This window comes from Plectropomus leopardus, chromosome 24 (genome assembly GCF_008729295.1).
Source record: "Plectropomus leopardus isolate mb chromosome 24, YSFRI_Pleo_2.0, whole genome shotgun sequence".
In the NCBI taxonomy this organism is placed as follows: domain Eukaryota; kingdom Metazoa; phylum Chordata; class Actinopteri; order Perciformes; family Serranidae; genus Plectropomus; species Plectropomus leopardus.
In genome coordinates, this window is record NC_056486.1 from 7,410,506 (window position 1) to 7,554,684 (window position 144,179).

Here is a 144,179-nt window from a genome sequence, read left to right on the forward strand (position 1 = left end):
CATCCGAGATGACGGGCTGAACAGCCACTGAAAGCAAACATGAAAACTATCTCTACATTTCCTTCTCACATCATGTCATAGTCCAGCCACTGTCCTCTTGTTTGGACAAGCAGTTGGGTATCTTATTCTAGCAGCTGTTGGTCAAATCTGAATGCAATGCATGATTAATGCAAAACAAGCGATAAATATCAGTCACTGCCATCTGTAAATGTTGCCATCCTTGCCAATGGGCTGACGACAGTCAACAAGGCGACTAGCGGCACTAAACTGATGTTCGGCAGATACATCGGTGCATCCCTAATCTTCTCTCTTTCTTGTCACATCCGTCTCTCTGGCCCTCTTTCATCTTCCTTTTCCCAGCTCAGTGTAAAGTCCCCAGTGTATCCTGCACAACTCTCTGCCTCTCAGGCTATATTGACCATTAAAGCTTAATTATTAATAGACAGAGGAGGTCTGATCCTGCTGCTCTTAACCCCAGGCTACACACACACACACACACACACACACACACACACACACACACACACACACACACACACACCTGAATCCTTAGAAGAAACCATTATACTCCACTCCATGGGGAAATTAGCGATAGCACAGCTGTCTTTTTTTGTAGTTTCATCTTTGTTTCTTCATCTTTTTCACATCTTAATTTAATTTTTATTGTTTTGTTTCTCAATCCTTAAGTTCTTAAAACATAATTAGAAAAGGTTAGAGGCTGAAACACACACAGTACAGCCTTAACAACTCCTTAGATTCTTGCATGATGTTTTGAGGTCGACGTCGAGGCTGTAACAGGGTTAACTTTGACAGCGGGGTGCCCTTTAGAATAATGAGTGGACTTTGATTTGCATTTGACTCCAGTCATAACTTTGCTGAAGACAGCGTTTCTGAGCCAATGTATGTTATGACAGTTCATCGCTATTCTCACAAAAAGGAGGGAGAAACGATGTTGAGGAGGTGAATGTGACGTCTGTCCATCTCCCTGCCTCATGTTGTCATTCCTGTGCGTCTGACCTCTGACCTCATGTCACATGGTCTGGAACAAGAGTCTCTCTCTCCCTCACATGGCTGCGAACAATAGGACTTCTTTCTCAGATTCCTGCAGTCTAATCGTGTTATGCAATCAGACCACAGACCACAGTTGGTTAGACCCCCCCAACACACACACACACACACACACACACACACACTTTCTCTCTCTCCTGTTCACTTCGTTTCTTTCTCACACTCTCTAAAACCCACTACTGACTAGAGAAACATGAGGGAAATACAAAGTGTTGTGTGTGTGTGTGTGTGTGTGTGTTTGTGTGTGTGAGAGAGCTCAGTAGTGCCAGTGGAAGAGAATATCTTTTGTTATAGATGCCAAGTTTCAGTCGTTTAAAGGAGCAGTGACAGCAAAGCCTGTGTTGTTATAGCAGGTTGATTTTTGATTGTAACAGTCTGTAAACTACCAGGTTTTGGAGGAGTCAAATCATCTCAGTATTTTGATGGTTTGTTAGACAGTTACCTGTAAAACTTTTTGTTGTTGAATTCATATATGCGGTCTGAAGTGTATTTGTTGTTTTGGTAGTGTGACGTCAGACATAGACTCCTAAATCTTTGTCATCTTTATCATGGTCCTAAATAGAAAGTTGACATCTTCGCGTCACTGTTTTATCATATCAGACAAACAAAACTGGTGTTATCAAAGTTTAGGCTGCTTGTTCAAGTTGCCTCCTTCATCTCCTTTCTTCTTGCTTGTGTCTGTAAACCGTCTGTTGAGTTGTACATGTGAGTGCCCACCTCCCCTCCTTCAGAAGAAAATATTTCCTGCTAGTCATTGTTATACAGTATAGAAAACAACAGACTTGGATGTTGTCTGTACAAAGGTCCTTTTTTAAAAATATTGTTTAATGTATTAGGGCCCTCCATACTACAGTTGCTGATATACCTAAATACCTTTACCTTGGCTATACCTTTAAACCTATTTTTCCAGTTGTTTGTTATGTTCTATACACGTGTGTCAAACATGTCAGTTTGGTACATCAGAAAACAATCTGGCTGATTATTAAGTTAATTAATCCTTTAGTCCATAAATATGTTTTTATATTCACCAATTCCACAGTGATGTCTTCACCTTTTGAGTGTGAAAAAAAGATAAAAATAAATCGGTAAACAAAATAAAAGAAATGGTTCGAATTAACCATAGAATTTTTGACGTTTTTGCTTAAAAATTACTGAAACATTTCATTCAAAGACAATAAATTGTCTTTCAACTTTCTGATGGACTAATTGAGTAATTGTTGCAGCTATAAATTCCACTGTACTGTCGAGTGGCAGCAAGCTTTCAGTGTGATGCCATTAATGGCTATTAACAGCATCTGAACTCGTCGTATCAGGAGACTCAGAGCACCTTCTGGATTTATGATCTGTCCATTTTGGTGCCACTCTGCTAAAGTACAGACTCACCCTCCAACATGCATCCACTCACTGTATACCACCAGCCCATTACCACATCCACAGAAAATGAACACATTATACATTACATAATACTGCCTAACGTGAGGAAAATATTACTTTTCAGAATCAGAAGAAGATTAGAAAGATTATTAAATCTGATGCCATCACACTTTCATGTCATCATGTGTGTATTTGATCTAAATCAGATCTGTGGTAAGTTTGGGTCATGCTAAAAACAGAACTTAACTAAAGTAAACAAGAACAAAGCTAGTTTGGTTACATAAACATACAAAATTGATGATTTCAGCACTAGAATGAAGACATACATATGGATGAAGCTATTATTGAGGTCAGTGCAGAATAGAAAAACAGATTTACAATAAATGCATACAGAAATTAGAGCTGCAACAAGTACTCTATTTAACTGAAGATTTTGATGATTTATTGATCACTGAAGTCATTTTCCAAGCAGATACGCCAAACATTTGATTATTCGTTTCTCAAATGTGAGAATCAGATTGCTGGTTTTCAACCAAATTACCAGAATAAATGTTGGCATCATATGTTTTTACAAAACATGAATATGTTACATTTGTATCTTTCAGGTGTCACAGATACATTGCAATTTTAAGTTTCAACAGCTCTAGTTAATGTGCATTCAAGTTTATGTGCAAAAGCTACTTGGTGTAGGACAAGATGATGTTTTAGCTTAAACTTCCTAATTTTGGGAGGCCCTTTCCTGGTCGGAAACGTAGAAAGGTCTCTTATTGCTTAAAATCTTTTTAAAAAACAGCTAAAAAAGCTGCAATGACTGGCTGAAACACAACTGGTTTGGTTGTTTTTTGGTCTCAAACGGTTTTCTGCAGCTTTGCAGGTGTCACCCCTAGGCATCATGGCATTCAATAAGTAGACTGAATATGTGACATGGTTAGGAAAAGATCATGTTTTGGCTTTAAATACCTATCTTTGGGGGCACTGTCCTTGCAGCAAACACAACAATGTCTCTGCAAAAAGAAACCCACTGTCGCCACTATTCATGGTGGAAACACAGTGGAGAGCCGTTACAAAATGCCAAGGTTTGGTGGGTGAAAAGCTGCTGTAAATACAGTAATGACTCGCAAAAACACAACAGGTATTTTTTTACTCATTGGTCTCTAATCAGTGGTCTGCAGCTTGGCAGGCATCTTGCCAAGGAGTTGCACCATTCACCATCCCCTCCACCTCCCAGTGGCAAAGTCAGCTCGTACACTACGTCACTGTAGAAATGTTTATATGTTACATATGAAACCTACAAATGTAGTGTGGTTTGTGGACACGCACAATGCCAATATTTTCTCCTAATGACTGGGATGCAGACATGGGCTTAATCAGTCAGTTGGGTGAAAAAAATAAATACGAAGACTCTCCCTGGGCTCTTGGAAATTGTTTTTAGACCAGACTATGAATTTGCTAATCAAAAAGATAACAAGCACATAGATCAGTAATGACAGGAGTCCGTAACTTAGTTAACTTGCAGCCCTTTACCAAATACATATACATAATGAAAGAGCATTGATACTGTGGTATGTAAGTTAAATATAACATGAACTAGTTTACAGTAATTAGCCTTAAAATTTAAATAAACTGTAAGAAATGTCACCTTTCCCAAATCTCTGTAAAACTATGTGCTTATACTGTATAATACATTATGTATGTGTGGCTGTGAGTAACTCTGGGCTGTTTTTATTTTATTTATTTTTTTTGTACAAATCTACTTCTCTCACTCTCCCTTTTAGTCTGTCCCCCACACACACATTTGGGAAGGCGGGGGAAACTCAAAGCATAATTCATTTTGCAGGATAAAAAATGGTACACTTCTAATGACCCATTAATCCGGGTTTACATTTCCACGCCCTGCAGGGGAGGAATCATTTAAATACTCATCACAAAGCTGAAAACTGAAATAAATCAAGCAGGGCGGCAGCGGCAGGGAATCTTTAGAGAGCAGGAGTGACAGTTGCTTTGAGGTTGCTGGTTCAAATCCACGCAAAAGCACAAATAATAAGCTTTAATTTTTTTGTGGGTTAACCCCCAGCCCTTCCTTCATACTGAACCGATTCACCTTACGTGTGCTCGCGTGGCCTTGCGCAGTCGATTACATAAGCTGTTCGTAGCAGAATCCCTGCGTGCAGGTCTCAGTATCGCCAGCCCCGATGGGACAGAAACCACTTACACTGGTGATGTTGACAACGCTGGTCCAAGCAGCGGAGCTACACGGCAGCCGCCTGCAATCTGTCTTTTTGAACAAGGATTGAGCTTTTCCAATCTGTCACTCTCCCAGCCTCCTGCTGCTTTAATTATGTAGTTTTCTCTAATTCCAGATTTCATTTTAAATGTTAAGTTCGAATGAATGAACGAAAGAATGAAGAGAATGAATGAAAAAGCAGCAGTGATGAAAATACTCAGACAGCTCTCAATACACATACATACACACACACACACACACACACACACACACACACTGTTGTTGTTGTTGTTGTTGTTTGAGCTGTCATGCTTAATTGAATGCTGTAGTATATTATTATTATTTTTTTTTTCATTTCCCCGTCACTCAACAATCCTCAGGAGTCATAATGCATCAATCAGCCGCTGGATGATTTTAGCAGACGCTGCCTCCTGGAAATGGCGGCTGCGGCTTTCCAAACAGCCAGAGAACATAGCTGCTGGGATTGCGTGACAAAATACAGAAATAGCTTTTGCATCCGCTCACAGCTGATTTTGAAAGCAGGACTGAGCTGTTTGCTGGCAGCTCCAGAGATAGATCTCTGCAGATCACTGAGGGCCCCTGGTGGTTCATATGTTTTAATCCACTGTCGCACTTTCTGACATCAGATGGAGCAGATGCAACAGTGGCACAGTGATGTGATTACTCAGAACAATAACTGGTATCTGTGTAAGTTTCTGTAAAATATACATATGACAGAAGATAGTGAGGATGACTGATAATGCTGTAAAGTAATCATTTCACAGTCACAGATTGCCTTGAATAAATAGTTTATTTCAATTCCCCACAGATCTACCGGGTAATTGCATCAAAAGGTAACACAGTAATTGTGTTATATTATGACAAATTTAAGTAATGCAGTTTGGGACATTGACATAAACGCTGCATCTGCCGCTCAGGTCAGTGAAATAATAATAAGATTGTGGGGACATCTGGTGGATGCTGCTGGGAACTGCAAACAAATCTCAACAAATCAATAAAAAGCTGGACCTACACAGCAGCATTTTCCTGTAAATGAAAAAGCAGAAGATGTAGGATTTCCAAAATGATAACTCGACACATAGTTTATAGTTGCATGATTAAAAAATTCCAATGCAGTGTAAAAAGATGGCACTAAGCCACAAAAGTCCAACATACTTTGCTGTCATGCAAACGACATTTAGGGAAAGGGATACAGAATAGCAGTCTGACAGGTGAATCCTGAATTAAATTTTAAGGTGTGCCACGTGAGGTTATTATAGTTAACCCAAACTAAACTAAAAACTGAAAGTGAGTGAAAAAGAATATGGTCAACTGAAAAAAATGAATCTTAATGAAATGACACTGTGCATTTACAAAACTAAAAAAGAAAAAAAATTATATGGGAAATGTTGTAAGTGTTAGTCTTTGTCGATTTGGCCAAATTTGTCGACCCAACAAGCATGAGGAGGCATTGGTGCATATTTTTATTGAGACTGAGATATCTACATGACTGTTGTGTTTGTATTGTAATATCTGTTCTGAACTTCTTGCTCCTGGCAAATACCTTCCATATTATAAGTAAAAAATGAAATTAAACAAAAACTGAAACTTATCAGAAATGAAGGACATCTTACAAAAAGAATAGCGCTTAAGTCATCTTTGAGCAGTAAAACATGAATTGGACTTTGTTTTGAGTCTAACGTTTTATAACAAAGTCTTTTCTTTTCAGAAAGACAAGTAAACCTGCCTGTTCCTATATGGCAGTAAAGCACACAATAGGGTTGTAATGTACAAACATCCACACATCTTTCCTTTTAGGAATACTCTGCTTTGAAAAATTCAAATTAAATCAATCATACAAAATAAATATTTGGCGCCACACATCCAGGGGTATCTGTGCAAAAGTTCCCAGATAAAAATCTTTTAATGAGCTGCTGTACTGTTCTAAATTTATCTTGCATTTATGTCTCTCTACAATTGTACTTTAGTTTGTTGTTTTGATTTGACATCTTTCCTTCAGTTGTCCAGATAAGTTGATATTTTCTGGTTCCTAAAGAGATCTTGCACTCGGGTGGTTTTTAGGGCCTCTGTAAAGTTCTCAGCATTAATACACATAGTATGACATTATGTATCATATTCAGTATGTGGCAATTAAGTTTGTTTTTGTGATGTTTTGTGCCTTATGGCAATAATTATTCATCTGGCATTATTGTAAAGGGCCTCAAGTTACACAGATGTTCACACTGTACAGTAAATACTTATTTGAAAAAGCATCTTTTTTCCCCAGTAACTGACCATAAATGTCCTGTATGTCTGTGTATCTGACTGCTGGTCAGTCTGTTTGAGCCCATCATGCATCACTCTGTCAAACCTCTAGAGGGTGCTGTTGTTCTTAAAACAGGAGTTAGTTTTAAGCTGCAGGACATGTGAGGTCAGGGATACAAAGTCACTGTCCTGTCATCTTTGCTACTGAATTCTCAGGACAAATCACTTTGAAAAGATGCCCCATACTTTTACTCTTGTAGTGTAAGTAAGTATTGTTTCACTGAGTCTCATTTTGATGATGTTAATGACTATATAAACAGGTTTGGTCAACACTTAAGGGGACACATGGCCCCTTTCTGTTAATTTCAGTCATTTCTGATTTAAAGAGAAATGTGATGTCTGAAATAAGTAACAATAGTGATACATGTAAAGTGTATTCATCCTGGGATAGGAATGTTGTCCTCTACATTGATCAAAATGGCTTATTGCTCTTTTTTATCCACTTAAATATATACTTACATTTTATAAATTGTCCAGTACACTCAAAATGTTTGATAAAACTTCCACTATACAAATTAGAATAAGATAAGATAAGATAATCCCTTATTACTCCTACAACAGGAAAAGTTGCATTGTAACAGCAGGAAAGTATGTACAAAATAAATAAAGCAAAGAGAACATTTAAAATAGTAAAAAACAAGACGTAAAACTCAACACTAAATATATATATATATTTACAACAATTGCACATGGAAGACAATTGCACATAGTTGTAGTAGTTTAGTTTAAGTATTAATGTGCAGTTAAGAAGATAACAGTCATGATGTTGTTTCAGTGCTCCTTGCATTTTTTTAATAATTTTTTTTTTAATTTAATTTTTAATTTCTTATTCTATTAAATGTGGACAGTATCTTCTTTTACTGTTGTATACACTAGTGCCAACCTTAATTTGACTCACTGTTAAAAAACCAGTATATTATAGTAAGAGCTCTAATAATTACAGTTCACAGCTAATAGACAGCTAATAGATATTTGAGGAAAATCTACCAATGCCGAATTCCCTATAATTGGTCAAATGGACAGACAACCCAAAAACATAAGGCCGTCTTCCATGGCTTTAGCTTGCATGGAGACATAAAAATGTCTTTCATAACTTCTCAGAGCCCATGGTGAAGTTTTCAAATGTCCTATTTTGTTGAGCAAATGATCTCCAGTTTATTTTTCAGTTTAAAATAAATATGGCAAAAAAACATAAGAGAAAAAAGGAGCAAATCCTCACATTTGAGAAATTATAGCCAGAGAATTAATGCACTATTTTAATGTTTCTGAGTTGGAAAAATGACTGAAATGATTCAACAACATCGAAACAGTAGCTGATTATTCTTCCGTCAATCAGTACACAACATTTTCGCCTTGTCTTTAGTGGGTGGATATGTATTTAAAGTGGACAGGTGTGAAGCCCACCCTCACACTTTTAAGTGTCGGTGCTATCCTCTGAAATGTTAAATCAACACACGAGGCCTCCTGATGCCTCCTTTTTACTGTTGTCCAGCGCGTTAGAAGCTTAAACTGATTGTTGGATTTGGGATTGAAAGAAAAGCGGGCTGAACCACACAGGTGATGACCCCGACTTCTTATCTCTCTTCCCTCCCTCCATCCGTCCATTCAACTCCCCCTCCAGATATACCCTATTTCATTTTTCATCATTTTCACCCGCCCCCCTCCCGCTCCATCTGAGATGAAGATTTGGCTCTCGCTCATCCACTCGGCCCCCGCGTGACCGCCGTAATTCAATTTTTCCAATCTTTCTAATCTAAAGATTTCGTTTTCATTTTTCTAATACTATCAAGGCAAAAGGGAAGGGGTGGGGGGAGAGGCTGTGGTGGAGGGGACACAGCCTGGGCACCATTTGTGAATATTACAACCTCGTTTTATTCCTCGTCTTGATTAATAAGAGACTTCTTTGAACCCGTCCCTCCCCATCCTCTCCCTTATGTCTCTTCATCTCTGCCTCTCTTCTTTCTCTCTGCCATTCCTGCCATCCTCCCACGTCTTTTTATCATCATCTTTTTTCTTTCACTCTTTTTCCTTTTCTTTTTCATCTGTCTTTCTCGTCTATCCCCCTTGAGTCAGGTCCCAAGTCCTAAATCATTAAGATTATTTGGCTCAGGGAGGGGCAGTAGAGCATATGGGGAAATGTTAAATCCATGATGGATTACGACGTCCAGATTGTCCTTTTGAATTAAAGAAAATGATAAGGAATGTACCAAAAAGAAATGTAAAAACAATCGTAAGTAGATTTAGTTCTCAAGGAGAAACTGTGTTATAATGACAAGAGGGTGGGGTGGCGGGGGAAATGTTGCTGCATTCAATCAGTGAATATCGGCTCGGCGTGTCCCCTTTAAACCTTCCCCTGCTAAAACGCAGCCGGGCTTAACCGGGACCTGCATCCACTCCATTTAGGCTCTCATCAGGAAAGCGTTTTGTGGCCATCTTGTTTGTCAGTTTGTGTTATTACTCTCCTTCTTCAACCATCTGAAGAGCGGCGAGCTCTCTAATAGCCAACCAATTTCTTCAGCGTGTGTTCTGTATGTATGTGTGGGACATCAAACAGCTGCATACTTTATCTTAAGTACACTGTTTATTATATATTCGCTTCAATTTTGTGGTGTCATCTTCCATACATTTTTTCTTTGCAACATTTGTTGATTTCCTTGCAAAGTTCCCAAAATGTCTTAAGGTAATTTTAATAATAATAATAACAATAATTTATTTGTAACCACTTTTCTGAACAAAAAATATATACAATTATAATAATTAAAACAATGCTAAGAGATAAGAAAAATAGTGTGCACACAGGCAAAAACAGAAAAAGAAAAAAAATCACTAAAGTACAAATCTGGCATTAAAAGGAAAAACTTGAAAAAATGTTGTAAGCATTTCTAACCAGATTTCCTCTCAGTTTCCTCCCACTACTGTTATACAAATATTAGGGGTTGGATTATTAAGGATAACAAGATTGTCAGGTGCCATTAAACTATTGCAGAGGAGAAAAATGCAACAAATTACAGTTAAAAGATTGCCAGTCAAACCTTAAATAACCCAGTAACCATAATGTAAAAATGTCCATGATGTTAGTTTCATTTTTTTTTTTTTTTTTTGAGGAAGGATAATTCTCCTGATTGTTTAATGCACTTAATAATTGACGGGTTTTAAGTATTGGTGAAGTGAACCTCAAAAAATATGCAAGTGACTTCTACCACTGCTCAGAAATTTAAACAGGGCGTCCAGTCACATGACATGAGTTCAACCCTATGCAAATGTCCTCTGACACATGGAAACACCAACCAGTCATACTTGTTTTGATTATTTTGAGACATGTAGGCACACAGTTGTGCTCTGTTATACTCAGCCTAATAATAACTGCATTGTCAACAATGTGGCCCTGCAAATATTTACCAATACAACGCCTTCTGTTCACTAATTAAGTCATTCTGTCCATAAAAACATTGTCAGAGGAGTTTTATTTTGAAATACAACCTGCAGAGTTTGAGTAAAACAGATTTATGTGTATGTTTTTATGTCTGTGACAGATCTAGACATTGAAACTGTGGTGAAAATTGGTATAATATTCATAATACCTTTATTTTCAAAGCAAGTTATAAAGCGCTGTACATACAATTCAAAAGACAATTAACACACCATTTCTGAGTTCATCGTGAATAAAATTGACCTGATTTTATTTTTTTTTTTCTATTTAACTGGGGGAAAAAAAACATAAAGTCAGTATGACCGTCAAAACAACTTTTCCACAGTACTTCAAACTAAATGGAGAAAAAGCAGCTAAACATTTAATAACTTTTCACAGCTTCCTAGTTCTCTGTGATCTAACTTTAACAAGTTACTGAGAATTGGTTAAGAAAAGCTGAAATTGTAATTGCATCACAACTGTGTTGCCTAGATACAAAAGATGCAATGTCGTCAGACAGTGCTGAGTTGAGTTAGGTGGGCGTCACTCTTGCTACAAACAGATGCATGTTACTGAGATGACGAAATTACGAATGAAATAAACTTGATGAGCCACAGTTAATCCTACATGAAAAAAAATTAACACAACAATGATTCAGCCTTAAAAAGTGTATTTCATACATCATTCAGATGCATCTAACAGTGGCGTCTAAACACCTACATAGTTTAATCTTACAGTTTCTTATCCTTCAGACACCCGAGAGCCTCCTCACATGCCTGCATGCAGACAGTGAAGGATACTTAGGCCAAAAGTACCGAAACCACGACCCTGAATGAATCATACATTCAAACAATTACTCTTATTGTACATGGTGACATTCATGTAGTTTAATATTGAATATTTTTTTCACAACGTGAGCTCATATTTCATTCTGCCTCTCAGCTCGGGTGTCACATTTGATTACTTGTGGACTTTATTTCGGTCATGTATGATCAGATAGTAGCTGTACAACTTGGCTTGTCAAGGTAGATTAGTGTGTTGCTGCGAGTTTTGTCTTCTTTTATGCTTAACCAAGAATTACAGACCAAAACTGTTACAATCTGCATCTGTGAGAGTGTTGTTGGAATTAAAGTGAGAGTTATGAAGTTTGCACAAGGTATATGAATGTGTAGGATTTAGTTGCAACCAAGTAAGTACCACTTCCCCTCATGTTCCCTTTTGAAGTACTTACTACAGGAAAACCTGCTGTGGCCTTCAGGTGCATTTGCACCAACGAAATCCAGTGATGGGGGAAGTATCCAGATCCGTCACTCATGTAAAAGTACTAATACAACCTTTTGAAAATACTCTGTTACAAGTAAAAGTCCTGCTTTGAAATGGTACTAAGTGAAGATGAAGGGGGAAGAGGCGTTGAGGATGAGGAAGAGTGGGATTAGTAGAGGAAGACTGAGTGGTTTTTGGGGAGATTATGTCCTGAGGTCACCGAATGCTTAAACTCAGATTATATTTATGAAACACTTTTTTTTTTAATTCCTGTCATGTGTTCTTACTTTTAGTGCAGTACTGGTCTTAACCCAGTAAAGATGTTGACCACATCATTGCATATTAAGTCATTTGTATTCTGACAATGCCATATTTTATTTATTTTGTATATGAAACAAAGTTTTGCAGCAAGGCGAGTCCTTGGGATATGAACTTTGTGTCAGCCAGAGAACCATGTCTAGAATGATACAGAAATGATCCCTCTCAGTCATCAGTTATGACCGTCTAGAAGTGTGTGGCAGTGTATTTACACAGACACTGCCCTCTGCTTTTATTTTTTTATCGTGTTGTTATTTTCTCTGCTCAGGATGTGTCTGGGCGACAAAGCACAGGAGGACAAAGGACTTTATAACAAGGTAGCATCTAGGCGCCAGATTGCAAAGAGTACACATTCAGGGGGGATCTAAAAAGGTCACAGACATAGACAAAGAAAGACATATTTTGTAAATGCAAGTGAATCTGGGGTTGACTTTCATTTTCCTTTTAAGGGTTACAATATAGAAATTTTCTGTCAAAGACCCTCTGCATTATGGTGGTATCCATAAGGATACAGACAGCTGACGGTGAAATGAGTGTTGAGTGAGCAAAAATTTACGCAGGGTTTACACCGATATTCACCAGGGTTGTCTTATTTAATTCCAAACAAAAACATGCCATCAGAATGATTTTAGTGATGCGATAATGGCACGCGAGTCATCATACAGGCCATTAAAAGATCTCTTCCTAATGCACCTCCAAAAGCATATGCAAAAATAAATTTATCTGAAGGTAAAATAATGTATGGGATTTCTAACTTTGATAAAATACCTACAAAACTATTTATATTCACCACGTTTGATAACACAAGGTAAATTTGACACTGAGGACATACAAGTGCCTTGAAACCATTTTGAACTTTTCTTTTTTAAATTCAGAATTGATGTGTAGATAAACAGATATATTTCACATAACTGCAGTGAAGCTTCTGCAAACTAACCTGAGAACGTGCCTACTTGATTCGTAGATTCAGACTTTTGAAGCCCCATATAAATATCAGATTGAAATACACTTTTGTAAATATTTTTTTGCGGAAAATGAGGACTGTGGATTTTGTCCCGATTACTTGCATTGAGTGTATGTTAGGAAGGGAACTTGTAATGATCAGTATGAACAGAAAGAATAACAACAGAAAATTTAAGCTGCACAGAGTAAGATAATTAGGGATAGCTTAGGGTCAGCTAAGGACAAGTTTAGGTTGTCGAAGGGCTTGGCAATATATCAGTATTATATTGTATATGTAAATGAGACTAGATATCGTCATAGATTTTGAGTATTGTAATATTGTTAGTGTCGTCTTTTCCTGTATTAAAGGCTACGTTACTGATGACTATTTATAACAAATCTCATGATGTAAATATTTTGTAAAAGCACAAGTAGTCGACCCTACAGTATTGTCACTATATTAATGTATCGGTATTTGATCAAAATATTGTGGTATTTGATTTTCCGCACCACCTGGGCCTAGTTTGTAGAGATGGAACTGCTACACTTTTACTTTCTATAGTTATTTCAAGAATTCCACATCTAAATAATTGATATATGTTTAATTTGTTAGTTTGTTTTGTTTGGACAGTAACAATATACCACCAGAAGATGGCAATGAGGCACATGGATTTTTTTTTTTTTTTGTCTTCAGTCAGACTCAGCAGAAGTTTGCTTAAGTAAGGACAGTATGTGAATTATACAGGGTACATCCACAGCACAGTTTTAAATTTGGATTTCCAGATTTTAAGGAAGTTGGTGGGACATCAGAGAGGTTTAATTTCTTAACACTTTTGTTAATAGATTTGTTTATACTTTATACTACTGTATTAATTAACTATCTGCGCTGTATGTGCTGAAACAGTTTTGTGACTAAAACCAGTTCTATAGTCAATAAAAATACTTTTTTGCTTTTTTTTTGAGAACTTTTATGTCTAACATTTGATTTCACTCTTCTTTCCACTTGTCTGTTGTAGTAATCTGTAGTGATCCTGAAAGTCATAGCAATTTAATCTTTCAAACGTTGTCCTAACATTTCATTACCATCATATGTTTGCCTCTATTATCCTTATTCTGAGGCTTAGATTCTGTCTGCAACAATGCCTTTTGTCTGTCTTCTCTGTCTCACTCCCTGAATCTGCTCTCCTCTCTCTCAATCTCATCTGCAAGAAAAGGCAGGGGGCAGTAAAAGAGCATTATATGGTAATATGCTGCGCCGTGCCCCGCTGTATTATACAGTGTGATGCCCTGGCAATGTAAGAGGCTTTGAATGGAAAAAACCCTGGAGCGTATTGTTATGGATAAACAACGTCTAATTGATTAATGTGTGTTTTTTCATTTCAATAGGCAGTGTGCACTCTTTTTTTGTCCTCTGATTTTGTGTCAAACTTGCTTGAAAGTGATAGAAAAGAGATCAAATAGTGAGCAATGTAAACATTTGGGCATTTGGCGATATTTTCTGACTATTTATGGACCAAAAAACACCCATGCATCCCCATTTTCCAGTCTAATATGAACGACTAATTTGCTTAACTTTATTGCTGAATTTATTTTCTACTCTTTCTCCAGTTGAAGTCTTTGGCGTCTCGTGCACAGAGCTGGAGAATTCCTCAGTGTCTCACAATGTCTGCAGTAACTGTGAAAAGAATTGGTGCTAGAGGATGTTTGCGTATTATAAACGAACATAAGATTGTTGGCATATCTCGTACTGATTTACCGTCTCACATGCCAACCTGAGAGCTTAACCTTGTTTTAACCCCAATAAAACTCTTTGATGGTCTCCTTCAGCCCCATTGTTTCACCTCAGACCTGCTTAGCTGCCAATTGACAGCTGTCCACAAGTGTCTTTGTCCGTGCATGTGTGTGTGTGTGTGTGTGTGTGTGTGTGTGTTTTATTTTCCATGTTCAGTACACCCAGTCCCCCAGCTGACCTGCCAGTGAACCTTGACCGCTGCATGTTCAAAGACACCGCGCAAGCTTATTTGTGGTCCGTTTGTGTGTGGACAGGCGAGCACGGGACGCTGGACATTCCTCCCCTGTGTCACCTCTCTTTCATGCCACTTATGAAACACTTGCTCACATTGCTTTCTCCTTTTTACTGTTTATCTGTCTGAATTTCACACCTCTCCTCAATGCTTTAAAACCAACATGTCGTCTTTTTCTTCCTAACATAACACCACCCTCACTCCTTTTCAGTCTATGAGGATGTAGTTCCGCTCTGACAATGCCCAGTGTGTCATTTAGTTATTTATAGTATGTGTTTGTGTTTCTGAAGAGGGCTCTTCTAGGAGCCCTATCCATGTCTTGATAAATGAAATTCCTTGGCCTGCTCTGGGGTCTTAACAATAGGACAACGCAGACACTGAGCTTAAGAGACTCAGAACAGTTAAACATACACATGCACCTGCTCCACATGTCACGCTTTTGTCTTCGGTCACATACATGTGTCGTGCACAAGCAGTCTTAAGATTTTCTCTCTGCTATACATGCACAGATCAGATATAGAATAGAAGTAGGAAGGCTGGCACTTATTTTAGTGCGAATATTAGTCTATTAGTCAGTTAATCCAGATTTTCATCATCAGTTGACTTTGCAAATTTATTAAATTTAAGTTTAATAACTTTTGGTCAGACTAAACAAGCAATTTGAAGACTTGACTTTGAGCTTTTTTTCACAGAGCAATTCAGCAAATGATTAAATATCAAATCAATAAAATACACTGAAATGAAAATTGAGAGGCTAATGATGATAATCATACTTCAAACTGCTACCCAAAGCCAAAGTTAATACTGTGTGCTTTCTGGCTTGATGCAACTAAGTCACTTTAATGCAATGTAGACAGATGCTACTTGTTGGAGATTTTTAAGTTGGAGTCCTGCATTTTCAAGAGAACCTGTTGTTTTTTAAAAAAATTATTTTCTGTCACATTTTCAATGTTACAATGCCAATGTTGTGTACAAAGTTTCAGAAAATAAGGCATGTAAAAGTACTTCTCAAAAACATAAGACTTCAGACTTTCTCTAGATGTTGTCAGCTTGTGAATTTAAATATAGGGTCATCTTTTCCAGGTATGGTGCTGAAATTGTTAACATTAGCCTACACTGCATCTAGGGTTGCAGCGGTATACCGATTTCACGGTATACTGTGGTATGAAAATTGGCGGTCATCACTCTGTGTACATTTGCTTATCTATGATATTGAAAAAATGCAAGTGGACATTGAATCTCACCTTTATTTTATTGATTTTCAAAAGAGACTTTTTACTCTTTTTAATTTATTTAAAGAAGTGTTTCAAATACCAATTAGAGTAATAAAACTTTTGTGTAACTAAATAGAACCTTAATATTTTCGTATTGTCACTCAAAGTAATAATAATTCTGCAATACCATGACACCACAATATTTTCTAGTACAGTTTTTAAAATGTGAAAATCTCAAATCATTGCAAACCAAACTGCTGCATGTAGCTATATGCTAACATCAGGAAAACATGTAATCTTGTTTGCTGATGTTAATTTCCCTCCAATTTGGGTTCATATTCCTGCTGGAACAGGTTTCGTTATAAAAATTTTGGTTTAAAAGCTTTATTAAACATTTCTTCACTCCATTATGGTCATTCCCCAGAATGCAATGACGATGCAAAGACGCAGAAGCCCCAGACACATTGACCAGTCAGAGCAGACTGGGATTTTTTGGGAGGGCAGCTTAAAAAGACAAGCACTAAAACAGTGACAGAGGTTCAGCACAGGTGTTCCAGCACAGACAGTGTGAGGAAAAGAAAAATTAAAGCATTTAAACATGTTCTAGTAGAAACCCAAAACGCAAGTGTGAACCTGGAAGTTTTAGGTTGGATTTTCTGGATTTATGGCTTGCATGCCTCCTTGTGTTTAGCATCGCTCTCTTATTAGCTATATGCTCAGCTGTGTTGCTATTTGCCTTGACAAAGTTGACATTGGCAATTTATATGTTACCTACTGAGGAGTGTGTTTGAATGGAAGTAGTTTGACCAAGAATACTTCAGAATTTTCAACATCTGAAGATATGTTTTTATGAATAGGTGGCATTTTACAAGCATGATTTGCTTTTGATTGGATTTTTCTTACTATTGAAATGTTGTTTTATCATCTCCAACATTAAATCTGATGTGATGCTTTCATCATCCGTGAAGGGAATTACTCCTTTTGTTTCTTTCAGGACCGTCATAGAGTAGCAGCCCTGAACTGGATTTGGTGACTCGCTCAAGGACACTGGATATTCAGGTACAGTAATTTAATCCAAGGCCAGTGTTTGATGTTGTTTTGAAAGTATCAAATATATAAGTCTTTTTAGATGATGACTTAGAAAATTGCCTCTCTCTTCGATGGTCGTATCTGCCTTGAAGTGCTCAAAGCACTGTTGAAGTTTACTCAGCCTTTTCCATACAATATTTAATTTCTCAAAATCATTTTTTATCGTTGAGTCAAAGAAATTAAAGATCTAACGCACACCTGTACACCCAGGTTGATATATTTATTACTGGCTCACATTAAAAGCAAAAGTAGGAGCGAACCATCACATTTCACTTCATCATTCATTTTTGTTTAATCACAATCAGCTGTTCCATTTAAATCATGACATGCTCATGAGCAGAGGATGAGACAGATGTACGTCCTATCAACTACAATGTTACTATAGAGACTTAATTTCAATATAAATATAGATTTTAGAGGATAAAAAGATAAAGTGAACAACATTTCATGAGGACTTAATTCATAAGGAATAATACACTTAAAGACAATGAACAACATTTTATAAGGATAGCACAAATGTTAAGAATAAAATTCATGAATACTCTTTTAGTAATATATCAAAAAATAGTAAAATGTAGAAAAAAATGTGTTGAAAAATATAGAACAAGCACAATACTTACAATGCTTGCTCAAGGAAACTGGGTATTCAGATATAAAGATTTAATCCAAGGCCAGTGTTTGATGTAATACTGACAATATTCAATATATTAGTCTTTTTAGATTTTGATTTAGAAAACTGCCTTTCTTTTTGGTGGTTGTATCTGCCTTGAAGGGCTCTAAGTACCACTGAAGTTTATACAGACTTTCCATATTTATTTTCTTTAAAACCCCTTACATCCTTTTAAAAACCAGTGTCTTTAACCTTTTAGAGTCATTACTCAAAAAAAGGAAGTGATTTTTTTTTTTTTTTGCATTTTGTATGTCCTAAACACTATAATAACAAAAACCAGTGTTTATTGTAGACGCTTTAGTTTGTTTTGTTTTGTTTTTTTCAAATATAGGCCTCTACCAAATGGTTGAGATAGCTGGTCATGGTAGTTGTAAAAGGTAAAACAGAAAGAAAAAATCAAAATAACAAACTATTTGCTGTTAAAATGCTTGTTATTTATTAATTTACCATATATCAATTTGTGACTCTGGAATTAGTGTTATCATGTCCATGCATAATTACCATTACTGTACATTAAAAACATCTGAGAAATGGTGGAAAAATCAAACTTATACCAAATATATAATGAACTACAGTTACATATATGGTATTAACAACTTGGAATATTCATCCCTTTTGTTATTTAATAAAAAAATCAAATTTATTATTAGTGTCACTACATTTCCCATAAAAGACCAACTCAACTGTTAAATCATGGTGTAGACAGTAAAAAAATCATACTTATGAATTTTTTTAATGTCAAACGTATCATTTAACAACAATGAATGACACAAAGTCAGTTTATATCTTGGCAAACAGTCCATTTTAATTTCATTAACTTAGCTACACCACCTTAAGCTTAGGAGGCTAAATCAAACGTTTAGTAGAGCATGTTTTTAAAAACACTATTTGACCCCTATTCGATTTTTAGTTTGTGTATAAATTTACATAAATCTGTTCATTAAACTAAAACTATAATATATTGAATAAGTATGCCCACCTTTAAAAATCTCATTACACAGAGCCCTTTTGTCTGGTTTGATTTTTCTTATTACTAACCTCCTGCATGAGGTTAACTCAAAAGCATACTATTTAAAGGCTTAGGGACATCTAGTGTATTTTTGGACAAAACATACCTAAACTGAATGATGGAGATGGCTCAATCAGGTAGAATTGAATTCAACACATTTTCCATTAAATAGTGACTTTCAAATGTGCTCTGCAAAACATTTGAGCAATGGGTTAAGAGGGCAACAACAGCAGAACAAATACATAAAAAGGAGCTGATCCATGGCTTCTCTTTAAATTTCATAACCGGGGACAAAAGACAGGCACACCTGGAAAGAGGAGAGTGGAAAACGTAAGAAAGATGAGAGACAAAGAGAGGAAACATAAAAACGTGTTAGTTGAGGGATGTCAGGAGGGGTTGGTGGTGTGGATTAAAATGGAACGGCCCCGGGCTTCACTCCATTTTTGTCTGGTTAAAGGACAAAGTGAGAGGGGGAAGTTGGTGTGTGTGCACAGATTGTATTATCTGTGTGTCAGTAGATAGAACCCCTGGTATTCTTGAAAGGCTCTTATTGACAGACTTAATGCTCTTATTGGACATGAGACACGTGGCTGACACACTCCCCTCAAGTGTTGGTGTGTCCAAGCAAATGCTGAAAGTGTGTGTATCTATAAGCATGCATGACTGTGTGTGTGAGCCCCCTGTATGCGCCCTGTGTGAGCTTGTATTGATTTCCACACCAGAAGTCTCCTCTCTCTGCTGGTTGAATTATACCATCACAGGGTGTCCAGTCGCTGCCCTCAGGACGTCTAACAGGGAAAAAAAAACACCCTTTTGATGAATAAAAGTTTAAAAGCTTTGATTTTAGTGGCTAATGCATGTGCTCTAAACTTTTATAATGCCAGATAATATCTAAAATCTACATTATTGCCTTTGATTGCATCTTTGTAGTGGTCTCTTGCTAAAAAAAAATCTTAAACTGGCTGGTCGTTTTTCAGCTATTTTCATTGCTTTGGTGTGTCTTTGACAATATCACATTGTTTTAATGACTTTCCACACCTATTGAGCAAAGCTTATAAGGTAGCATTAATTGAAAAGCATTGACTGCAGCAAAAGATGCAGGTGTCCTCGAAACATCATTTTTCACCGAATTAATTCCTGTTATTCTTTGAAGCAAAGAGAATCGAGAAGCTTTGAATAAATCCACTTCATCTTTTTTTTGCAGTTGGCAGGGAACTATTGTTCATTAAATTAAACCAGTGAGAGAAAAGGAGGCACATAAATTGGCAAAAAGTTAATGTGTGGCCAATTTTTCTTCAGCCAATTGTCCCCACATGAGCTGAGTTTCTCTTGTAATTCAGTCAACATAGTGTTTATGCAAAGGTGTGAGCATGGAGAATCAAGGTGAATCTTAGGCTGTATAAAGATGTAGACGTAACCACCATGAAATCACCCATTTTTGTGTTGACAGTTTCGTAGCAGTGAATTTGGCATTTTAGTTGTCCTCATCTTGTTTTTTGGAGCCAGAAGTGACCATATTCGTCAGAGCTGTGGAGGAGCGAGGGATGTATCTGAATGTGAATCCCAAGGTGCCCACCACGTCCTAAAGCATATGCTTCTTTATTATCTGCTTTACTCTGAATTGGACCACTATTTGCAAAATGATCATCATATGGTATTGAAGAAGACTTGAAACCAGAGATTGAGACCAGAAACTAATTTGGATAATATTTACTGATGTGATAAATCAAGAAAGAAGTTGGGTCATTTTCTCATTATATATCCATAGTAGGCCTGTCACCATAATAATAAGAATGCTGCTAATGCTTGAGCCAACATAATGCCAAAATAAACAGGGGGCACGACTCTCCTTTTTTCGTATCTCAACCCTTGCCTATTTGCACTTACTACGTGCTTAGTCTAAAGAAATAGCAAATAGCACTTCAAAGACAACACAGCTTAGTTTACTGGTAGCCTGCAGCTGCAATTTTGAAATGGATGAGGCACAGTTCTGATAGGCGTTAGCTTGGCAACACTGGAAATGAGCCAAAAAGTTCGCAGCATACTGGCCAGCTTATGGAAGTAACTGTGGTGTTCCCAGAGCTTGGGCGCAGGGACCTTTGCTTTTTTTGTTTCTCTCCACTCCTTCTAGTGTGTGGACTGGATTTTTGTATTTTTTTTGGTTTTCTCCAGCACCTAGTATTTATCTGCTTTTGGATCTGCACACTGCTAGACTTTTTTTCTCTCCACTCCCACATACTTGCTGGAAATCGAGAGAGAAATAAAACACTTCAAAGATGACACAGCGTAGCTTACCGGTAGCCTGCAGCAGCTTTTTTGTAGTCAAAGAGGCATAGTCCTGATAGTCGTTAGGTTGCCAACCCCTGGCAATGAGCGAAAAGTCCATTGTTTGTAATTTTTTCCCCTCCAGTAATTCTATCCGTCACTCCATAAATCCACCAGGAAATCGCCCCGCTCTCAGGACATCCATTCCCGAGAGCAGACTGCAGCTCACGGGTCAGATTATTGAGGTACCATCAGTGTTCCCGCACCTTTACCAAACTTGTCTACTCACAAGAGGCTTTTATAATGTCTCAAGCCGAGTAATTTTTGGCTACTCCTATAAACACACACGCACATTATTCTCTATTATTAGGCATTAACTAGGGTTAAAAAAATTATTAATTCCAATACCTAAATATTCTTAATAACTAAAAGTCCAATGCTCTTTGAAAGGATGTATTTGCATTATTGTGCTTTTATATTATAATTTTATCAGTGGCAAAAGTGGTCTCAAAATGACAGTTATATCGTTTATCGACGATATATCACTCAACATAAGTAATTATTGTGAAAAGTCAACCCACAGATAACCCCTTGGACAACGTTTGTGTCCACATTTCAACACCACCTTCCTGATGTCACTGACTCTGCAAGTCAAGCATACATTATGTGACAAACATGTAGGGAAATGTTCTTTTCTGCTGCCCCAACAAACAAAACAGAGCAGAGAAAGAGAACCATAACAGCCATTAACAAACTTCCGGCTATAACTTTTCCACTAGGTGGCATAGTAAGGCATTTTCATTTACCTGAAGCACTTGCATGCTCCGCTGCTGCTGCATTTACTAATTATGTGACCATTTGTCTCTATCACATGTTGCCTCTGTCTTTCCTTCTCTGCTGCCGTTGCCCTCTTGACTCCTCGGTTTCAGCCTTTTATCTACAATCTTTTTTTAAATTTTATTTTGTCTTCTTGTATCACTCTGTTTTTATTTCTTCCTCCCCTTCTCACCCCATTTCCTTCCCCTTTGTGTGATGAAAAAGTGCAGTCTTGGCATTTCAGTGTCATATCAAATGCTCATATGCATAAAGGGAGAGAGAGACAAAGATGCCAGCCAGTGTTGCAGTGTGTGTGTGTGTGTGTGTGTGTGCGTGTGTGTGTGTGTGTGTGTATTTGCCAGGAGAGCATTGCATTGAAGCACCAGTGAACATCTGGCCCATGTGCCAATGATTGGTTGGGGAAGTTCCTCAGGATATAACACTTGAAAATGTCTTGGCATGTTCGCGACAACAGCAGTGCAGTTTGTGCAGCGAGTGTGTGTGACGGCTGTATTTTGTGTGTGCGCTGGTAAGTGATTATATTTGTGATGCGCATCTGTGAGGGATGATTGTATTAAATGTGTGAGGAAACTATTATGTGTGAGTGAGTTTAAGATGATTGTATTCTTGTGCTCATGTGTGTTTGTGTGTGTGTGAGAGCAGTGATTGTACAGTACTTGTGTGTATGTGTTGGGAGCTTTTACTTTCCACCATTAGCTCTAAACCCTTTTTTTGAGCAGGCGGCTGATTCTTCCCTTGATTACTATTTAGACTTCCACTCGTTTACCGAGAGCCATCTCTCCTTTGTTTTATCTCTCCGTTTATACCTTCTGCTAGCTCGTTATTCCTCTTTCTCTGGAATAATTTAATTTTCTTTGCTGGTTCCTAACGGTGCTACTTAGGTTCAACGAGAGGCCAGTAGAAGTTTTTCTACTTTTACCTGTCTTTTTTTCTCTACATTTTCAGTCTTCTTCACAGTTTCTTCTCTCCTGTGTAACTCTCACACCCGGATCACGCTCTGTTAGGCTGCATGGTTTTGCACGCTGCTGATTGCACATGTGTCTGCTGTGTTCACATGTGCCCGTAAAGGAGGCGGTGGCCCTCATCGGCGACGTCCGCCCCGGTGGTGGCGATGGGCGGCGGGCCGTGGAAGATGCGGCAGGGTTGTTAAAAGTGTTGTTAAGAGAGCGACTGGCAGCTGTTCCTGACAGGTTGGGGATGGAAGGACAGATGGTGTTTGATTAGCGAACAGACCGCTGATGGAAGGAGGGATGGAGGGAGGAATGAGGGAGGAGGAAATTGATATCAGTTAGAAGGGAGGGTGAAAAGAAGATGGAAGGATTGATTCTTTGACTTAATGATGGAGTGATAGCTGATAAATGTATGAAAAAGAGTATCAATAGATAGATAGATTGATAAATTGTGGGTGAACTGAAGAATAAATGGAAAGAAGCATAACTTTATGACAAATAGAAGTGTTTTTTTTAACAAATCAGGTATTGATGGAAGGATGGATAGTTGACTTAACGGCTAAAATATGACATAACATACAGATTAATGATTTATAATAAATCTTAATATGTGTAGTAGGAGCATGACCTGATGGAGAAATGTGTTATGAAACGAAGGGCTGCAGAGCATGCTGAGAGGAGGAGGTGAAAACGCTGTCGGGGCAGCTGCTCTAAACAACAATTAGCCTCATTCACCTGGGTGCCATCTTAAAGAACTGATGCAAATAAACCTGCAGCGCTGGCTGATTAAAGTCTGTTCAACAAGCTAACAGTGATCGTTGCAGCCAGCGATGGTCCGATTCAATCAGTCGTTTATTTGACTGATGTCTTAAAGTTGATTTGGTAAAATGAGTCATAATTAGAGCTGAGTTTAGCTTTCTGACAGGTCAGTCTGAGGTCAGACGGTGCACTGAGGCTCTATTTTAACAGCTTGAAATCAGTAAGAACAATATCAAACAGTGATGGTGGAGCTATGAATTCTGCTTGTGTGCAACATAATAAAAACTAGTTCAGACAAAGACATGTACTTGTCTCCTGAAATTTGCAACTGTATTATCTTGATATTATTAAGGTTTAAGGTTCAAAAGATGCAAAGATTTTATTCTAAACATACTAGAGCTGACGTGTTGTTCTCCTTGCATGATTAATTTTCAAACTTAAAAAAGCAGTAACAGAAGTGTCTATAAAATGTAAAAAAAAAAAAAAAGAATTGTAACCAAGTTTAGGCTTTTGCACACCAAGTCCATTGCATTGCGTTTGGAAAATTCATAATACAGGTTAAAAAGTAAACATACAATTGCTCCCTCCCTTCTCTCCACCTCCCGAGGTTTAACACCACCTACTGCTGGCGTCTTGCATTCTTCACAGCAGCTACCTGAGTTAGGAGTCTTAAGCATTTATCAGTGCTGCTGTGCATTTCTGGAAAAGCTAAAGTAAAAGTTTCTTTATTGTGGAAGATTTTAAGATGAACATTACTTCCATATAGTTTTACATCATCTTATTGATGGCCTGTTGTCCACTTTTGGCCTTTCCTCTCATTGCGGGTGTGTTTGTCCTGCAGATTATGCTACAATTTATTTCATTGCTTCTTGGTCAAACAACTCTTTAGAGGCTTTTGACAGAAAATGAAAATCGCAGTAAATCTACTACGTTTTAAAAACTTTTAAGACGGATGAAAGTTTTGGAGTTGGTGTGTAAACATGACTGACACAACCTGAGGTTCGGTTAATTTTGTTCTGTTGCGTGCTTTGGCCTTTAATGCCATCAAAATGCATGTTTTGTCAGACCATCAATCCTGAACCCAAATGTATTTAATTTACTATCATTCAAGACAAGCAGCACATCCTCATAAAGAACTTTAACTTAATCCTCTGAAAACTGAGTAAATTGGCTTGATTTCTTCCGAAAACATGGAAAGATAGTGAGCAACTTTACGAGAAATTCCGCAAAAATTTGCAAGAAATTAATAAACACATACAAGAAAATAACCTGAAGCACAGAGAAAAAGAAAAAGAAAAGAAATCAAGTTATAATTACTATAATTAGAGTTTTGTGGACTATTTCCTCTATTTTTAAATTTTAAAAAATCCTATTAATTCTCTCTTGCTGTTATAAAGCAAATTTTCAGATAATTTTTTGTGACCTCATACTGATTTATTTGAATTTGTGGAAAATGCGTTGCTAAGTTGCTCATGTTTTTTAAATAAATCAACCAATTTACTCAAGTCTAAAAGATTTTAATGCTTTTGAAAGGTGCCTGAACACACACAATAAAACTGATGTCTATCCTGGTTTCAAAGGGCTAAAAAGTGATTTAAATAATTATTTAAAATCTAAATAATAAAAATGTTTGTTAAAAATAAATAAAATAATAAAAAATATTTTCTGTTGATGCATTAATTTATTAATTAACTATTTTTTTAAAGCTCTACTTGACAGCATGCAGAGGCTTTGCCTTTTCCTAGTTGTCACAGTACTTTTTACATAGCTTTCATCATGTACTGCAGAACTTTTACTGTTACTGGAAATAAACAGAGAACAATAAACAAAGGTTGAGCCCGAAGCACAATTGGCAACAAAACCTCCTAATGCTGAGGCTCTTTCACACCTCCAGTAACTTTTACATTGTCCCATTACTTACATTAAACTTTATTTAAATGCAAAATGTTTCAGTCCTCAGACCTCCACAGTTTAGCAAGAATAGAAAATCATCCCTGCAGCTGAGCAGACGCTTATATCTAACCTATATCGTTGGTCAATAATATTTCTTTTCTTTGCACCTTTTTTAACAACGATGATGATCACATGGGACAGCATGCTGGTTGTTGTTGCTTTACTGTCTATGTCGTGCACCAAAATTCACACTTTTACACAATCATATCAATTGTCAGTATCAAAATAAGGTATGTTTGATGCATTTTCAGTGCAGCCTTCAGACTAAAATCAGAAAAAGATACCAGGAGAATAAAAGACAAAAACAACATGAAAATAAGCATGTGGAACTCCTGTTCATAGCTGTTTTCCTTTGAGTTTAAGCGACAGACATAAACTTGTGTTTGTGCCTCATCCCAGGCAGTTGCATCTATACACCAATATTGCAGTGGATGTGAATAAAGTGGGGAACAAACTCACACACATACACACACAGTCCACTTTAGCAGCAGTTAACACAGAGAAGACAGTTACAGCTATTAGGATTATGTTGAGGAGAGATTTTCCTCTATAATAAACTCTCTCCCTACTCCATAATAATAGCGGCCATTACCCAAGATGTATCACTGTCATGCCATCTCGGCGGACAATAAGTGTGTTTGTGCATATGACGGGGTGATTGAGAATGAAACAATCAGCAGGCCAACACAAACACAGCTGTTTTATTGTTGCGCTGCTCAGATGTGTTTTCACAGGCAGACGGTGTGTGTGTGCATGTGTGTGTGTGTGTGATCATATAGAGCAAAGAGTGACCCCACCTCCTGTTCAGCCCCTCCTGTTCTAATGAAAAGCTTTGGCAGTTTCAGCCAATGCACAGGGCACCCCTCATCTCTCTCTGTCTGCATTTTTGTGTGTGTTGTTCTTAAAGCTGAAATCTGCAGCAGTTTCACTTAATGTGTCACTATAATTTTCATCTGTGTTGTTGAGTGCTTGCATACCAATAATACCTAGGAGAAGGGACGCCACTAACGCAGCACTAAATGATCATGTTTCTGTCTTTTGTTTTCTGCAAAGCACTTTATTGACACACTTGTTGTTCTCTACCTGCAGTATTATCCTTTATTTTATCTTTTATTTCCCCTGGAAAGTTCACCCACCATGTGCAACATGTTTGGACAATCTCACTCATGTGCGGACCAAAACAGCCTGACTGTGACCTTGTTGAAGAGATGGTCTATGTCCAGTTCGCATACCATTTGGTATGGTTTGTGGTGAAAACATGATCCAGTCAGACTCAACTGGAGGAAGCCTTGTACCAATTTGGGATTAAACCAGCCCCTGTAGTCAGCTGTACTGTGTTGTGTGTTCTTTGGCTAGCAGAGAGCTTACGTTTGCCCTTTTTACTCACATCAGGGCTAAGCAGGTGTCTGCTGTGTTTGGGACCACAAGTCTACACCTGAACTGTCTTGATATGCAGCTGTGGGGACTTCAGTGCATCAACCCATTATTTTCCAGGCAAAGTGGTGCCTCATTTTCTAACTGTATCATTTGCCTAAAGTGATGAAGCAAAAGATGTGTTTATTTTTGGAGGTTTTCCTGCATGTAAATCCAGACCAGTTAGAGACCTGCTTTCCTGCGCATCACAGTTTTTTGTCCATTTAGTGCTTCTGTGTAAACACAAACCAAGCTAGAGGCAAAATGCAACACTGTAACAAATCGGCCCATGATTGGGAACGTTAGGTGGGGAAATACTCTAAAAGACTTCCTAAATTACTCAAAGACATTCTAGTGTTTTAGTATGTCAGTGCAAAGACAGATCACAAAACCAGTGGTCTCTGTAGTAGGGATGGTGCTTATCCAGCTTTCCCAGTAGCAAGTCTGATACCTCACTCCGGGTATTTTCTGATTGCACTCTCTCTTTCCCCCCTAGCTTTGAAGTCATCAGTGTTTGCGTTTACATGAATAATCTGTTTAGAATCGAGGTTTTGTTGTACTCCATTAATGTGTTCTCTGAAAGAACCTGGGATGTATAGGCATAATATCAAAACTTGATTGCTCTGTGCTCGTGTCAAAGCCATATTCCGAAGGTGATCGTTACTGGGATAAACCTCATAAACAGGTTATTCATGTACATATAACCGCACTTAGTGTGGAACACAACTTTTTTATGTAACATGAGGCCAGGGATTGTAATTTTTAGTTTAGTTATAATCAGATACCTGCAAAACTAATAACATTCCCATCAGCTACAACTGCACTTTGTGTTTAGTGCTTGTAAGCAAATGTTGTTCAGTTAATCTGTGATTAACTTCCTTATCACTTTATTTTAGTCTGATTCTATTTAGACTTCTACATGAACAGTTTTCTTTTCTTTTTTTACTGAAACTTGATTATTCCTGAATATTACAGGAATCACTTTACAGTTCTGGCAATACTCAAATATCCGATACAAATGATATGTAATTTGTTGGATTATATTTAAACATGAGCACAGAATGTGTGGCTGTGTTTCATAGACACCTTGTTTTTTTCTTAGTATGAGAGAGAGAGAATAAGAGAGAGAGAAAGCGAGAGAGAGAGAGAGAGAGAGAGAAGATAAAAAAGAGGCACATTGAGTGCTGGCACTTTATCCCATGCTGGTGATGGTGGTTGGCATTGTGTGATGCCAGTTAGCGTTTGGCGCCAGCACACAGAGGGCATGGTGTGTGTTTGTGAGTGGTAGAGAGGTAAGTGGTGTGAGAGGAGGACAGAAATAAAACCTACGAGGAAAGAGGCAAGGAGGAGAGGAGACAGTAGAGGTAGAGGGGGGAAGGAGAAGCATCGGTGATGGAGGGGTGAGAGAGGATGAACAGAGGACGGATAGAGGAGTGAGGAGGATGGTAGGGCAACGAGGGCAGACAGGCCTCGTCCCTGTGCCTTTGTGAGTGTGTGTGTGAGTGTGAGTCTGCACCTATGTCTTTTTGTGTGTGTGTGTCTGTCCCTGCGTCTTTGTACTGGCTAATCTAGGCGTCAGCAGCTTTTTGAGGCTTTTGTGCTGACAATAATCACACAGCGCTCCTCTTTTCAATTCATCAGCAACAACAACAAGGGATCACATGTCCCCTATACAGAATCCAGAGAGAGGGAGACGGAGAGAGAGGGAGGGAGGGCACGGACGGAGTTAAAGTGGCCATCATGTTGCCTAGTTACTGCTTGATGGCGATTTGGTGTGTGTTTGTGTGTGTGGGCAGGCACATGCAAACGGTCAACGCCCTCCACACCTCTGCCCAGTGCAAATAGACCAGAGAAAAGTACATCACGCCTTTTTTTTTTTCAAAGAATAATTTATTTCATGTTGCCGTGTGATGGATAAACAATGAGTAAACCACTGGTCAAATCTGTCGCAAGCATTAATAATAATCATCATCAGAATAACATTAATAGGAATAATTATTTCAATTATAAATAATAACAATATCAGAGTGATCAGAGTAATTATTACATCTATACAAGCTACAAATATCAGCATTTTGTCCTATGTCTTTTTTTCTGCTGTTAAACCTTAAACACTTCACACATGACCCGGTCGGTGCAGCTGCCCCTCTGGCACCCAGAGCAAAGAGAAAAATCTGTTTTTGATTGTGGTCACTTAAGGTTCTTTCAAGGTTCTCAGGGTTCTCTTAACGGGGGATACAGTTGGGCTTTTTGACATCTCTGAATGTTTGAGCTCAATTTTAAGAACAGCTGATTATACCACAGTTAGTCACCAGTGTTTTTAAAATTGTCACTGTGCCGAAATTTGGCTTATCCCAGAGAACCATGAAGGTTAATTCTTGTATTAGTATCATGTGGGAATGATGTGCTGCTCAGAGAGTCACCTACAAAGCTCATAAACCTGGAGTAAATGGGTTGGTTCCTGTTAATTGTTGCAAGGTTATTTTTTAAAAAAAAATATGATTTACAACACTGTTAAACCATATTACACACTGAAATCATAGAATTGATGTATATGTGATCAGGTTTTTGAATATTCTGAGAAAGGCAAATAAAGCAACAAAATATGTAAAACACAATGAAAAATATTAAAATAATTAAAGCAATGACATGTCATCAATGCTCTGGCCAATCCCACAATGAAATGTTGGCATTGTACCTTTTTGTGCATTATAGATATGTTATCATTATACGTTTCACACATATAACTTAAAATTACATTTATATGAGATGAGTCAGCAGACAGCAGCAGACCATTCCTAGAGACCAGCAAAAGAAGGCGTCTTTTAATATGAGTTTGAGACAACTCCAGCCATGTTTGTAGAAACAAAAGCAGGAGTATTTTGATGACACTTCAGGAAATGTCCAGCTGTAAATGTAACGACAAAAGTGGGATTTTTTTTTAACACGAGTTTGAAACATTTCCAGCTGTTTTGTGGTGACCAAACAGGAAGTTTTACGCCAAAACATGATGTTTCCCGAACTGTGAGTAAGTTAGTTTTGTGTCCAAACCTAAACAGCATTGCTGTGGTGTAAAATATAAAATTAAGGAAACATGAAGTTTTAACATTTGTGTTAAATATGGAGCGTACAAATGAAAAATATCCATGGTTTGCAAAAACATACAATGTCAACATTCCCTCTGTGCTCTGAATTTATCCAGCATCAGTGCTACATCTTGAAAATATCATAAATTAATCAGATATGGGCCAGATGTTAGCTTATCAGAGATGTATAAATACTGGTGTATTCTTCTGTCACAAATTGTAGTACAGAAATTCCAACCCAATTAAGAAACAGCGTGGCTGTTTTATAGTTCACCCACCAAAAAGCACTGACGCTGAAGTGTGTTTTTCAACATTCAGTATGTAACTTTGTCACCAACCATGCATAACAAAATTTAAATAAAAAAAAAAGTTTGCTTTGTAAAATTTAAGGAAAATAAAGAAAAGTAGTCATTCTCAACTGTCAATGCTAGTATTAAAAATAAGTAAAATAAGTAACAGGATAACAGTTTGGTTAAACAAATTTTTTTCTCATGTCTGTACTAACTCTTCAAAATTGTAAAAAATAGACTGGTAATTTTTGATTTTTATTGAATCTAAAAACAATTTTTGTCTTTGATGCTCTGCGTGCCTGAATGCAACATGATCCAAGAGGGGCGGCCAGGGGAAGGGTGGGGCAGGGAGAGCCACACAATCAAAACAAACACCCAGTAAGTCTCAGTACAGTAAGAAGAGGGAGAAGTAAAAAGAAGGGAAATAAACAACAACTAAGTTTATTTATGTCGTTTGTCTGGGTTCAGGTGAGGATTTGGGAATGCTACTGTGCTTTCCTATTAATGAGGTGTGTCTGTGTGTGTCTGTGTGTGTCTGTGTATGTCTGTGTGTGTGTGGTGTGTGGTGTGTGTGTGTGTATCTATGTGAGTGACTGAGGGGTTCATAGAAGAGAGCTGTAAGCTTATACAAAGGAGAAAAAATACAGAAACATCACTTTTTTTTCAAAAATGTCCATGTAACTTAAAAACATCCACAATAAAAAGATTTTTTTTTATATATTATCATCTTTATTTTTAGTTTGCTCCCGACCCCAAGTCACTGAGGATTGATCCATCATCTTCCTCATCCGTTTGTTCCTCCAGGGATGAAGAGTGAGATTGGACGAGGTGGAGGAGAAAGAGAAGATGGGCTTTCCCGGCAAGGAGGAGCTTTCCTGTAAGTGCAAGGATCTTCACTGTTTCGCTTTTAATTTATAAAAGTCTCACAATTTGTTAATTTGAGCATTTTCCGACTCTGAGTTTGAACCCTCTGCCTCGCTCAAGAGGAATATTTTTTTTCTTTATAAAACATTTTGAGGGCAGGTTTGTCTTTAGAAGTTGGGCTGACCAAAAACAACCATCAACAAACCTCTCCAGAAGTAGAACCACTTCAAGTCTCTGCAGCGTGTTACGAACGTCAAACACATTTCACCAAAGACCTCAACCCTAGTCAAACTCGTGTTTTCTTACAGTCTTCTCACGGTCCTTTGACTTTTGTCTTGTTCGCCGCGTTTCCTCCCCCGCCTTAGTCAGTCGTGGAGGAGTTCTTGTAGACAGTTTGGGGACTTGAAGACATCTGGAACCTCGCTGTCCAGTTTGCAGATCACCTTGTAGATGGCCTTCTTCCAGGAGGGGTCTGCGTCTTTTCCAGCCACGATGGCGTTGAAAAACTCACGCAGAGTAACCTGGGCCACCTCCAGGAATCGTTCAGGAACCTAAAAGATAAAAAGGAAGTGGACAAAAGTGGAGGGAAAGAGGTAGAAAAAAAAAGGAAATCATGAGTGAAATGCCTGCTTTGATTGTTTGAACTAAAGAGGAACTTCCCTCAGTCACCTTCCCCTTTCTTGTCCGAAATTTGAAGCTACAATAAAGCATTTGTGCTAAAAATACAGAACTGTGTTACTTCTATATGAGCATCATTGGGGTCGAAAGTATCTTAAAGCACTCATAATAAGGTCAAAAGTTTATGGACTAATGTACATTACACCCCTGTGTGATATGTGAGCATCTCATTCCAAAACAGTTCACATTCATCTGTGTTAACAGCCTCCACTCTTCCAGGAAGTATAAACCTCAACTATAAAACAATAATGATAATAACTTTATTCATAAAGCACCTTTAAAAACAGAGTTTACAAAGTGCTTTGACAGACAGAGAAAAGCAAAAGCAAAAGCAGGATTCCCCAAAGGCAATAAAACAACAGCGAGCCAAATAGGAAGGCCAAGCAGAAGTAAAACAAAATTGAAGTAAGATTAAAACAAGAAAGCAAAAGATGCAAGAACATAACATAAAGAAGACGGATGATAATAAAAGATAGGAATGGGAAATAAAAATTAAAACTAAAAACAATAAAATAGACATACATTTTTAAATGTGGTATGGCCACTAAAGCCCCATTAATACCTTGCAATTAAGTATTTTTTTTGTGATCAGATTGCAACTGGATAGATCTTGACCACATGAAAGTATAAGTACGAATGCACCCAAAATACACTAAGGACAGAGTGTGATCTGATTGGCCAGATCAGAGATGGTGAGGGACGCATTGTGACCAAATTAAACATTAGTATGAATGCTATCATATTTTCAATTCTCATACAACAGCTACATGAGCGAGATACGCAAACATGCACGGATGTTTCAAACCAGTGAGGCAGCAGCAGCTTTTTGTCACCTGTCACTGACGCTGTGGGGACACACTGGGCTTTATTTCACCTGATGCTAACAATACTGTGTGTATTGCACTGAGTGTCTCTCCCTCATCTGTGATGTGCTCTTCCCGTTGATCACTGTCTTTACAGTCAGTCCTGTTAAATCTATGTCAACCTCACTGTTGCCTTCTAAATCTTACTGACTTGCTCTGACGTATGTTTCATAAAAACTATGAACCAGCAAATATTTTGTGCCAGCTTATAGTGATGCTGCTAGGGAACTGTTTCCATCTTATTTTACTGATATGTGGAGTCAGCTAGAGACTTTATTGCCACTAATTCTACTTACTGATGTCCTTCATCTGTATCAAGAGGGTATCAATCCTATTTTTGCGTCTGAACTTCTTAGAAACAGTATCATATCTTCCAGCTTTCTTGATCCAATACCCAAAAAGAAATAAAGTCTCTAAAATTGTCTAAAATTGACAAAATTGTCTCTAAAAATGCACAACATATAATGTTGTGCACCCTTTGTATCTGCAGTTTTTAGATATATATATATTTTTTTAAATTCTTATAACAGTTGTTGACAGGTGGGGGTAGGGCTTATTTGGAAACAGCAAGTGGATCTAAATTGGATCTGAATGTGGTTGCTGGAGACACGTTTTTATCAAAAATAAATTCAATCAAGCTAAATCACATCTAAACACGATCTGGATACCAGACACATTTTAATGAAAAGGGGGTCTAAAAGACAATATTCTGTCCATCAAGGGACATCCACATGTCTTAAATCACAATTGAAATGCAAACATCTTAAGATACAGAGACATTGCTTTCAGAAAAGTGATTCTGTGATGAAAATGAAAATGAAAATGATGAAGAATCAGGTTAAGCGTGTGCGTGTTTCAGGTGTCCATATAATACTATTCCTGAACCAACTTCTGCTTCAGCTGTCAACTTCCCCTAAGTGTACTTCCCCTTTCTTAAAAGCCCCCAGCTGTGTGTGTTTGGTGTCAAGAGCTCCTTATGCACACACTCACACACAATGACAGATGAAAAGCACTCAGTCCTTGACAATGCCAGGTGAACAGTTGTCTGTGATCTGTCTGTGTGTGTGTGTGTGTGTGTGTGTGTGTGTGGGTGGCAGAGTTTAAAAAAGAACGAAGCGATTGCAGGGATACAATTGTCCTTTCCATATGCAGGCATAAACATACTGTCATCACAGGGCTTTTGCTCTGTATATGTGTGTGTGTGTGTGTGTGTGTGTGCGCGTGTGCGTTTAAATGCTGTGTGTGTGCTCATAGCCATGTTTGACAGCAGAACAATGGCACACACACACATTTTTCATTCTTTTTCTGCCCTTTCTCCCGGGGGCAAGATCATACAAAGACACTAAACAACCTGACGAGGGTTCTCCCCCCTCCTCGTTTTTTTTTTCTTCTTCTTTGTCTCTTTTCTTGCATGCAGATGCACAGACACACAGACACACAGACACACACACACACGCACACACAGGAGACAGACTCTTCCAGACGGGGTGCATGCTCTTGTACACCCCAACAAACTCTTACACACACACACCTAGAGGACGACAGAGTGCCGTCTGGGTGTAACCCCGTCACGCGTGGCAGGACATGCCAAGGTTAGCCGCCACCAGAACGGATGAATCACCCCTCTCTCTCACACACACAGACACATACACACACACTCACACTCAAACTCACACACCCTAAATGATTCCCTGGACTCTCATATACTCTGTCTACCCTCACCTACCCTCTCTTTCTTTTTAGCTGGCCCCTTGAGACCACAGTTATTTCAATGAGGCCCTCTGTCACTGTCTTGCAATAGACACTACTGTACACACACACATGTTCCTTCTCTCTCTCTCACACACACACACACACACACACACACACACACAAAAGATTAAACTTTACAGATGATACCTATGCTGATGCAACATCCACATGGTGAATTTTAGATGGAAAAGTTGTTATTTTTTGTAGTTATGGCTGTTCTTCCTGTCACATCGCACTCATAAGAATCATTACTTGGATCTGGGAATTTGGCAAAGTGTCTATAACAAAGACCAAGAAAGAGCAGTGAGACAATCAGTAGTGAGTTGTCTCAGTTGTAAACATGCCAGATCATCTAAACCACTTTATGTGAAGGTGAAACCAAACGTGAGCACTTTCAAAATGTCAGCTATAATCTCTTATTGCAACTACAGGAAGTACGACAGGTCAAAAGTGAACCAGGGAGTCGGTCCATAAACTGTGATGAATGTTTACATCAAACAGTTCTTGCACAACTTTGACTGCTTGTTTTTCTTCTTTTTTAGTGATGCTGCATTTGAGATCTCAGCAGTAAACTTGGTAAGTAAAGTCTTTTTACTATTCTCTAGGTCACCTAAGGTTATCTAGCCCACTGCCCATATCCAAACCCTTCAGGGTTGAAATTGTTGAATGTTGTAAATATTTGGGACTCTGGCTGGATACCAGACTCACACTTATCAAGCAAACTGAAGGTCAAAATTGGATTTTTGTACTTGAAATACCATTGTGCAGTCTACAATCATGTCTGTGCTCGACTATGGTGACATTGGGCCTTATTTACAAACAGTGCATACGCACAAATCTGTGCAAACAAATTTAGAACTGCCTCAGACTATGCGGATCCTTAAATGATAAAGGCTCTGCTGTCTCAGAGAATTTAAAAACACACCTTTTAACTTAATGTATAACTTAATAAAAACCATAATTTAAAAAAAGGCTATACAAGACAATATTTAAAATGGTTAATTAATTGGTTAACAAATACATTAGTCAAATGTAGCCTATTGAATACCTATGAAATTGATACCCTTTCATCCTTATAGATAATTAATTTAAATAATAAATTATGAAAATTGAGTGTCCCAGTTTTTATTTTATAGAAAATTGCACATGCTGTATGTTCATTTGTAGCCAGCTGGTTAATTGGTCACCTATTAATAGGCATGCAGGGTATATAATTCTGATTTAACACAAAGCAGGTGTTAAGATGTCATATCTAACCTTGCTGGAAGAGAATGCAGCCTTCAGGTGACTTCAGGTGAGAGGGCATCGGAGACCGACATGTTTGAACACCTTTGAGAGTGATAAACGGCTTTTTAGCTTTTTCTGACTGTTGTTACATTCACAGACGCCCACTGACGATCTGATATTGTTGTGTCAGAGCCTTAATATATGTGCAGAACTTAACCGTTTTCTCTATGACACAACTCTGGGCAAACTGATTTCCTTTTACAGAGAAATGGGGGCAGTCTTGTCACAACAGGCAGGAGCGTGCCAGTTTAGAATGATTCATCCGATGCGCACGTGTTATGATTTGACATGAAAAATTATTCCATTTGCATGTTTTAAAAATCGTACTTTTTTACTTGCAGTCACACTTTTCTTGAGTGTAAATATGTATAATGTATATGTTATTTTGGTACACAGGTGTCTCCTGGAATAGAGATTCAGAAAGGATTAAATAAATAAATTACAGATAGGAATGATGGCCAAAATTACTGGCCATCATTACTGGATTACTTTTTATGTGCAAATGCATATGTACATGGATATCAAAAACTAGAAAAGAGTTGTATGCAAAGATATTTACAAGATTTTGTTCACTCTATGAAATAGGCTATTCCAAATGAAAATAAAATGGAAAAAAAGAAAATAAAACCCTAATTGTAACAAATGGGATTTATCCATTTAAAAAAAAAGGTTGAAAAAAGAACTGAGGTTTGATTATTAAGCCTCAGCAAGTGCCAAAACATTTTGGTAATTTTAGCCTTCGCCTTTTTCTATTACCGCCACAAGAAAACTGAGAAAGCCCCAAAGTCAAGCTGCTGTTTTTAATAGTAGCTGTGAATCTCCCCACTGGGACAAATAAAAGTTGAAACCTGAGCTTGATCTTGAAGATGAATGTGCCTTTGAGGCGTCCTCTCCCTCTTGGATTACATCCCTTCATCCTGCTCTTGTTCAAATTTGCTCTCATCTTAAAAAAAGACAAATCTGCTCTTTTTAACGTCTTCCCAGAAGTGTTTTTTTTTCTTAATTTTTTTTTTTCCGTGCTGATGTGAACAGTCAAATTCATAGTTGGGTGCATCCTTGAAACACCTAACATGCTGCGAGTCTTACACCAAACAACTTTTCATTTCACTGTCACACACAAATTTCCAGTGTTGGAATAAAATCATGGGCGTTCTGCTTGGGTTGTGGCACACCTGTGATCTCATAAAACTCATTCCAAGCTGTCTTAAGTTTGCCTTTTTTTTGTGTAGATGTCCCGACTAAATCAAACATGTTTAATATCATCATAAGTTTTAGTCTTGGCTCATGCAAACACTGAAGTTCAATGATGTTAACATTAACAACCAATAGCTGTGCTTTTTCCAGCACTAAACAGGAGCACAATAGCAAACTAGGTAGACAATAAACATGGAGGTGACTCCATGAAGCTGCACGAACATAAACAAGTCTCGGTTCTCTTGTTCTACAGAAAAAGAGGAGAAACTGATGGAGTCTGGTTTAATTCGGCTTGTATCTGATCCAACAAGCAGCACTTATGGTCTATGGTCGCTGTTTTCTAAAACAGCACGGTTATCCAGTGGAGGCTTATGTCAAGTTGAGGAGACAAAATCCGAAATGCAACGTTTTTACACAAATGCAGTTTATCTTTATGGATTATATTAATACCGAATTGAGAATAATGCTATCACCATTTTACACTGTCTATATTGTGCTTATATGTTATATGTTTTTCCATACATGTAAGGATTTGTTAAAACATCATATTTCTTAAGGTAGTTTGGTGTAGTATTATCCAGTTGTAGTGGTACAAATAGTGACACTGCATGATCCCCAGTCTTTGCAAAATCTTACAGTGGGAGACTAAAAACTCACATTTAACTCCTGTTATTTTTTTTTGTTTTTGATTTTTCAAGTAGCTTTTTTGATATTAAGTGTTTGATAATCTTTTTTTGTCTTTTTCTTCCACTATGATGTGATTTTAGTACCCTGTTAATATTATGAGAGCAGAATTTGCCTTTTCTCAAGTATACTTAGTGCCTTTATGTGTGTTGTTTACGTGTCTTGCTTTAATATGTGTGTATTGATGTGGTGTGTAAGTGTGTGTGTGTGTGTGTGTGTGTGTGTGTGTGTGTGTGTGCCTTTTATGTCTGCTTGTTGTTTGTGATTGATATCTAAATCGCAAAGAGCTGTGATACAATAAACTCCACTCACAGTAAGACAGTAAGAGATTCAGTGACCTTGACCTAGAGGTCAAGGCCCTGGCCCCTGTTTTTATGTTGCAGCGCTGCCACTGCCTTGTTCAGCATGATGATTAGTGTGTTTCTAAAATGTTTCAGGATGCCATGCGTCATCATTGCAGCGGTGAGCGGACTCAAAGTGCTGAAACAAGACTATGACGGGGAGAGAAAAGGACACCACTGGTTCACAGGAAGGTAGGAAAAAAAAACACAAGCAGAAAGAATGAAATGAAGCATATTAGGATATTGTGTGTCCGGTCGGGTATCAGCTCAACTGGACAAACACACAAACACACAGAGACACACACTTGGGTCCAGATGCCCAGATTTGTCTGGCCATCGTAAATCAGTCCAATAAAGAGATCTAAATTAGGCCATCATCAATACAGATGGGCCTGTTTCCCCTGTGTGTGTGTGTGTGTGTGTGTGTGTGTGTGTGTATCTGTGTGTCTGTGTGTGTGTGTGATTTACTCCTGGCTTGGATCTTGATATGGCGTCTAGTTGCCAGGAGAGAGAGAGTGGGCGAGGAATGGGGAAAGTGGGAAAGTGGGAAAGAGAAAGAAAGATAAAGAGGAAGAAAGACACTTCGTTCCCAGTAAACATAATTCGCATGATTGCTCCGGTTTGGTGGGTAAATATTGGATGAAGGGAGGCTCAATTACTCTCTCTTCACACACACACACACACACACAGATGCACTCACACACACAGAAGGACAAGAGCCTGTAAATCTCTACATCGCTGCCCAACAAAGAGGCCTACTGGGACGCTCTCCCCTCCCTCTTTTTTCCTCCTCGTTTCGTTCTCATCTTCTCACTCTCTCTCTTCATTGTCCTCCTCGTTGGCTTCTCATCTCTCCTTGGAAATATGAAACTTACTGTTTATTATACATCACACTTATGTTTTAGATATTTGAAGTGAAAAGTTTGATAGAAACATTTGCTGCTTTAAACAAATGTCACTTGCTTTAAAGCCTCTTTTCCTGATGTGTTTACTAAACCTTCCTAAACCCTTTTCCACTATTTTGCAAGATAATATCTTTGTTATTTGCAATTTTCTTAATCTTTGGTCTTTGGTGACATAATCTGCATTTCTGCCTTATTGTCTCAGTTGTATTTTGCCGTTTCATTTAGTTTTATTATGAGTGTGAAGATACAGGCTTTTTTGTTTAAGTATATGAAGGACAACTGCAAAGATGCATTAATCTCAAAATTGTAAGCGTCTTTTTAGTGTCAACAGTGTAACAGTTTTTCATATATTGAACCACAATAACCGTAAATACAATCTCATAACTATGAATATTAATTTCACTGCTGTATTTTGGTTATAAGAAGTGATTTAACAGAATTTGCAGCTCTCAAAACGTGGTTACTTTTGCTTTTTTTCCTGAAAAACAAACAGCTGGTGTATTTTATGTTATTAGTAGCAACAACAGGAGCTGCTTGTTTGAATAAACAGGAAGAAAGTGCATTAAAATGTGCATTAAAAACACAAAAGAGCACCACCCGCAGAGCCACAAACCCTTACCTGAAGTGCAGAAGCAGTAGCGGTAAGCACTTAGCAACAGTGATGTCTGTTTTGCTAATTTTGTTATTTCTTACAGTAGAGGCCACAAGCACCAAAGGCCAGTGTTGTACTAAAACTTATTTTTAGAATAAAGGAGAGCCCTTTATAAGTAGGTTACTTCTTCACACACACACTGGCCCATTTTAACACATCCGAAATAGAAAAAACTTAACACAGACTTAAGTTAAAGTTATGTGGAACTTCAGCCATCACCACCCAGGAAAGCATCCTCACTTTATGCAGGCAGCAAATTCAGTCACACATACGAAACCTCAGTGGGCGCAAGAGTAGTTTGTCAAGCTAATCATCATCTAACTGTAGAGCTTCTGTATGTATGTGTGTAAGTGTGTGTGTGTGTGTGTGTGTGTGTGTCCTTTGTATATATTAAGAGGTGTGCATCTGATCTAGTTCACACTCGGAAGGTGTATTTCTGGAGGTAGCATGCAGTGTTGAGTTTGGTGCAGTTTGGTCGTGCTCACTGTGAATAAACTTTGAATAACAAGCGGACGGCGCTTCGTGGCTCTATGGAGCAGCAGGGCTCGGCAGAGAATCAAGCGTGTCAAGTTTGCCACACTAACTTATAATAACCTTACTGCCAGCAAAACTCCTCCAATAGTTTAATTCATCCTCTTTATAGCTGTGGTGGTTATGTCAAAGCAAGTGACTGATATGCCTATTTGGAGATAAGTACCTCCGCTAAGTGTATTTTACAGGCGTTAATGACTGAGAATACTGTAGCTGAGACAGGTGTGTTTATCAGGGGCAGATTTGGTGATTTTGAGGTCCAGGCAAATGCTGTCTTGCTTTACTTCATACCCCTTTCTTGAACTGGGAATTTTAGATATTGACAGTGGTAGAAAAAGTACTCAAAACATTAAATTTTACTTTTTTCTGAAGTAAAACAATTAATACAACGGAGTAAAAGCCCTGCATTCAGATTTTTAATTGAAGTGCAGAGTGAAAGAGGCATTATCAGCACATGAACTTACATTCACTGACTGATTTCAGTTCTGACATATTGATAAGTAGAATAATGAATAATAATGCATCATATTGTAAAAGTTATATTTTGGGAGTAAAATCTGATTCTGACATGTAACCACTAACATGTCTGTTAGGTAAATGTTGTAATGAGTGTAGTCTTTTTTTGTTGCATTAATTAATAACATTGCAAATTAAACTTTTAGTAGCCTACGAGATTAGAATAATAAAGTCAAGTGCTTTTTCAGTCAGCAAGATACATTTTTCTGCAATAGAAATGTGAGAATAAACTGAGAAGAACATACTGAAAAAGTTTTCCTAATTTGCAGTTGAATAAAAGATAATAAATTGCAGTATATCATAATTTATTTCATTCAGTATATTGCAGAAGGTTTAAGATTATATATTCCATTTTTAAGGGCTTTTGCAAGCTTTGCAAGTTATTTCTGGGTATGAGTTGGAAAAGCAATAAAATTCAATATTGTTCACATGTAAACATCATCAGAAATCTATAGCTTTTTGGTGCTTTGGTGTATATTTCAGGAGACACAGAGCAAGTGCAGTGTCAGAAGTGAAGTCGTTTGTATGAGCAGTTATTGAGGAAGCTGCAAGCAGCAGTACCCCAGGCCAAGTAATCAGCCTGTTCCAAAAAATGCAGCTTTTCATTTTGTACCAAAATCCCACCGATTCCTGTGGCGCAATTAAAGGATGTTTTCTATTCAGCTTTTAGATTAGATTTTGCTTCAGCCAACAGGTTTGAGCTAATTCCAGCAGTTCAGCTTCTTTTTTTAAATTTGTGTCAATATCTTAATGATAAATCACTGAACTATCAAGATACACAGAATTCTTGAAGGATTTATTTTTATTTTCACTACAAAAACCTGGCAGGACATAATGAATTTATCACTTAATAACTTGATCAAACTGATATGTTTTTTTTTCTTTTACTGAAGTCACTTATTTATTATGGCAGTAAATGATACTTGTTGTAAGATAACCTCAGTAATAAGCAACATGTTTTGTAGTTACACTTCACTGAATTTTTTCTTGTTTTATCCCCTTTATTTTCTTTCTGTAAAAGCTTTCTTTCCTTCTTCTCACCACCTCTTCTTCACCTTCCCTTCTTTTTTATCCAATAGTTACTCACCCTTCTTCCTTTCTTTTTTGTCTCATTTTACCTCTCTCATCTCTGTTTATCCCCACCTCCCTTTCTCTCCACCTCTCCTCCTCTCCTCCTCTCCTCCTCTCCTCCTCTCCGCTCCTGTGAATATAAACCACTCCTCCATCTCCTAAAGGATTAATGCCTTTTCTCTTCATGCTGTCAACATGAGACTGATGGAGACGTCTGGGCTGTCTGTGTGTTTGCATGTCCTCAGTTGACTCTGCCTCTTTCCCTCTCCATACGTCTTTGCACCTGCTTTTCTACTCATCCCTCTCTTTCCTTTCCATCCTCACTCGCCGTCTTGCACAAAGGGAAACACACACACACACACACACACACACACACACACACACACACACACACACACACACACACACACACCAGGCTCTTAAGAAATCACCATACAAACACCATATGTTAGATTCTCAAGGTATACAAACAAAAGGCTGTTTGTGTGTGTTGTTCCCTCTCTTCTTTGTTTTACTTGTAGTCTTTCTCCCTCGATTAACGTGGGAGACGTTGCCATTATTTACTAAAGTGTGTGTACACGTTTACACTGGCTCAGCATGTGGTTAAGCGTTTTTTACAAGTTTACGTATACGCCCCATACTCGATCGTTGATCAATTTTCTGCTCGCTTATCCCTATTCAAGCCATCTTTCTGCTGCAAGATGCTGCTCTTTTCAGTTTCAGATGACCCTAACCTGCACACACACACACACAGACACACACCTGGACATTCTCCGTTTTGTTGCCATTCATTCGTTTTGTGGCCTTGAGTTCCACTTTGTTGTTGGTCAGTAATATTTTTCTATTGTAGAGACAATACTAGAGCTCTTAATGTGCTGCTGTGTTTGTGTGTGTGTGTGTGTGTGTGTGCGCGCGCGCACGTGTGCGGGACTGAGTGGACATATCATTTTTGTGCCAACACACAAGCATCTGCTTCCTTTTTCCTCCTCTTCTCTCTCCCTCTCTTTCCCTGCTATCATGTCTGGCTTTTGTCACACACACACACACACTCTCACAAACAGGCAGGAAAGTATGACACTCAAGCACACATCTAGAGTAGAGAGTGCTTTCACTCTTACTCTTCTTAGCTTTTTTCATTCATCCTTTTTCCTTCAAAAGAAATTAATCAATGGAAATTCATACTTTTTTTCCAGCCTGAACTGTATTTGCAGTAATTTTCCTCCTATTTATATTGTATTGTGCTCTCACTCTTGTAGTTGAATCCAGCCTCATGCTATCACAGATTCATACATTATATACATTACATTATTGTTTGTCTGGAACTGTCCTCAAGGATTATACTAATGCGAAAGGCTCTTTAAAACAGGACATATTGAAAATGGTGTGCTTTTTCAGGAGCTATTAGTAATGACGAACTTCTCCTGCTTTATCAGTTTGCGGCCGAGCTTTAGACCTAACGTTAGTGGTAGACGAGTCAGAATACAGTAAGAAAAAACACACGACATGACATTACAACTGAAAGCTTTATGCTTCAAAAACATACAGGTTTTTAGTAAATATGCCTTAGATGTGCCTTATACACACAATATGTACATAGTATCTATCTTATGTGGGATACACTGTATGTAGTTGCTGAGAACATGTTGCATGAATGGATCTTGTTTTGCATGAATTGATCTTGTTTATTTATTTTTTCTCCCTTTTTTTAATCATTTGTCTTTTACTTTAACTTTACTATCTTGTTATATTTTATGTAACCATATTTTCAATGGTTTAGGTAGCTGTGGAAACTTTTTCTACAATAAAAGTTATGATTTAGTTTTAGAAGTAAAAGAAAAACAACAACAAAAAAAAAAAAAAAAATCCATCCTCGGTTTTGACCTGGTAAAATCCAGTAATATCAAAAAAACTTAAAAAGAAATGAAAAGATTACAGGCAGGCCTTTCATGGCTAGCCACCTTGAATATTTAATCATAAGGCCAATAAAAAGCCTTGTAGAAAATATTTACAGAGCTTTGAAAAGAAATATTCAAACGCTGCATCATTTTGTCATCATTCAGAAACCTGCAAGACTCGCAAAGTGACTTGTGAGTTGGACTTGCCCTCAGGCGTTTTACACCTGAGACTTGACTTTGACTCGTCCTAAAAGAGTTAAAAACAGCTCTGGTTAGGGATTCAGTGCCATGCTTGATGTTGATTTAAGTCTAGTTGTTTAGGGAAGGTGGAGCAGGACTCATTTCTTTTTTTGTCGTTTTTACAGCCATGGGGGATTTGGTTGTGTTCCTTTGTGTTCCTGCTGCACATAAATAGCACAGACAGTAACCTGCTGTAAGGTGCTCTTTGACACAGTCACCTATATTTGCACCAGGCAGGAAATGTGGCGCTTTTGCAGGATAAACATAAAGTTTAAAAACAAAACAAAATTTTAGGATCACGCATCTTTTACCACCTGCAGTTTCAAGTGTGAAATTTAAGGTGAGAGTGGAGTACGGAGGTTCCTCCAGGACATCAGCAATATGTTTCCTTTCTCTTCTGCTCTTTTGTCAATCAGTCACTGATCTCACTGTCACCAGGACAATGGCAATAAAGTTTCTCTTTGTTCAGACTGCATGTGACCGAGAGGAAGGGTCTGCGTCCTGAGATTGCGTCTATCCTCGCTATCTCATGAGTGTGTCTCTCTCCGTTTTGTGTGCAACCGATAAAGTGTGTGTCTCCGTTCATACACGTGCTGTGCTTCCTTGGATTGCTGTGTGTGTGTGTGTGTGTTCAGTGCTTCCTTGTGTGTGTGTGTGTTTGTGTGCAAGTGTGTGTCACCCATAGAGGACAATAGCGTGGGTCATCTGACTGAGAGGCTGCAGACCACTAGTATCACATGACGGAGGCTGAAGGCCACGTCTTTGTTACCAGGCCTATTGTTAAAGCTAAGGAGACAGCTGGGGCAGGGGAAGGGAATCACTGCATGCACAACACACACACTTATATATACACACACACACACACACACACACACACATATACAGGAAGACCAGGCACACACGCGCACACACACACACACACACATGCACCGCCCCCTCGTGACTCCAATCAGGCTCAGTGACAAAGATGATGCCTTCTTCTTCTCAACTGGAATACTAAGACACACACACATACTCTCATGCTCACACACACACACATTGCAAGCAGATAGCTATAATTATAGTGACAGAAACTGGCAGGTGGCATTGTCTGTACCATACTGCTCTCTGTCAAGCAGCAACACTGAGACAGAGACAGTGAGGAAGACTTAGTTACTTAGTGCTCATACTTGCTTAATGACATTGAGTGACGGCAACAAAGAGTGTCCATATACGCTCAGATTATGGGCTTATGTTTGTGTGTATATTCAACCTCCTAGAAATGTGTGTTCATACACAACTAATTTGCGTTAAAAATAGTTTTTTACGTGTAATGGCTTTTTTTCTTAGCATAAAAAGGAAAAGTTTATCTTGAGTGTATCTGTTTTTTTACCTACAGTGTCAGCTGAAACTGAACTACTAAAGCACAAATAACTTTTTATGGTTTTGTTGAGGTCAATCAGAGCTGAAAGTTAAGGTTAGCATTAAATATTAAAAATGCCAATTTTTAAGATTTACATCTCCGCAAAACTCTGATCTTTTCTTAATCTTCGCCAAGTGTTTCAGTTGCCTACAGCTAACAGTATGTTGCAGGATGCAAATCTGAGTCTCCGTGGTCAAACCCTTACGCTTTTTATGTCCATCCACCCACCCTCACTTACTCAGAAATGTATTTGGCAAAGCAAGTCAGGAGCACATATACATATTTCGTTGAATCTAACTCTAAAACAGTTTCAGTTACTGTATAATTATAGTTGAAGTTGTTGCACTGGTTGTTAATGGGAATCCCTTAATCTGAACAGATTCCCTCTTGACACTTGATGTTTTTTTTATTTAAATTTTGAAGAAATATTTTCCGTGTCCCATGATGGTCTAAATTTCAGTTTCACATGCGTGTTTTTAATATTTTTCAGGCGGGGAACATTAATTACTTGGCATGAAAATAGTCAAATTACAGATATTAAAAGCCGGTGTCTCTTGTAGTAAAAGACTTCAAAAACTGACATCACATGAACCCTAATGTGTAAGATGTAATTGCCCAAAGCTCTACGCTCAGAATGAGGTAGAGATCAGAGTTGGAGAAGGAGGGAGGACAGGACAGGTGTAGTCTTTGAAATATATGTGTGTGTGTGTGTCTGTGTGTGTGTGTGTGTGTGTGTGTGTGCGTGTGTGCATGTGTATGTGCCTTCTGGGTAGGTTACAAATAGAAGACATAAAAAGGTGAGGACAACAGAAAGACGGATGAGACACGAGGAGAAAAGAGTTATATACTAAGGCGAATGGACTGAGGCAGACCAATCTTTAAAAGGACCTATTGTGCTTTACCCTATTTCCTGTCATATACTGTATATACGGTTACTATTCCTGATCAAAGTTTTGGTTGTAAAGATTTGGGTTTAGAGGCCTTTACTTATTGCTGCTATACTCGGCAATGATGGTGCATAGATGCAAAGATGCAGAAGAACTGGAAATGCTGACCAATTAAAGCACACTAGAGGGGGGCTAAAAAGGACCAACACACTCTCATTCCCAACTTGTCATGTACCAACACTTGGTAATGGCCATACATGTCAAAATATAATAGTGCTACCCACTAGCATCAGTTTTGGATGCTCAGGGACGATGTGTCAATTTATGCTTGTTACATGCATTGTCTTTTTAAAAAAAAAAAACAGTACAGTTTATGCATGTTAAATGCAAGCAGTCTATTCTTAAGAAAGAACATGGGAAAACACCTCAGGTTTAGTTCATTTTCTTTGATTTAGGCAATGAAAGTGTGTAGTTTTAGAAAAAAACATCGTTTGGCTTAAAAAAGTAATGTGGAATATGTTATGTGACGCAAATCTCTTGCATAGCATGCTGCACATACTAGCAAACTATGCTGTTATTAAAGTAACTCATTTGACTTTTGGTTTCACATGGGACACAAATAGCAGGCCCCTGAGTGAAAGTCTGCAGTTTGTTTGACCAATCCACCACCTCTCCAACCAGCATTATGCTTTTTCACCCTTTATACGCTGGAACATCAGAAATTGTCATCGCCCGGTGTTAGCGCTGATAATGTGTATCTAGTGCATCAGTGTCTGTCGCCGAGGGGCACTGACCAAGCATCGGTATTTAATGAGTTGGGAATGACCTGCACAAACAGTATGAGTTCATCTGTTTTTTGAACATTGAAGCATGTAAGCATTTTCTTGAATAAACCTTAAATATAAGTACTAACCTGAAAATGAGTATAGTATATAATAGGTCCTTTTTTAAAATATTTTGGTGCATGTTGATTTATCGGCAACAAAATTTTGAAAAACAGCCTTTCGGCACAAAGTGAGCAATAAACCCAACCTTCAGCACTAAGCCATTTATTTAAAGCTGCAGGGCAATTTTTGTGAGAAGCGAGAATCTGACTAAAAGCCCACTTTGAGAATTGATCACTGAGAGTCGAGCTCAGCCCTTCAATGGACTTGCATGAAGAGGAACCGGAAAAGATGAGTGAATAGATGAATAAGGAGAGACAAAGGATGACAAAGAATCTAAAACGGCGGAGAAAGACATGAGAAGTTGAGCCTTTCATAAAATGCACAGCTTATGAAACCAGATAGCCCTGAAATGTGAGTGTGTGACCACTCTGTGGCCTCCAGGTGTGTGTGTGTGTGTGTGTGTGTGTGTGTGTGTGTGTGTGTGTGTGTGTGTGTGTGTGTGTGTGTGTGTGTGTGTGTGTTCAAAGTCAAAGGGCAGATTTTGGTCGCAGCCACACCCACCCTTCAAGGGAGGGTATCTCTGCTCTTTCAGACGAACACAAATGAGTATCTGTGTGTATGTGTGTGTGAACATATGTGTGTGTGAGGCGCAGCTGTGCTGCCGTTTGGTGCTGACAGAGCCAGCGAGGATCCTTGAACTGGAAAGATGAGAACGTCCTCTAGAAGGCTTCATAAAAACGTCTCATTGTCCCTCTTCAGCTGACACACACACACACACACACACACACACACACGCGCACACACGCATTGACACACACACACACACAAAATACAACAACTTCATCCCTTTCTATACTCTCTATACGCCTCTTTTCTTCTACCTCACGTTTACTGTGTGTGTGTGTGTTTACTTTTGCAGAGTGTGCATGTGCTCTGGCATGTCTAAGTCACCAGTGTACTGAAGGTGTACTTCAAATATCGCACCAAAACTTTAACACACTCACAAGTTAAGAGTGCCATGCCCAATGCTGCTGGCAGACTCGTCAATCTGTTCTCAATATAAAAAAAAAAGAAAATGAAAAAGAGGAAACGTTTCTCTTCCTCTTGGCAGAAGGTAGAAGCTGACACCTTTCCCCGAGTGTCCTGGCAAAGAAAATCTCTCTCTGTCTCTTTTTGTTTTCCCTGTTTTTTTGAAGATGAGACTATTCCCCGTTTCCTTTCCCATTCTCCAGCCTCCTTCCTTTCTTTGCCTTCCTCATTAGTTTGTGGGCAGAGCTGCAATTAGGACGAAATTGTTTTAGAGACGGGGGAGAGGGGGGAAGGAGGAGAAAGGAGGCAGTAAGGATGGAGAGAGAGAGGTAAACAAAAAGGAAGAGTTGAAAGAATGTGGCTGGAGAGGGGAGGAGGAGGTAATTAATGAAGCTGCTATAATTACTGGGGCCTGTTTACGCCAACTTTGGAAGACAACACACAAACTCACGACAAATTACACTCACCTTTCCACAACAGTAATCTACAATGACTGTTTAAAATGCTGGCCGTGTACGTTGACTAATGACACAAGCTTTTTTTGTTTTTTCAACCCATCAAACCAAAGAACACTTTCTTATTTCACCGTGTAGACAGTGTTGACAAAGATTACGTTTTTCTTTTTTTTTAACCATAAAAAAATTTAAAAAATGCAAATTATTTAACCTTACGAGGCCGTCTTTTGGCAGGTAATTTGACAAAGAGCAGATTTTTATGGAAGGAATAAAAGCTGTTGGGGCATAAAGATGAGAAGATGATGAGACTGTAGATAAAGAGTAGAGAAAATGACGAGTTTTTCAGAGAGAGCAAAGAGAGAAAGAGACACAGGAGTCAGAGGAGATGATGTCGGATTGTTTCAAATAGGATTCTATGACTTAAATGTTGATAATTTCAAGTTTTACACACAGAAGGTTGCGGTCGGCACGCCCATAGTTTGGAGAAGCAGAAAGAAATAGACAGCCTTTTCCTTTGGCACTGCATTTTCTCACCCACAAACCTTTAATATTCCTTCACATAAGTGAAACTGCTCCGCACACTGCATTACACCGCAGATCAGCTGTTTGGGTCAGACTTTCGCAGTTCATCGAAGATACGAAAAGATAGACAGATAAGACCGAACAGAGATAAGAAACTTTTATGGAAACTGAAGGCCAAGAAAGAGTACGAGAAATCTCTGAATAAACCATGTTTACAAAGGTTTTTGTTTTTCAGGAAGGCCATGTTAAGTTGTGTTAAATTCACCATGAACACCATACTTGAGGACTCACAGAGCTACTGTTGCCATAAGCAGGACTTGGTTGCATCGCATCTTTAGGATCTTTGTGATTCAGCACCACAATTATGCTTACTTGTAAGACTATGGAAGCTTTATGGTTATAAAAATGTAGCATCAAAGAAAAGTGGCGTGTGATGGCAAGGAAAAGCAGTGAAAATATTCTGAATTTAGCATCCGCTTAGGCTGATATTATTTTTTTTTTTTACATCGTTTTGCTACTGTCTGCTTATCTAAACTGGGCCCAGGCCGACTGCTATCTACTGTAGGTGATACACTATGACTATAGATGAGTAACTTATACAACCCTTATCCCTTTAAGGATGGGATGAAGGAGAAAAGAAAGGGGAAGAGTGGATGACTGAGAGAAAAGGACAAAAAGAGAGAATAGGACAGAGGTCTTAATGAAAGAGGGATAAGAGAGGAAGAGGATAAGGAGAGGAGGTGACGAGGAGAACATATCGACGGAGGAGAGATTCAGCAGGAAGGAGAGGGAGAGAGGAGAGAGAGCAAGAAGAGAGCAAAAGGAGGAGGAAGGAGGGGAGGAGTTGAGGTGGGTGCGATGGGGGACAAACCAAGGTGGAACTCTGATGATGCTAAATTTGGCAAAAGGATAAGACTTCTGTGTGTGTGTGTGTGTGTGTGTGTGTGTGTGTGTGTGTGTATGTCGGGAGACTTGCTGAATCGGCCATGGTTCCAGTTTCACGCCTCTGAGTTTGACAGAGGGGGAGAGAGAGAGGAAGGGAGAGAGCAGCGGAGAGAGAGCAAGAGGGTCCCTAGCCAGTAATGTTCCCTCAGGGCGAGCGGACGAAAGGATGGAAGGTTGGAAGGAGGGAGGTGAAGGGAGAGAAGGAGGCAGGCAGGAAAGAGGACAAAGTACATGAAGAAAATGTGCACCTACCTTTGAAAACATCGCTTTAATGCACAAAGGATGCACATGTTCTCAAAACTAAACTTATCAGCATCCTCTACTGATTGCAATCATGCACGAATCTCTCTCTTTATATAGATTTCAGTTTTCGTGAAGGACTTATGCAAAGACTTGATACTTAATAAAGGTGTGACAGCACCAGTGTTACAGATAACACCAGGCATTTCACCAGTAAAAAATGTATTTCTCAATGACGCTCAGTTATTGTTAATGCAAGCCAAACATTTTTTTGTTATGAGGCATACAGGAAATGCAATATGTCAATCAGATTTGTTCAACTAAAATATGTTGACAAAATAAGCTCATTTTCAGCATTTTTTGACAATGAAACAATTCAAAATATTGCAGGGAGAAATGGAACAAGAAAAAGCAGCCACGGTTAGTGAGCTGTTAGATGAAGAGCGAGTCAGTGTGTCTCATCCCTATTGTAGGAAAGAATGGTTTTGTGCTGCTGGTGTTGGTATGTTCTCTGTATTTGGATTTGTTCAGGTCAACCAAGTTTTGAACTAGGTTGGATTATTCTTGGGTCTGTGTCTGACCAAGTCTTTTTGACTGTGTTAGACCATTGAGGACTTTCTAAAATTGCTCTTACAATATTCTAATTATTGCAAAAAATACAGGCAAATAATTTTTCACTGTAATGCTTTGCCCATTTCTGCTTCTGCTTTCAAGTGTCTTCAGGTTGATTTCCATATTGCACTGAAATGACGTGAAACTAATGGATGCCAGAGGGGTGTGAAATTAATTAAAAAACTTATGGTAAACTCGGTACCTTTCAAGAGTTGCTACTAATTTAAATTAAGGCACAGGTTCTCAAACTCCTGACCCCTTTATGAACCTTACCCTATAGTCCCTAAAAATAACCCCCCTGAAGGCCAGAATAAACACGCACAGAAATGATTTGCATGTGTGTGTCTGTTTCCTTTACAAGCTCTTTACATACACACCTGTGAAAAGCTACCTGACTCTTGTTATGCAAAGCATGCAAAGCATTCGCTGTTCATTCCTCCAAAACAGAGTTCTCAGATACCTTAAACTCTGCGCCTGCGTGTGTGCATTTAAGCTCCAACTAAGCTCCGACATTTCTCTCCTTAAGCAAAAAAGAAAAGTGTGTGTGTCAGCGGCGAGGTGTGTGTGCTAATGGACATCTAAATGCTGCTGATGTTACGTTGAATAGTTTAAGGGCCCTCAGGTCCCCTTAGACCAATATTGGGAGAGAAAAAGTGAGGGAGGGAATGTGACTTCTGCAAATCGCTTTGACAAGGACACCCGCGCCTCGAGCGGCGTCCTCTTTCGCCTCATCGAACACACACACACACACACACACACACAAACACACACACATACTGCGACATCCACACCTCAGCAGAATTGTGAGGTGACTGTTGCGCTCTGAACAGCTGACTTGGTAGAGGACGTTTGTGTGTGTGTGTGTGTGTGTGTGTGCGTGTGTGAGAGACTTGTGCTTAATTCTGTTTTAAAGTGGAAACAACAACATTTCAACTTAACCCCCCCTAGTGTTTTTAAGTGGTATTATTGTCAGTGCCACTGTTGCAAGACAACTGGATAAGTTTACGTTTTCCTCAGAACTGAGCATATAGTTTTCATAGTAACTTTGATTGTTACACTGTTCGCCATTTACGTTACTCGGGATAGTATTGGCAAAAACTCACATTGACAGTCCTTGCTAACATGGAATAGGTACGGAACGTTACCACAGAAGCGCTATCCTCTTATTGTTTTGGTTGCACAGTAGTTGACGCACTTCCTTTGTGCCAAAAATCAGACCTTCAATCTAAACTCTGATGGTGTCATTCTATTACTGTTACATTATGCAAATAACTGTTGCTTCATAAAAATAAGTTAAAGGAAAAAAATGTCTATTTCCACTTAAATTTAGTTTGAAAATAAGTTTTTTAATAAGGGGAGTCTTCTTTTTTCAAGTAATGTACTTACCATAGTTAAAATATTTTGGAGAAAAATCTTATTCAGTTATATATTGACTGGACTGAAAGCAAACTAACTCTTTATCCCAAATTCAAGTGAAGAGATGACAGAGAAAAAAGTAATGAAACACTTTACCAAAATGTTTCATTGAATAAAACATGGCCTTGTGCTGAGAAAAATGCATTTTTTTTACATACTCCATCAAGTATTGTAGTATTTTTTATTATATAAATTATTAATATTGCAAATACAAATTCGGTGCTTGGCAGCCTACTAAACTAATACATTGAATTGCTTTTTCAGTCCACTTGATAAATTTTGCTGGAATTAAAATGATTGAAGTGAGAAACTGTATCTTTAAAACTTTATCTTGTTAGTTTTTCTTTTCTTTGGGGACACAACTTGTGGTTAAAATGAATAAATAAATCTAAAAATAAATCGCAATATATCGCAACAGATATTACTGCTTTATACTCAGCACATTGCAAAACATTTAAAATCACAATAATATTGTATCATGACTAAAGTATTGTGATTATATCTGTGGATTCAAGTATATACCCTTTAGTTTAAGATGAACCCCCTGAGATTTTGACACTGTGACTGGATACGTTAAAAAAAAAAAGCTGGCTTTGAGAGGGTTTGCAATAATAGAACACTTTAAAAAGAAAAGAACATCTGCTCTCACTTTTAACAATCACACACATACATTGACACACACTTGCCATTGTTATATTTTACACTGTTGAGCAGAAGAGCTCTGTGTTACTGTCCTCCAAACTCATCACAAGCATTAAAGGCATTGAAAAGTCCCCCCTCCGGCTCAACTTACCTCGAAGTCATTGGCCTTGTTGTAGTGCATGTTGAGCGCCCTGAAGAGCTCGGCGTCGCGGCCCACCACCAACTCCTCAGTGGTGGTCACACCCTCATTGATGGCCTGCCGGGCGAACTTCTCCATCTGGATGTAGTAGAACTCCCTGAAGTTGCTGAACCACTTGATCAGCTGGGAGGTGATGCAGCGATTGAACTGTAGCACAAGTCAGAGAAGGGAAAGATCAATTTAGTTACCTTTCATGAGAGATTAAATTTCATTACATTACTGTTTATTTCATGGTTAAATCATGCACATACCTCTGTAGCTGTTTGGAAAGTTAAAGTACTGTAACATATTCAAAAAGCATTTACTTTCATGATGGGACAGAGAAGATGTAGTGCTTAATGTTGCTTCCTGTTTGATGGTGCTGCAGATTTATAATAGCACAGCCTGATGTTTGCTTTGGCTCTTATTTGCATGATTGTATGTCATCAAATAAGACTAGAACTGGCCCTGCTTTTGAGTGCTTATCTTTGACTATGGCACCACATCTCTTATTTACATAGTTTATTTTTCATGCAGTTATAGCTCATCTTACATGGTTATTTGTTTTTAGAGTTTTCTTTAAAGAAACCTTGAACTCACTGAGCTTTAAATTTCTAAATAAGAAGAAAGACATAGATTTTAAAAAATCTGAACGTGAGGAAATAGTTATTTTCTTGCATTTTCCTCTCTGTGTGTCCCTGACTACACAAAATGAATGTATCTAAATGCTTTGAGCTACAGAAACCATTCCTCCAATTAACTTTAATTAGCGCCCACACAGTTAAAACTCTGAAATGCCTTATGTAGACTCCTCATTAGCCACTAAAACACTGTCTGCACCTTGAGGGTCCTCATTGAAGAAAAGAAAAACAAAGAAGGAAAAGAAATGAGCCCCGGGAAACCTCCCTAATCAAACAAGAATGACCAAAATATTATCTTATTGTTATGCCATCATGGGTTTTTGGACTGAGTGAATCAACAGTAAATAACTGTCATCAAACACTTCACCTGCCCTGCAGGCCTTAACAGTACACTGCAAAAAATGTCTGCCAAAATAGGACATTTAGACATTTTTTTAAGCATACAGTGCTTTTTTTCCACAAAAGTATAGTGTACATATTGTCAATAATTTGAACTCCACGTGCACTTGTTTAAATATATTCCAGCAATGAGCGATGTTGAATCAGAATCAGAATCAGAAATACTTTATTGATCCCCAAGGGGAAATTAAAGCACACCAAAGTAGAAAAATAACAACATTGACAGCAAAAGAAAGCTTATTTGGTCTGGACAAAAAGCTTTTTGATAGACATATTAAAATCTTAAATACACTATTAAAATGTTATGGTTGATTTTTTTATAATTCACCCTTTGGAACAGCCAGATTTCTCGTATGTGATCACCTCATTAGTGCTGTATTAATTAGATTTAGAGGACAAATGAAGTGGGGAATGATTTGTGCAATGGTAAAGCACCATTTATTATAATAAGACTATCTTGCAAATGGTAGGATTGGTTCATGTTTTATGTAGATAACTACATAGATGAAAATTAGTTCAGAAAATGAGTATGCATACCCAACTTAGCAATAGTAAACATATTTTAAAAAGCATACAATCACTGCATGTTGAAAGTAAATCATTTTTATAATGCAGTATATCTTTTTTTACTCATCACTGCCATGTCAACTGGTGCAATTGGCAATATCCTGAAAGGCTGCCATGTTGTACTCAGGATTTTTTTAAGTTAGTTGAAAAACGGTATCAGTGGAAAACTGCACTTTAAAATGTAACTGTCATTATTTTCTTTTTAAATCAGTGTTTTTTGTGTTCAGTTCAACATTCAGTTTGAACTGTAAAAGAAGTTGGATGATAAAAAATTCCCTTTCATGTCTTTGATCCAAAAAGTAGTACTACAAGCTATATATATATATATGTATGTATGTATGTATGTATGTATGTATGTTTTTTATTATTGCAAGTAATATAATTGTCGCATTCTTCTGCGCTATTGCATATTGCATATTTTCTTTAAATCGTGCAGCCCTACATCTAGAATATTATATCTGTGTGTGATGTCAACTTGCCATTTTGCATTTTTATCTCTTTCTCATGAGAAACAAAAGACATGGGCGAAAAAAAAACAGCCCAGTGAAAGTGCATGTGTGTGTTTGTGTGTGTGTGCACTGAAGGGGAAAAACGGCTTTGATACGGAGATTAAGCTCAGTATTGTTACAAGACATTGTCTCACAGGAACAAGGGATGAGCGAGAGAGAGTGAGAGAGAGAGAGAGAGAGAGAGAGAGCAAGAGAGAGAGAGAGATGAATGGAGGAAAGCAGTATGGAAAAAGGAATGCAGAAAGAGAGAGAGACGAGCAAAAGGTGACGGGGAGGGAAAGAGATATTTTTTCAGGAGCGGTCAGAGGGGGTGACATAATGGAGCATAATTGGGAGGCTTGGTCTGTGTGTGCGTGTGCGTGCGTGTGTGTGTGTGTGTGTGTGTGTGTGTGTGTGTGTGTGTGTGTGTGTGTGTGTGTGTGTGTGTGTGTGTGTGTGCGTGCGGTGTGTGTCCACAGCAGAAGGAAAGGGAGTTGGTTTTACAAAGCATAGTGACAGGAGGGGAAAGTGTGTGTGGTGGGGGTGTTTTGACCCACAAAAGAGTAGCACGAAATGAACGTGATAACTCAGCAATTACCAAACAAACACACAGGGTCACACACACAGGGATATACACACACAAGACCTCAGCTGTCTAATCTCAAATCACAAACCATCATGACAACTTCTGACACGCAAACAGAAGATCACTCAAATACTCAAATTTGAACTGTAACAAGCTCTATACATTCAAATGTGTGTGTATAGATTTCTAAAGATGCTTTACTAAATGGTATATTGCAGTACACCCAAGGTTGTTGTACCATCATGTGACTTTATAGAAATAATTCTATTCGTTGTTAAAGTTCCTTGTTTTAAATACGCCACGTCTAAAGCCCAGTCACCAGAGGAAACTGTTGGCACTGTATGTTTCTGCAAACCACGTTTAAGTTATATTTGTATGTTTGCACAGATCATATCAGTGTTTCTTAAGTAATGTAGTTTAGATTACATGTATATAAGCTGACTTTGTCTTTGGCATATGGAAGGCATGGTTTGGTGAGACAGCTGCCATTGTTCAACCATTGTTCCAGACTGGTTGTTTTTTTACCAGGCATAGCTTCCAGTTTCGGCAGCTTTTTAGCCACCAAACATGGGTGTTTTTTATTGACCCACCCCTGTGTTTCCACTAGTGATAGTGCCATAATAAGTGGTTGTTTTCTACCGATACATTGCTGTGTTTTCAGCTGGGATTGTGCCACCAAAAACTGGATTACTGGGCATTTCCTTTCAGGCCTGCTAATGTTGTGATTAACAACTTTACTTTTACCGTAGTTGGAGTTTTGTAATCCTCTCTTGGCTCTGCACAAATGCACACTGGATGCATCTCCTTCAGCTTGCTTGCAAAGTCTCAGAAGCATGCTTGGTATAGTGCTGCCTGAGCACACCGCAACAATGCTCTGCAATGTTTTTTCTCAAAAAAGAAAATTCTGTATTTCAATTACAATAAGTGAATGTACGTTTTTTTAAGTGCTTGAAGATCTGAACTTCACTGAAGTGTTTGTCTTGTAAGGGAGACAAAAAATGGAATGGTTACAGTTGTCATATTGACATTTAAGGTGTTAACTAACATGCAAAAAAAACCATTGCACCCGTGCTGAGCAGCACAGTGAATTACATTACTTGCTTGCACATAAAATACGCCTCACTCTTCTGATGGTTTCTTTATTGATAATTATCATTATGAATAATGATGTCGAAGCCCATCAGACGTAACAGTGTGCCACAAGGACAAACTGCATAGCCGACTTTTCCTCTCTGTGTCGTCTGGGCAGTTAAACTACAGCAGTCAACAATCCTGTACAACCTAGTCTGACGTGAGGTTATACTCTGTGTATCACGGACTCTAATTGCAACATGAATCTTGAAATTTGATTTTGCAAATGTCTCCACAAAATTGTCTTCACATTGCTGTTGCAAGAACTATGTTCCTTTTTAGAGAATCTAAAGACAACTTAATCATTTTTTTTCAGTAATTCTTAATATCTCTCTTTCCCCCTATACAAATAGGTGACAAACTACAGCTGTTGCATTCTGCACAAGTTAAAACATTGATATTTTAGGTGTAGGTGCAGCCTAAAATCTTTTACTATTAAGTGTGTGTTTCTCAACTTGATAATTTCCTTTCATATGGTAGATATTTCAGGAAAAACTTAACATGTAGACAAACAGACATGCATACAACCAGCCATCCCACCACCTGCCCTCCCACCCACCCACTGTCCCATCCAGCTCATCACAATCAGCACAATCCAAAAAAACAAGAGAGGCGAGAGACAAAAGACAGAAAGAGAATGGAGGGGGGGCAAAATGCTGAGCTCGAGGAATGCCATTTTCTGTTTACAACCAAAAGGGGGAAAGAGAGAGTGTCAGAGAAAGTGTCAGAGCGCCTCACCCCCCTCTCCTTCCCTTGATGGTGGGTGTTGTCAGCCCCCCCAGGCCATGTTGGAAGGGCAGACACACACATCCTTTAAGAACCTGCCCATTTCAACCAGATTCGTCGTAGCTCGGCACATTTTTATGGAGGACAGTGTGAATGTGCACAATCAACATAAATCTACAAGTTGTTACACTGAAGGTTTCCTGTGGATCCTGGAAGAATAGCTGCTGTAGGAACTTTTTCAAATCATGTTTTGGGGCATTTCTGCTTTACTAGACAGTATACACTGCAGGGAAATTATTTGTGTATGTGTGAAGTTTATAAGGCAAAACCCCTCATTCATGGGCCTACAGTTGTCATAGTTACCTCTGCTAAGAAGGTTATGTTTCCACTTTGGTTTGTCTGTTTGACAGCAGGATTTAGGAAGAACCATTGGCCTGATTTGTAATAAAAAAAAAACTTGGTGAATGGGTGAAGCAAGGAACAAGGAAGAAGCTATTAAAGTTTGGAGTGGATCTGAATCAATATGCAGATACACAAATTATTATTCACTTTCGGTAACATTGTGAGATACACTTTGGCCTTGGAGGTGATCTGTGTTCCTCAAGTGCCTTTTTAGTATCCAGTGGTTTTTGACTTTCTATATTGTCTTTCTATATATCTATATTACTGGAGGAGGTCTTCTTTATTTTTATACTGCAAATAAAAACTAACTAGCTGAAAAAAATATGTTGTCTCTTGGACCCAAAAATCAACTGGCTTTTGTACTGTGAGGTAATGAATGGCCATAACTGTATTTTTAATTTTTTTAAATCTTTTGCTCAGCACCCCCAACTCAAAATTACACATTCTTCCTCTTTCATGTATTGTGCTATTGATCATTCTAGATTGTTTTGGTGTGAGTTTCAGAGTGTTGGAGATATCTGCCGTAGACATGTCTGCCTTCTCTCCAGGATAATGTTTCTTTCCAGAAATCATGATTACTTAAGATAATCCACAGACCTTGTTGTAAGCAGTGTAGGAACTATTTTCTGTCTGCTGAACTACACTCACCAACCATATCACTGCGCAAATGGAAGCTTGTAACATGGGTCTGACTTTCAAGACTCACTCCTGAACTGGAACCGCAATATTCAATACAACACCTGCACTACCACCTGCACATCTGACCAATTAGTGCTGTAACCTAACCCACCGACACAAGATCCCCAGCCCAATGCAAAACTGCAAAAACTATAATAACCATGACTCAGAGAGAGTCAGACAGCAAATTTTCAAGTGATCATTTTGAGACATTTAATTCAGGTGAAATTCTGATAACATATTTTAAATCACCTAATTGAAGCGGCTTTAATATTCAAGCTGGCATAGAGGAAAGAGCCAACACATATAGGCAGCAAAGGATTAAAATGTTAAAACACTGCAATAAATAATTATTATTTTCATTTAAAAAAAAAAAAAATGTTCATTGTCAAACACATATGATCTGAACCGCAAATTCTTTTTTGCAACAAAAATTGAACCTGATAGAAAGACAAAATACCAACAGACAGCCACCTTTTATGTGGGTCACTCATGCAGGAATCTGGCGTGCAATAGTTCCTTTTAGCAACATTACAGCTCAGCTGAAGAGGATGCCATTAATGTTTACACCTCGCACTGCCACGAACATAGGCCTCTTAGTAGATGCATGCGTTCTAATGCACGGTGCTACAGTTGGTGGATGTAGCTCTGTAGAGAAAAAATAGTTTCTACTTGAAACCTTTCACAACAAGGTCTATGGATTATCTAAAGTAATTGTGTCATTATTTTCTATTCTTTTTATTTTTTTGTGCTTTGAGCACCACAATTCAAGTGCCATCTAGATCCATTATACTGGAGAGAAGGTAGACCGCTGTGTAACTCCAACACTTGGTAACTCACACGAAAACAATCTAGACTGATAAATAGCACTACAAGTAAGAGGAAAAATATGTATTTTTTTATTCTGGGGTGAACTGTCCCTTTAACACAGAGTCCCGCTTTATTATTTTCCTGGAAAGAAAGAAAAAGCACACTACAGATTATTGCAGAGCCTTGGTAACCTTAGACCCTGTTGCTTCTACAAGAGCAGCTGCTCTATCTTCTATTTTTCAAACACTGCGATTAAAAAAAAAAAGCTGTGTTTAACATTTAAAGAGAGCCTAGTTAATTAGATATACATCTGCATCTTTTCATTTTACATATCTCTGTCTTCACACGAGCGCATATTTAGTCTTCAGATTCATGAAAGACCTTAAACAGATTAAAATGCTTTGTCATCCAGAGGATTCACTTAAACATGGTAATTACTGAATTCCAGTCATATCTGTATCAGTAGACGAGCTGTTGCTGGTTCACGTCCTGATGTTGCCAAATTGGCTGTGTAGCTCTAATTGACAAGACGGGTGAGAGGCGGGTTGGACGCTAATTGATTCCTGCTGAGACGGCGGCATTGAGATGTCATTTCAGCCTCTCAAGGCAAGAGTCTTCAGGGCTCTTGCTGATAAATGTGTCACTGCTTCGCGTACAGTGTGTGTTAGACTGAGTGCATGTGTAAAAAAAAGCCTCTCAGCTGGCAGGGAAGTTGTGAGTGAGAGTGTGTGAGTCGGAAGGAGCTCCCTGAGCCAGCGAGCGTCTAATTAATCCTAACTCCTCCAGTCTTAACAAGGTCTTAATTACTCTCACTGACTCTCTCAAGACGACACAGCAGAGACCTAAGCGTCTCATGCTAACATATATGATTGTCTGGTCAGAAGGCAAGAGCTTTCACTTTGCAATTAAGATCCCACATGTTTTCATTTGTGTGTGTGCTTGCTCATCTGTGCCTAAAACAGTTGTCAGCTCAACCCACTTCCCACACAGAGCGAGGCGGCCATTGTGTGTAAGAGGCTCATCCTTAAGAACCAGTTTTCCATAGACAAAGTCCATTCAAGTCCAATTAGGGGAAGCCATTCAGGGCCCTAATTCCCTTACAGTGAATCTGCCTGATCCCCCTAACACATGCTACTTATTGTTCCCAGGGAAGGAGGGGGGAGGCGTAGGAGTAAGAGAGAGGGTGAGAAAGAAAAAGAGAAAGAGACATTGACCCCGATTTTGGAAATATGGTAATGATGAAGGTAATGAATGCGATGGGACAATGAAACAGGACACACACATACAGAAACAGATAGCAACAGGGTGCACTCTCTCACTCAGTCCTACACACACACACACACACACACACACACACACACACACACACACACACGCTACGAAAGCCTTGAAAAGAACAGCCTCGCTCATCACAAATAGGATTATCCATGATTCTTTTTTTTTATTAAGTGAAATAATATCGGCATAGTCCCTCCCACTGATAAATATAATGGATTAACTGGGATTACGACTCAATTAAAACTAAATTTGAATATAAACCATTATTTGCATAGTGTGAATAATAAGAAACCAGAATTTTCTTAAAGACTGATGATATATTCTTCTTATTGTTAACAAATCCCACAGAAAAAACAAAAACAGCAATGAACTCCTACTAACAGGTGTTGTCAGGCAGATATATCGTATTTCTCCGTGTCATAGAGCTCCATTGTTATCCAAAAACTGTTAAAACATATCAGTGAGCCACACTGTTGCGCTGGGTGACATTTCCCTTTATTATGATGGATCAAAATATAACACATATACCATCCTGCTGCTGTAAATACTCACGAAAACACCAGATGTGTATTCTTTTGCATTTGAAAATAGTTGCCCCTAAAAAAATTCCTTTCATTTGCTAAAAAACACAGCTGTTTAATGAGACTTCTTATCCTTTAAAAAAAGAATTGATATTTGTGATTCTTTTTGTAGATGTCATTAGGAAACAGTTGGTTTGGGGCAGAATGCCAAAAATACAGGAGGAAAGGTGTTAAGTATTGAGAGACAGATGACCAATCACAAATTGTTTCTGCATTATTTGTTTGCTTTAAGGAAAACATAGAATATTGTCCTAGTTTTGTCCTTTAAAGTCATAATCCTAAAGATTTTCATGCATTTTTTTCTTTTTAAAATATGTTGTTGGTCTGCATTTTTAGCAATAGGCATTTAAAGTATTTACATCAAATAACAATTTGGTTTTGATGGTGGGGTCCGCCATTCCTGGCTGGATTCAGATGAAGATTTTCATGCAATATTTTTTTTTTTAGCAATAGGCATATTAAGTATTAATTAAATAATTACATCTCTTGTTTTCAATGTTGCTGGGTCCGCCATTCCCATGCTGGATTCAAATTGTCTGTATGCACACTGGCTTCACAGGAAATGATGCATGCATGTAGTTCAGCATTCATTTTTAAGTTTATCTAATTGATATCAGACTGTTTAGTGTTCACTCTCCTCACTCCATAACAGAGCTCTATAAAGTTACTGCTAGTGTCTTAACGATTATAACATTAAAGATGCCACGCCCCTGTAACTTTTTACCTAACTTGTGGATAGGTTAAAGAGAACAAAATGTGCAAAACTAATTGAAGCTATATATCTTAAGTCTTTTTTAATCTCATATTTGCCTGTAACACAAGTATACCATCAGTTCTTAAAGCTCAGACAATAAATTCCAATAGAAAAATGATTTCATTCCGATAAATCCCACTGTTTGTGATTTCAGTTACAGGTCGAGCCTGTAATACTGTCCATCTGCTGAGCCAAGTTTCAGGCCAAATATCTCCTAATCTAAATCCATGCTTGTTGAGATGAGGGAGATTAATTGAATATCAGTTTGGAGATAAACCCACAGATTGGAGATTAGATTAATTGTTTCAAAGCTAATATCAATCTCCAAAAAAGATAAACGCATAAACAGAGCCTATGCATTAACTCATTCATCCTAATTCATCAATTTTCCAAATTAAACCCCAAAGCCATTGTTTACTTGGCTACGAGGATGTTTACTTATTGACTTAGATGTGATAAGTAAGCTGATTATGAAAAATGATCAGTGTCAGCAGATAACATTTTTAAATCACTACTAATCTTGATATACTCGGAAGTTGTGAGGTATTCAGTAATCTTCTGCTCAGAGATTTCCAGAAAAACTGAAGCTCAGAAATTTAAAAGGAATGCTATAATAAATGCACAACCTTCATTTATTTAGTACATTTACTGCAGTAAAAACAGTGTAAGTGTGACTGAAGAGTCAGATTTAACTTAAAGCTTGAAGCCCTTCCAGGATGAGGAACGATGTGCAGCGATGCATTATATAGTATTTAATGCAATGCAATAATCATCTTCATGCAATGAAAAGATTTTTAGAAACCATTTAAGGTTTGCATTTGAAAGAGTATCTCAGATTTAAACTATTTAAAACACTCAACATTTTCTGTTATTATTACTGTAAGTCACTAGGAGTTCAAATATATATCAATTCAACATTCCTATATCATCGATGCAAAGTAAAAAAAAATGTCAATACATATTGTTATTTTTAAAATGCGCCCTTATTTGAAAATTCCCATCCAAGCCCACCTCCTTCCTAAACGGCCTAGGAGATAATAGCAAGCAGCCAAGAAAAAGAAAAATGAGGATATTTACTGATATCTGTCTCTGGAGTGACACAAAAAGACTTATCCTGTTTTTTGCAATCCACAATTTCTCCAGAAAGCTACAAGTATTTTAGCTCCTTCTGGAGAGGCAGGTTTTCTCTGTTGCCATCGTTTGTTTTTGTTGTTGTGGTTTTGTTTTAATTATTTCATGATAATCAAGCCATTAACTTTTTTCTTATATTTATAGACTCCTTTATTTCACTGATCTCCCTGGCAGTTTTGATTTTTTTATTTATTCTTCATCTATTTATGTGTTTATATGTTACTATATTTTATATTATTTGTGCAACGAAAGCTGTTCAAGTTGTCTGAATCTGAACAGGCCCCTAAATTGAATTGAGTTGATATCAATCGTGGAAGACTTAGTGATATCAGTAAATATTGTATTGTATGTCTTTCAAAGAATTGATATTTTAATGTATTGAGATCAGGCTAAGAAATTGGACTTTTCTGAGAGTTCGACAAGTTTTAAAGCATGTTGGTTTGCAAGGTTTTTGATGGTTGTTTGACAGAATTCAACATTTTCAGCTTTTATTGTCTCAGTTACTCTAAGCAGATGTGTAACTGGGCACTCTGATACCAGTTTCTGTCACTTAATGGACTCCCAGTTAATGACAAATCAGACTCGCGCTCGTATGCACTGGGAGCAGGTAGGCTTAGCAACCTTGTGTTTGCCTAGCAACCTGGTGTCCCAGCGACCCTTGTTGCCATGGCAGCCGATGAGGATGTGGCACTGCCATGAGGAAGTGGTCACCACAGATATGAGCCAAAGGGCAGCTGGTGTGTGTGTGTGTGTGTGTGTGTGTGTGTGTGTGTGTGTGTGTTTGTGTGTTTGGCTGCTCATTTGAATACAGCGTCCTGAATCCGTCGAGGAGCCGTATGCTCCTTTGCAAAACGCGCAGCAGCCTGTAAACACAAAACAATCAGCGCCTTTGTTTTAAAGCTGTTGTTCTGTTGTCATCCCTTTCATTTGTTTGTCGACCCCTCCCCTCCCTCCCTCTGTCATTTTCTCAAAAAAATCCTCACACGCAAACACACACACGCACACATATGAGGACATAGGTTCCATCATCTCCATGTTTCCTACCAACTAATTTTCCTTGTCTCGCCATTCAGTCTGTTTATTTATCTAATTTTATTTACTTTTACTATTCTCTTTTTCTTTCTTGCTACCTGAACATCTGTCAAACGTTCACACTGAGATTTTTTTGTTTTGTTTCCGCATTTCTGCAAGTTCAACTTCTCATTTTTTGTCAGTGAGAGTGAAAGTGCTCTTGCATGTGTGTGTGTGTATGTGTGTTTTGAGTGAAAGGGAGAGAGTGGTTAAGGTTGGGGAATGTGTGTGCATGTGTGTGTGTGTGTGAGAGAGAGGGAAAGTGGGCGTTACACCCCCCCTCCAATCCCAGGCCGATTAAGGCCAGAAACTCTAATTATGCCACAAAGACGTGACAGACTGAAGCACCCATCTGCGCCATAGGGTAACAGACACACAGACACAGACACAGACACACACACACACACACACACACACACTCACACATGCATGTACAGAGTAACGGGACATGGGAAACTGAAAAATATCAGATGGCAAATTGCACAAAAACAGAGGAAAGTGAGACTATGTTACAGTGAAAGTTGTTGTGATCAGAAAACAATCGTGAACAATAAAAAGCCACGTTGTCACTGAATCTTAAAACCAAATGCCCCACACAAAAACACATACCTGTTTACAACAGCTCATCTGCTCCATCTGTCACTGATTTTTGATTCTACAGATGCCTTTGAATTCCCATCGTTTTATGTCCACGCTCAGCCTGACGCTCTCTACAGTGCTTCTAATATCACTTGTTCATTCAAGTCAAAGAATGAGTCACTTTTTTCCTCCTTTATTGCCGATCTCCTTACAACGTGCCCATTGCGCATTTTATCCCTACATCGTAATCACAATGTACACATCACCTTTTCTGTATCTAGTTTTGATCATCCAAAAGCAACTTCAGCAAAATCTAATCACACAGATCTGTCTCTTGACATGCCCGCGTACGATCAAATGATAAGTGTGTCCAGACAACAATGTAGTTTTACCTTTCCAGGACTTTGCACCATGAAAAATTTCTGTGTATCGAGTTTTATCGATGTCACTGCATGGTACGGTATGGCTCCACTCAACTTTACTCCTCTTTTTTTTGTCCGCATTTGTGGAAACTACCTGTATTTTTTAAATTTCTTTTTGGTATCACCTTGTGGTTTTAAGTGAGCTGAGGTGATACTCAGTGGTGGTGTTACAACACCGCAGACCACTGATTGGTCAGATACAATCGTCACTTGTGTGACACGGGACATCTTTTGCCAAATTCTAATTTTTACTTAACAGAGCTTGACCACATCATAATGTAACTCAATGCAGCCTCAATGAGCTGTTTGTTGCAGTCACCGGTTGCTTGGAGTTGACATTAATTAGCTCTCTTCCTGCCGATTTCAACTTGGATTTGTTGTTTTCATTTTCTTCTTCTCCACATACAGTCTGGGTGCAATTTTGCCATCCCCCCGAGGATGACACCCTAGACGGCTACCTGTATCACCTATACCAAGCCGCGCAACTGAATAGCGACCTCAATTTTTTCATGCACTCACTCCAGATTTTTTTTTTTTTAAATGGCAACCCGAAATACTACATTGTACAATTGAGAAAATGCAGACATTTTTGCAGATAAAGGATCCAGCCCAGTGCCGAGTTGAGGTTAATGTCACGGCAGATTCATGCAGTGCCGCTATGGCGATCAGCTGAAAATCCCTCTTACAGTGACGGGGTACTATCCACAGTGGAAAATCGAATAGAGAAAAGGACCAGGTGAGTTAAGTCAAGTCAAGGAGTGCCAAATGATGCAGTGAAAATTAGGCATAAATGCCAGTAAAGTCAGATAAAACAACACAGAGCATAAAAAGAAAACTAGTTGATAATATGAGAGGACGGGGATAAGGGGTTCCTAAAAGTAAATAAAGAGGAGAGAAAAACTAGAAAGGAGAAAAAAAGGTCTTACCTTGACGTCTGAGAAGAATATTTTGAGCATGTTGGAGGATGGGTAGCGGGTGTAAAAGAACATCAGCTTGGCCTTCTTCAGGTGGTTGGGAGACAAACCCTCCTGAATCTGAACAATAACATATTAAGGAACCAGGAAACAGGAGGAACAAAACAGAGGGAACTTGTCAGTAAATCATCGTAAAATTCTGTTTACTCTTAGTGCTCATTATTAACAGCTTCATTCCTAACACTGATTTAAGTAATATTTTGGAGTGAGATTGCATTGTGTTTGCTGCACGACAGCAATAATCAGAATTGTGATACACTGCCTCTTGTTGTTAGTAGAAATCAGACAACATCCATTTGACATGAGACATTACTCCTCGTTCCACTTGTTGGCAAAATACCAGAGGAGTGCCAGTAGCAAGACAGGCGTTTTCTTTGAGTGAATTCATATATAGTATCAAGTGACAAAAACAAAAAGCTAATCTGAGAGTATGAATAAGCAGGTATGCAACGTGGACAGAGGACTAGAGAAAACTGCTCACTTCCAATTTTTATTCATTAATTATCTTTAAAGAAACCAGTAGCTACTGAAAATGTGAGAGTGGCAGTGTGCTGAGAAGATTTCTGTAACCACATAGTGATTATTGTGATGGCCTATTAGGACCTTTAGGTTAAAAATGGATGTGAGATAATATTTGAAAAAAGATTCATTTCCAAGATTAAATTATTATATTTACAAGAAACTGTATGATTAAGACATCCTGTTGTAGTTCAAAAATAGTTTCAGAATGAAAGTTGTGCTAAAGTCCAGGATGTGAAACAAAAAGGCCTTAAAGTCGACCACAATCTCCTGCCATAAAGTCCTGCTTGACCAATTCACTCACCACGCCTTTCTCTCATTGACTTTGTCACTCTTTGCACTGTGTCACCTGGCTTTCTGGCAGTTAATCTCAAATAATCTCTTTGTTTATCTCTCATATTTCTGACTTCATAATCTTGGAGAATATTTTAGTTATTTTTCTGGTAAATTTATGACTGTTTCATGATTTTTTACTTAGAATATTATCCCCTCCCCAGGGTCTGTTATATTCATTTTAGATACAATGGCATTAACGCGATGTTAACGTTCAGTGCCAGAGACGGAGGGTTACAGCGAGGAGTGACCACTGCAGTAACAGTGGAGGGTGGAGGGTGACAACAATGCTGTCAAAACCACAGATGAGTCAGAGATATAATAAGAGAGACCCAGCTCTCTGGCAGTGATGCCATTTTACACCCGAAGCAAAAGCAAACACGAGCACCGGCTGGCTTTGGATCAAATCCCACATTCACTCCTGCATCTCACCGCCTCTGCTGCCCCGGTGTCTATCCCACTGTCTCAACAAGGAAGATAATAATTGTGGAGGCCCTGGTTGCAGGGGCATGGAGTGTGTGTGTGTGTGTGTGTGTGTGTGTGTGTGTGATGGTGTGTGTGTGTGATGGTGTGTGTGTGACAACAGCTGTGCCCCACCACGCTGCCATTTCCCCACCACATTAACAGCCCTATAATCTATCAGAGAAGATGAGGCAATCAATGGAACCCCCTGCAAGGTCAATTAGCACACAGACAAACACACACTTGTACACACACACACACACACACACACACACACACACACACACACACACACACACACACACACAGAAACCCCCCTATATGGCTGGAAAGAGGTACAGGGAGAGAGGGAGAGAGTGGCATCAGTGATCGGAAAAAAGAGGAAAAGAACGGTAATGAATAAAGTGTAGAGAGGGAGCAGCATCAGGACAGGATGCAGAGGAGGAAATTTTAGTTTGGCATTTTTCACACCATAATTGTTTTATGTTTAAACTGATTATCTACACAGAAACAGGATTTTAAGAAAGTGTAACTTTCTATTAACTGGTGGAACTGGGCGTGGTCTGCATGTTTCTGGTTGTGACGTTAGTTTGTTTACTGTATTTTTACTGTGGTCCTAAAATACAAGGCATTACGACTTAATTTGTCTAAAAGTGAGACCTTAATTTATGTTAACAATTGTTTCTCATTGTTAAGGCATGAGAAATAGGATTTCATGAATCTCTTTTTTTTCTGACATTACATAGCAAAATCTCAAAATAATTTATAGCGTCTTTTCTTTCTTATATAATTTGCTTAATACATTAATGTCATGCAAGTCAGGATAGTGGCACCAATAACAGTAATAGTTGTTTGTGGCCAGGATTCTCAGAGCAGAGCATCCAATAGCTAGCTAGCTGTCACTGGATGACGTGGGGAAGCGCAAATTTATAAAAAAATTATATTTATTCAACCATGATTTTGTGGCATGGCTGAAACTGCGACATGGCAATGCATTTAAGACTTCTTACTGTGTTTTTATGCAGAAAGTTTTGCAAACATTACATGATTGGAATCAAGGCAGTGGGGTTCAAAACAGAAAAACAAAACCCGCCAACAAACGTTACATATCTTTGTTCTTTACTACTCTTTTCTCTGCCTCAAGACAAAAATATCATGTTTTGTGTTATATTTAACATTTGGCCCAAATTGTCTCTAAATGTAAGTAATTGATGTTGATGCAGTTTTTTTTTCTTAAAATTTGGTTATTGTTAAATCATTCTAAAAGTTCTCTCGGGTCAAAAACTCGGAAAAGTATTAAATCTAAGGCCCCGGTGTCCATCAAAGCATTTTTGTTTGTTTGTTTTTGTGAAAATGTCAGGCGGACATCAGCGAACACCCAGCTAGGAGCACTTGAGAGCGCTTTGGAGGAACAATAATTTTTCAGTGGAGACGCTTTGGTTGCGTCTGGTTTCTATGATACGGTATATCCACAGAAGTAAAGGTGGAGGTAGAGGACTTCAGTGGATGAAGGAAAGGCTGAAACATGTTCACGTTCATTGTTGTTGTTTTAGCACTTGTAAACGTAAGATGTGATGTCTGTCTTCGCGGTATTGGCCCATCCTAAACTGTGATTGTACAGCTGGATAAAAAGTGACAGTAATCAGCGCAGCATTTAACCAAAAGTTAAACATTTTTCAACTCTTTGCATTTAGAAAAAAAACACCAAACGTGCAGCGCTCAGTACAGAAAGGACGCTGAGCACCTTGTCACGCTGTGTTTGTAATGTAATGTAAATATGTAGTGCTATAATAGCAAAGAATTTCAAAAAATTCGCTGGCCTCAGGGACTCTGTAAAAGTTACCAGGACCCTAAATGATTGCAACAGAAAAACTAATCTGACTACATGTCACAAGTGAGCTGGATATCACAACACTTTGCCTCAATAACTGACGCGAGAGGTGAGCCGCATCCATCATTCATTTAGCAGCAGATACGTCAGGTCAGCGGACAAAAACACCATCACCTCGTTCACATTCATACCAACCTGTCACTGTGTGTGTGCGTGTGTGTCCGGGACACCCTGTTTTGTTTTCAACATACAACACAAACAAATACACACTAAACCACACAAGCATGACTCAGAGTTACCAGTTTGAATCTATATCATGATTTAAAAAAAAAAATGGCATTGTGTGTGTGTGTGTGTGTGTGTGTGTGCGTGTGATCGTAGCTAAAGTGAGTCAGTGAGTAAACAACTGATTTTCTAAGACTCCTCTTCCTTCTCCTTTCCTGTTCGTGCGTGTGTTGTGTTCATCCTGATGCACATCTGTGAATGTGTCTGTGAGTGTTTTGTGCAGGGCTCACTGTATCAGCTGTAACTTGACCTTGCTGCCAGGTGTGTGTGTGCCTTGAAGTGAGCGTGTGTGAGGGGGGGGGGGAGGCGGAGGGGGAGAGAGAGGGAGGGGGGATAAATTCATAAATGAATGGGGGACATCTGCTCAGCTCTGTACAAAGGATTAAAGATACACAGACCTGAGAGTGTGTGTGTGTGTGACTGTTTGTGTGTGTGAGTGCCGCTCAGGTGAACTATGATCGAAGCAAAACACCTCAACCTAACTGCCTTCAAGGCTTTCTTGAAGCTTTAAATCCACCGACAATGCCGTCACCTTTTTATCCCCACCATGCAAATCAAACAAGAATGTGCTTCTTAAAGTAGACACAGAGAAAGAGACCAAACAAGAATAAAGACAGAGTGAGAATGAAGAGAAGTTCAAACAGAAATTGCATAAATTTCTTTTTTTTTAAGGTTCCCTTTAGATTTAGGGAGGACAAGTTGCAGGACAGGAAAAGTTTATGCAAAATGTTCAAAAATAGCATTAAGTTTGGTATATTCTTCAGAGAAAAAGCTATACTTAAGACATACTGGGATCCCACAGTCATGGAAAACCAGAAAAAGTCATGTAACTTCACAATCTCATTTTCCTTCTAATTAGTAATGGATAACCTTTGGCATAATGTAACATATGGGCAAATTTATTTTCTGTAGCTGACGACACAACGTAGTTCTAATGTGCATTGATATGTGGCAAGGTTTTGTTTATCGCCACATACATTTCTTAATTTTCTTCCCACATTCCCTCTCTCCCTTCATGTATGCCAGCTAACTGAAATTATGTCTGAGTAGAGTTTGAATCTGATATGTTTGAAAAAAGCCAGGCAAGTTTGACAAAACAGAAAATTATTTTAGGTCCTTGAACAGTCATGGAAAAGTTTTGAAATTTGGTCATTTGAAAATGTGTGATAACCCTGGACAGGATTGTTGCAGAGAAAGCTTTCGTGTTTGGATTATACAGTTTAACGATCAATGTGTCACGAAAGAAATTGGTGAATGTATGAGTCTGTGTGTCTGAATAGGTTGGCTGTGTTTTAGCATATTTGCGCCATAAACTTATCTGAGGTTTGCTGTAAAATGAAATTCTAATTGTGCACCATGACATAAATAATTTCAGTAAGCTTCCATATCATTTAAAATATAATTTGCTCATTGAATGATGTGTCAGTTACCTGAACTGGACACACAAACAAATGCACTTACAATAAGAATTAGTCAGGGGTGCAACTTGATCATCTTTTTAATTAATTAAGGCATAATTTAGTCCAGTGGTCTTTTTCAGGCCACTGGAACAGGGACCTCCTATGGCATATGTTGTTTTAAACTGAGTTGGACTAAAGATAGTTCTCTGAGTAGTTTAGAATCTCTGTCATTTGCTCTTGCTTGTGGCTGTTAAGTCAGCATTAGCAGTTGCAGCATGGGGTGCATTAGTCTTGCCTCCTGCCCTGCTGCTTTGCTGGTGGTTTCTCAGATGGAGAATGTGAGTCTCAAGAACGAAAAAGTTACAAAATGGTCCATTGTGTCTCACAAGAATGTCCGCACACTTGACACACTGGTAATAATACATGTAATGTGGAGAAAAAGGTGACGCACAGTGATGTGTGTTAACTGGTTCGCTTGATTGCACTAGGATTCATGGGTAACAGTTAGCCCATCATTAACATTGTGTACTATTGATGATATAGGTTTTATAAATAGGCCAACTTGTCTTCACTAATAATATTTTGGATTCACGCCAATGTGTATTTTCAGAATCATTTTACTTTTTGAAGATTTGGTCCATGAAAAGTAATAAAATAGCAAAATAAAAGCTTGTCACAATCTCCCGGAGCCCAAGTTGACCACTTCAGATGAATAGTTTTTTTCAATCCAAAAGCCAAAGACAGTAAAATCAAAATGATGGAAATCATTTAAGTAACACAAATAATTAGAAAATTGATTGATTAGAAATTGACTGAATTTATAGTGGGAAAAAAACGACATTTCTTATAAAAGTGAGTTAACTGATGCTTAAGGATTGCTGTTATTAATTTTTAAATAAAATTTTTAAAAAACCAACCAAACAATTTTAGATTTTTTGCCTACAAAATAAAAAGGCTTAAGGGTGGTCGATATCTTTGAAATACTAATGTCTAATTTCAAAGACGTTTTTTTCTTCCAAATGAATGGGAAGCATTTTGGTATGAAACGGCTCAGCAGGATCAAGAGACGTGTCAAATATTTCTGTTTTTAATTAAAGCAACATCTAAATTGGCTTTGAAGACGACACTGTGATCACATCCTCATCACAGCTGCAAGGAGTTCCTATTTGTCAGGTTCAAAGTCTTATTTTTCTTTTCACTTTGTTCTTCAAGCGTGCACGTGTAACGTGTGTTTGTGTGTGTGTGTGTGTGTGTGTGTGTGTGTGTGTGCGTGCGTGCGTGCGTGTGTGTGCGTGTGCGTGTGTGTGTGTGCGTGCGTGCGTGTGCATGTGCCAGTGTTAAGCCAGAGTGTGTGCGTGCGTAAGCTGGAAGAGCCCTCTCCATATGAAAGGTTAGGCACGAAAAGATAAACAGCTACCTGCAAACACCTGTCCACATGCACACGCCATAAAAGGGAGTGTGTGTTTGTATGTGCACGTGTGTATGTGTGTGTGTGCACTGTGGAAGGTTGCAAAACACACACAGCTGCCGAGCAACAGCGAGCGAAGGCCAACAAATGAAAGCAAGGAGGAGAAATCAACTACGTCAGGGAGGGAGAGACCCAGCTAAAATCTGTAAAGAGGAAACCAGTGTGGACATTTTAGATGTTCTCTCTGTGTACTCACACACACACACATTTAGAAAGCCTCCATCAATAACGCCAAGCATTCACCTGTCCCTCTCCCCGCGCTCTTTGAAATATGATTAGCTTTGAGCTCCTATGAACAAGGTCTTACCCCACACCCACACACACGCGCGCACGTAAACACATAAAAATATGATTTGCTTTGAGCGTTTATGTACAAAGTCTTTGTGATGAAAGAGAACCTAACAGCACAAGAGTGTCTCAGACAGTGTGTGTGTTTGTGTGTGTTGAAGGGGGAGCTCACTAGCCTTTCTCAGCACCTTTAAACACCACAACCTGCTGCAAAGACTTAAAAGAGCTTGAGAGAGCAGCGTGCGACCTGTTTAATCTTCCCCCTCTTGCAAGACCCAGCGCGGCCCGTTTCATCTTCCCCACTCAGCGAGGAAACAAGAGGGTTAGACCAGGAACCAATTAATGTAGATTAATGGATATTAAAGACTTTCTTTGAGTGCTGCCGCCGATGCCTCGGAGATTTCTCAGTGTGTTTGACTGCGTTGAAAATGTGACTCTTGTAGAAAATCATTGGCAATTTAAAGTCTATGCAAGTGCACAAATTAAAAATCAAAGGATGTTTTTATATTCATTAACAATAGTTTTCTGATACTTTATAGTGTTTAACATGGTGAGCCTAATACGTTCTGATACCTTTTGTCCCAATTTCATACTTTATGCTTCTTCTATATAGTATGTAGAGCCGGATTTAAATAGCAAAGTCAAATGACCCAACATGAGGAAGGAAATATCATGCTTCGATGTATTAAAAAATGGGGAGGGTGTCATTAAAAAGAAAGTGAAAATCCGTCATGATTTACTGTATATTTTAGGTTATGTGATCCTGCATCAATTAGCTGCATTGTTAACTAATGTTAAGTATGCTTTCTCGCAAGTAATATCAATAAAATTACTGTAATTTAAGCCTTAGAGGAAATGATGCATATACAGATGTCAGTCAGACTACCAATTTAACTGAACAAATGTGAAAATTTAAACACCTTTATGTAGGTATGCACCAGTTTATCAGTGATACATCGGTATTGGCCAATACAAATCAATGTTAAATTTTGCAGCTAGTTAATATTAGCTGCAGAGGCATTGAGTTAAACTGTGATATGTTAAGGCTCCATTTAGTAAAAAAGAGTATTTGGTAACATTAAATTGTCATGTTATCAAGACGTGTTCAAAAATAATCTTGTAGTTTTGGGTGAAACAAACTTGAATAATTACAGTGTATATTACAACTATTTTCATTTCATTTCCTATTTTTTGTTTTATTTATATTTATTGATTTCTATTTTTTTTACCTTTTCTTTTTTGCTAATTTTCAGGTCATTTTCTTATAACTTTTTTTTCTTAACAAATTTCTTGCTAATTTGGAGTAATTTTGAAGTTGCTTAATGCTTTCCCCCTGTGTTTTTGAAAGAAATTAAGTCAGGGAGGAAAGATTCAGTGCTTTTTTTTATAATTAAGATCATTTTAATTTCTCTGGCATATAAGTGGAAAAAAATAGCAACAAAAACAAAATAAAATAAATATTGGTATCAGTGTTATTATAAACATTGGTATTTGTTCAGCCCAGAATTGTTTAACTGGTGCATCCCTACTTTAAGTGTGTTAATGTACTTGGACGTTCTCTCTTTTGTCCACCTGTGAGCTGCATCCATTTCCTCAGCGGTCTGCAATGTGAGACAATAGTGTCCATCAACAGCGCTCAAACATTTTGGTGAGCATAATAACAGCTTTGACTCTGCTGAATCTCATCATTTCAAATGTACTAAATATAGAGTTTAAGCAGCTTTATTCTAATCTAACTCCGAGCCCCGGACCAAATGTAAGACTAAAACTTCATATGCACTTGCAAATGCAAGCAAACACACACACTCGCACACAAACACACTGGCACATTGATAAGGATACGGTGCTGCCTGAGTAGGGCGATATGTCAGCCATGTCTTGGAGGTCCCCACATTCAGACTTGATGAGGGACAGGGACAGACCCTCGGGCCCGTGTTGGCCTGGCGAGCTCTGCCTGTGGTGGTGGTGGTGATGACTGAGATGGCCCCCTCCGAGGGACGTCATTTTGGTTCTGAGGCTGACAGTGTCCCGGTTCATGTCCATGGAGTCGGGGGAGGACCGATGATGGTCCTTAGGCCCTGGAGGGTAGCCGGCTCCACCTCCGTGTGAAAGCGGGCTCTGGAAGGGGTAACCCATGAGGGGAAGAGGGAACGGGTGCCGAAAAGATGGAGGGCTAAACCCGAGCGAGGCCGTGAGGGGAGAGGGGTGGAGGGAGGGATGGTGTGGAGGAGGAGGAAGAGAGGGGTGAGTGTTCTCTCCACCACCTCCTCCGCTGCTCTTGCGCACCACCAGCGGCAGCGCCTCTGTTTGGTCGTTGGGCGTCGGCACACCGCTCAGTCTGCCACTCAAACCACCGAATGAATCCAGTGGGCTTGGAACGATGACATCACCGAAGCAGTGCAGCCTTTGGTTGGAGGAGTGGTAGTTAGGGGTCGGACTGCCATCGCCATTCATACTGAGGGCCAGGGCGCCACCGCCAAAGCGTGAGTCCGGGGTAAGGGAGGGGAGAGAGCCGAAAGGTGGAGGACAGGAAGAGGACGAGTTTGAGGAAGAGGAGGGTGCAGCTGGTGTGCTGCTGTGGCAGCCATGATGGTGATTGACGGCCTGCTTGGGCGAGGAGAAACCTTTAACGACGGTGTCGACGACCTGCGACACGGCGCAGTTCAACTCCTGCTTCAGTGTCTCTGCTAACTGCCGTCCTCCTCCTGCTGCTCCTCCTCTCCTCTTCATCACCCTCTCTACATTTCTCTCCTCCTCCTCCCTGCCATCAACATCCTCCTCTATCTCTCCGTCTATCAGGGCCTGTTCTCGGAGGAGGGCTCGGGCCCGGTCCAGAAACAAACCCGGGTCCAGCTCAGAGAGGTCGTCATTGCTGTGCCGTCCTCGGTCTCTGTGCCTCTCCTCCAGGCCGTCAGAGCGGATACTGTCCTCTGACAAGTTGCCGTCCTCCTCTCTTTCTGCACCTCGGTCGGCCTCTCCACCCTCGGCGTTGTCTTCCTCTTCTTCTGTCTCAGAGTCGTAGATCTGGTAGAACTTCTCCTGGAGCTGGCGCAGCTGTTTCTGAAAAGACGACAGGGAATATTACAGAAGATGTCTTCTGAACCTAAAGGTCGCCCGTTACCGTAAATATACTAAAAAAGAAATGAAAGCAGTGTGGTGTGTGACCCACTCGGCGGACAGAGATGGTTTTATAAAGTAGACTCTGTTTGTTTGTTACACCAGTTTGCATGTGCATCTGTGCTACCAAAACACCGCTATCAATGACTTTTTGTCTGTCGAGGTGCATCATCAACCCCTAATTTGATTTAAAAAAGCAAATATAAGAGGATCTGGTGTTTGTGGTGCATTTCAGCTGCAAATTTCCACCCGAAAGGTCTAATACCAACCTGCATGTCTTCCAGTTGCAGTTTGAGCTGCCGTCTCTCTTCCTGTCTCTGCTCCTGCCTGGAACACACCAGCTGGGTGAAGCTGTGCTGCTGCTGTGGCAGCCGCTGCTTCCTCTTATTCTCCCTGTAAACCTCGCCGACACTGACCACGCCGCCACGCGAACCCGGTGAGCTCAGGAGGGACGAAGGGCCGTCGCTCCGGCTGTGGTTGTGGCTGCTGGTGTTGTGGCTGCTGCCGTCTCTTCGGTGGTCATTGCTGCCGTTGCTGTTGTTGCTGCAGTTCTCGTTTTCTTGGTTGCTTTCTTGATTGTGATCGCCGTTGGGCCGGACCAGCGGCGAGTGACTCATGCCGCGGATGATGTTTTCCACGCGGGCGCGTTTGGCGCGAAGGTGCTCGTCTGACAGACGGTCCAAGTCGAAAGTGGAGAGAGAGAGGGGCTGGGAGGGAGCGTGAGAGTTGAGGCTTGAAGGAGGCGGTGGTCGACCAAAGGAGGAGGAGGAAGATGGAGGAGGAAGTGGAGGCCCAGGAGAGAGGCAGTCAGATGGGCTGTCCCTGTCGCGGGAGGAGTTGCTGCAGGCGTCCTCGGCGTGGATCTCTGAGCCTCCACTGGACAGAGCACCACTCCCCTGTGATGGAGGACACAAAGACTGAATTAATCAACAATTAAACAAATGATGTCATGGATCATCGATTGACGATTAAAGACTGTTAAGCGTCTCATTTGGTCAATTAGAAAGATAAAATTTAGATGGAATTGAAATCAGTTAGTGATTTACTGAATTTCATTGCTACGTGTGTGTGTGTGTGTGTGTGTATACCTGGAAGCCAGAGTCACTCCCTCCGTTCTTCCCCATGTTATTCTTGAGCAGCTGCGAGATGATGGTAGCACCAGGGAAAGGCATTATGGAGTCTTCATATGAGTTGGCCCTCTTCAGCAACTTCCTCAAAACATTCGACTTCTCTCCATCGCTGTTGGCTCCGTGGCCGTGGCCGACCAAAGAGCAGTCTCCGTCTTGATCGGGGCCGTGTGATTGGTTCATGCTATCGAGCAGGGTTTCCCTGGCGCGGCTGAATAACGCACTGGCCACAGTCCTCTTCACCCCAATGTCGACACGTCGGCGCTTGGTCTGTCTGGTTAGGAGGGCGGTGCTGTCATGATCAGGCATCACGCAGGGGAGCTAAACGGACATGACCAGGGGTCCTCACAGACGCACACAGGACAAGTTACCTGATCAACAACAAACACAAAAACACAAATTGTTGTTTTTATAAACTTTTAATATCACCTGCAAAGTGAAATTAAAGTTGCATTCAAGTTTTTATTCCCCAAATTCGGTTTAATTTAGCAAAATTAGCATCTGATGATGATTTTTCCTTCAGAGAGAAGCACAATCATTGAAATTTGAAGTAATATTTAATGACTTTTAAATCTGGACCTGGTCTGTACAAAAAGAATACATAGTTTGAATTCTGAGATATACCAGCACAAAACTTAAAAATGTAATTTAATTTTCCATTGGCTTCGTCTTTTATGTTTTTTTAAAAAGTGTCAGATTTATTTTATAGAATAATTTCTCTACAGTTTCAAGACATTATTTCCACATTGACATAAATTGACAAAAATCACAACCTGTGAACCATTACAAAAACAGAAGCAAACAGGGCAGCCATTTATGTCAGTCACTCACTTTAAAAATTACTATTAGTGCATTTCTAGACCAAAGGCCAAGGGAACCACTGTGCAAAAACCCACACTGTTTAAAATAGTTCAAGGAGATATTCCCACAGAGAAGTAACACCTGCCTGTGATAAGCAAAATCATTTCCCATTTCCTCCTCGTCCCCTGAGGGCTAACCTTGATTTGTGCATCTTGTGAGGAGCTGTGAACAATCGACACTCTTTCTTATTGTCAGAGGGTTTTCAATCCAATCTCAAGACAAAATATGTCCATTTTCATTTTTTTTTTTTGTTTGTGTTTTGTACTTTTTAACATGACTCAAAAGAAATTATTATTATCTCCTTTAATTTGATACATTTTACAAAAACTGCCACTTGGGTTTTTACAAGTTCTTCACATACTGCACATTCAAAGCTGGGTTTCTCTTTCTGTAAAAAGTGAATCTATTGTATGGCAGGTGTAGAGAAGGATGCCTTTAGTGACGGGAAAAGCACTGCAAAAAGGTTAAGTTTCTCTACTAATGCTCTGGAAGCACCTGAAACAATAGGTATGGGAGATGTTGAAGAACTGACTTCATCCTTATCCAAAATTATCACCTGTAAGTGGGTTAATTTGACCGATAAACTTCCAAAAAAAATGCAAAATAATCTCCAGAAAGTGCAGAATATTCTAGTTTAAACAATGAAATGAAAGTCTCAGGCCAAAGTTGAATTCAGTACACAGGCGATTTAACCCATTTTAATCTTGCTTTTGTCATTAATTTAGGGATCGAATCTACAGTGCGACAGCAAAAATAAATACAAAAAAATCATCAAAATATGCCTCAGCCATTTTAAAACAGATAATAATGGAAGTCGATTTCTGCACACACATGCACACAGGCAGCGTTTTCCATGTTACGTGTTTGCATCTGCTTTGCAAGTGCTTTTAGGGTCATGTCTAGGAAAATGTTACACAAATTAGAGCAGCTTCCTACAACAGTTTGGTAGGGATGTTTGTGCTCACAGGAGTTAAGCAGACTTCATTCAGGCGTTAAAATACATTAAAACGCGAACACACACACAGACTGAATCAGGGACACAAATGAGATGCTTTTAAAAAAAGCCCACAAAGCAGTCAGTGTTGTTCCTGCAGGGCCATTACCAAATGAAATAGTTTCCAAGCAGGGGAGACGGGTTAGTTTGAATGTGATTCCGAGTTGTAGACGAGAGGCGTTCAGAGAAAAAAACACTCAGCCCCTCAGCACAGTGCCCGGCAGTGACCCAGATACACACACTCGCACATGCAGAACATGCATATCTGTGTGTGTGATTGGTTCCTCGGCATTAGTCTGGGCAGAGGTCTGGCGTGTGCGTGCGCGCACACACACACACACACAAACAGGAAAGGGGAGGTAGAGAGAGAGCGAGACAAACAGTTTAGATTAGGGGGTCCAAAGAGCTCAAAATGTGGTTATTTTGAAATTTGGGACAGAGGTCAAATTGAAGGGGCATCGGTGTAAAAACAGCATGTTTCCTGCATCACTAAAAAAAAATCTTCAGCGCCTTTTTCTGTGGATATATTGTTATATCTTAGAAAATCATAGTTTGACTCAGAAATGTTCTTGTAACACCATGCAGCAATACAAGGTTCACAGACCTTTAGCAGTAATGCAGCACTTTCAGAACACTGAAAGAAGATGTGAGAGTGTGTGTCTGTGCATGTGTGTGTGTGTGTGTGGGTGTGTGTGTGTGGGGGGGGGTGTTTTTCTGTCAAAACAGAAACTTTAGTTTGAATCTGAATTTAAAGAGCATGAATAACTTGCTCTGTGTGGAGAACTGAAATGGGAAGTGGCTGATGAGTAACTGTAAATGGCTTATTTCCATTTAAAAGGGATGCAAGCTGTGGTGGCTCATGGCTAAATCAATTTGTCTTTGTTGAAAAGATGATGTGGAGGCTGAAGTAACTGAAGTCACTTTCAATATGTTGTCACTTAAAGACTATAAATGTCTTCACCTTCTATAAAGACTTTTACCTTTAAATGACAAAAAAAATGGGAAAAAAAAGGTTTTAGAAATCTAACTTTTTGGAGGTCATTATTTGAGCGTCTTCTACATCTATTAGAGGGATATATTGATAGGGAATAACGTGGATATCATTGGTAGTGTAAGTGTGAAGTGGATGATTAGTTCTTGTTGTATGTGACTGTGCGCTGAACGGAGAGCACCGCTGTCCCCTCTGACGGAAAATACAAGCTGTTCGTTTTACGCACGGCAAAGAGAGATGTTTGTCATAGTCCAAACAACAATTAGTCCGCGATAATGACACGACAGCGGCAGATCTGCTGCACCAGGACGCTGACACACGCTTCCATCTTAACATGCCAGTTATTCTGTTATCATAACGCCTGTAAAGTTTTATTAAAGTAGCAAGGAGCTTGATTCAAGCTCCACTTGTTTCTAAAGCAGTTTGCTCTTGTTTTAGCGGTACTGAAGTGAGATTAGGTCTCTGGAAACAAGGCTGAATGTTAAATTACGGATCAACAAAGTTAAAGTTGAATTCTTCATTTTTCTTTGAATTGGGAGCAGGAGAATTTTGTGATTCATCCTCATTTGCTTTAATTCCACATTCATAATATAAAAACTAGGGTTTTAAAACTAATGTCGACATTAAATGCCTTGATCATAAGCTCATAAAAGCCCCGAAATTCAAAAGCAGGTGCGTAAATCCGAGCGAATTGAGCTCCGCAGTACCTACAAACTGACAAAGTAAAGCACGGCAGCAGCCAAAACCTCATTTTGATATGAAAACAAACTTCAGTGAGGTAAATTAGTTCATGCAGTCCCGGCAACAATCAAACGCAGTCCGAGAGGAAGGCGCGTAAAGTCGGTATGAGCACAAACACTTTCGGAAAATCGTCCAAAATTCAACTAAACCTTCCGGATCCGTGCTGTGCGCCGAGGATGGATATCTACGAACTAACTGTGGAAGTTTAGCGAACACGATGCCGTCCGACAAATCACACTCACACACACACACACACGCACACACACACATGCAATACATAAGCCCACGAGTGACAATAATAACGGTGATAAATAAAACGTTTTTGGACTTACTTCTCCTTCGAGCGTTTCTCCAAGTCGGTCCGTCGAAGAAAGGGCGAACACAAGAGACAGATCCGTACTCGTCGTTGAGATCAATGCCGTAATTTACTACGGCAAAGTGGAGACGTATGCAGAGCGTGCGCGCGCGCGGGCGTGAGTGTGTGTGCGGGAGGGAGCGCGCGAGAGGGAGACTCATAGAGAAAGTGTGAGAGAGTGAGCGAGACACAGAGAAAAAGGGAGAGAGAGAGAGAGAGAGCTCGTGTGCGCCGCTCTCCTCCCGGGATGGGAAGTGTTTAGTATCGAGCGCACCCGGTCCGTCCGGCACTCTCGGCTCGTCGCGAATTCCGTTTTCTCCCTCTGACCGACGGCAAGACTCTCAGTAAGAAACAAGAAGAGACGCACATGAAGGATACGCGAAGACGCTGCGTCACCGGCCCCGGAGTGAGGTAACGACTCCACCTGACCAATAAGGAAGAGGAGCCGGGGACGGTGGATTTTATTTATAAGGAGCCCCCCGAAAACAGCGCGCAGCCAGAGCGAAGAGGGAGAGGGAGGAGAGAGGAGCAGCGGAGGGTAAACTGACAGTCAGGTTCGCCAACCTTTCTCATTAGCGGAGAAGATGCAAAAAAGAAAAAAATATATAGAATACATTTATAGTCTAACTTAAAGCGGACTTCAATGACATCACTTTCTGTTTGTACGCATAATTTCTTTCTTTTTTTAATGATGAACAAAATTCTCAGACTGTAATACAAAAACACCACAGTAAGACAGATCAGGAAATTAATCAAGTGTACTTACTTTCCGACTTGTATCTTTTAATAAAAATACTTTAAATTATGATTAAAAATCAACTTTCAGCGATTGATTTCAATGTGTGTGTCACTGCTCTATTTATGTACAGGTGCACAACATGCACTCAAATCTATGATAATTAAGTTTTTCTTCAATAAACACGGATTTTATCTGTTTCTTTTCATTCCTCTTCACTGCAGCGTGACTCAGAAACTATAAATGCGGATACCTTCGTGCCTTTTTGCAGCTGTAATTACATGCGCGTATTTGGAAACAAATGTGTGCCACTGTGCGGAGCTCCCTGTCAATTAAAGAAAGTTGCCCGAAATGCAGAAAAAAATATCACGATTTTTGTGATAGGAAAAGATACCTCTTCCTCTGGTATCAGAGCTCAGGCCCGTGCACCTGATCGGGAGTCAGTGTTTTGCTCAAGGACACTTCGGCAGAACGGGGGAAGAATCTCTCCACCAACCCAGACCGCTGCGAATAAAACATAATCACAATATGTAAACAGTATTTATACGTTTCAGCAAATTTTAAAAGGCATCACATTGAGGCCTTTTTAAGCTGCCCAAGATCCTGATCCTAATTTATTGTATAAAAAAAATCAGCTTTCCTTGTCACAGTTTCTATGAAACACTCTGGACTTTTAATTACACTTTACCCAAATTAAATCAAATTGTAAAGATTTGGAACTGTGTGTTGGTCGTATTGTTATGATGAGTTATTAACACGCACGTTCCTTCAGTATCAAGGCTCACTGATTACTCTGATTCACCGCTTTCTGATATGAGTGCGCAGGTAGAAAAAAAGACCGAATTATTTCATGATGCAGGACGCATCGTGTGTTAATCCACAGGAGCACAACGGATGAGTAAAATAAAAATAACACTAAAAGGAAAAAGGTATAAAGCGGAAAGCATTGTCGGTGGAGTTTATTTAAAAAAAGTCTAAAACAGGGGAAATATATTCTTTGTGTCAAATTCGGTGCCTCAAATTTTATTTACATGTATTAAACTGTTTCTTAGGTGAGTTGCTTCTCAAGAATAGCAGGAACTGTGTAAGAAAGGTGGAACTATTAATGTAAACAATTTTTGTATGATTTTTAAAAAGCGAAATTAGATTAGGAGTCTCTCTGGATTCGATAAATATGTAGATTTCCGCAGTGTGTATGTGTGTGTGCTGTGTGCAGAGGTATGTCAGTACGCCTTGAGCCTGTGTGGGCCACCTCGTGCACAAAACACTCGTTTCCTGCTCTAAATAAAGCGCATTCAAAGTTATTGCGATGAAACAATTTTCTTGAAGCACCGTGTTCCTCCTGATTCAAACGAGGTCATTCACAGTGGAAACAAAATTTCTCCAGTATTATTCACTCTGAAATATCAGCGGACCCTCTCCAACAAATGAGCAGAGCTGCGCTCGGCAGAGCCACTTATCCAGCATCTCTCCTCTTTAAATTACGCACGGGACATTTACACGAAGTTATACAATTATTTAACGTCCTCTTGAGCTGTGCCGTGCGGTTTAATTTGTAGAAAAGATAAATATTAAAACAAAGCAATGAAGATACATATTTTTCCCCTCAGGAGACAGATGTGTGTTCCGTGCTACACAGGTTGTCCTTGCATGCAGAGGCCCAGTTTTTCTAATGATCTCTTGCCAATTATTTGGCACAGATAACTTCACCACAACGCACAAAGTTTTTTTTTCTCCACTTAACGACACGCTGTAAAAAAGCTGTGACCTATTTGAGCGACGACGCCCTGGGTGATGCCGTTTTGTAGTTTGTGAACTTTGAAATAAATGTGGATATTTCATCTTTGTGTGTCTGCGTGCAGCCGCGCATCTGTAACGGAGCGCGCAGCTGGAGGAGGAGAAAATGCGCACGTTTGGAGAAGACAGAAGTCCAACTTCTAAATGAGTTTAGTTCCAGAGAGTATGGAAAAATATGTATTTGGGGGGGAAAAAATCCTGGCTGTGAGGCCAAAGTAGGAGGAGGCGGTGTGTGTGTTGTATGGATGTGGAGAATCGTCTTATCTAAAGAGGAGGGGACAATTTCGCTCATGAGACAGTTTTGCTGCTGAAAATGAAATAGGCAATTTAGGGAAAAAGCCAAACAGAGAGTGGGGGCAGGTGCTAAATTTAAAACATCAGAAAAAAGAACAACTTTTGCTGCTAACAGCAGGATGAGAAATAATCTCAAGAGAATCCTAATAGGTGTCATAATTATTGGCTATAGAGGAATGTATTTAAGTCCTATTTGTGCAGCTTTTTTTTTTTACAATCAAGCAGAAAATACATGTATAATGTTTAACTTTTTGACCTCTCCTGTGTTTGCTTACCTGATGTGGCAATGACCCCCACTCCTGTTTGTGTGTGTGAGAGTGTAATGAATGAGAGTCATACCCATACACACACTCACACACACACAGACACACACTGAGCCTGTGTGATTGCATTGAAGTGAGAAAGAGAAAGTGTAGGATTGTTGGTGTGTGGCCGTCGGTCATGGCCACTCACCCTGAACTGTCCCTCCAGTTTACTCAGTGCAGCCGAACACCAACATCCCAGAGTGACCTCACAACCCAAATACCAACACTGAGGTTTTTAATCAACCGCCCGCTGCTAATATCATAGGATTAAACCAAAGCGACCATCCAAACAAACGGCACAAACACACCTCACGTTTAGCTGACACTCTCATCCACAGTGACAGTTTTCCCACAAGTGAAAAGGATGAAAATAACACTGGAGGTAGCTTTAACACTGAAAGCATTATTCTCAAATACTTTTGAATGTGACATTTTTCAAGGAGTCAATTTTTAATGATGCAAAATGTTACTGTACACTTGACTCAGGGCTGTCCTTGTAATGTAAGTCTTTGAGTTCTTTATGCATCATTGTTTCAACACTTTTACAGGTTGTGTGAAAACAATAGAAAGTCAGGCAGTTTAAATGTGCGCTACATAGCATTTTAACATGATGAGTGACTGAATCAGACCTTTGAGATAGGTATTGCACACAAGACAAAGTTGTTCTGTTGCATTTTCTGTCATTCACCACAGGTTCATTTTTATCTGGGAAGTCTTAAACCATTTTATTCCACTTCCACTTTTCTGTTTCAACTGTAGACTGAAGAAGACACGCACATAGTATCAGTGACGTGAGCTCTGTATATCTTAAGGACTGTTTGGCACGAAGGGTTAGGCTTAATTTGGCTCTGTATGTCAGTGGCATCTGTATCAGTTAGTAAAGCAAGTGTCAGTTTGTCTATTTCTGTGTATATGCATCAAGAGCACAAAGAGTCAAATTCTATGTATGTGTACACACTTTATCGGTGGTCATTAAAGCTGACTGTTATTCTGAAAATCTTAATATTTGCAAATGGGGATGAAGCCTGGGTGAAGCTGAGGTTGGAGGAGTGAGTTGCGACTCCAAATTAGTCTGTACTGACTGAAAAAAAAGACTGAATAAGAAGGATATGGAAAAAAATAAGTAACCCCTGTAGCATTTTCACTGGCCTCCATGCTGCTTTCATCTGTTTACTAACCTGTTTTTTGGCCTGCCCATGACATCCAATGCGACACACCAGTGAAAACACACACACACATACATGCTCACATGCATACTCATCTGCTGCAGAGCTGTGTACACGGCTCTGGTCTACTGGCGATGGGAATATATAATGGCTTTTTTAAGTGTGTGTTCCCGTGTTTAAAAAACCAGAGTACAAGCACTAATTTTGGTGGGAAATTAGTATTAAAGTCTGCAGTTGTTGAAAAAGTCTGTAATAAAACACTATAAACAAATATTTTGTATATGCAAACATTCTATTGCATATCGGCCACCATCCAGTTGAGTGTACCCAAAACTTCTGACAGGCCGAGCGCATCCCAGGAGGCTAAACAGAGCAAACCTAAAGAGCATCTGAGTAGAGATCGTCCCGTTATTTCAAGTGCTGTCTGCTGTAACGCTCCAGAATCACAGCTCTAGTTATGTTGTGCATGTGTACCCAGTTTGGGTCAAACACCATGTCCCAGCCTTAATTAAATAGCATTTAGAAAAAAATGGATTATGATATTTAACATCACACTCAAGAAAACTTTTCGACTGGACTTTTTTTTTGTTAGAGGCAGCATCCAGGAGCCATTAGTGATGCTCCATCTTGAGGGACTTGCGTCGTAGCTTCAGGTAATGCTACTAAAAACAGTATATTCTTCCTAACAATGGCTCAATGTCATGAAAAGTTCACTTTGCTAAAAGGTTGGCCTGTCACATAAGGACTTCTTCCATGTGGACGAACATGTGCTCACACACTGAGATGTGCGTTTTCTCTCTGCGAATCATCATCATGCTGAAAAAGGAGACAAAAAGGGAATAATGAAAATAGAAAGGCAGAGAGAGGGAATAATGACAGGCCTGCCACTGATGGAGGTCTGGAGGTAAAGACAGATGGATGCAGAGGTTTCTCTTTCTGTCTTTTCTCCATCTGTCCCCCACCTCTGTTTTCTCTTCGTCTCTTTTTCTCCCCCTTTCTCCTCTTTCTCTTTTTCGTCTACTCTCTCTCCATCAAGATGCCATTATTCAGGACATTAGCGAAGAAGAGCTAAAAGCTCTCACTGTCGAGGAGGGTCCCAGGGTCCTTTCTGAGAGCTGTGACGCAAACACACACACACACACACGCACACACACACACACACACACACACACACACACACACACACACACTTTGACTACAGAAGTACCGTATAGTACAGGTGAAGAGGTAAGAGGTGGTAAAAAGGTCTTATTGCAGACATTACCAGGTATCCAGGCTCTGTTCCTCTCCTCTGTGGCCGAAAACATGGACATTAGCTGACACAAAGAAAAATGAACAGTGCTCAATAAAGCACATTGGATGCACATTTTGACACGCGTCATCTTCCCTCTCCGCTTGCTTTTCTCAGCTTTCCTCTCTTCCAACACTCTCATAATGCCTTGGATAATGTGTAAAAAGACGCTGAAAATTGCTGCATATTGTGTGAACAAATTAGGTGAGGGCACTGATGTGTGTGTGTGCTCTGGATAATGTGACAACTGGGAGCACTTCTGTGAAATTATCTGCTGTATTTAATCGTGCTTCATTTGATCAAGTCTAGTCTATATTAAAAAAATATATTATTGTTATTATTTATATTTAAAGAATATCTTAGTTGCGGATAACATCAGTTTGAGCCTCACCTGAATACCGGCACTGTGTCTTCATCTTATGCAGGAAAACTCACGTGTGAATTTGTTGGAATATTGTCCATGTACTCCAGAAATAGGGATAAACTAACAATTATTTCATTATCCTCTCAATTAAACAATTAATTGTTTGGGCAATAACATGCCAGAAGATATTTATAAAAAAAGAACAGTCTTTCCCAAAGCTCAACATGAAGCCTTCAAAACAACGCAAAGTTATCCAGTTCACTGTGACAGAGGATAGAAACCAGAAAATATTCACATCTAAGAATCTTGAACCAGAGAATTTAGACTTTTTTGCTTTAAAAAAAATCTGAAACCAAGTTATTGTTTATCAAATTAGTTGCAGATTAATAAAATAGTAATCAATCTATCAATTCATCATTGCAGCTCTTGCTCAGACAGTAAGGCTAAAGCTCCATTAATTGTGCTGAACTGTTCAGACCAAATCTCACAAACTTTAGCAAGGAAATGTTAAAAATCAGAAGCTGTATCACTCAGTGTTGTTTAAAGGATGATGTGACTCTTCAACTATATAAACTTCTGCGTTCTCTTCAAACTGTTGGTCCATCCTAGCTTATTTTCTCACTTTCCTCGACAATGGTAGTAAGCCGTGCAGATGCTTTAATCTGCCTGTGTTTTAACATATTTATCTTTGAGGTCTCTGCCTGCCCCCCGAAACAATGACTGGATTTTAGAATATTCAACAGGACAGACTGTTAAGACTTGTTTCTCTTGTAGAAAGCAGTTGCATTGGAAACTGTTGACAGTGATGGCTAGATACTGCTATAAGTAAGACTTAAACTAGACATTGCACATTTGAAGTAAAGCTTGGTGTCAACAGTAATCATTTCTCTTCCACTGTTGCTAATGTGATGGTTAGTCTTTGTGGCATTTGACCTGCCACTTCGCCACTGTGATTTGGCGACTGGGTAAAATAGTGACATTAACACCTGCAGCGTTTTATCCAAAGTTTAATTTTTTTTAAAAATCTCTCAGTTTAGAAAAAAAAACACCAGACATGCAGCGCTCGAAGCCGAAAAGACACTCAGCGATCGCAATGTAGTTGACTACAACTCAAGATTTCACAATTACACGGTCTGTTTGTTTATGCAGAAGGTGGGTTTAGTGGATCATTTGCAACAATATTTTCTACAAAGTACACTATGAAACTGTTTTGCATGTGAAATTACATTTTGGGATTTCAGCATCTGATTCTTTAGTCCAGTCAGGTGCGGGCAGTGACACTTTGTAGAATAAAACAGGGTACATATAATAACTATGATACTTACAGTAGTGTTTGTACTCTTCATTCTGTCAGTTGAAGTTAAAGGAGATGTAGCAGTGAGGGTAACAGTAGTTAGTAAAGATCAGCTGCATTAGCGAAAGTAGAAGATTTAGTGGAACAGATTTTAGTTTTAGTGCAAGTGATAGCTTCAGTTTGTGTTTGATTGAATGATTTGATTTGGGTTTCAGAAATAATTGCATCAGCACTTCAGCATCTGATAAGTTATCTTTGTATCAGAAAAAAGCTTGCCGCCATTGCAACAATGCAGCCAGGCCGATGCTGTCCCGACTGTGCTTCAGTAAACCTGCTGCACAGTAAGTCAGAGGCCTGCGAAAGTTCATTTCTGCCATTAATTTCCAAACTTGGCTCTTTAACTTTTCCTAATTATTCCATTTCCTGAGCTCAGGGACTTGGAGGATTTTCATAATTCATCACCCTCCTTTTCCCTTTTCTTTTTTCGCCTCCCATCACAATTACTGTAGTACAAAACCATCAAAATTATTCATCTGTTCCCTTTTTTCAATTTACCATTCTTTCTTTCAGTTCCTGTAATTCATGTGTGTTTTTCTTTCTTTTTATCAGTCCTATGGAGCTCCACACTGCTCATGTATTTATTCATGCTTTTCTGCCTCTGATGGGCGACATGGACGGAGCTGAATAGAGGCGGTGTGTATGTGCTTACGAGTGTGTGTGTGCGCGCGTAGCTCCGCTGTAGACCTCCGCCATTGTGCTGATTCTAAGAGAAGGTCTTAATCTAGCCACTGCCATTACTGCTGCTGAGACCTCCAGCCTCCACCTCCCCTCTTGCCCTGATGTTGTGCCCAGCCACGGAGGCCCTTTAGTGGGCTGACTGGCAAGCCAGATCAGGGTCTTGGGTCTGGGGCTTGGCCTGGATCCCTGGTCCTCATCCTCCACCACCAACGCCCCCTGCAACCCCACGATGAAGCCTCCGTCCTGGCCTGACTTGGCCCCTGAAGCCGCCTTCCTGGCTCAGGGCCTGGATGGATGGAGAGGGGGGAAGAAAGCCTGTAGCTGGATGTGCAGTGGAGTGAGGAGAGGTGGAGAGGCTAACAATGCTATCAGAGGGCTGGCGTCCGTCTCTCAAACGCACACACACAAACATGTACGGCCGTGTTTGTCTTTATTTATCACAGCTCTTCACACATAGATGACAACAAAGAAAGAAAGGGAGTGAGCAGAATGGAGAGGGTCAGAAACAGAAAGGGAAAGAGGAGAAAAGAGAGAAAAGTGGCAAAGAAAAAGAGAAACGGAGCTGAAGGGCTGCTTTTAAAACAAAAAACAAACGGTAAAGACAGAAGAGAGTGAGCGGGTTGGGAGAGTTTTAAAGACGTATAATGAGAGATTATCAGTGTAGAAAAGAAGATGCAACCGAGGTGGAGAGTTGAGGAGAAATAGAGGGACACAATGTGAATAAAAGAGGGAAAAAGGCAGCAGTGTTTTCCACCCGTCTGTTGGCCGAAGCCTCTGTGACATTGTCAGGCCTTCTGGATCCCCATGGAAACAAAAATCAACATGTTTGCTTGAAATGCTTTCATTAACGCCTTGTAGCTGAGCCAAAAAAAAAATCCCAACAAGGGACGAGGAGATGGCGAATAAAAATCCCAACACAAATAATGCAAACAAACAAAGGATAAAAAAGAGCAAAAACAAACTTTTTTCACTCTTTTTTTTTTAAACATCGACTCATTGACCCGTGTCATTTTGTACACAATGTGATAGGCAGACATTGTGGGGCGGACTTTTTTGAGTAGCCATCACTTTGGGGATCAAACTCTGCTCAGTGTAATAATGTTGCCATATTTGCATGGGGTATTATAATGATAGCCTTTGGCACATTAGAATAAGCTTTGGACAGCTTAAACAAACGGTTTGTTGACTTGCTTTATTTAATAAAAATTGCAAAATAGATCAAAATAAATTAACTTTGAGTGTATTTACATTTGATGCACATAAGCAACTTTTAGCAATCTAGTTAAACGTAAAAAAAAATTAAAAGACAATCAGTCATTTTAGGTAATAATATCATAAAAACAATATGGTGATGGTCTGAAAACTGCTTCCCCCATCATAGACTGCAAACAAGCAAGGAGAAAGTAGGACATCTGTGTGTGTGTGTGTGTGTGTGTGTGTGTGTGTGTGTGTGTGTGTGTGCGTGCGTGCGTGCGCACACAGCTCTGGCATAACGACAATCAATTAAAGCTTCCTCTTCTTCTCTCCTTTAATTGAAATTGAATTACAGACTTTTGCCTCCCGCCCCTTCAACTGAGCACGTAAAGAAGCGCCCGGGGCTGATCTACCGCCGAGCCGCTCTCCCATTTAACCAAAGAAAGAGTTTAAGGTAAAAACATGGCAAGTAATAAGGCTGTTGGGGTATTAAACACACAGATGAACACACACGTGAGGGAAAGTAACGGCTTAATTAAATAGCAAAGCTCAGTGTAGCTGAAGTAAACATGTCTAGAAGGAATGTTTTCAAGATCTAATAATTGCAAACATCAGCACTACAGTATTTTGAATTTCAACATTTTATTTTACAGCAAAAAGAAAAAAAAATCTATATGCAATGTTTCAGTGCAGTGTTGTCCATACTTTTCTGTGATTTAAACAGATTCTAGATTGTGTTACAGTCTCTGTAATCATGTTGTAATATTACATTGCTCATTATTAATGGCATCATTGACAGCACCACAGATAGGCCATTGTATTAGTAACAGTGGGACTGTATATGTGGAGCAAAAGCTGGTTTTAAAAGGCAAAAGAGCAAACACTTCCCTTTTCTGTTAACAGATGGAATTTTATCACTCTGATGCTAGATATTTATTGCACATTAAGCGTCCATGTTAAATTAATTGATATGTTGGTCCAACCAACAGTTTTAATTTCTCAGAAAAAAGTAAATATTTTGTTAAATACCAAATTTCTCCTTAACCACTTTACGATACCTATAATACCTAGTTTTATGAGCAAGGTTTTGGGGGCTTTCTAAAGGGTTCGATCACGTCGTCATCCAAACACCTCCTACAGCTGATTGGTCAGGTACATGCAGTGTTTCAAACTGGACTGAATCAATAATTAATGCTTTGGATGTTTTCCAAAATTAGGCCAAACACAAAATTAAGTATTTTTACTATCGCAATTATTCACTCACAGTGAGTCGCTGATTTAATGTTTAGTGACACAGCACCCCCAAAACACAATACAGCCATACTTATCATGATATATCAGGTTTTTGAATGCTACTCTGTATCAGATGATGCTCTGTGTTGGTATTAAAATCTATATTGAGAGCAGAGCTGCATGGATTAATTGCACATTTGTTGAGTTATCAAGTACAGATTGCTAACAAATTTCATAACCAATCGATTTGTTTAAATATTCTTTTAAAAGAAGTTAAACTTCTCTAATTTTTAGCCTCTAAAATGTGAATATTTTCAGGTTTATTGACACCTCTTGGACAGAAAATTGAATATCTTTGGGTTGTGGTCAAAACAAGACATTTGTGGATGTAATCTTGGGTTTAGGGAAACACTGATTGACATTTTTCACAATATTCTGATATAAAAAAAATACTGTTTACCAAGACAGTAGAAATAACTGTTAGTTGCAGCCATAATATAGAGAGACAAAGGCGGATTGGTGCATCCCTGAATAAGACTAAATCTTGCTGCAGTCTGGCTTTGTGGTACTGGTATTTGTTTTAATAATGAGTTAATGAAATCATATTCAAAATGACAATGATGTTGGCACTGCTCAAGTTTCTGTCCATTTATGTGGAACTAATTTCCTGATTTCCCATTAAGTTTTACCTGTTGACACACTAAATAACTTCTGATCCTTCCAACAATAGTTTTGTTTTGTTTAGTTTTCTGTTTAGGATAAAAATACATACAGTCTAGATTTTTTTGGTGTGAGTTGTGTGTGTTAGAGAGATCAGCTGTCGAAATGTCCGTCTTCTCTCCAGTATAATGGAATTAGAAGGCACTTGGCTTGTGGTGCTCAAAGTGCCAAAACCTAATTTGAATAACTCAACAGCAATGTCTCTTTATAGAAATCATGACCTGATTACTCAAGATAATCCATAGTCCTTGTTAGCAGTTTCATGCAGGAATTATTTTCTTTCTACCAATCAACACCTGGCAACTGTATCACTCCACAGAGCTAACTAATGTTACAGCTCAGCTGAGGAGGATGCTATTAATTTTTTTAGTTCATGCTGTCATGAGCACAAGTCTCTCATCCATGAGTAGTACACAAAGGCAGACATCTCTACAGTCAATATCAATGACGACTGACAAAACAAAACAATCTAGACTGATAAATAGCACTACAGGTGAGAAGAAAAATCTGTATTTTTGATGTGGGTTTCACCTGTCTCTTTAGAGTAGTCTCCAAAGCACTCATGATAACAATTATCTTGCAGCATGTTTAATGGAAAAAGTATAGCCAATAGGTCATACAGAGGGGTAAAGAAAAGTTGAAACTATTACATTGAAAAGGAATTGATAAATAAAGGAAGATAAAATACAGAAAATGAATCAGAAATAAACATGTAACAATAGGTAAAGAGACAGAATGAGCATAAAAAAGAGCAAAAGGTTGATCAAGAGATAGAAACTCTAAAAACTGCGAATAAAGAGGGAGAATGCAAGCAAATGAAAGGCAGAGACCTGTGCCAAGCTGTGATTTCCCAGTAAGAGTTAGCTCTTCATCCGCCGGTGAACTCAGCCCTTCAGGAGAACAAAGCCACTCGTTTATCGGCCATTTTTTCATCTCCCCTTTTTTTCCCTACATGCAAGAGAGCTCCCTCCCTCTCTTTTTTCTCTTTCTCTCTGACGCAGTGGGATAACCCTCACCCTCACAACCTCGCACCTCCCCTACCGCTTCACACACACATGCACGGATACGACACACACACAGTCTTTGCCAGATACTGATGGACACGGAGTGCAGCACAGACACACACACACACACACACATAAATGCAAACACTGTGATGTTCATTCATTTCGTGACTTTTTTTCTGAGCATGTACATTAACAGTATTCAGGCTCATTTAGGATAATTTTGAGGAATGTTTAGACCTAAGTTTCGTGAGTACCACCCCCCACTCGCCCCCTCCCGCCTGGCCTTCGGTCCACCCCTCTCCCTGGTGCGGGTCAAGAGGCGGTGTGCTGACTCTGCCACCTGCTGTCTGATAGCACATAAACAAACCAAACACTTATTTCCTCCTGAGCCGTACCCCGCAATCACAGCACCAGTAAAACCTCACACTCCATTTACCTTCAGCGCAGGTGACTGCCTGGGCACTGTGTGTTTGTGTGTGTTTGTGTGTGTGTGTGTGTGTGTGTGTGTGTGTGTGTGTGTGTGTGTGTGTGTGTGTGTGTGTGTGTGTGTGTGTGTGTTTGTGTGTTTGTGTGTATGTGTTGGGGGGGAAGGGGTTACAGTGGGGAAAAGCGGAGTTTGGACTTTTGCCTTTATTTGAAACGGACAAGATTCCTATTAGCTGTTCCACAAATATTGCTGTTTACATGCAGCCGTGCATACTCCGATTAATATGGCTGGTCGTCTATCACATCAAAACATGAAAAAGAAAAAATGGTCGAATCTGCTTGTGCCACTTTATTTTTTTCTGTCAAAATACTTCATAAGGTATCCCCACTAGTGGCGGACTTGTTTGGCTGTGCAAGCGCAGCCTTCCTCTTTCATTCCTTTAAACACCTTCTCAGAAAGGTTGGTGTTGCTGCTCATATCCAAAAACCTGTTGATCCTAAGTCTCTTATAATGTTTAAAGGAGGTTTGTTTTTTCCTTTGATCAGAAATGTTGACTTTTCTTTTGAGCATGCATCTCCACCCCACAACCTTTCAAACTGTTGCTTAGTTGATTTGTTTACAACTGTTTAAACAAAAGAACAGCAGTGCTCTGCTCAAATGTCTTGCTATGTCATAGGTGCCATCCCAAAAATCTCAAAAATTAGTATTTTTATGGTGCATGTCTGAAGAACATGGACACCTCAGTATAGCTTTGAAACACCCAAATATGAATACATCCGTTTTCCTTCCTCTGGCATGCATGATTAAAAGTATCATATGCATATTTGTGAGTACTTACAACTTCATTTGCTATTTGTTTGCCACAGAGCTAACAGTAACAGACAAGAGGCTGTCAAAAGTCCAGTTGAGATGCATATTCTGAATGCTCTGTATACATGTCCAAAGAATGCCATTAAAAATAGTTAAGTAATAAAAGCAAATCCCATGGATTAATCAGAAAATACTACATTCGGAACAACCCCTGATTTGTAAAAAAAAAACAAAACGGGCTGACAGACACTCAGCAACGGCCCGACACTTGGCGTGGTGTGTCAGGGCCCTGAAAGAATAGCGTTCTTCCAACTTTGTGGCAACACAGCCCCGACCTCAACCCCATCCAATGGCGGGCCTTGTCACCCAAAATCAGTCCTCACTGATGCTATTCTTGCTGAATGGAAGCAAATCCCTGCAGCCAGGTTGCAAAATATTGTAGAAACCCTGAAACCAGAAGCATGCAGGCTTTAAGAGGAGCATATTAATGCCTTATCTTTTTGAATGAGACGCTAATCAATCACACGTGTGCAACGTCCACATACTTTTGTCCGTACAGAGTAGAAAGCGGGAGTGACAGAGAACACATCCAGATATGGGAGATGGCGCTGTTTTACATTGTCATCACAGAGATGGCTTGACCTGCCGCTCACCCCTCCATCTTGTTTGTGTACTGGTTTATTTGTTGGAAACAACAACAACAACAGCAACCAGCCTCTGTAATTATTCCTTAGTGCTGCTTCACTCACTGTAATTATACACCCATACGGTGTGTGTATTTTGCGCATGAATGTGTGTGAGATAGTCGATGTGAATATGGGACACGGGTGTCGATTTGTGTATTAGGTTGTGTTTGTTTCTGTGTGTGTGTGTGTGTGTGTGTGTGTGTGTGTGCGAGACAGATGAAGAGAGAGAGAGGGGGATGAAGGGACAACAAGCTGAGGTCTTTGTTGCTAAATGACAGTGATTCACCATCAGGCCACCCATTTAGTTTAAGTGTGCTGCTCATTTGCCTGTGTGTGTGTTAGCGTGTGTAGCTACAAAAAAGAGGGAGTGAGTGTGTGAAATTAAGATGAGAGGATGTAACAGACATAGAGGAGAAGACGGACCAGGACAATGCAGTGGTAAGTGTGTGTGTGTGTGTGTGTGTGTGTGTGTGTGTGTGTGTGTGTATGTGTATGCATTCTCTCCCCTCTCAGTGTCATGAAGAACTGGCAGTACACCAAACTCTGTGTGTTAATTTGTGCATTTTTTAGTGCGTCTCTGCATGAATATGCGTGTGCATGTGTGTAGAAGCATCTGTATTTTTGCGCCTAACATTAGTGTGTGCAAGCATCTGTGCATGTGCGAGTGTGTTTGTGTGCACAAGGGCCTTTGTAAATGATAGTTAGCTTGCGCCCTCTCCTTGTCGCTCCTCTCATGCAGAAATATTTTAATTTTTGGTTCGTCTGATTTTCAATCTGGCATATAACCACTCTCGTCGGGAATGTTTAAACTCAGCCTCTGGGCTCTTTCAGGGAATGTTTTGGCTTTTTTCTGTAATTTCGCATGAATTGAAGGTTTACCGTGTCCTTTTAAGGGTTGCAGTGTAACCACATGTCTCCTCTCACAGCTCATTTAAAATCAGACTCAGTAGGCGATTCAGAACGATGATCATTTCAATCATCTGATGGAAACAACCAGCAATCTTAACTAGATTTACAGCTTTTAGGTACTTTTTTCTCCATGTTTTAGAGTTTCTTGTTGCTTCTGAAACACAAAAAGTCTCAAACAGTGCTGGATGATGATATGTATTGCTGTGACGACTGAGAAAGTTGCCCTACATGTAATGTGGTATGTTTTGAAGGAGTATTTCCTGTCAGGGACTTCCAAATCTTCCTGTGGGAGTCGGGTGTTTACCAGGAAATAGAGGGTAACCTTATATGACAGTGACACAAAAAAGTCAGGGTACAACACACAAATTTTGACCAAAACAGACTTCATTTTGGATTCAGGTTCAGGCAATTTTTCAAGTCTTGTTTATTATGTGTATTTCATAATGAATGGCAGGAAATGAGTTCATCTGAAGGTGTTATCTCCCTTTTACATTGACTTAAAGATTCTATTTGTAGACCTAACTTTCCACATGTATCAATCACTTTTTATTCCTACTGGTGAACATGTTGCATCTTAAAAACTAACCGGACTTTCTTGGTTGCCTTTAACAACCTGTGGACTAATTTCGATGTAAACAAGTCAAGGCGAATTTCCTGGGGGCAATCCAATGGATGTGGTGTTCTGCACGCTCCTTAGTTCCTCGCCTCTCCACAGCTCTGCTACAGCGCGAACAGTGTGCAGCAGTAGCTAACATCAGCACACAATCAGCACCCACAACAACAGAGTTGTGGTTCCATTATTTACATTTTGAATCTGCAGCCCAGAGACGGACCTTCAAACCCTGCTTGGGTTTATGTAAGCTGAATTTGAGCTGCTTAATCTGCTTATTGGAGGGCCGTCTCTGGAGTTACTGTCTGTTTTGCTCCTGGCGCAGTAACATAAATCTCCTTAGTGGCGGGGAGTGAGTTGGAAGGACCTCGGGTTGCACTAATATTAGCATTAACTCACGTTCAGTCCTATGTATGTCACATCACTGTTTTGGTTGATGTCAAGGCTGTGTTGCCAACTCTTCAATTAGCTGTTAGCTAGCTCAAGCTCCAAAAGTCACAAAAAGTTGCCAAATTATGCCATACACTCATTTGCATATTGCTAATGTCATTGTGCAAGCATTTGCATATAATGGAAGTCATACAACTTTGCTGTATGGATTCAATAGCAAAATCCTCAACAAAACATTTGAATGGCATAAAAGCTATATGGCACTTATACTATTGGGCACCACTTTCTCCAATCAAAAAAAAAAAACCACAATGCTGGGAACTCACAGCTGCAGCGAGCGACATTTCCTCTCCTCCTGCTTGTCTCACACCTACTGTACGGCACAAGAGGAGAGAAGAGCAGAGACCTCACACTAATGGTAGAAGAGCTGTGAACTGTGATTTCTCTGAGCAGCATGCATAGAAATGAATTTCTTGTCTGTCCTAATAACTCGCTTAACTCGCAGCTAGTTGCTTTTTATAAGTGAAGTCTGTAAGAGAGTGAAAAGTTACTCAGTCTAGTAAGGAAGTCTCCAAATTTAGTGACACTGTGCTCAGGAGAGTGTGAGCACTCGGACAGGATGCTGATTGCAGTTCACTTATCGGCCAACAGTGTCATTAATAATAAATAATAAAAAGCAGTGGTATAAAAATAATCAAATAAATATTAATTACTGTCGTGACAATGTATCGTGAGTTTCAGAAAATAAGAAGTTTACCAAATTCTAAAGGGGCATCACACAAGTTCTTTCTTGTCTTTCCTCAGGTAAATTCTGTGAGGCGTTTCCTTGCCCCCTCCAGCTGAGTCTTATTTATTATTAATGTCTGAACATGGTCTCTAAGGATCTATTATCCATTATTAATGCCTGACAATTTCTCTCTTTTTCTCCCAGGATCTCCTTCTGTCTCCCCCTCATCCTTCTTATCGTCCCTCCTTCGATTTGCCCGTCCCAACTTCCATCCGTCTGGAGAAAAGCTAATAACAGGTGTGTTTTCCTCCCTCTTCATGTTACCTCCTCCTCCTCCTCCTCCTGTTGTCCCATCTTCAATCTGTCTGTGATTTCTTCTGGGTCACCAGGGGTTTTCACAAGGTGCTAAATGTGCTAAATGTGTCTGCGCGCATGAGCGTGTGTGCCACCTGGGAAAAGGTGGCAACCTGCTAAACATGTGTGTGTTTGTATTAATGATGTATGAAGGCTTGTCTTACTCCTTGAGACAATTAACTTGCAAACACGGAAACACACACTCCACCAACGCACACATCATCTGTCATGTGTGTTTACTCGCACCTGCTATTGTAGTGCTTTTAGTTCACATCTGTGCAAGACTTAAAACATTGGTGTTTGTGATTCATATTTTCAACCATGCATGCATATTTTCATCAGGAGACGATACCTATTTTAAACATGAATACTGTCAGTTACTATGCAATTGAAATGCTGCATATTCAGTTGGAGGACTAGTTCTATAAGCCAAGTGTACTACATTGTAGATGGGCCATAACATGACAGGAGGGTCCTGCTTGTAGAGGCCTGTATATTCAACTGAAGAAGCTGCATATTTCCATGAAGACATGAATAACTTTTAAATGGCTGTTAAAGGCCCCATTACATATTCTATAATGGGAGATCCTTGTTTGCATAATCCTGTTTTAATAGATCTAAAATGAGAACCATAATAGCTACAGCATTCAATCTTTTTGCAACAGAAAGCAAAGGCTTCTAACCTGCTAATAAGAAATGTGTGTTTGTTAAATACGAATACATGGTCAAGTACAAAATCTGAGGATAAAATAAGAGGAATATGAAGTGCTAAGAAGAGAGGATGTGTCTGTGTGTGTGTGTGTGTGTGCGCGCGCGTGCACGTGTGTGGCAGGAACAGACGGTGCTGTGGCCTTTTGCTGGCAAGTGAGTGTACTCAGGTGCAAGGATGTGTGTGTGTGTGTGGTGACAGTTATTCTTTCCTCAGGTGCATCTAGGAAGGGAGTGCTGGGTGTTGTCTTTTGGCAGGAGCTGTTTGCGTGTGTGTGTGTGTGTGTGTGTGTGTGTGTGTGTGTGTGTGTGTGTGTGTGTGTGTGTGTGTGTGTGTGTGTGTGTGTGTGCTCGCTCCTGGATCATCTTCCAGAGAGACGAGAGTCTGTAATTACTGTTGTAGGAAGACTCTTGCCAGCCGCAGAAGAATCGGGCATTCATCTTACTGTATAACACACACTCTCTTGCACACACAGTGACTCACAGTCACAATTATCTACCTGTGAAGTATAAACTGTCCCTTCCAATTACAGGCTCCCCCCTGCCTATTAAACACAACTTTAACAAAATCTACCTGAGGCTTTCTCTGTGCAGCAACTTTAAATGCAAAGACTCATTAAATACCCTCAGTGTCTTTGGCTGCTAACAGTTGTTCTTTAATATTGGAGGTGAAGTTTATGCTGTTTAGATGCCTGCTGGTCTATAATGTAGTCCAGTAGTTGGATATATACTGGTTTAGGAAAGAAGAGAAAAGTGTAGTTTTACATCTTCAGATCTCAGCTAGTTAATCAAATGAAATCATCTGAGAAGTGTAGAGGTGAAAATCACTCTTTAGTGGAACTAGACATTGGACTGCTTTAAGTGCCAAAAATAGTTGATAACCATTGGCTTTGTTATGCATAAAGAGGTTTATCATGGCATGATTCAAAATTGTTATACATATCTTACAGGCAGAGGTGGTAGTACAACCCAGTTGTCAGAAAAAATGTTCATATTTGTGCAAACCATTGATATGTTACAACTGGACGTTATTTTGAACGGGATTCATTGAAACTTTATGTTTCTTAACAACACTGTGTTGAAGGTTTAGATACAAAACTGTCTTGGTTTCGGTTAGGAAAAGATCATGTTTTTGGCTTAAAACACCCACATTTTATGGTGCAAAAGCTGCTGGGAAAGCAAGGACAGGTTTGTGACAAACGCCCAGGTTACATGGCTCAAATGCCGCTGGGAAACTGTGTGCAATGTGTGTGTGCAAGGTCGACTGTGACTTGTAATGTAGAAGCGCTTTGACTGGTAGAAAGACTAGAAAACCTTGCACAAGTCCATTTACCAGGTCTGTAATGTATTTCTTTAATTTACACCAAAAGTGGAAAGTATGTCTGATTTAAATTGGAAATCAGATACCATCATAGCATTTTGCAGCAATTGCAGACCCTCTTCAATTAATTTGGACTATTTTAACTTCCATTATTAAATAATTCATCACATTGTTAGACTGTCAGAATGTTTCAGCTGTGTCCTCTATACTTTTTCCATGGATTAATATTTACAAGAAGGTGTTTTTTAATTACCACAACTGATATATTGACAAATGTGTTCAGGGCTTCACAGTTAATTAAAATATTAACAAAATCACAACATGGCCAAGTGCAATATCCAGTTTGCAGGAGCTGCAATTTTTTAAAATTGTCACAACATACTATTAGAAATGAAGCGATACGATATAATACGATACGATGCAATGCGATGCTGTAGGGAAATTTGTCTTAGTCTTAGTAGGTTGTAAACGTTTGACAGTGTTTCACAGTTAGTGTCGTAGCAGTTGAATCGTTAATGGTAGGAAGTCTGCAATTCAAAGGTATGACTACATAAAAAGTGCCTCAAAGTAGCGTATTTAGGTAGCAACAAGGAACCATCATTTCAGTAATTTCGCTGTGTGCCTGATGTTGTTAATACATGCTCAATATCTCCTCATATATTCCTTTCATTTGTTTGAATACACAACTGAACATCTCTTGCTCCTTAACAGATTCTTGTAATGAAACGCAGTTCTTGTGTTTTAATTAGTACTCAATCTGCTTTTGTGTTCCTGTGAACTTCATAAATGCCACATATTCAACAAATAACAATTAGGCTTAATTAAGATGATTAAAAACTCCCATCTAATCCGTCAACACACCGTGTTCATATTTTACACTTTACGAGTGTGTGTGCGTGCTTCTCCTCTTCACGCTTGACAAATCAAGAAGATCACCGTATAATGACTGCATAACGAGCGTGTCCTTAAGATACACAGACGCGCACCCACACACACGCATACATATTCACAAACAAACATGTCCTTAAGACAGACCAAGCTTATCAATAGCTGTTAATTAAATTCTTGTGCTTATTAATGAAAGACTTAGAATTGCTGTTTACGGTGCTCTCTAAGTGTGCACGCGTTCTCTGCTTGTTTGTTTGCTTTAATGAAAAGATTTCACCTTGCCACAGTATTGGTTGTGGCAAGTGTTTGTGTGTGCAAGTGTGTGTGTAATGCTTGTAGATACAGTGCTTTGTGTGTTTTTTATCACAAAGTAAATGACAAACAGTGGACAAATTGGACAAGAGGAAGAAAATCTCAGAGTTAAGGGTACGTGAAAGAGAAACAACTGAATAACAGAATAAGAGAAGCTGTGAAGAAAAAGAAAGAAAGAGCCCTCTTAAAGGGTTGGTTGACTTAAATTACAAAAGAACTTTCACTCAGTGATACTAAGCCATCCAGAAAGTTTTAGTTTAATTTGTTAAATGAAATTTTATTTAAGGAGTCCACAACCACTTTGTGCAGACTGAAATAGCTCGACGACTATCAGATGGATTGCCTCAAATTTTGTATGAGCACTCGTGTTTAAATAAATGAACCATTTTGACTTGATGATCACTTCATTTTCCTTAAGCACCACCATGAGCTTGAAATTTTTGACTTTATGTGCATTTTCATAGTAACTATTCAATCGCTTGAGTCAGAAATGGGTTAAATTTGTACAGTTTAGTGCAGTGGAGGCTTTATTGATGTTACAAGCAATAAACATGCGATACTAGGGCCCAAGGATTTTCGAAATAGGATTGATTGGATTATAATAACAGGGAGTACAAAACACACTACTTGCGTCCTTCATAAATTAAGAAATCCCAATAAATTATGAAGACATTTTCTATGATGTTAGGTTGCTGAGAAAAATCCTGATGATAAACATTGTTGTTGGACTCTGCAGTCATTGCAGTCAAAACCCTGAAAAATTTGACAATAACAGCTAAATTTAAAGCAGGGCAATATGAAGCTCAGATGTGAAGCACAAAAGGATGAAAATTTTGGTTTCATAACTGTGTTGAAGCACTTTCTTTGATTAAAAAATTGTGCAGCTTTGTGTTGAATCAAATATATGCATTTAATTTTTAGTATTTTTCTGTTGAAATTCAGTGAATCCGCCACATAATTATACTTTTTTTTTCTGATGACAAAATGTGCTTAAAACATGAAACAGAGAATTCAGAAAAAAAAAATTACATCAGAAAACATGGATTTCCAAAACACAAAAGAAAGCAAACAAAAAACTCAATCTGGAAAAAAATAAAGTGGATTGCTTAGGACCCTACCACTTCAAAAATCACAGCTGGTTTGATACAGCAACACAAATCAAACAAAAAATTCTCAGAACTAAAAGGCAATAAAACTCAAACTACCTGCATGACTAAATACAAACAGAGCTAAGTAAGAAAGGTTTTTTTTTGAACGACCGGATCTTTTTCATCAAATTTAATCAAATATATAAAATGGCTATTATACACGGCTCTTTCATTGAACGCTTACCCAAGATTGAAGATTTTCTTTGAAAAGATTACTGATGAAACATTCTGGCTCTGAATAGGGATCATGACGCTTGATTTAATGCACATTCCCCATCAATTTAAAACATCCAAATAGTTTCCAAGTTGCTGTAAATGTATATTTGATTGTCCATTTTTCACAAAATATGACTACTTTAAGGCAGCAAAAAGCAGCAGTGGAGTGAGTAACTTTTCCATGTCTTTGATGCAGAGAAAAGTATTATAAATGTTTTGTTTTTTTTCTGATGAAGTTTGGTAACCTGTCAGGAAAAGGCAAAGTAAACAGTGCTACAAATGCAGTGCAACTCTTTCTTAAAATTCCCTCATTGCTTTCTCTCTTGCCTCATCCTGTCTTATCTCCTCGTATCTCCTCTTTGACGACCCGACACCATCTGTTCATCTTTAGCCGAGAAGGAGCTCGCTTTCCTCTCTGGCTCTCTCTGTCAAACTCATTCTCTGACATTGGCCCCGTGCCCTTAGCTCTAATTTATTAGAAAGTGAGAGCTTTTCTCTAAATCCTTATCCTTACTAGCCTTGAAAGGGCTTCAACGTGACTCACATGACCGTCTGGCAGTATAGCATTTGACTCAAAATAATAGTTGGAGAAATTTTCGAAGTCAATGCTTGATTTATACTTTGCTCAAATTGTCCAAAGGAGCACAACTGTGTGAAATAACTTGAGAACGCTCCATTTTCTACCCTCCTTCCTCCATTTTTCTCATTGTATCCTCATCCTCCACATTATTTTCCTCCTTCTTCCCCCTCTAATTTTTCCTGTCTTCCCCTCCAATTCCCATCCACCCTGCTCCATCTCAGGGGCATATGTCAAGAGGAAGCAAGCATCTGCTCCTTGAGAGGGATTTTGTGTCCGCTGCGCTGCCATTCTGTGCCAGCAGTCCGTCACTCGCGCGGCGGCAGTATGGCCATGTACTGTCTGGCGAGGAAGTGGGACATGGACCCAGGAGGGAAGCTCTGCTTGATTTCATTTGGGTGTCTGTATCTTGGTGTGAGTTTCTCAGCAGATTTCTGTGTGACAGGGCCCAATATAAGAGAACAACAAAGCTGCACCTGGTGTTGAAAGGAATCGGTATGAAGGACAGCAGAAGACAAGAAGTGAAAATGAAACAAGGTATAAAGGCAGGGGGAACAAAAGATGCAAGTGCAAGTGTTCGTCGGTGGGGAGGATGAATTATAAACCAGCATATGAAGGCAAACTCTTAAAGTTGAATGCCAAGTGAAGCATTGTGCTGAAGAGCCAAGTGTGAAGCAGGTGGGAAGACTCGAACAATTTAGGAGAAGCTGGTAGTTTAAGTTTTTTTCTGCCTGCAGCTGATGGATCAGAATGAAGGAAGCATCCATTTCTATCCATTTTCTATTGTTACTATTCCATACATCATTAGTAACATTCTGAGATGGCTGTAAATGAATTAGATTTTAAAATGAATGGACTTCATTGCATCTCATACAGTTGTTTTGGTTTGCTTAATGTTTCCACTTTTACCTTGCACCTGTACTTGTCTGTTGAGGCACCAGTTTGAGCTTCTATTTGGCTGATGCTCAGGGATTCCCTCATCTTTTAATTGTTTGGATCCTGAAAATTATCTGTTGTGGCTCCTTTTTTTAATTGCAAAACATTGCTACTTGTTTTCCAAGTTCAGTTTTGAGGAAGGAGCAAATTATTACGTTGGATGATAAGTTAGAACAGTTGGAAAGTACTGTACTGCATCCAGAGCAAGGATGGATTTGGGGACATGAACAATGGTCTAGAAACTACATTTGGACTCTGGTTCCTCTTCGCAAAATGCATGTAAATATCATGAATTCATGAACAGTTTCTCTGATTCTAAGAAAAATTACTGCATAGGGAAGAACCCCTCGGTATGAGGCCATGTTCTTGATCTCACCTCTTCTTTCTTCAGAATTGGAGAAATGAGGATGACTTGTGTTGTCCTGTACGGCCTCAGGGCTTTGTATGCCATGCTGCTTTTTATAAATGTGTCCCACCCTTATTCAACCCTTTAGACCCACCATAGACCTTTTTTTGTCTTTGTTCTACATCTGGGAGCCAGAGGATTAATTTGAGATGCAGCTCAGTACTGTCTGTCAAGTTTTTTTAGTCTTATCTGTTAAAAACATTGTGTTTTGGTGAGCGTATTGTGGCTATTGCATTTATTGCAATATTGCAATAAATGCAATAGTATTGCATTTTTTGGCAATTGGATGGTGAGCATTTCTGTTCTGGAAACCCCCTCTATTGTCAATATACCTATGGAACTCATGCATTCACTGGATGCGTGAGGTCTTTAGTTTGTGACTGTAAAGTTTCATTAGTATGTGTTTACCCGTCACAAAATTAGTCATTAGTCATTTCATACATCATTTCAGTGAGGTCGAGTTACAAAACAATGGTCTTCCTACAGCAAAATGGTTGCTATGGAGACTAATGTGACAAAAACACTATTTTTTTAGAGTGCCTTTTTATTTAAAAAATGGCAATAATGACACACTGCATGCAAAATGTCAAAGGATTAGAAAAAGTATGTATGTTTGTTGAAGGAACACTCGTGGGCACCCATAGAAACCATTTTAGTTGACAAATCACGAGGTGAAAGGTCAAGGGACTCCTGACATGCTAGGGACTCCTGACATGTTAGTTTTTTTTCTCGCTAAATTTAGCCTGACTTTGGAGCATTATTTAACCCCTTCTGGACAAGCTTGCATGACATGATTGCTACAAGTGGATGTCTTAGGTTGACTAGTTTCACTAGGTCTGAGCAAAGTCTCATCTCATACTTGTCAGGATGAGTAATAAAGATTTGCTTAAACCTCAGACCTTGTAGGCTATGTTTCTCAGATACTCTCTACAAAAAAGCCACTAGAGTGAGTTTGTATGTTACTGACCTTGATATGTTGTCCAGTGCACGATAATGTCAGTGTCCTCACCAGAGCTAACTGTGAAAGACACACACTGACTGTAGCCATGAGCGCCTGCTGAACTGCCAATACATGGATGCACACACCAAAACCAAGGGACAGATGCACATAAACATTGATCATATGCACATGAACACATCCTGTATACATATAAACTGTAGTGCACACACAGTGTTTAGGTGCAGCACCTACAGGGGATCACAGTGTGGTACTAAACACTTCCGCCTCTGCTTAACATATATTCTCTTAGTCATCAACACCTGCTGAACAAGTGAGGGTCACGCAGTAAACAGTTTGCATTTTTCCCCTGACTGTAAACAAGACAAAAACAGCTTGTAAAGACTGACCTGAAGAAAGTAGAAAGGCCTGGCTATAAATGCTAGTTGTGCCAATATAAGGTGCAGGAAGGTTGCTGTTGTTTGTAATTATTAATTGGCTTCTTTCCTTTATGGATGTGTAAATCTCATAAACATAGAGTTGCAAATGCAAGCGAATTTGTGATTGTACTCTTGCATGCTCGTAAGAGGGATAAAAGTATGGCACATGTTTTGATGCCAAAATTTCATGTTGCAAATTGCAGCTTGCAAATTTGCTCAAAAAACATGCACCAGGGTTGCATGAAAAATTGTCATATTTGTCATCACATATGTAAAGAGTACCTTCTCTGCCTCTTATTTTTACCTACATCGATGGGCTTGTCAACAACCCCATTGACTCTGAAGACCTATTTTACTTTCCAAATCTTATTTAAAGCTCCCTGTCTTAAGTTTTTACCAATTTCCGCTGGAAAATAGAGTAAAATAGTTTTTCAAAAGACCCAATTCTAAACAGATTTTTACCTTGAATTTGTCTCTGTGCTTGCAAAGTGTTCATGTTGCTGCTGTAAGATGATACCTTAAGCTAAATTCTTATGTAAAATAATAATGGTGAAAAATGCAAAGCAGCTGATTAGGTACCACAGTCTCTTAGTAATTAAAAAAAAAAAGATAAATGCTTATATTACAGTCTTGATGACTAACATTTTATATATCTTAACTTCACCTTGATTTTTGTGCTTTTCATTGCATTTTCTTGTGTTTTTCATTTAACCTAAACACTGATTTATAGGTTTTATAAAAATAAAATAAAAAATATAAATAATGAGCCCTAAGCATATTCAAATTACACATACTGCCACACACCTACACACATGGCGTGCACTTTTAAGACCTCTTCGCTCTCCAATTTAGTGCAAGAATAAACAGCAGCGAGGGGAAAGAAAAGAGTAAATGTGTCATTAATAAAAAAGGAAGACGAGCTAATTGTGTTGCATGCTCTGGAAAAATCAAAAATCCATTAGAGAGGGGGGAGGAGGACACTGAACATGGCTTTTTGAAAAACAGATGATGTCTCACAAAAGAAGGAAACCAAGAGCGCTTTTACCTTTAATTTAGTCCTATATCCTTGATTTAAGATGGTCTTTATGTGCATGTCTGTTTGTGTGTGCGTGTTGGTGAGTGTGTGCATGTTATTGTTGTACTCTGCTTAATGCATGCCAATGAGTCACGCAAGAGGCAACTTTATCTAATCTCCATAAATGGCCATACAGTTCAGGAAGGTCACCCGCACACACGTGCACAAACACACACACACGTGTCCCCACGGGAGAAAGCATAAGGAGCGGGTAATTGAGAGAAATTAGAAGAAATGATGGAAGGGACTGCTCGAAGTAAAGAGGAATGAGGGAGACAGAATAGACTCTGGGGTGAAACAATTAGCTCTGTCATTTAATGTTTGCTCTGCTTTACCAGCTCAGAAAGGTCAGTGCACTCCCACAAAGGATGAAGTCATTTTCCTACGAGGTCTAGAGAGGGACAACATATCTTGAAGATTTTTTTTTAATCTCAGTAATATGGCAGAGATGGAAGAAAGCCAGGTGAGTTCAGACAAGGGTTAGAGTTTTATTCTGCTGCAGAAGTGCATTGTTCCTCACAATATCTTTACCTTGTGAGAAAAGGATATACTGGGGCTAGGCGGTATGGAGAAAATAAAATATCCTGCTATTTTGGACAAAATACCTTGATATCGATAACTGTTGGTGCTTTTACAAAATATTTACATAATGATATTTTTAATAAAAAATTAACAATAATGTAGATAAATGACAATGAAAGTGGGTAAAAGAAATAATTTGAACAGCTAGAAGTGTCTGATAGATTAAGATAATGATGTCACTTTACTGTAATGCAGCTAGGGCAGGGCGATACATTGATAATATGTCATGTGATACGAGATAAGATATTGTTTTAAGGGGCTATCACACCGAGATGCATCATGCCAGATGCAGCCGCACCAAAAACACCCTGGAAGTACATCTGGAAAAACAGCTGGGAGCGCCTCTGAATCGGGGCTGCGTGCACGTGCACCAAAAGTGACATTGACGAGTGGTGCGACTTTGTGGCTTGAGCGGAAAAGTTATAAAATAATAAAAATATTTTATTTTTATTTGCGCCCAAAACTGCTACAAAAACGCCTTGTGCAGATGCAAGATACAGGCGTGCTGTATGATAGGGAAACTGGTTTTGCTCGAGATGCTTCTCTGGTGACGAGTTTAGGTGTGATCAGCCCCTTAGATTTGGATATCGTAATATTGTAAGTGTTAACTTTTCCAGGTTTTAAAGGCTGCATTGTGTAATATCCTTACTTTATTAGACTGTTTAAGCTGTTCTATTATTTGCCTTTTTTTGGCTCTTTTTGCAGACTTTGTAGCTGCCTGCCTTTTATTTACCCAGATATTAGGAGAAGACCTTCTACAGTTTCTAAAGAGGATGTTTAAAAAAGGCTGTAAACTAGTTCATTTAAAAGCTTGAGACAAAGTTTTCAATTTAGATTTGAAAGTAATGCATTATAATTATACGAAGGCTAAATAAAAGCCTAAATAGACAAGGAATGTAATGCTTTTTATTTATTCATGCTGGTACAATTTGGTGATTACTGCTTTCATTATAATCTGGAGTAATTTTACTTCAAGAAAACAACTTTATGCAATAATTACTAATTTTCAAAATGCCTCCCACATTTTGTAAGTGTCCCATTTTTTTTAGTCAAGACAAATATTTTTTTGAATTTCCTGCGATGGTATTAAGTGATCAATCAACAAGGTGCTTGTGACCCGGACAGGGAGTGGGAGTGGAGGAGAACAAGGAACATCAAATAGACTCAGCAATTAATCTCAATGATCTCAACGACTTGAGCCTCCCCCGCTATGTTGACATGATAATTATGAAGCAGTTACTCAACCCAACGTCTTCCAACGCCTTAAATCAAGGTGTCATCATGTCTTGGCAATGACTGTGACATGAACACAAAATATCCATCAGAATATTCTATTAAAAAAACTTCTATTTACTATTAAAAGCTTTTAGTTACATCTTGTTTGGTTTTGTAACATAAAAAAGTAAAGGTAGCAGCAGTCATGCTTGCAAAGGGTACTTATTCAGAAGTCAAGTTTGATGTATTTGTTTGTTATCTCTTTGAGTATTTACAGTACAGCCTGGACACCCTCACAGTTGTTGGCACTTATACGGACTGATTTGACCTCTATAGACCTCTGTTAAAAAAAACAACAAAAAACGCAGTGCATGTTTGAGTCATTAACGCCTCTGCAATTCATCATCGTGTGTTTAGGGATCACACCTAAACTGCCAGAATCACCACTGGAGTACTTGACTGTAGAAAAAGCATTTAAGAAAATATATGCTTTCTAAAAAATGGCATGTTAGGAATATGTCTCATTTTAAAGAATAAAAAGATGTTAGGGATGAGCGATAAAATTAAAACAATTATCTTGATCAGGGGTGTGCCATATCATCTTGTCCACTAATGGTATAATCTGTGATAATGGCAATATTTTAAGAGATAATGATGTCATACTGTTACATACAACAACAATAAGTGTGGCTGAAGGCAAAAAATATCATCAAGGACGATAGTTGGAGTCAGTGGCTTGTTTTATGAATGTTTTTTGAAAGTTTTTATGAAACTTTCCAGACTCTTTTTTTGACTTACTGTTGTGTGATTGTCAGCGTTGAGTAACACATGATACAGCACAAAGAGAGGAAGGGAAATAGCAGCATATACAGGTCCAGGTGAAGAAACAACTCTGTTGTTTATATAGATGTACTGTTTCTAGATTGAAGACAATGTGTTTTATTTTTGGCAGCTGTTTAGAAGTGTACTTTTTTTTAAATCAGTTTTGTCGTAATATTTATATTTTATACAGAATCTGAATCTCACTATGTGTTGATGTTTACAAACTAAAGAACTGAGACACGTACATTTATGTTTGAGTGACATATGTTTGTGACATATTCAACTATAACACTTATTTCAATGCAATCTTATTTTCTTGAAAACATTTCAAAAATATTCACAGTATTTTTGTTATATTGTCAAGATTATCGTTATCACAGTAATACCCTGAGATATTGATATAATTTTCCGTGATAGAAATATAACAAATGTGACATTTACAGTAAAAGTCATTTCTCGACACAATATGGGAAGGCTGCAATCGTGTGACAAATGTGCTGACGGGAAGTCTACATTAGGAGGCAGGTTGTGGTGATGGATGTGTTAAATAATCACAGGACTCTCCCTGAGGAGGCATGTCGTCACCATGTATTTTTTCTTAACCTCACCTTAACCTAACTTTTAAGTTAGGTTAAGTAAGTACATAACCTGAGAGTGGCATTCATGGGGCAGTTATTCATTAGATATGTGAAGTGTTCTCTGTGCATTTTTTTAAGATATAATACAAACCGTTGCACTGGGATACATTAAATAATTATCTAGACTGAATGATGTGAAAAAAAAATGATTATGATAACATTTTTGGCCATATCACCCAGCAAAGTAAATTTAGAGGGAGTTCCTCTTTTTAGGACCCCACTGACAGGTGGGATACTTTGAGCAATATGTGACTTTAAATAGACCTTAATTCTCATTTTGTTCATTGCCCTTCTAGTGTGTGTGTGAGGTACACATGCAGGCGCTCTTGGCATTGCTTTGATGCCATCACAAAGCTCTTTCCTTTTTTCCTCTTATTGTAAGGGAGGTAATTTTGTCTCCCTCCCTCTTTAAAGCCTTCACCACCATCCGTTTTTGATTTAGCCTTCCTTTTTTTTATACTTTGTTTTTGATCCCAGCATGAAACCTGGTTAGAGGGGTCTCAGGGGTGGGTCATTACTTTGTGTGTGTGTGTGTGTGTGTGCGCGTGCGTGTGTGTGATGTTGGCATTACCCGTTGTCTCTTTGAGGCCATCTGGAGTCGGCACATGTGGGAAAACCTTGTGTTAAGTCTGAATGCGATGTGTCAGTGTGTGTGTATGTCACTTTGACATGCCAGCACATTTATAATAGATAACATCACAGCTGATTATAAATTCATCTCTGACTGAGTACAGCAACTGAGGGAAAAAGACAACAAAATGAGTTAAAGATGCTAATTTAACCCCTTTCATTCCATCACACATCTTTTTTATATCCATATCTTCTTCTACAATAGCACAGTTGTACTAAAAGGGATTAAAAAGCAGACACACACACACACACACACACACACACACACACACACACACACAGTTATAGTCATTGGGACCTGTGTGTGTGTGTGTGTGTGTGTGTACTACCAGGAAACCATTGTGTATATTCCTAAACTGTATATATATAGTTTACAGTATATATAGTATATATATAGTATATATAGTATACAGTTATTCCTAGTATAGTCCTAATCTTAACACGCTGACTCACTACTTAATAATGTCCCAATTATTCTCTAGGTGTGTTAACTTGTACATCCTTGTGTTAAGGATATGAAGACTTTTTTCATAGAAGAGGTGTGGACTCAAGTCACAACCTTGATTACTTTAGATTTGACTTGGCAAAATGAAGACTTGCGACTCGACTTGGACTCCAACACCGAGGACTTCTGACTTCACTTGTGCCTTTGACTTAAAAAGTACTCGCTATCCCCTAAGTCCAAAGATCAAAAAGTATTATATTGTGTGTGACAAACCAATTAATTGCTTAATTTTAAGAATTAATTGACATTAAAGTTAAAGTTTTTATTTCATTTTGACATAAATCATTCAACAACAGACAATAGGGATGCACTAGTTCATTAGCATCTGTCAATATCAAGTTCAAATTAAGCCTTATTTGTCTTATACACGAAAAAGTACAATGTACATTCAATGCAGTGAAAATCATACTGTTCTGGCTGTCTCTCAGCCCTTAAAACGTAGAAATAATATGATAAATGAAGGTACATAACCTATATCAGCATATAATATAACATTAGTAATCCAAAGCACCTACAGTCCTAATGGGATAGAGAGGGGTTTTCAAGCTCGGATGCTCTGCAGATGCTTCCCTTCCATGTCAACTGCCATTAGCCTATCAGCAAATGAGATCACATTCACGGATGGCAGTGGGCGGTGATTTTCTGTTGCATTTTGCAATAAAGGCAGAGCTCAATACTACTACTACTAATAGCAATAGTAATAATGTTTATGTATAAAGCGCTTTTTGAAACAAAGTTACAAAGTGCTTTACAAGGTTCATCCCAGACTTAAAACAGTGCAGGACTGAGGCAAAAATAAACCAGGCAATGTCAGGAAAAACAATTAAACAGCAACCTAACATGAATACCATGTGGTAAAAAGGCATTTGATTTTTTTTTCATGTGAAGGTTAAAATGTAGGTGGTTTCATACATTTATTTGGTTGGATTAGCTCTCATTCAAAGATGCAGTAAAGTGTAATGAAGGACTGAATGACTTTTTATAGTGTAGATTTCTCTCTTGTAGATTTCTTTCAATAGTAACAAAACAAACAAAAAATCCCATCATTATCTGCTATTGGCCAAATTGTTATTTTAAACATTGATATTAAATTGTTTTAACAAATAATTCCAAATTTTAAAAAGCATTCAGAATTTTTGTATATTTTTTCTTTTTTTTTAATTATTACTCAATCAAGAGAAAATTGGTGAAGGGCACAATATGACTCAGACTGAATGACTTGGGACTTCATAGTCTTGACTTGGGACTTGGTAGCAAAGGCTAAAGACTTATTTGTGACCTACAAAACAACGACTTGGTCCCATGTCTGCTATTTGTTGGTTTCACGTTGGATTTGTTTAGAGTTGGAATAATGACTAGTCCAACCTTGAGAAATAGTTAAAGAAATACTTTACACTTTAGGTTGCTTTAAATTTGGAAATATTTGATTTTTTTCACTTTTGTATCAGAAATAAAGCTTTGAGGATGTTGACTATCTTTTTAAACTAAAAGTAGTTGGACAAGTCTGAAAGCGTTTTGTGTCTTCAGGAACTTTTTTTGAATGCAGGCGTTAGAAAAGAGGAATTTGTTTCATAAGGAGCATCACCTTATGTATTCCGGCTTATACAATAAATGAAAAATAAAATAAATGAACCCCAGCTCAATTTTCATCTGCCATGTTGGAGAGTCCTGCCATTCCACCAAATTCTTCTTTTCCATGTTTCTGCTCCTGCACCCCTACCTGCAAATACAAATATCTCCAACATTTCCTGAATAGCTTTCAAAATTTAACAGAATTTGAGTTTTTGACAGGAAAAACTGAAAAGGAAGGGACTTAAGATGTCGGTTTATTGAGACAGGGACAAATTAACTGACAAAAGAGTGGCTGGGATAAAATGAGGAGAACGTGAAAACGTGAGGGAGACACAACATGGTTTTAGGTTTATTTAGGTGTAAATTTGGCTGCCAAAAGGGGTGAATAATAGATGTGAGGAAACAGAGGATAAAACATGGAGAGGAGGAATGGAGGGATGGATGGATGACAGGGAAGAAAATGTGCTCCTCTTGTTCTCACTCACCACTCACTATTTATCATTTTTACCTTGTGATTAGGATTTACAGAGAAGTCCTTTATAACATTACAACATTTTGTTTCTATTTTTACAATTTTTGAGACATCAAGCTCTTTTTTTGAGATGTCAGTGGAATGCACACATTTTTTATGTTCTCTTTTATTTATTTTGTACGTTGTAAAAAGAGGAATGAAATATGTGCTGACAGCCGGGTCTGTTCTCACTGACTTGTATGTTCATGAGTTGTTTACCATCTTAAACTCGATGGGTGTGCGAGGCAATTTGCAGTTAGCATAGGGAAACACCCGAGTAAAACAATCTAAGGGCAGCAGACTTAAGTTTCATGTGCAAACCACAAACTAACTGACTGCTACTGATATTTGACAGATAATCATAAACTCAGACAAAAGGAGAAAAGAAGTGCATACAAGTTTGTTGTTATAGGCCACCTCCTGTTAGGTTGTAAGTAGTGTTGTAAGCAATGGTAGTAGCAAAATGCCCCGATCACCTAAATTAAATAGAGACTTTGTAGAAAATGATAATGCTTACCAACAGGGTAACCATCTCCTGCAGCACCTTGGTAAACTTAGGCTGGGCAGGTCGCCTGGCATGCAGTTTATTGTTAATATCTCACAGCACAGAGTGCAAGTTGGCTTTTGCTTTGAACAAAGGCAAAGTTGCACATATTGATGAACACCATAAAAGTTATTTAACTGTTTGCATTGCGCAATTTCAGATCAAATCAGTGCATACACACAAATCATGCATGAGGCCCATTGTCCACTCCTGAGAATTTTTTAGCATTTGGAATTTAAAAATGTGGTTTCACAAGCAAAAGTATATCATTATTTTTAGTGTGAAACAACATGTGATCATATTTGATTTACAATATAATGAGTGCAAATCTGACTGCCTTTTTATGTTCCCTTTAAAGCATGTACATTCACAAAGGAGCTGCACCCTCTCCATTAAAACCACGTGGGTGCAAAGCTTTATGCTTTATGTGCATGTATGTGACAACAAGAAGAATTTTTAATGTTGATGCTTCATAGTCATCCTGTGCACAACCACACTCACAACACACACTGTTGGTCAGGATTGGCAACATAAAGGCACTTTGGACATAGATTTAGAGGTTCAATACAGTCCTACTTCACTGCATTTCCCTATGTTGACCCCAGTCCTTAAATGGAGTTGTCCTCAAGTGGAGCTGTGATTACCTTGATGTCCTAAAAAACACCAAAATGCAGACACAGACGCATTGAGACATGCATGCAAACAGGAATGCACAGAGACAGAAAACTGTCTGTGATCAAGAGAACAATGTTCGGCACAGTGCACAGTGATCGGTCTCCCTCTTTCACCTTTTCTCTCCCCATCTTTTATCTTTCTCTTTCATCCCTCGCTCAATCCCGTCAGGCCGAGGAGCTGAGCAGCTGAGCTCTGCCTCCACCGACTCCAGTTGGACACTCACACACTTACACACACAAAAATTTGTATTTGTGCTTGTACACGCATGACCACACACACGCACGCATGCCCTGAACACTTCATACATTGCCTCCGATTAATTTTCTTGTCTCATTTGTTTGATTCAAGACCCTTAAGAGTGCATACAAATGCTGACCTTGAGACACAGAAGATTAGACACTTGAACTCCAGCTGAAGAGAGACGCATCCTCCGAGTGGGGAAACCTTGGGAGAAGCAACAACATACTTTTCTAAGAGATGGGAGGCAGGCACTTGAGGGAAAATTAAATCTCTCCAAGGATGCTGTCAGGGCATTGAGAAAAGATTGGCGTTTTGTGTCTAAATACATGTACACTGAACTGGCTCTGTTCACTCGTCGTCGATTTAACATATTTTTGTTTATGGTAGATTCATTTGTATGGCTTTAAATGCTGGTTGCAAAGGTGGAGAAACTTGCCTTGGAAGGCTTAGCACAATATTTTTGTATGCAATCTCAAGTGAGGAAGTTTGAATTTAATTTATTTTTGAATGACATCTTTCTTCAGTGTTTGAAGAGATGAAGAGGTTTCTCAATCAAACTTGGGAAATAAGAAATTTTATTCAAATCTCTTTAGTCCAAAGTCAGAGGGAAGTCCAGTCTGTGGTGCTAAGCTCACAGCAGTTTTTCCTGCAAGTTTTTTTCACTGAATCTCCAATTGTAACTATCCAAGCCATTACCTTGTTTTTTTATGTCCTTTAGAAACCATTTTCTATACCGTGCACTCATTTTTTCCAGCCATGACTTATGAGCAGGCTGATTTTTCTCTTGAATTGATGGAGCTTGTAAAGACGTTGTATGACCATTTCAAACCGAGTTTTAAATGGTTATTTGTATTGCTCCTAAATAGTAGACCAAATTGAACCTATTGTAAGTTTTGTTCCTTAAAAATTTAATAGGATTATTTTCCATCAGTGAGTCTAACTTGTGACGAATATTGTGAAAAAATTTCAAACTAGATGCTTTTTCTGAAAAAACAAAACAAAAAAACATTCAGCTGAGATTGTTGGGTTTAGGTATGGTATTTAATATATACCAGAGTATTTAACTGAAGTGAAAGTTTGACTTGAGTCAGGGATCACCAAAATTTTATATTATTAATCCTGAGGGTAACAGAAATGCCTGTACCAAATTTCATTGCAATCCATCTAATAGTTTTTAAGCCATTTTACTCAGAACCAGCACTGTGAACCTGATTGTGGGACTAGAGGAAAATTACAACCTGTTTTCACCCCCAACTCGTCAAAATACCGACGCCTGGTCAAAGCCCCTTTAGCATCTGTAAGAGACACACCGGGCTGTGTCGTTAGGTGACTGTCTGAATAACAGCTATATTAAAGAGTGAGATTGTTCAGAACGTCAGAAGGGAGTGGTGGTGCATCAGTCAAACAAACACAAGACTTTCTCCCAGGATACCACTGTTTGTGTCCCTTGTGAAACCAAAATGATTATTTTAGGGTTCATAACAAAGTGCACGATATATATGACATATTTCTAGGGTATCATCATTGGGTATGCTTTGTTTTTTTTCTGATACTGGTGCTAAAATGATACTTTCAAATAGTATAATTGACTAGATGGTGCCTGAGCTGATACATATTTTTTTTAAAAAAGCACAAAATGTTAAAGTCAATGAAGACTGAAAACCAGTAGTCACATAGGAGCTTTCTCAGACATAATGAATGTATAATTATTTCTCTTTGTGCCATCTTAAAAAGAAAGCAGTGTATATATAATGCAGGATGTGAGTTTGAAATAATTTTTCTGCATTGAAGAAGAAAATTTATTCTGCTGCTGCCCTGCTTCTTATTGTGCATTTGAATGAAGTTTCAATTATAGTTGTAAAAGAGAATTTTCTTTTGAAGGATTTGCTTGCATTGAGAAATTTACAGGGACTTTACTGCTCTCTTTAGCTTTTATTGTAAGTTATTTTTCCTTTTACTTCTCTCACATGAATGAAGGGCACAATGGCACTGACCCAAGTGCTCCTCACTAAAATGAAGCTTATTTTATTGCCAAGGTCATCAAGTTTGTTACATACTGTAAGCTGAGCTACCAGCAATAACTTTAATATAATGTGGAACGGTTTATTTAGTGGGGGGGAAGTGTTTTCTCAACTTTTACTAAAGTTAGAAGTTCAGTTAATACCTAAAATCTTATGATTTTACCAAAAATCAAGGAGCCGTAACAACCTTAATATTAGAACTGCTCTCAGATTTTAGAAGTCAAGGTCAAAGCCCTGCTGCGTCTTCTATTTCAGTTTTAAAAAATAATTTCCAGTGTTAAGTTCTGCTTTTTGTTCACTGCTGAATTATAAGCAAAAACTCTCAGAATAAGTCAAGGTTTTTGTATTTTTATCCCGACAATTTTGAAATACTATGGAAGCAGACTGAGGCATAGACAACTATTGAAATATACATGCATGCGCACTAGCACATGCAAGCACACACACACACACACACACACACACACACACACACACACACACACACACACACGAGCACACACACACACACACACACACACACACACACACACACACACACACACTCTGGTGAAAAGATGAAAGAATCAGTCACTCCAAACTTCCTCAGGTTGTATCGCAGAGGGAACAGAGGGATGAAAGACGAGGAAAAGTGAGAGTGAAAGAGAAAAGTAGAGCGGTGGGGTGACTGAGTGGCAGGGCAGATCGCATGCCAATTCACTGTCACTGGCACTTAAAGGGCAGACACACACACACCAACACACACACAGTCAAACCTCAGACATGTACACATACACCTGCTGCTGCATATTTAGAGTTTAAGTCAAATGTTTTCTAAAAAATGTGCACATTTTTAGCAAACTTTTGAGATTTTTGACTAAGTTGCTTCCAAAATATGTCTTCCTCATGGAGGTGTTTACTTTTGTTTAGATTTCTGTTTTGGAAATGCATGCAAAAGAATGCATATTTAATTTGATAATGCCACATTTGCATAATTCAACAACTAATCTCTGAAAATTTGTACTACAAAAATTGCTTCTCTAAATATACATCATAGACTGTAGGTTTCACAGATCTATCCATTAGTAAAGACCAGTTTCTCAAACTGGCCAAAAATACCAACCAAGTAGCACTCATACACACTAAACTTTCCATTTTGATTCCTATCTGTATTCTAAAGGTTTTTTTAGCTGTTTTTTGTTTCATATATCATCAAGTGCTTTAGCACATTTCATTCCTAAAAACATGGTGAAAATTGATTTGTATTCTTTTTTTATGGCTATGGACTTTATTTTTTTGATTCATGAAGTTACAAAAAGCGATTTCCAAAAAAAAAAAAAACATTATCAGTAAAAACCTTTGACTGCAATATGACAACAAAATGAAACATTTTTTAATCGAACTTTATCCGATGTTATGTTTTTCTTAGTGTTATGTGTGCAAATGTGTTTATATTTAATGAGATATTAACTCGCTTTCCTATTTAAATAGAAAATTTCAGAAAAATAATTGTCTTAATGAATCAACTGTGGAAGTTCCATGGTGGTATCTATTAGTTAAATAAATATATAGTTTAATTTTACCATATTCACCTGAGATGTCGTCTCTGAAATTTTCTGGTATTGGCCTTTGCCATTTCCACACACACCAATTTGCTAATGATGTTTTTTCAAAAGTTTCCCTCCCATCTCCCCACTTTATTTCTGTACCTGTCTGGTTGCTGTGACACCCATGGCCTGTCACTTACACAACTGTGCAAAAGATGAGTAAAGCGCGCACATGCACGTAGACAAAGGCGCACACACACTAATGCATGGTGGGCGACGGTGTACAAGTGACTGCTGCTGGTGCCCACATCAGAATGCAGGTTGGAGGTTTGACATTCCTGGAGGCTGTGTCCGTCTAGCCAGTTAGGGGGAGGACAGCCAATAACACACACACACACATACACACACACACACACACACACACACACACACACACACACGGCATTGCCCTGACTATCTGATGAGCCTAATGCTGATCCAAGTCAATAGTGAGAAAAAAAGATGGCTTTTAAATGTTCCACCTCTTACCAGGCTTTGTGTGTGTGTGTTCGTGTGTGTGTGTAGGTGTGGTCGTGTCGAGGCTTGAATGTATGTGCTTTTCCTTGATGCTTGTCTCTGCATGTGTGTGTGTGCGCGCGTGTGTTTGTGTGTGTGTCCTATAACAGTAATGAAGGCAGTCTGAGAGATTATCACAGTTGGACGCTTGCAGACCTCAAGGTTAAAGGAGCACAAAGGCGCAGCAGAAACAGTGTGTTGTGTGTGTAATTGCGTGCATGCCTTTGTATATGAGTGCATGAGGGTGTATGCATGCCTATCTGTGTGTGTGTGTGTGTGTGTGTGTGTGTGTGTGTGTGTGTGTGTGTGTGTGTATAAGATTTTAGGATGAGACAGCGGAGCTACAAAAGGCAAGATGATTGATTGTCTTGATGCTGAGAGAGAGAGAGGGAGAGCCAGAGAGGAATTAAGAGACAGACGGTGAAAGATGGAGACAGGTAATTGGCAGGACTCATGCTTTTAAAAAAGAACAAGAAAAAAAAGGCAAAAATGAATAAATTACAAAATATACATAAGTCAAAAGTTAAAGGAATAGTTCAGTAGGTTTTTTTTTTTTTTTTGCTTTGTTTTTGCTTTTTTTTAATCGGATGTTTTTAACATTAGTAGCCAAAGGATGGTAATGTTAATGTGTATATAGAGAAAAAACAACAATGATTTTTATGATAAGTTTAACTGACAAGTATTTCTTGTTCCAACTAGCGAGTGTAGCAATGTTTAATTAACTTGCAGACTAATCATGCACATCCTTTATTAATGTCTAAGAGCTTTAGATTTTGGGAATTTGCGATTTTTCTACATTTTGTGTCTGGGGTGGAACCAGGCTTACTGTTTTCACCCACCTCTAGCCTTATTTGTCATGTCCAGACTCTAGTATTTTCCAAGATGTTGACCTATTCCTTTCAAAAGATTTGCCACTCTGCCAGCTTCTTTCTGTCCTCCCCATTTTACTTTTGGACTTTTCTGTTTCCCGAGACATTTTATGAGCTGATAATATTGGTGGGGTGGTTGAAACGATATAACAATATATCACAGCTATTAAAGCTATTGTTATTCACAGCTGTGATTAAAAACAGTCACAATAAGATAATTTTTGTGAATTTCTATTTTTTTGGATTATCATGAACATAATACTCATAGTAGTGCAATATGTTATATAATAATATTAAATAATTCATCAAATAATACAACACTGATGGGTTGAAGATAAAAACATTGCTGTCATACAAGTTTAGTTTTAGTTTTACATTAAAATTACAGTCAGTTGCTTAATCTCTAGTTACTTTCACACAACCAAAGAGACTTTTGGGCCTCCAAATTGGTTTGGTTTGAAAAACATGGGGAAAAAGGCAATCAGCAACTTAGTAAGAATTGTTCCACAAATTGCAAAAAATTAGTAGAATTTAAAAATTATTTTAAAAAAGCATGGGGGAATATCAAGTAAAAAAAGAAAAACTATAATTACAATGATCATAATTACATCTTAAAAATTCTGTTACAAAATTGTTTTAATATTTTAAGCACCAAGCCATTTCCTTTTTCTTCTACTTTTTACAAATTTCTTGCTAATTTTTGGGTAATTTCTTTTGGCCAATTTGGTGTTCATTGTGTTCATGACATATTTCATATCAAATAATATGATGCCATTTCACAAAAAAAAAGCCTGGCTTTTTAAAGATTGTTTTTCGTAAAAAAGCAACAAACAAAAAAAAGCTGCTTAAGAAAAGATGTTTCCTGTCTTTTATGCAATAAGAATGATGTAAGGTAAAGTAATTCCAGTATGTTTTAGTGCCTTTTAAGGCTTTTAACCATATGATTAAGATAATAGTGTAAATCACAATTATTTTGGCCAGAATAATCATTACATGAAATTGTCATATTGTCCAATACCTACAAGATAACCATGCTTACTGTAAACTGCAGTGATGAGGGTCTTTTGCAGGAGAAAACACTATTTTTGTGTGTGCTGAGACAATATTGATATTGTTTATTACTGCACAATATAATGCAGTTCAATCAAGAGCAGTGAAGATTTAACAAAACCTGTACTCTAAAAGCTGTAAACTCTATGGGGTTATAGATCTGTACATTTTTCATGGCCCAAACTATGAAACTTAAACTTACTCAATTTGGATGATGGCTTCCCTAGAGCTAAAGGAAGAGGACACTTTTAATGGTTTTTGAGAGGCCTGTCGCCTGAGCTCGAAGTGTTTCCTTTAGTGTTTACGACTGTTTAGTCAACCTTGCCAAATGGCCTCTGAAGTTTTTAATGTCGCTCATTCAATTAAAGTTCGAGGGAGAGCTGAACCTGGGGGGGCAATAAGTCACATATTGGTATTATCCTGCCCTGCTAATTACTGAAGCAATGAACTTTAATTAATATCTGAGATCGGTGTGTGTGTATGTGTGTGTGTGTGTGTGTGTGTTAAAGCATGAAAATGTCCATGAGTGCGTGCATGTTTGTGTGTTTCTTTGAGCGCTTGTGGCCAACTCTCCTTTATCTCGAGCCATCTCTCTTCAACACACGTACAAACACACACTTATACACACACGAGGCGGAGGCTGACATTTCGCCGAGTGTCTCGGTTCACGTGAGAAATGCTGACATTGTGAACTCAGGAAGGCTAGCAGCGCCGTTAGCATTAGCATAATTATCTCAGTTATCACCAACGTTGAGGACCAGATCCAACAACTGAACTGATGACAAAGTACAAAGCTCAGTGGATTTCTCTGTTCTTAGATTTGTCTTAAGAAATAATAATGCCTGGAAGCATGCTTATTTGAAATTTTAGTCCGTTTTTGCAGAATTATCTTTCTATTTTTATTTTTGTTTGTTTGCATTTCGGGTTTCTTATGTGCTAGTGCAGACTGAATAAAAACAATAGATGAATACAATACATGCACAAATATGTGAAAGGATATGACTGTGATACCTTTTCAGAGCTAAGACGGTGTACATTTAATAATAATGCTAATAATAAAAATAACTTGATTTATATCGTACAATTCATGCATAAAATGCAATGCAACGTTCTGAACACAAAAGAACATAAAACATTTGTGACAGAAAAAAAAGAAGATGATTAAAATGAAAGCTAAAAAAATGCATAAAATAAAAAAAAACAGTTAAAACTGCAAGCATTTCAAATGCTGTATGGATTAGTTGCATTCGATTTTTACAGTAGGACTGGATATAAGTTACAAAAAAATGCAATACTAGCACCATTACCAATAGATTTTTACAGAACCACATTTTGTAAAAACTAAAATCATCAGTTTCACATTGCACTTGACTTCATCCCACCACAGACTGTCTGGGCTGTCCTGCAATATATTGATGAATTGAGAAATTCTGATGTTTAAGAACATGCATTCTGGTATTTTTTCTCTTCCTGTTGAGATGAAAATATGTTTATTAGGAATGTTTTTCCAGCTATAGTCATGTAAGTTTGAAACACAGGTACAAAAGATGTTATAAATCCATCTGTCCGCTCCTTTTTAGCTGTAGTGGTGTGGTTGGTTTGGAAAGCTTACTAAAAAATATTAAAATGCCACAGCATTGTTCCAAGTAAGTTATAAATATCTTACAAAAACTTTACTTGCAATAGCCCACCTTCCACCTTCTCTTCCCCTTTCTCTGTTACTCTTTCTACCCAAACTCAAAGACACACAGTTCATAGTTGTCATTAAACATTTAATTTTATTAATTTTTTTCACAAATTATCATTAAACGTTTTGTTTAATTGTATTTTTCGGTATTAAAATATTTGTATTATTTTTAAATGATTTAACTTATTACAAAAAACTAGGCTAAATATGTCTATTATCATCATCATCATTATTATTTTCTATTATTATTATTATTGTTGTTGTTGAAGTTGTTGTTATTGTTGTTTTGTTATTTGAAAGTCCAGCTCCCTCAGTGTCTGCCTAAACAACATTTATGGCCCTTGGGCAAATGTTACTGTTAAATTCTGGCTAAGAGGTTTTCAAGTTCGTATACCTTTACAGCTGCCCCTTATAACAGTTAAAAAAAAACCAATGCTGAAGATGCAGTTTGACTACTCCACAGAGCATTTCCATATTCCTTCATTATCTACACACCTCTGGTGTGTTTTGCGTCCAGACAAAGGAGCATTTACGATACTGAAATACCAATTAACTGCTCTATAAAACACAGACAATTAAAAGCAAAAGTACTACAAAGGTGCAGTTGGTGTAAAAGTGAGCTGACGCCTGTGTGTGTGTGTTTATCTGAATTTTGTGAGTCATGCTACCTACTGGGCTTTGCCTTGAGCTAGTGGTGCCCTTCACTTCCCTTTGCCCAGAGCTTCGCTATGGCCACGACTGCTGCGAGGCAGACAGAGAAACTCTCACAACTAAAACAACTGTCCTGATGAGAACAGTGGCTTCTTGGACGTGTAAAAATACTTTGATTTCCCCCTGTCCTTGCTAGACTGGGGTTTTAAAGAGAGTTTGTTGAACTTGTGACAGAAGACATCTTGTCAAGTTTATAAACACAGTCAAATTTTGGAGACTTTCCTCTCTCCCACCTCCTTTCGTCATCCACCTTTCACTTTCATCTTTTTCTGCTAGCCTCCCTATGATTTTTTTCCCTTCCCCACATCCTCTCCCTCCCGCCACTGCCTCTCCCCCTCCATCTTTTTGTCCTGCTCTATGATCGTTTCATGTGTGCTGATCTCACCTTGTGTGTTTGAAGCCCAAAGAGCAGCGGCAGGCGATTCTGGATCACACTACTAAAGACCCCGACACATCTGAGAGAGAGGATAGACAGATAGACAGATAGATAGATAGATAGATAGATAGATAGATAGATAGACTGATGAATAGATGATAGATAGATAGATAGATAGATACATACATACATAGACAGACAGATAGACATAGATAGATAGATAGATGATAGATAGACAGATAGATGGATGGATAGATGGATGGATGGATAGATAGACAGACAGATAGACAGATAGATAGATAGATGGATGTCAATAGCAGCAGGAAGACAAAGCCTAGAGAGACGACTACGCAAAATGTGCCTTTAATGTCTGTCTTTAATGCCACTCATCTGCAGATGTCACTAGTTGTTCTTGCCAGCCAAGCACACACACACATACACACACCTACACACACACTGTGCTCTCTCGATCACCTTGCCACAGGCTGTGTCCTCCTGCTTCAAGCCGGCACTGTCTGTGAGTGTATTGAGTTTGTTCAATCAATGGTAAATTGTGTGTGTGTGTGTGTGTGTGTGTGTGTGTGTGTGTGTGGTGAGCACAGTAACTTGTATGTGTCTCTACACTCCCTTCAGTGAGTTATATGACAGTATGCACACATTAAAGTAGATTAGTAAAGTCAGGAGCAACACACAAACAAAGACTTGATTGAAAGAGCAGCAGCGGCAGCAACTGTCATCAGAGATGCACCTCGGTGAGCGTCATCTTAAGCCCAAAGATGTGTCGAGGTTTGAAAAACATGCACACCCACCCAGAGACACATTTTTCCACATCCTTGCGGATGCAGCTGCAGTCGGTTATACACCTGCCCCCGACCTTTGATCCGGGAAAGGAAGTAAAAGCTGTTTCACCTCTTGTCTGACCCAGGGCAGGAAAAAAAAGGCTCTAGTTAGAGACGTTTCTCACTTGACTGACTGAGCATGCCTGCAATGTATATGCTCTGTGTTCCTGTTGATATTTTGAAAGCACATTTTACAGTACATGATTTATGTATTTGAAAACGGTTCTTTTTTAAATATCAATGCTGCAATAGTAAATTAGCTTGTTTCCACGTGATGAATAGCTCCTTGTAAGTGTTGTTATGTATTTCCCCTTTTGTGGCAAAGAGACCAAAAAATCTTCATTATACAAGAATAACTGAACTGTTTTAAAGTCATCCAGTCCTTCAGTTCACTTTCTTTGAATCAGCACATAGTCAATCAAACACATTTATGAAAGAACCTCTAAAATGACATCTGCCAATATAATATTTCGTCTTAATTGCTGATAGGCCAGTGATAGTCAACAAGGTGAACATAAACCATTACTGATCTATGGAACTGGTGCATCCCCACTCTTTATGCACGCACACTTAAGCTTTAATCTGTGACTCCTGTGGCTAATATCAGTCAGCACTTTGCAAGGCATGCACTAATTTCCTGTCTATACCCTGAACTTCATTTGAACTGTCCAAATAGCAGAACAATACCACCATAAAAACAGTGCAGTGTATTACTCATGGGGCTCATGGAGCGAGTTTGAAGACAAGCCCTTGTGTTTCCTGTGCTGAAATTACGACGTTTGACTTATAGCCTTTAAGTGTTCGTGACTTTGTAGATTGTAAATTTGTGCGCATTCATGTGAACACACGATAGGTGTGGTGTGCATTCTTAAACTTTGTTAAGCATCAGGAAGAGTAAATCTGTCAGCACCCATTATACACATGTGGTGTGAGGAAATCACCAGGCCAGTGTGTCCACAACAGCTCCAAACATGCTTTATAATGATGTCAATTTGGAAACAGTCTTTTGATAAAGAAAACTACAAAATACACTTCTATTATCCAACAATGTTAGTTTTTTTTAAATAAAATACTAATCCACACATTTGTCATTTTGGCCAAACAGCAGTGGAAAGGATGGCTTTTTTTTCCACTGCTTAGTAAGCTGAGAGAAATTTATTTCTGACAATGGGCCAAAGGATAACCAGAGTTCAGCTTTTGTGAAGTCCACTGGCAGCTCACCAGGAGTTTCCTCTGTCATCAAGCATTGACGCACAAGATCTTCCTCACATTAAAAATGGAAAATAGGCACACCTCGTTACTGAACTGTGCCCCATGCCAAAGCCACCAGCAGCACTTTTATAGCTTCTCTTTTACAAGGTGTAAAGCCAGTGTGAAGACTCGAGATTTATGAGTGGTGTGCTGGGTTCTTGTTGGAATATTGCAGCTCAGATACCAGAATAAAATGTTGGCATTGCACATATGTGCAGATTAAGCCTGACATTTGTATGTGTCATACATGTCATATCAACATTTCTGAAGTGATGCAGATTACGTGGTGCCAAACAGCAGACAGACCACAGCCAAAAAAAGCATTTTTTTTTAATGAGCGTTTGAGAAATTTTCAGCTGCATTTATACAGAAATAAACAAGTATTTTTTAACAAGGGTTCCTTACATTTTCAGCTGTGTTTGTAATGACAAAAGCAGTTTTTTTTAACCCTTTAACTCCTGGATAGACATTGGTTTTGTTGTGCTGCATTCAGATGTCTTTCACAAAGCATTTAAACCTAAGAAATTTTTATTTTAAAAACAAGCAATGAATTACTTGTCAAGAAATGTCCAATTATTTTATTTTTTTATTAAAAATAAATTAGGTGGCAAGGAGGATTATCAGATATTTTTTTTCTTTTTTAAAAGGTAACAATTCCAGAGAATTATCATTCTTATGATTATACATTTAAAAAAATTTGCAGACATTTTTAGGTAATTTTCATGTAACGTTTCACATATTCCTTTCTAATATTTTGGTTATTTGTTGTTAAGTTGCTCATTGCCTTTTTTCAATGTATCTGAAAGAAATATACCCATTATGCTCAGGTTTCAAGGGGATTCATGAAAGCAAGTACATTTTCAGCCGTGTTTGTAGCAACAAAAGTGGATATTTAAAAAAGAGAGTTGAGGACTTTTTTTTAACTTTTTTAACATCAAAAGCAAGTACTTTCCTACTAAAGGACACGTTCAGTCATTTTAGTAGTGATAAAAAAAGACTGACCTCGATGCATTTAGACGACATTTAGATAGAAGTTTTCTATCTTTGCCATTTATTTTTATATCCCTGAGTGGATGTGTGCCTTAACTTTGCATTATGACTCCTTGTTTTTTGTTTTTAAAGTAAGGGAAGGAAGGAAAGTAAGCCTTGTTCACTTGTTTGACCAGTTTGTGGCCTTAAGAATTGACAGAGAGCTACAGGACCAAAATATATGTGAATCTGGCACTTTCTAGCTCCAGCAGAAATGTTTTGTCATTAATATTGAAGGTCAGGCCAAGACAAAGCAGTGGCAGGACTGATGTTTTTCTTGAATCAGTATTTAGATGGATTCTATTTAAAGATTTGGGCTTTAATTTTTTTCATTGGGCTCCTCTTTGTTTATCATAGTTGTTTTCACCTTGCTACCTTGAATATGTGCAGAGTGTAATAATGTAGAATGCTTCACAGGCATTTGAGGACAGTCATTTTAGCTGCTAATAAAACACAGTCAGTCTGTGTAAATGACCCCTGAACTGTCTGTCTGTCCCCTGTGTCTTTGTCTAGTCGGCCTGTCTGTGTGGCTGTTTTTTATTTATGTATGCTGGCCTATCAATCTTTTTGGGTTTTTTTTTTTTTTGGTCTTTCTTGTCAAAATACTTCATCACAGCACAAATACGTCAGTCCATTTCCTGTGTAAACCTCTCCTCTTTTGCAGTGGAGGTACAAAAAGCAGTACTGCACTGCCCTGTGTACGCCCAGGAAGACAGTACAGATCCCTTTCCATATAGATCTGGCTGATTATATTGTATTTTAAGTGGCTATGGAAAGAAATGTGTAACTTTTTTAATTAAGCTGTACAAACAAGGATTGGCAAGCATCACAGGAGACCAACGTGCTATGATTTTTAGTATTTATATGACACATGATATAACATCAGTGTATATCCTTTTGTTATACATCTTAGACTAAAGTTGTTTGCTTTTTTTTTTTACAGTATGACCGTTGCTTACTTGCTCATCTCTCTTTTGCACTTTCCCCTGTCTCTGAGTGTGTTTATTCGCTTGTCTTTACCTTCGATTGGCATTTAGAGGATAAAAATCACACACTGAGCTGTGTTTGATGTCTGATTGATCTGAAAAGCCTGATTACCCTCCATGCATCTTAGAAATGACCAGGTGAACTCCAGTGTGTGGGTGTCTAGTGGTAACTTGGGTGCACTGTTGGAGCAGATCAGCTTATGTTTTTGTCCATAGAGGACTTTCTGAAGGACATTTCTTTTGATTTTGATAGTAAACAACACTAGCAGAGTTAAGGCAGGAAGGAGAAACTGAAAGACATTTTAATGGAATCCTTTCATTTTTGTCATGAAATAGTAGCTGTATGTAAATTGTGACTTAAAGCTGGAGTGTGAAGTTTTTGTCTCCCCCTACTGACAGTAAGAAATATTACACATGTGCTTATTTCGTTTGCCTGAAGGAGAGCTTGACGCATCTCTCCCGTCCCTAGGACTGCTCTCCTTCTATTTTTACTTTAATCCTTTCTTTGAACGTTGTGTCTTTTTTATCTGGAGTGTCCACTCCAGAAACTTTTCTTGAATGTTTCTGTGGGATTTTTTTTTTGTACTTATAGCTGCTGCTTTGTCACCCTGCTTTTCAAAATCTTTATTTCAAAATGTCAACATTCATAGAACCATAAGAAAACATTAGAATCAAACACAAAGAAATGGAAAACAGCGCCAGCAGAAAAAGACAACAAAAGCAAAACTAGTCTTATGTTAAGTAAATAAATTACTCCCCCGTATTGATGTGGTTAACTCATAACATGTCACTTTTGGTGCGCCTATACATGAAAACATTGCAACCGGAACCAAAACTCTGGTATGTCTTGAAACATAGAGACACTTTTTGACACAAAACATAATCTATGTTTAGTGATAACTGCAACAGCAAGCCCTCTGTTTTGTGTGCGTGTGTCTCCTTTTGAGTTTGTTTTGTTTCCTCTCCCTGAAAAAGGTGTTTTTTGCAGGCCTGTGAATGCAGCACAGGCGGTACTCTTCATGCATTTTTTCTTTCGTCAGCAGTATCTTGTTTAGTTAGAGTTGAAGAATTGCTCAGTAGATCAATTTGTGCTGGTCAAATCAGATCGATGGATCAGATCAGAGCAGTTGCTGCAGAGTCAGGGAAAAGCAAACTTTTCAACTCAGCACTAGACTGTGTGGTGTGTGGTTTCCATGGTTTTTATATGCATTAATGAACAGTTAAGTTTCACTTTTATTGCGCCTGACATTAAGCTGCCTTGATTGTGCAAAGAGTACGCTCTGTAAGTTCTTCACCAACAGCGCTCATAATAAACGGTCGAGCTCGAAAAATAGATCATCTGTGGCAGTAAATGCTGCTTTCATGATGAACTCTTTGGCAAGGGCTTGAATGTAACATACATTTATTTCATGTCCTGCACTCTTGCTTTGACATATGCCTTGTTTATGCACTTAATTTTGCAAAACTTGCAGACATTCATAGTTTTGTGTTTAGAACAAAGGCTGCAAAGTCAATTACATTTGACAACACAGATTGATAAAATATCAGTTGTATTACAGTTTTTTAGGGAGCTATTGGCATTTTACCTCTCAATCTTCACACTCGGCTTCAACCTCTTTGTCTACCCTTCACCTGCGTCCTCCTCTACTCTTTCTCCTCCCTCCTCTTTCTCTCTCATCTCTACCCGTCCCCTCTCGTCACAGCTCTAAATCTACTCTTATTTGCTTTTAAACATTAGTAAGCTGGCAGCTGGTCCTTTCTCCTTCTTTAACCTCTGCTGGCCCTTGCAAGCATGTGTGTGTGTGTCATTTTTGTGTGTGTGTGTGTGTGTCTGCCCAAGGCACTGAGGCTAATGGCGAAGTCCTGCAGCACAGGCTACATGCCAACAAGCACGATAAGACGGACACACAATTCACTCTTCTTGATTTAAACTGATTTGACTTATATTAGAATATCATAATTATTACACTGAAAACTGTCACTTTTGAAATGACACTTCTTGACACAGGCTAAAGCTTAATCTGCCAGTGAAAGACCAGGACGCCTCAGTCCGTTAATCGGAGTTCTTAGAGCTTTGCGTCTTTGGCACCTGCTTCCAGGAGTGAAGCAGCGGCTGCAGTCGATGGAGCAGAAAAACACTGAGCTTTTCTTCTGCTTGTCTGATCAGCAGGGTGGCACTGAGACACCTGGAAGGACTCCAAAGGAAACACACACACATACACACACTACATGTCCTCTAGGATGAGTGGCTAATGTGTAATGAAGAAGAAAAGACACATCTGCACATGGCCGCTGTGTTCTTGTAGGGGGGAGAGAGACAGATAAAGAGAGAGACAGGGGGAATAATAAAGACGTGCAGCATGCATCAGCTGCTGGAGTCAAACTGATGAGCAGTTGTATTCTGCCTCCCATGATGCCAGTCATGAGCTACAGGAAAAAGATGAAGTTTGTACTGAGAATCTTACAAGTTATTTTAATAAGAGAAGTTAAAGAACATCATTTAGGGATGGAGTTTTGTGATTGTTTTAGAATTAGTGCAAATAAATTAGGGGTCGACCAATATTGATTTTTCAGGGCCAGTACTGATACCGATTATTAGTAGTTAATGACAATGATAAACAATATTTGGAGCCAATATGCATTTACAATAAAAATTATAATCTTTCTGTAATAATTAGAATTTGGAGAATAACAAATTCCAACAAATTTTGTTTAAATGCCTTTATATCAAATGTTTAATCAGTTGCCAGCAACTTTTTTTATATAGTCAAGTGAACATTTAAAATAAACAATAATCAATTAATAAATAAAAATAACTCTCTGAGGTTTTACAGAGTAAAAGTTCTTGTAAGTGTCATGCCTTTAATTTTGGTGGTTTTGCTGACATAGTTGGCGAGTGGTATTAACATGTGGAAACATTTTGACCACTGCCCACCCTCTGGTCTCCACTAGCTAATTATCAGCCATTGATGCTTTGCAGTACGCACCACCCAAGGTGGGTGGGAACTAGCTAGTGGTGGTCATGGTGACATATGTTGCATTTGTCTTTTTCTTGTGAAAGCGATATCACAAGGAAGTCTTGAGGGAGTTTCTTCAAATTTGATGCAAACATTCGCTTGGACTCAACAATGAGATGATTAAATTTTGGTGTTCAAAGGTCAAGGTCACTGTGACCTTGCATACTTCTTATTTTCGTGAAGGCATTAGCTTCGTTAGAAGATGGCCTTTAGGGAGTTTGCTCAAATTTGGCACACATGTCCACTTAGATACAAGAATGAAGTGATTAGGATCTGGTGGTCGAAGGTCAAAGGTCAAGGTCATGGTGATCTCATAAAACAGGTTTTTGACCATAACTCAAGATCTTTGGTGTTGGAGGGGGAGGATTTATGTGAAGCATCCATAATTTTACAGACATAGGTGCAAAATGTAACTGCAACTTGACTGGTACACGGCGTGGCGGTAAATCTAGCTTCTTTTTTTTAAGCTGTGGCATCCTGGTTTACTGTAAACTGGTAAACTCCATCACTTTCACTGCACTTTCACCACAAAGAAGAATCTGTAGATGAATCCCTGAAAAGCAGACTGTCTGCTCTCTGGGTTACAAACATTGTGAGACTTTAGACATTAACTGTAAGGAATTAGGAAACAGACAAAAGACAAAATCCACAAAAACATAATGTGAGATTATACATGTACCATTTTGGGAGCTCAGAAAATAAAAACACAAGATTACAAAGGACAGATTTAGAAGATTTAAGAGAAAGATGTGAGGAGACAGCGGGAGAAAGAGAAAGACGGGATAATAAAGAAAGACATGTGTAGCAGTTGTAAGGACATGGATTTACTGTCTTAATACAGTTACATCTCTCCCAAGGGGACCAAAGGATTAGATATGGTCATTTCATCAGACGGGGGAGCGGACGGGCGGAGGATTAAGAGAAGACTGAAAGAGGAGAGAAAAAAATAGATGATAAGAAACAGAGATGGACGAGGGGATTGAGGGAGGAGACGCAAAATGATTTTGGCTCATTGCTTTTATGGAATTGAACTAAATCTTTACAATCAGGGACTACTTAGGAAGTTGATTTATATGTGTGGTGCGTTTTTTCACCAACAACTTCTTACTCGATTCCCTGAAACAAAATCCTCATTTTCAGAACCACTGGCACTTAAAACCTATGAGGACCCAAATGGCCCCGGGAATTGTGGAAAGGGAGACATAAAAAAGCATGAGGCTTCCTTCCAGCCGGGGTCACTGCCACACCAGCTGTCTCCACACAGGGGACCGGGACACACTCACACACACGCACACACACACACACTCACACACACACACACACACAGAGAGAGAGAGAGAGAGAACAGAGCGCTAGATCCACATGACATGGAAAAATCCAACTATTGATGATAATTGTTTTTTCTTTTTGTAACACAAAGTGCTTCATACATTCATTATTCATTCATCAACTGGCCATAACTGCTTGTCCTCTTAAGGGTTGTGGGGGAAATTAAATATCTGCATAAATAAGCACATATATAAAAACAAGATCTTGTGATTAAGTAAAGCACTAAATAAGAATAGTCATTGAAACCAGGAATTGAGAAAATGCTACCATAAGTGAGAAAACACCAGAGGCAGGATGAAACCTATAGAAAGTTTTATATACATATAAATATATATATATATATATATATATATATATATATATATGTGTGTGGTGTGTGTGTGTGTATGTATATATATAATCAGAGTTATGATTATAGATACATAATTAAAATAATCTAAACAGTAAATAAGAGGTTAATGAAAGAATAAAAGCTCAAGGTGATTAAGAAATATGTTAAAAATAATAAAATGATGAATGAACTAAGAAGTTAAACAGACTAACACTATAAATAAATAGTCAAAACATCAATAGATAAAGTTCAATTAAGAGCTAAATGAAAGAGGTAGATCTTGAGTTTACTTTAAAATAAAAAAAAAACATATTTATGCTTTTTTAAAGCAATTTTATTTCATTTATGTCTATAAATCTGCAGCTAAATGTATGTTAATAAGCAGCCATGTGTGTAAAAGTGTCTCTTCTTGTCACCTTATGCTCCCTTGAGACAGAAAATGGAAGAGAAATAATGACACAGGTGGAAAAAGACAAAAAATACCTCAAGTTGTTGCAGAGACAGAGAATGAAGAGGACAATGGAAAGGCTGGGAGAGTGAGACAGTTTAGAAGGAGGAGAGAGGCCAAGGCTCAGCACCCTCAGACATATGGCTGTCTCCTTCTTGATTACACTTCAGCTGGCTGGATGATTACCAGCTCTGTGTGTGCGTGTGTGTGTGTGTGTCCTCCTGCATATGCTCGTCAGTGTGTCCAAGAGCTCCCACTGAAGCCCGCTAAAGATTACTCGATAGCACTTAACTTCAGTTTGAGACGCTTATTTAAGATTACAAGGCTCTGTGGGAGTGTGCCGATATGCTTTAAGAAGTCAGTGAGTTTGTGCCAGATTATGGGACGATACTGTTTTTTTTTTTTCTTTTTTACAAGATTAAGTGTTTGTGTGTGTGTGCTCATGCTTCTTCAGCTGGTCTTGAGTGGATTACTGGCATATTGAGTGCAGTGTGTGTGTGTGTGTGTGTGTCTTAACACCAAGATTACTCCAAGTCAAGTAGATTGAGCCTCTGGGTCACAGAGAAGATGAGAAGCGAGATCTGATAGCTAGTGGTTTTCTTTAATCTCAGACACTTCCTCTGCCAGTGTGCGTTTGAAGTTGTGTGCACTCTATAGGAGTGTAAGAAGATATTGATACAACTGAGTATTGCAATGTTATGTTTTGTGGTAGCCGGGTTGAGTAGTAACATGTAACAAGTAACGCAGATGATTTAAAAATGTAGTTTTCTTAAGGAACAAGTACTTTTCATGTTCCTTGTTATGTTTCATGTTTACTCTCAAGTATATATTTGAGCCACATATCTACCTTTGTCTTTGCTACATTAACCAATCATACCTTCATTACAACTGGTATATTAATCAATGAGTGTATTTGTAAATCCAATCTAACGATCGACACTAAAATGGAAGCACTGTTGGAAAATTCCAGTTTGATTTTAATCTTGTGCGTGTTCCCTTTTTACCATTTTGTGTCTCCTCTCTAAATTCAGACGTTTTTGTGGGTCAGTGAATGCAGCACAGGTGAAGCTCTCCAGGAGTTATTTTTTTCCTCAGCAGAAGTTTGAAGAGCTTTGCCTGGGATTCACTGCCTGCATAAGCAGCGTGTGAATATTGCAAAACCTGATGTTTTTTTTTCTGCACCCATGTTAATAAGTTAGAGCAGCCACTCTGCATACATGAGCAGCGCTGCTTAGGCACATGTCAACTGCTTCTCAGCTGCGGGACATCTAGTGAAACAGAGGTTCACCGATCTTTCCTGTGTGACGCATATGGTTGTCAGCAGAAGTAGACAGTGAAAACAGTGTTTTGATAATTATATTGACACTATACCAGCTTTTATTGCAGTTTAATTTTTTTCTATCTGTCACAGATCATCATTTTGTTATATATACTACTATAATTTTTTCTCTTTACGATATCTATTGTACATCTGTCCATCCTGGAATAGGGATCCCTCCTCAGTTGCTCTTCCAAGCCTTCTGACAATGCTTCTGTTGAGAGAATCCCTTCAGTTGATGACACAAGACTTTTTGTTATGAAATATTTGCAAGACCATGTTATTGACAAAGCAGGCGCTTGCACTGCTTCATAAATCAGAGGAATGTTTGCTTGTAATTGTTGAAATACTGCAATTATATTACTGCAGGCAGCTCTGCAGTAGTGTCCCAGCATCTAGTGTGAGCACTGCAAGAGTGCAAGCTGCAGTTTGGTGAGGTTGCCGTGACATACTGCTCACATATATAGTGTGTCCTGGGTGTTTGAGTCACAGGGTGGATAATTGATCTGCCAATCCAGTCAGAGCTGATCAGAACAAATTAATGGATGAGACGAACAGCTGTTGCTTTTAGACCCAGCTCAATGGCTGTTTCACTTCACTGTCCTTGAGGATGATCTGCGCTCTGAAAGTGTAGCGTTACAGGAAACTGAACAGGATATATATTCCAGTGGTGCTCCAAATAAACAGTCCAGCTCCAAAAGTAGAAAATAAATGTGTGGCAGCAGATGTTTTCATTGTTGCAGGCTGCCACACATACATGAATGTTTGGGAAACCCTGTTGCATATTTGCCTGACATTGTTGTTCAGCACTTTCTGTAAGATGTGACATCTTATCTAAGTCTTGTGATATTTGTGCCATCCCTCCTCCACTGTGATTGGTTGGCTGATTATAAAGTGATAGTGGCGAGTGTAGTGTTTTACTCATAGCTGTAACATTTTTCAGCTCTTTTTGCTCAGAAAAAAAGACCAAACAGGCAGCACTCAATGCAGAAAAGGCGCTTGTACAACTGTTGTATATTTTTACTTGGGTTAGATTTTTGAGTTCTCTTTTATACTACCCACCACTGTGTGATCATTTCTCAAAAACAATATCTAATTTACTTTTTTTTCTTAATTTGTTCAACCAAAGCAAGCACTTCTATTTTATTTATTTATTTATTTATGTATTACTGACATAGGCAGGTCATAATTTCTTTCCTCAGACTGCACAGAGAGTAGTGCTATGGTGTTGGATGTTGCAGGTACTGTAAAAAGCTTGAAAAAAAGCTGACCTTATAAACCCTGTATTGTGGTACATATCATACCACCGTTTCCTTGCCAGCACAGAGACCTGGTATTGCATGTCGGCAAACAATACATGTTATTTTTTTTATATTGTATTTTATTTGCATGTTTCTTGGTGCACTGTGTGTGTGTGTGTATGTGTGTGTGTGTGTGTGTGTGCGTGTTTGCTTGCGTGTGTGTGAGAGTGTGCGTGCATGTGTGTGGTCTCATCTGGCTGGGGTTTTCTTGGAAGGAAACAAGTCCATATGCTACAAGAAGGCTGCCTGTGACCTCACACCAGCATCCTGCTGTAGTCTGCTACTATCTGCAAGGAGGGTGAGAGACATAGCCTGACTGAGAAAGAGAGGGAGAGAACTAAAATGGGACAGTGGGCAGAAAGATGGTCGGAGAAAGGAACGCAGGGAAGGAGTGAGAGATGCCAAGACAGAGGGAGATATCAACAGAGATAGCTGTAGAAACTGCAGACACTGTATGTCTATACATCATTTTTCTCAAAGCTGCATGAGACATTCCTTACAAGAAACCCCGATTCATGTAACATGATGAAGGCTGCTGATTTTTACCAGAGCAGTTTGAAATCCTTTTACAGAATAATTTATGAAGTCTGGAAAGTTTTTACTTTGGCTACTATCTTTTTTTTGTTTGGACAATTGAGAGATAAAAAGGTTAAAATAGGGTGTTCTTGTTGCAAAGTAATCCACAAGGGACTGGCCATTGCAGAGCCTTTCTGAATGGCATTATAGCAAAATTTAAGCCAAATAATTGCCAAAAGAAGTTCTTTTAATTCAGCACTGCTGTTTGAACTGTCCATGGTGCTGATATCGCTGTGCACCTTAGAGCAGAAACAAGCTTTCCTCAGGGAACGTGATGGCATCTTTGACAGTTTTTCTGCCCTTTTTTGCTCATTGCAACCAATCACTAGACTAACAAAGGGTTGTGACATTCCTTTGATAGGTTTTAGCTTTATCTACTGTAAGTTTAAGTCTTTTTATAAGTGTGTGTCTGTGTTAGTGTGTGATAGCCCTCTGCAGTCTGTGCGTGTGTGCACAGGGTATGTCAGTACACGTCTGTCGACAATAAGTTTGTGTGTGGAGGTTGAGCCTTAAGAGCAGGAGACAGATCTGTTAAATCCGGATGGACACTAATGGGTCAAGGTTTGTTTTTTTGTGTTTCAAGCATGCATAAACATCATTCAAAGCCATTACAGCTGACGTCTAAGGAAACGCTGTCTCGCAGAAGACACAGATAGCCCGAGGGCGGTGAAAGAAGAATAATAAGCAAAAATTTGTGTGTGTGTGTGTGTGTGTGTGTGTGTGTGTGTGCAAGCACCAGATCATTCCCCGCAATCAGAAGGCATCTTACTTATCCACATATTTATAAATACTCTATATGCCTTTGTGTCTCCATATCATTGCTCCATATAGCCAGTGGCAGTGTTGAGACTGAGGAAAACAGTGCTGTCCAACATGCTAAAATCAAATCAGTTTCTTGTCTATAAATACTGTATCGAGGAATAAATCATTTTTAAACAAACTCCTTATTTGCTTACATATAAGATGAACCTTACAACCTATGTGCCATTTTGTATCTATTTTTACTGAAAGCAAATATCAGAGAATATTAGCAGTAAAACTGTAATTAGTGAGGATGAATATGCTGTTCCTTTAAAATATATATATATAGTGCATCAAATCAGAGGTTTTTGATACATATGCTTTTGATGAACACTCACATAACAGATGACAAAATCCTTACAAGCAGTAAAATCTTACTCTTACTGCTAGTAAAATTAAATAAATACCACAACTGGTGTGTTTTTAAATGTTTTGGACCACAAGCAGAATAAGTCATTGCTAAGCAAAATAATTGTCAGTTGGGTTAATTCACTTTTGGCTTTTTACCAGTTGTAACGGCTATTTTATTTTTATTTTGTGGGACTCTGTGTGCACTATAATGTGGCAAACTGTGATCCTGGAGACACCTATTGTAGTGGGAACAACCCCAGAAGCTGTCTGGGGGGTTCAAGGTGTTTATATGCCCGCCTGTCTGTGTCTGTGGCTGTGACAGATTTTGTCACTGGGATACCTAAAAATTACAATATCAGTGGACACTGAGTTGAGGGTGTTTTCAGCGTGAAATTTTGTTTCAGTTGGATTGCATAACTGCCACTAACAGCACTTTCTGACCCAAATAGGTGACCAACAGCGGATGAGAAATATGTTTAGATATCAACCCCTGTGGGGTGCATGCCCTATCTGTTTCTGAGATTGGGAGCATGCCTGCTGCCAGCCAATGTTTGTAATACTTTGACTAAAAATATCTCATGCAGCCCCACTTTAACAATCTCAAACTAGCCCTTCAATGTGGTAACTGGCTAACTAGTATCAAGACAGTCTTGTGGTTTTCCCTTTTAATGACGATGACAGACTCCTGCCGTCTACTTTGTGAAGAGGTATTTCCTCTCATACAGGCGCAGAATGTACGCTGTGATTGGCCTTCGGTTTGGTGTGTTCATGTGCAACTTTTTCGCTGAAATATGGCAACATGAGGCGATGCAGCAGGGAGCTTTTGGCGTGGCTTGTTCTCTGATGTCGGTTTGGTGTTTTTTGGGCCTTTAGTTGGTCATAAGTGAGAGTTGAGAGGGATATAAGTCTGTGCATTGCTTTTTTTCTTTTTTGGGGGGGGGGTGAGGGGGGTCCTGTATGGTATATCTCTATACAGGTGGTCCTGTATAGAGATCAATCACCCGGCTTCTCTTTAACGCAACTTTTTGATCAATATCAATAACAACACACTCTGGGCTAACCGCCTCTTGCTGTTAAAGCAGGAGCAACCCCAGAAAATGGTGGGCCCCTGCACCACAGCTGTGACCCAAAATACACCTACAATCCCTGGACAGTGTCAGGGACCAGTTTGCCCAGCTCTGCCCTCCTGGAACATTTAACCCCCCACCACTGTGTTGAAGGGCAGTCTCTCTCACCATTAATACCCCCACACACTTCACCCACCCAGTCCCTGGGCCACTGATCTGGCTAAGGACCTGAAATCGCTTCCACAAATGGGAGCCATGACATCAACTGGGTAGACGGATACAGAGCATGAAATATCCCGTGGCTTTGAAAGGACTTTGGCCTGGATGTGTGTGTGTGTGTGTGTGTGTGTGTGTGTGGCAGCGGCGGTGGTGGTTGTGGTGGTGGTGGGCTGTCAGGGCCACAGAGAGAAAAAGCTCAAGCATGAATGCAGTCTGTGTGTGTTGCCATGAAATCTTTAGTAAAATATTTGCACAGCAGCCACTGTGGATGAGCGAGATAACCTCGGAGCTTGAATTCGATCCCCCTGTGCTGAAAACAACGGCTCGGCTCTCTCTTTCTCATTCTGTCTCCACCTCTGAACCGCTCCCTCTTCCACTCTCTAATATATTCATTTTTATCAACTCCTACTGTGTGCTTTTCTCAGCTCGCCACCCATGATGACCAATCATCTATTATTAGCCCGCATTGAGCCGATCGCTGTGTGTGTGCAAGTGTGTGTAAGCGTCCATCAGATGTAAAACTCTTGCTGTCTTGTTTCGACTTGCAGAACAGCATGTCTTCCAGACTGCTCATCGATAAAACAGAGGGAGATAGACGGACAGGGGTAGAAAGAAGAAAAGGGGAGAAAAAAGAGGAAATGAAGGACAGAAAGGGAAAAAGAAGGAGATAAAGAGAGGGATGAGTGGAAAGGTAAAGAGCAAGGTATCGCCAGAGGAGTGGATGGAGGGATTGGGCGGAGGGAGAGGACTCTTGGCAGAGCGCGGTGATAATCCGGTGCCTGTGTGAATGATTAGCATATATGCTAAACACTTCAATTCTATCAGCTAACACTGAGAGGCCGAGATAACTAACGCGGTACGTGCTCCTCCCACCACCTCTGCCTCTATCACTTTCTGTCTTCTGTCTCCCGTCATTTGCCCTTCTTGTTCTTATTTTCATTTCTCTCCTCGTTCTTCATTCATCCTTAATTTCCCTATTTTGTCTTGTTTTCAAAAGCTTTTGCAATCTGTTTCCTGCTTGTTTTCTCCACTGAAATTATTTTCTGCTTTGTTGTTATATAATTTATTTTTAGTTTTGCACATTCTTTCCATCCTTATCTTCCCGCTCTCTTGCCACATCTCTTCATTTCTTTCACACTTTTTCTAGACACACAAAAAAACAGCACTGAATATCACAACAGTCTGACATCAGCATCTGTAATTGAAAACCTTAATGAAACACACTCACTTGTTACCCAATTTTATGTTTTTATCTAGATTGTTAGTAGAGTTACTTTTTTAAAATTATCCGGGCTGTAGTACTCTAGTCTGGTCTAGCTGATAATTTGGGATTAGTTGTGCAGAACTTTGTGTGATTCTACCAGTTTAATGCCTGAAAAAAACTGACCTCCCTCTGCTTCTGCTTCCTCTTCTTCTTTTTTTTTATTTAACTGGGCATTTCTAGATCTTATCTTCACTCAAAATTGAAAAAACACGTTTTCATCAGTCATAACAATGTTATATAAGTTGAAGCAGGGGCTAAACTTTAACAAAAAGGTGTAATATAATGGGTATATCTCTGTAGGTCATCTATATTCGCTATTTAAGCAACTGAAGCACTTTATTCCTTCGCCATGTAACAAATCCTTCAAGGCTGTGTTACACAACAAAGGATGATTTCCGTTAGCTTCGTTCTTCCTGAAAAAAACCCACACCCTTGTTATTTGCAATTGCTGATAATGTGTCTGAACACACACGTATATGCCTGCGCATAAACACGCATGTACACTTGAGGAGGTGTGAGAGGTGTCTATGAAACACTAGCTGTGTTTGTGCAGAGTGCTAGCGAAACACATTGGGCCTCTTCAGATTCCATTCAAATGCAAAACACTTGCTCACACACACACGCACACACACACACACACACACACACACACACACACACATGCACAAACCACACATTCAGTACTTATCCCTGCCCACACACTCAACTCATTAGCACACACTTACGACTCACACGGATGTGTTTTACAGCGCAGAGAGGGGGAGAGGAGGTTACACTGTACAGAGAAAAATAGAGATTTAAAGTGGATACTGTACTGTGATGACTCTATACTGATTTTTGTTAAGTGAACAATGCTCCATAATTCAAAAATTCTGTCTTAGTTGTTTATTGTTCAAGTCTTGAAATTCAACACTAGTCAAATAGTTGCTGCCTGTCAATAACTACTATGATTAAAAGTAATAAAAAAAGGATGCACATCATGATATGATGCATTTTCAGAGCCAATAGTGGGGTAAAATAAAATAGACATAAAAAATAAAAAATTCTTTGCCGGCCCAAAGTTTTCTTATTTATGCAGTTCATAGCCAGTTAGGAAGATTTAAAAGTCTACAGCAAGGTCGATAAAGATGAAACAGACCAACATGATTGTAAACCCATTGGCAGGAAGAAAGCACTACATTACAGACACTAGGCTGAAAATGACATTGTGATATTTTCAGACTATATCTCGATTCCGATATATATTTCGATATTTTTAAATCTCCTCAAAAGCCTTTCATTCCTGCTAGAACTGGAAGACAGAAGCGAACATTACTTTAAAAATAACAACAACAATTCCCTCTTTGATGTGACAATATTATAGGAATGACTATTGGTACTTTGATCAATAATCATTAGTAATGTAGAAATAATGACTAGGTGGGTAAAGGCAAGTATTAAAACTCGTAAAACTGTCCAATAAGTTGAGAAAAGTACATCCATTTACTTTAATGCAACCTTTAAAATCAGGAAAAAACACCATCTATTCCACATCATTATGTAACAATATCCAATATGTAAGAGGATATATAGTGTTGTGTCTTGATACAATATGATATCTTTATATAACCCAGCCGTAACAGGCCCCACAGTAGAGTTAGCATCAGATTAGAGAGAAACCGCCGTGCGTTCTGCAGCTTTGCCGTCAGGTGAGGGAGGCTTGGTGTGCAGATTGTCAGCAGTTGTGACACTTTATAGTTAGTAATGTTCAAAGGCTCCAGCAGTTACTCAGTATAATAATCTGTGTCCAGTATTCTGAGGGTGGTCTGTTCAAGTTTTTTGTATGTTTGAAATGATAAATATCCTCACTATGAAAGATGTCAAAATTTGCCTGCTCTGTACTGCAGCAAAGGGCCCTACATGGGGTTAGCTGCAGGGGACCTCACACATTTCCGTTATGGTGCTGATCATCCTGAACATATGATGCATTTATTATGATTGAATTATCCAGGGCAACTTAAAGCAGTCTAAATTGGTTCCATATTGATAAACTAAGATCTTTCAGTGCTGCTTACACGTTGATGCATCAGTAATAATTTAAGGTGGCCAATAATGAATATTTTCAGATTCATACTTGTGTTTTGGATTTCGACCAATTGTATATTTACATATTTTAATGTTAAAAAACACTAAACTCTCTGCATACTATGTCATTAAGCACCCCCCCCCCCCCCCCCTTATATCAAGAAATGTGTCACAAGTTGGCGTCAGCTTGTCTCAAAAGTAGTACTAGTAGTAGTAGTACTTTTAGATACGTTTAACTCATGATTTGAAACTTCAGCCATGTTTAACATAAACATTTGACACTGTAATGTTGTATATGTAACAGAAAAAGGGGAAGTATCAAAGTATAATATGTGACCTTTAATAATTTGGAAAAGGGGCATTACACATGTTGAGTTCAGTATTTGGTTGTTTTATTACGATACTGCTTCTTATCTATCAATATTCAGACAAAACAAATATGGCTTTACAGCAGCTCAGTGAGGTCTTGAGTTTTTTATGCTCAATGAGCAGCGCAGCCCATTTTCAAAGGGAAGTTAATTGACAAATAGAAAATATTTTGCTCTCTTTCTGTCATTCTTCTTTTCCTCCTTTCTTTTCTGGCTCTGCGAGCATCTGTTTGTCTTCAGCGTTGAGGCGCGGGGCCTCCCAGTGCTCCTGGCCTTCCAGACTGACACTTCCCTCCCATCTTTTATTCAGCTGCTGCCCAGCCAAGGGCTCCTCCAGACGGGCTGTGCCTTCAGGCGAGCCCCAGGCCTCGACGCCCAACAAGGCCTCTCGAGTGGAGCTCCGCGCTCCAACTCTGCCCCTGGACACACACGTCCGTACACATTCATATGGAGACGTATAAAACCCACTCACACGAGCACGCAGAGACGCACTTGAGCAGACAAAACACACACACGGCTGAGTATCCGGAGGTTCATTCATATTGGTCACGTCACCTTTTGTTTTTATTCATTTGACTAGTTATTCATTTATTGTGGCTCTTTTATTCATTTGCTCACAAGAGAGTAGGGAGAGAGGGTTTGATGATGCTGAAGACGTGCCACTTGAGCTGAAAAGATGTCCTGGATTTTATTTGCATGTGTGTGAGAGAGATATCATGCATCTAAAGGATATAAAAGTTTTTAGGGTCAACTCAGGGTGAAAGATAGGGTTAAGGTTAGATCAGTTAATGCACTGATGAATACCGAGGACAGACGCAATAAAAGCATGTGCATGTCTGATAGTGGTTGACATGTTTCCTTTTTCTGTCTCTCAAGAGCAGATACATTCCTGAATTTGTGTGTGTGTGTGTGTGTGAGACAGGCAAGCTGCTTAGCCCTGGAGCGCCTCCAAACAGGAAGACTTAAGCAGCAGTGTTGAGAAATACTTCCAGGTTAACACAAGGTCAGCAGAGGGGCTACAGGAAGTGTTAAGCTGACAGCTGTGTCCATCTATCTTGCTGATACATACACATACATGTGTAAAAAGGGACACATTTACACACACACACACACACAAACACACACACACACACACACACAGACACACACAGACACACACACAGTCATAGTGCCCAGGGACAGCAAGGAGCCTCCTGGTCTATCACATGCGTCCTGTTTTTACTGCATGGCACAGAAACAGAGGAGAGGGGGAGACAATCAGGCAAGTGAGCAAAAGAAAAGAAAAGAAAGGAGGGCGGGTAAGCCAGGAAATGCAGGAGGAGAAGAAGAAAAAATGAGAAAAATAATGACACATTACTGACTGGAGGTGTGCATTTCTATCCTCTGCTGGTTTTGTTTTTATATATGTGCTGAGAATGTATGTGTGCTCATACCTTCACCTGAGCCCACGGCTGTGTGTCTGCCTGTGTCTTGAGGATAGGCGCGGCTACGCGACAGCCATTGTGTTCAAGCGAGCATATGGTTTCTGACACGTCTCTTTCTAGTGCCATACTGTCAGTCTATACGGCATAATGGCAGCCAAGACAGCAGTCCTTTTTACTGCGACTGAAGGCCCGTTTGAAGGAAAACATGGAAGAGCATTAGTGGAAGTTTATTCCCCGGCTTATCGTTTTGGACTCCACGGACGAAGATGATTTTAAAAAGTGGATTCGCTT

The 144,179-nt window shown here is 38.9% G+C and overlaps 1 protein-coding gene across 1 annotated transcript; it reads right to left on the minus strand.

Moving 5' to 3' along the window:
* Positions 1 to 30,703: 30,703 nt before the first annotated feature.
* Positions 30,704 to 81,790, minus strand: LOC121962973 (prospero homeobox protein 1-like). Its single transcript, XM_042513327.1, has 7 exons — positions 81,138 to 81,790; positions 77,180 to 77,589; positions 76,361 to 76,987; positions 74,817 to 76,034; positions 66,341 to 66,448; positions 53,144 to 53,338; positions 30,704 to 31,897 (listed from the first exon to the last, which is right to left on the minus strand). Exons 2-7 carry the CDS (start codon positions 77,525 to 77,527, stop codon positions 31,712 to 31,714), a joined length of 2,682 nt encoding a protein of 893 aa, XP_042369261.1. The 5' UTR covers positions 77,528 to 77,589; positions 81,138 to 81,790; the 3' UTR covers positions 30,704 to 31,711.
* Between the last annotated feature and the right edge of the window lie 62,389 nt (positions 81,791 to 144,179).

Coding starts and splice junctions, on each gene's coding strand:
- LOC121962973 (XM_042513327.1), bottom strand. CDS start 77,527: ATGCCTGATCATGACAGCACCGCCCTCCTAACCAGACAGACCAAGCGC. Junction 66,449..74,816: donor CGCCCTACTCAGGCAGCACC/GTATCCTTATCA, acceptor GTTATTGTTCAG/ATTCAGGAGGGTTTGTCTCC. Junction 31,898..53,143: donor ACAAGGCCAATGACTTCGAG/GTAAGTTGAGCC, acceptor TTTATCTTTTAG/GTTCCTGAACGATTCCTGGA.